At 39.1% G+C, this 144,179-nt stretch overlaps 5 protein-coding genes across 8 annotated transcripts in view; 3 read left to right on the top strand and 2 right to left on the bottom strand.

Moving 5' to 3' along the window:
- LOC128737614 (ubiquitin-conjugating enzyme E2 G2) overlaps positions 1–5,455 on the bottom strand; it is a 133,939-nt gene extending 128,484 nt beyond the window's left edge. The window contains exons 1-3 of the mRNA XM_053832293.1: positions 5,253–5,455; positions 5,069–5,150; positions 4,898–5,016 (exon numbers count right to left, since the gene is read on the bottom strand). Of these exons, the coding sequence (XP_053688268.1) occupies positions 4,898–5,016; positions 5,069–5,150; positions 5,253–5,301 (250 nt within the window). The 5' untranslated portion in view covers positions 5,302–5,455. The remainder of the gene's footprint in view (positions 1–4,897; positions 5,017–5,068; positions 5,151–5,252) is intronic.
- Positions 5,456–14,515: 9,060 nt separating this feature from the next.
- On the bottom strand, positions 14,516–15,536 carry LOC128745372 (LSM12 homolog A). The gene is made up of 5 exons (XM_053842432.1): positions 15,352–15,536; positions 15,111–15,244; positions 14,934–15,053; positions 14,760–14,879; positions 14,516–14,706 (listed from the first exon to the last, which is right to left on the bottom strand). Exons 1-5 carry the CDS (start codon positions 15,494–15,496, stop codon positions 14,635–14,637), a joined length of 591 nt encoding a protein of 196 aa, XP_053698407.1. The 5' UTR covers positions 15,497–15,536; the 3' UTR covers positions 14,516–14,634.
- A 5,305-nt stretch (positions 15,537–20,841) lies between these two features.
- On the top strand, positions 20,842–22,572 carry LOC128745834 (uncharacterized). Its single transcript, XM_053842906.1, has one exon. It carries the CDS (start codon positions 20,842–20,844, stop codon positions 22,570–22,572), a length of 1,731 nt encoding a protein of 576 aa, XP_053698881.1.
- Positions 22,573–31,299: 8,727 nt separating this feature from the next.
- On the top strand, positions 31,300–134,266 carry LOC128734087 (A-kinase anchor protein 1, mitochondrial). 4 transcript variants are annotated; one of them, XR_008411967.1, is made up of 6 exons: positions 31,300–31,448; positions 51,273–52,450; positions 52,520–52,907; positions 52,966–53,102; positions 80,015–80,207; positions 128,611–134,266. XR_008411967.1 is itself a non-coding variant. In XM_053828095.1 (5 exons), the coding sequence occupies exons 2-5, from the start codon at positions 51,290–51,292 to the stop codon at positions 80,072–80,074; spliced, it is 1,746 nt and encodes a 581-aa protein (XP_053684070.1). In that variant the 5' UTR covers positions 31,300–31,448; positions 51,273–51,289; the 3' UTR covers positions 80,075–80,712. The 4 variants fall into 4 exon arrangements, 1 of the variants encoding a protein (XP_053684070.1); XR_008411965.1 differs by lacking the exon at positions 128,611–134,266 and adding an exon at positions 100,229–101,825; XR_008411966.1 differs by lacking the exon at positions 128,611–134,266 and adding an exon at positions 80,732–82,108.
- Positions 36,119–36,982, top strand: LOC128745833 (uncharacterized). The gene has a single exon (XM_053842905.1). It carries the CDS (start codon positions 36,119–36,121, stop codon positions 36,980–36,982), a length of 864 nt encoding a protein of 287 aa, XP_053698880.1.
- Positions 134,267–144,179: the final 9,913 nt, after the last annotated feature.

The raw sequence follows: 144,179 nt of genomic DNA, 5'->3' as shown, positions 1-144,179 counted from the left end.
CCCGGAGGAAACAGGCATCCCACAAGGATCAGTTATCGCTGTAACCATGTTCCTAATTGCCATGAATGGGGTGTTTACGAACCTTCCTAAAGAAATCTATATCTTTGTCTACGCCGATGACATCGTCCTGATGGTTGTACATTTTCCCGAAAACCGTTTCCCCGAAACCCAGTTCTTCGAAAGGTATTTTCCCGAAGCCTATTTCCCCGAATGAACTGTTTTCCCGAATGTACCACTTTCCCGAAAATCATTTTTCCGAATGTACTACTTCGCCGAACACCATTTCCCCGAATATAATACTTCCCCGAAAACCATTTCTCCGAATATACTACTTCCCCGAAAACCATTCCTCCGAATGTACTGCTTCCCCGAAAACCGTTTGCCTGAATGTACCATTTCCCCGAAAAGTAACGTGTTATATTTCGAGGTCACAAATTATATAGGTGTTGTAGCTAAGTGCATCAGAGATCAGAGTATTAGGCATTACTGATGCGAGGCGCGCAAATTCCGTTCGGCTAATTTTGGCTCCTAATTCCGTGCAAATGGTATTAAAGTCAACAATATCTCAAAGCACAGTTCCTTCAGCAATGTTTGAATGCTTGAGAGTATACGTTCAAACATTTTTGTCGAAAATGTTCTGTACGTTCCGTTAGTAAACCACCGCCTTTAGACCAAGCGTTTGACATTAGGCGTCGCACGCAATTGCGGCACCTCACGGACTCAACGAATGGTTGTCCGACTTTCTCTAGAAAACTAAACACCAGAAAATAAAATACCGAAAGATATTCCCCAGAAAGAATTATTCTCCAGAAAACCAATGCTCAGGAAGTACTAAATTCCAGAAAACCAATTTCAAATATCAAATTCCAGAGAACCGATTCCCAGAAAGTACCATTTACCAGAAAGCAATTGGCAAGAAAGAACGAATATTCAGAAAAATATTTAACAACGAGTAACCCAAAGTTGAAAATATCTTCATCTGCTATCTTACAGGTAATTGAGTATCTCTCTTCTCTGGATTTTTCGCGCATCGTTTAATTACCGCATTTTCGACTTTCCGGCAAAATTATTTTCTCGAATAAACGAATGTTTTAAAGTCAATGTTGAGCCATCATAAAAATAAAATTTTCAAAAGTTATTTTCAAATGTTTTAGCAGAATATCAAATACTTAATAAAGAAAGAAAAAAACATTGCGTTAATTTTTACAGCTTATTTTTAATTATGGTATTCATTTGACATTGCCTACGGCACATTTAGTTTTACCTATCTAAACACAAAAAATATACAGTTACAAATAGCAGAATTAAATCACTCTTTTTTTGCAAATGAGTCACACTTATTAGAAGATGTGGCACCTAACTATTTTATCGTGTTAGTAGCAAACGTTTACTAGATAATTCAGGGCGAGACAGCCGTAGGCCGCGAGTGTTCGCCGGCGACCCGCCGCACAAAACACCTCTAGGTGCATGTGTTTTCCTAGGTTTACTGACTAGTAGGGGTTATCCTTAAGTTGAGTCCGAACGAGCGATAGCGACAGGACAGCGAGAGGACATCATATAACCAACAATTACGAAGACCGAAGGCTGCGAATGTTTTGACATACAGCCGATATTTCCCTCCTGCAAGAGTTAAATTCTATGACTGAAGATGAAAGAAGGAAGCAGTCACCAGCGTCGTTGCTGGCCTAGACCGTAATTGAAGTAGATGTACGCCATCTGATGAGCGGTATATCAATAGCAAAATGCGAGAATATCTTTGAAATAATGACGAATTTTGTTTCAGTTTTTCATGAAATATAATGTCATTACCTTTAATTTACCTTTATACAGAGTTTCGAGTGAAAGTATGGAAAAAAAGGGTTGTAATTATATTTGGAACCTTGCTTTGGCACCCTTAAGACCTAGTACCCTTGGCAGTGGCTAATCTGACAACCGCACGCACCGGCACTGGCCTTACCTACATGATCCGAAAATGATTTTTCTTTTATATGTTGGAAATCATACCAAGGGACCTAAGAAGCTTCAATTACGTAGTCGTGCTAACGTAAGAACTAGAATGACTCTTAAATACCTTTGGACACTTTACTTTTTGTTCTTACAAAGTTTAAAAAATTTACCTTCTTGCCGACCGGTTTCGGGTAAGTAGTTACCCATCTACGGGGCCGAGTTCAGTAGAGTGTCCAAAGGTATTTAAGAGGGACCTAAGAAGGTCAAAGTTCTGCATCTGTTCACGACGAATGATCCATCTATTCACCAAGAAAAATGATAGCCAATCCACCGTTGGATGTAGCAGACTTTCGCACGCACAAAATTGTGAATTTCCACATACCAAGTCGTAGTAACTAATTTTCAGTTGATTCCGCACGAGCAGCGGTTATTTTATGAGCAAGAATATGTGAAAACTTGTTTTGTTTTGTAATATTAAATAGTATATTACATATTCCGTCAAAATTCATTGACGTTTCAATTGTTTCAGCTTTATGTGTTTTTCTACTTTTTGATTTGCAGCCTTCTGTGGTATTCAACCCCAGTTTTTAGATTATCAAATTTTAAACTTATCAGATTTGCAGCATAAAACTGCATCACCTATTCTATAATGTTGCGCAGTAAAAGTAATGACTTATTTTTAAAAACTTGCTTTCCGGGGAAGCGGTATTCGAGAAATTGGTTTTTATAAACTGTATTTTGGGAATCTAGTACTATTGAGGAAACTGATTTTCGAATGCAGTACATTCGAGGAATCAATACATTCGGAAAAGCATTTTTTAGAAAAACTTCATTGGGGGAAAATATTTCCCCGTCCTATGTCGTATAATCTTACACATATTTCTACTTTGAAGATACTGGGAAAAAAAGTTTGGAAAAGACCCCGCAAAAAAATTATACCGGATAAGAATTATGGTAACAGTAAGATACAAAAAAGATACAGTAAAAGCAATAAATTTTATCGTCCGAAAAGATAACCGAACCATCAAACTTATTGTTGTCCACCATAGCTTTCATAGTTTTCAGAAATTCTACAATAAAAAAATCTAGTTTTTCGTGAATAAAAATTTTCATTTACAGTAAAAGTTATCGTCCTATAACGGTAATTTTTTTAGGCGAAAAAATAAAATTTAATTAAAAAAGGCAGTAAATTTATGATGAAATATGGCCAATTCTATAGCATAAAATAAGAAACAAAAATATGAATAAAATTTGAATTTGAGGCACTTTTACCATAAATTTACCATAAGTTTCAATGTTCACAATAAAAACTGTAGTAGACGCATTGTTTCTACTACAAATTTTAATGTAAATTTTTTTACGGGGCCAGACACGCACTTGACAACAGGCTTGCAATGCAATGTAACATGAATTTTACTCGTGGAAATCAGTATTCGGGTAAGTGGTTTTCGGGGAAATGATACTTTCGGGGAATTGGTACATTCGAGGTAATATTTTTCGGGGAATTAGTACACTCGGGGAAATATCTTTCGGGAAATTAGTACATTCGGGGAAATATATTTCGGGAAATTATTACATTCGGGGAAATATCCTTCGGGAAAATGGTTTTCAGGGAATTGGTACATTCGGGGAAATATCTTTCGGGGAGACGGGTTTCGGGAAAATGGTTTTCGGGGAATTGTTATACAATCGTCCTGATTGCTTCTGGAAAAACCAACAGGGCACTAAGAAAAAAAATTCAGGCAGCGATATCTGCTGTCACCAGATGGACTGACCGTTCCGGTTTCTCTATCTCGGCCCCAAAGTTTTGTTACCCACATTTGTGCCCATCGTCATGCAATACTACGAACCTCGATCCATGCAAATAATACACTGGTCCCAATTAAATCGTCTATCCGTATTCTTGGAGTACGCCTGGACCGACTATTGGCTTTTTTGGAACACAAACGAAATTGCAAGACTGAATCTTCTCCGTACAATAGCTCGTAGACACCACCACAACAATCGTGGTACTCTACTTCATATAACTAGCGCAATTATAAATAGTCGTCTGCTCTACGGCATTGAGTTACTATGCACCGTACCAGAATCCGTTGTTTCTATGCTAGCACCAGTCTACAATCAGGCTATCAAAACTGCCTCCGGACTCCTTCCATCAACCCCGACATACTCCGCCAACGCAAAAAGTGGTACACTACCGCTTGATCATTTTGTTACGGCAACTATCTGCAAGAGAGCTATTGGTTTCGCTGAAACAACAACACCTGTCAGTGGTAGGATCCTCCTTCTCGATGAGGCGGACAGGCTACTCCGAGAAAAGACTAACCAAACGCTCCCCCCGGTAGCCGAGCTCTACTGGACCGGAGTGAAAAGTTGGGATGCCCCCACAATTGAATCTGGAACAACCCATCAAACACAGATTTCGCGCAGGAGACAACACCTCCGCAGTCCGACAATGGGTCCTTGAGACACTGCATACCAAGTACTCGATTTACACTAAACGATATTCGGACGGTTCCAAGGCAAATGATAAGGTCGGTCTCGGTGTCTTTGGAGAAGGGATATGCAACCATCATCGTCTTCCCGATACATATTCGATATTTTCAGCAGGGGTCGCTGCTGTTTTAATCGCTGCCACTACCCCTGCCGATAAACCGATTGTAGTAATAACTGATTCAACCAGTGTCGTTTCAGCCCTCAGTTCCGATTACATCGTACCAACAAAATAAAATATAAACACACATTATTTATTAAATAACGTATTATACTGCTCCCATGTTGAGACGAACCAGCCTATGGCTGAAGGTCTTGTTAATAAAGAAAATTATTATTATTTGAACGCTAATCTTCGAGAACATTTAAACTTATGTCGTGAGTCGTTTGCCCTTCCAAAGTAGCTATCAATATTTGATGATACAAGATAAGAATCGTAACAATTTCAAATACTTACTATTCGGGTGAAACATTTCGCAGGTGAATCGCATCTTTGGAGGGCTTAATGGATAGTCGGGAGGAAACACTAATTTTGCAGTAAAAACGCCTCCCTCAAAGCAAGTTCCCTCAGGTCCACTGTAAAACAATTTTTTTAAAATTTGTATATTTTAAACTAAACACAATTTACGTGATAAGCGCTTCCCATTCAAAAAAATTCTCTTCACTTATGGGACCTGCTATAATGCCTTCCGGGGGATTCAGCGTAAGCTCTGCTCAGTAAATAAAATGCAGTTAATAAAAGTTTCATGTTTTAAAATATTGACAAACTACTAGTTTGTCACCTAATGCAGGAAACAAAACCATTTACTTACGGCGGTATTCAGCCATAAGACGTCTTAGAGCAGAACCAGCCATAGTCATTCAGCTAAAACAGAGATATATGAAAAGTTCCCACACCCGTATATAAATTCAAAACATTTAATTTGTGATCAATGAGGAGTTTCACTGTTTTCATAGAACTTTATAAAAATCTGAGACTTTCCCTATGTAAAAAAGAGATTTTTTTTAATTCCCTTTTGACTTTTGGTAATCCATAAAGCTGGAATCACACTGACGACTGACCGTCAGCGAACATCATCGGCAACGTATCGTAACGATCGTAACGGAACGTCAATGGTACACTGAGAAAACTTTTCGTATACTTTCTATCTGAGAGACATTCGCGGATAGGAGAAAAATGTACGTCAAATCTTATCCAGCTTTTTACGAGCCACCCAAGTAACAACGGTAGCTGAATTGCAAGAGCAATGGCTGTTTACGGGTTGGTTTAAGGCGATCAAAGCTGCATAAAGTAAGCACTTAAATGGTGTTTAAATAAGCGATGTTTAAGCTACTTTAAGTTGTTCAAACCAGTTCTCTCCCAAAAGTTGATAAACAAGCTTAATAGCGGATTTTTCTACTAAAAACCCGATTTAATCCACCTAGTGGTGAAAGGAACCTTTGTTATACGGTCTTAGTTGCTATTTGAGATAGAAACCGACACGTCTTCGGAGTATAATCCATCTATTGGTTAACGTTGCGTAGTGCGTTGGTTTACATAAAATTTTTGAAAATTGAATACGTTTACAAAATTTGAACAAAATATGACCACTTATAAATTTTGATAGATCCTTTTTTCATGAAATTGCTGAATAAGGATAAGTAAGTTGTTAATAATTTGAGTAAGTGCAAGTAAAAGTAGGTTGTAAGAGCAAATATTATTCTTTAACATATACATTGCGTAGTAAAGGTCTAGTTTATAGATTTTTAAACTATGCATAATTTCCTGTAATGCCTATTTGATTCACACCAATAAAGTTTTCTAGAATAAATTTCATCAATTTTTATTAGCCTTCCGTTACTCACGCTGTTGTATTTTGTATAACACGTGTAGGTTTTTGAACGCCATATTGTTATAAAGTTACAAATCGTTGTGTAACTAGCGTATATTCTTCAATAAACTTGTTATGAGCCAAATGTCAAAATTATTCAATGCATTAATACTTTAAATTGTTGGGAAAATTGATCAGCATAAACTGACATCACAGAAATGAAGCAATCAGCATATGAGGTGTACCGGAATTGGCCTGGAATTTTCTCTCGTTTCTTCATATGGAAAAATGGTGTCTGTATGCATCAAAACAATCAGCAATAATGTAAAATGTTTAAAATGTATCCGTCTGTTGGTAGTCGAGTAATCCGGAGTCAAAATTAGGGTATTTTTTATAATCAAAGTTCTACAGTTCCTAAACAAGCAAACATAGAGGTATACTATATTCAGCAAAGTTGTGTATTTTTACTATTTGTGCAACTTTGTAATACATGAAAATGTCATACAACAATTACGAAAAGAGCTAAAATAAAAAACTGATTTCACTAATTCATATACAATAAATAATATTTTTCTAGCTTCGCTGAAGAGATAGGGGGTTACTGTCTTCAGCGAAATTTCTTGTAATAATATACTCTAAAACTTTGCAGAATACATCAATGTGTTATATTGAAACTGAAGAAAAATAATTTTTTTATTCCACTTTTAGGGGGATTAATCAAAATTTAAATTGCACCAGACGATAGAACTTTCAATTTCAAGAGATTCTTCCAAAGGTTCCATAAACCTAAAACCAAGTTTTCCCAGTCAAAACTCTAGTGCGCATGTCTTTTTGGCTTTGGGCCATTGTGCGCGCGAATAACCCGTATTACAAAAGTTGGCGCGAGTGTTGGAGGGTTAATATCTTTTGATCGGCAAAACCAATTCTACTGAAATTTTGCAGATATATTTGCAGCATTAAAATCTCTAATCTGATGTCAAAATAATTCAAACTAGATAAATCATCTTAGATGAAATGGTTATAAATTATTATAAATTTTTATGTGTTGTATTCAATTGCTCGTAACTTTCAAATTAAACGTCCAATCAAAAAACAAATCAATAGTGATCTATTAGGCTATGTTACCTTTCAAATGAGACTAATAGCGCCTAAGTTGGTTTAGCCATCTCTAAGAAACAGGCGATAATTATTACCTTGTCAAAACAGGTTTTTTAGGATAACTTTTAAACTGCTTGTTTGTTTTCAATAAAATTTACCCGAAAAATTTAGCGTTAACAAGAGCTTTCATTCGATACCAAGATCGTTGAAATCGGTCACTTGGTTCCGGAGAAAATCGTGTCACGTAATTTTCACGTTTTTACTTATAACTTTTAAACGAAATGTCGGACCTCGAACCAGGGCTTCGACCGATCCTTTTTTTCTACCGCAGTCACACCAACGCGCATTCAAGTTCACACCGTCCGTTTAGAGGTGGAATACGAACGCTATGCATAACACAACTGGCAGTTTGCTCAGTCAAACGCCGAATGCACGCAACAGTATGAATGCGTTCTAATGCTTTTTGACATTTTCGTTTCGATCAAGTTGCCTTTACCGTTTAGAGCAGCGAATGACTGCAAAACAGTCAAATGACTGGCAATCACCACGCTAACGAAAAGCAACCGCACAATCGTATGATTCAATACTACAAAAAAAACAACCACTACATGTGCATGGAAGAAGTCGGTCGGACTCCGTCCAATACAAACGAATATTTTGCTTGCGTCGGACCGACGTCCGGGTGACAAACTATTACTGTGAGCAGCCGATTTGGAGACAAAAAGAGAAACGAAAAAATACGTCACCGTATGCTTCCAGTCAGTTTGCAGTTTATATTCTCAAAGCGCAAAGCAAAACGGGAGATTGACTGTTTGCTTCTGCAGAGATGCCGTATGAATTGTAAGACGGCAGCAGCGCAAGCGGGAGATTGACTGAATTCAAAAAAACAGTCAAATGATCGTTCAAAAAGCGGAGTTTGAATGCGGAAAGTTCGCATTCACGGCAGTCACATTCAACTTGCGATCCCTTTTCAAGCCCTGCCTCGAACTAATTCAATAGTGATATACTAGCCAATAATACCTTTCAAGCAAAAGTAATAGCGAACAAATCGGTTCAGCCATCTCCGAGAAACAGGCGATAGAAAAGTTGCGCCCCGCACATACATACACACATACACACACACACACACACAGACATTGCTCAGTTCGTCGAACCCTGTCGATTGGTATATGTGGCTCGGCCCTCCGGGCCTCGGATCAATTTCGTGTTTTTCGACCAATTCCTAAACCTTTGTTATAGTATAACAAAGGTAAAAATCTGCTTCTAAACAGCCATAAACATCCATCAAACCGTTTTACGGCTGCTTAAAGATGTTAAAGTGTAGAGTGGAAGTTTTCATTAGGCTCACAGCTTTCAAACTATCTGTAAGGTTGCTTAAGGGTGATAAAGTGGCTTTACAAACTTCTTCTAAGTTTTCTTTCGACTCACAGCACACATACTGTCAGAGATCGAAGTAAACCGCGACCGCGAAAGGACGTGAAAATTTTTCATGTCAATTTTTTTTTTCGTTTTCCGTAGACCAAAAATGATTTTGTATTTAAATGTTTACATGTATTGTTTTTTGAAAATGTGAATTTAGTGTTACTAGCTGCGAAGGTATTCAGAAAAAAGTGCGTTTAGGCGTGAGAATTTTCCGGTTTAAAAGTAGTTGTTGTAGCATTGAATAAAAAGGGCAGAAAACGAAAGGTGTATATGTTCAGCATCCCAAGCCCGTGCAAGACAAGATGCAGAAGAATGTAGTTTGAAGAAATGTGAAACAAGAAGAAACTATCGCCGGTGAAACAACTGAATTTGAAAGCTGCTATCTTGTCCATCATTCAACAATCAATGGAAGCTCACTGGAAAATGGTGGAGCTGCTGTTACAAGAATTAACCAGAAGCAGCATCAAAATAATTCATGTCATGTCCAACAGAAAGTTAAATTAGTTCCATCCGGAAATAACCTATCTAGTGGATAAATTTTCAACACTGACTGGGGGAGTAAATAATTTCCTCTTATTTATTTATTTGATCATTTCATTAATATTCTAAATAATCAAAACAATTTAGAATATTATTCCTTGCAGAAAGGGATTGTCGTCTATTTTCAGAAAGCGAAATAAGGCGCTATAACCTTGGCCTATTGCAGCCGGACTTTTGGTCTAAATACCATAAGTTCATCCCAGAGGGTCCGGAGTATCACTTAACTTTTATTAGCAAAGATACTCCCAACGAAAACAAAGCTATAAATACTCAGAGACGGTTGGTACGAGACGTCCCCGTTTCTTCATTCCCTGTAGATTTAGAAATGCATCTATCTGTGAATAACTTATTCACACAAGATTCATTTCGTATAATCATCTTTGCGGCAATACTTCACAGTTGGCCTGGCCGATTAAACATTTGTAAGAAATCTCTGATGTCTTGCAAATGTTAATACAGACAAGAAAATAATTTAAACTATTTCTATGATTAGAAATAATTAAAATTATTTCCAGGAATCCTTTATTGTGGCTGTGACGGTATTAATAAGATAAGATAAGATAAGATAAGACTCACAGCACACATACTGTCAGAGCGTAGAATTTCGCAATTGGGTATTTTAGCGGTATTTTAATTCTCGCATATTATGATAAGATATGATGTCACTGTAAAGTCACATGAAGACTTTTCCAAATTTGACGAGTAAAAGTAATAAAAAAAGCATTTTTTTCATTTCAAAAAATTTTTTGGAATTAGACGATAGCTTATAAGTAAACCATTTTTCTTCTCAGCTCGCCTTCGACAACACAGTGGATAGATAAACTATGGTCATCAGACGATACAAGTTTCATATGGGAGCTGTCAAAAGCTCGGTCAAAATGAAAAGCTCTATCAGAAAGATAGAAGAGAGGAAGAGAACTTCTGACATCATTTCAATCAATCGGCTTGGTTGATATCTGTCAAACAGCAAATCATTCTATTTTTGATTTTTATTAATTTTTTCATCAAATATTGACTCATTTGAAATAAAAAAAGAACTGTTAGATTCGGAAAACGACGGGCTATCAAATGAGGTAAAAAAAGCAACTTATTTTGGAAAATTAAAATACCCAATTCGGCTGACAGCAAAAGTTTGGCAGTTATCGGCATGATCGACTGCTTCACGCTAGGCGGGCTAGGCTTCAGGTGTAAAGCTATTCTTACTGTCTGTTCTGCAGATGCAAATGGGGCGGATCATACGGTGAGTGCTTTATGGATCAAAAGACGGCGGGTTCAATTCCCGGAAAAAGACATGCATTTTTAATTAGCTAGCTCCTTAATTATACGAATTAAAGTTATTCGAAATTAAAAATAGCGCGTTCGAAACATGTTTACAGCAAAAAAAGGACGCGTTCCATTTTTTTAAATTTAAAAATAGATGTTTTTTGGCTGCATAAAGGTTGACGAAGCGTTGATTAAGCGACTGGCAAAGCAGATTGCAAAACTATTCTCGTTCTAAAAATAGAATTGACAGTATTGCGCAAATTGGCTATTTAAAAGCGCAAAACAGTTTCTATTAAGCTTCATTGCAGCTTCGAAAGCAGCCATCAATTAGCCTGAAGCTTGATAAAATCACCAGATTTAGATGTTTAAGAGCTGAAAAAAGGTTTTTATTTCTAAACCTAAACCATAGATCAGTCACAGGTTGAATAAAATCAGCTTTAAAAGCGTTTGATCAGCCTGAAATTGTTACTTGGGTTGTTACTTGGGCAAATGGTTTACTGGGACTATAGTTTCCCAACTAAATGATTCTTTTGGTTTGCACACTGACAACCTTTAACTCCTCTGGCGCTAGTATATATGGACTAAAAGCGTTATGCTAGCGCCAGAAGCTAGCTGTTGTGAGTTTAATGTAGAATTTTATGCGCCTTCAGCGACATCATCACTAAAGTTTCCCAACTAATTTGACATAAGTTTTATCCAAGTGGGGACCTTTCGCTTGGATGTCTGTTCTCTGTGATCTTACCATTAAAAATCATTACTGTAATTTCTATGGTTGTGTCGAAACTTTCGTTGTTGATGGTAGTAGAAAGCAAACATATATTGCAACAATAGCTTATGAGATAACGAAACGACCCGCACTTATCCTACGCGTCGTGAGCAGTTTTCTATTTTGCTTTTTTGAATCTTTAAAAATGTTTGCATCTGCTTTGAACAATCCCTGACTCAAAAAACGATTTGAGTTAAAATTTACCAAAAAATAAGCAGCTGACGTTTAGCGTGTATGTGCTTTACAAATACCACCCCATCGACATCTTTATATTCTCTATTGAAATAATAAACCAATAGAGGTTTTCCGTCAGATCATACCCCTCCTTTTCTTATTTTTTCTCGAAAGTACTCCCAATACGAGTGACAATGGTGCAAAAATATATTTTTTTCGTTGACTCTAGAATTTACTACGATTTTTTAAATAATGCAAATTGCAAGAATGTTGAGTTTCTTTTCACCAAATCACGAATGTTGAGTTTTAAAAAATTCGTTTCGGCTGCACTGCTTATCAAAACTTCCAGATTTTCTGGCAGCATTGCACAACAGTTTTTGACATATGTGTATCAGCGGTAGAGTGAAAAGGACAAAACGAATGAAAAGCTAATGATTATCTTCTTTTTCATTTCGTTTGTTGCTTGCCACAAGAGTAAAGAGTGGCACAAATGGTTTCGAAGTGGTGAAAATAGAGGACACTGGTACAAAAAGGCATGTAATACATCCTAGAAGTGACGGATTGAAATATACTTATTTTAGTTTTCCATTTCTACAGTAGTTAGAGGTTTTAATAAAGAAAGTTTTATATGGGTATCATTTCTAAGAGTTAAAACCGAACATTTAGTGAAAAAAAAATTTTTGACGGAAAACCTCTATTCAGATCTTATATGCACAAGGGATTTTTTGCCAAAACAAATGATAATAAACCAAGATAAACTCTTTCCTCGATATTTACGCCGCTTTCAAACATCTGTCGTGAACCATGAACCAGCAGTTTTAGGTACGTTCGATTAGTATGGGAGCTGTCACATTGTTACCGGGTTGGCTGGCAGCGAGGAATATTGTGCGCGCATTCCCTTACTGGACACGACGGTTGAAACAGTCGTGTTTCTGAACAGTCGTAAAAAGGGTCGTTTTTAGCTTTTGACAGATAAAATGTCAAATTGTGTCATCATCGCTGTTTCATTATTGGAACCAATCGAGCAAAGTAAATAAACCTAGGAATTACCGTTCTATCAGAAGAAACGGAATGAAATTCAGCATGAAATGAATTTGTATTTTCAACGCCGGTTTGCCGAAATTTCATAGTGAATAAAGCGTAGTTTATCCTTCATTATCCAAACAAGCAATAACGTTCGTATTCGAAAACAATTTGTTTAATGCTTTTGTATGATTAACACGAAGTCACGATTAAGGTTGCGACAGAAACGCAATGAGCCTGTGTTGCCAGTTATGGCGATAAAACATTACGAACTGTGTTGCCAATTTAGTCATTTTTCTACCTTTGGAACGTTTGAAACCAGCCCGCTGTCACCAATACACTCTCACATATGATTTGACAGTACCCCCATACTGATGGGCCCCTCGATGCTGGGCCCCAAACAACAATGGCCGCTCCATAGAATTTCTATGAACTGATTTCCCGCCCAGTGCTTTTGACGTTTAGATTTTAGTCATAGAAAAATGGCGATGTGCCGGGTGGTCGTTTGAAACAGTACCTGAACTCCCCTCGGAATCCATCGGTCAAGTAAATGCACAATAAGTGGGTAAAATAGATCAAGCTTTGAAGAAAGGGTAAACCCCAATACACACAAGCACGCATAAAATTTAATAAGCATATCGCTCACTCAATAGCGATTATAGCAAAAAAGAAATGCGGTGCAGGTCATACAGCAAACACCCGGGCGATATTAAGATAGATCAACTATACTGGCCGCAGTAATGAGTCCACACATGGAAATAAATTAATATCAAAATATCAAAAAATCGCTATGAACACATATTTCATATTGTCAATTCAAAACAAGTTTCGTATGTTCGGGCTCTGAAGCCCGAAAGTTAAGGCCGACCGATTATAAAACTAAATAAGGTGTGCATGAAGTAAGATAAATGACGCTTACAAGTATTTACGCACCCAAGGAAAGAAAATATAATTATTGTACGCAATACGTTGTGAATTTTACTGGCAAATAAGGATCTTGAGGAATACGGAACGGATATTTAAAAATATAGTCAAGTTAATTATAGATGTTCCTGAGAAATTAAATAATGATTATTGTGGTAGTAGAAAGGCTAGGACACGCCGCTAGGTGGATTAATTCGGGTTTTTGTTTCATATACCTAATATGGCATGCCCAAGTGCATATAGAATCGAACCAGACGTTAATATAAATTGTACATAGTGATTCTTGTCACCCAGTACCGGACACCGAGCCGCCCCCCAATACCGGACAGCTTTGCTTGGTTCAGTCAAATTCTTGAATGAAATCAAGATTTTGTAAAAAAAAAAGAGATTAAGAGAGAGAGAAAACCTCACTTGTACTGAAGCGGTTATCTTAAATATGAAAAAAAAAAAAAAACAAGGAAACCATTTATTGGAAAAGAGTCTCCCAAATTACTCTTCCAGTTGATAAAAACTGAAGTATTGCTCATTGTTGATTTTATATATGTCAAAATCCTTAGGTGTCCGGTAGTGGGGGATTTCCCCCTACTTCATTGTTTTTAATTTTTCAATAGTGCCTACTTTGAAATCAACAGGTTTCTTTATTGGGGTTGATGCGTAGAAGATTTTCCGATGGATCGACACAAAAATATTGAAAATCTATCGGGAAACTGCTTAGCTATTAACGCTCAAAATATTTTTCATTTTTTTGGTATGGTATGGTTTTTCGTATGAGGTGAGGTATGACGCCCTATCCCAAACCTTGCCGTAAGACGTGTAACGATCACACATCACCTGCTAGCAAAATATTAGACAGTGTACCTATAGCTTAAGAATAATGTAACAGGAAAAAGTAACACTTAAGACACGGCTTCTTTAAGTTCGACACCCGAGTCTGTAACTTGTAGAAAAAGCGACTCTAGTGTACAGGCAGGTTACTACCTACGTACTACATGAGTATATTGGTTATTTCAGTATTACAACGATGCTCGAAAATGATTATTTTAATTACCTGAATTATATCAGTTTTTTATTATTTCGTATCGAACTAAGTTATATATCATAAACGTTGCTCTTTATCTAAACAAGTATTTCGTATCTTCGATTTTACACCGTACCTAATCCACTGGTGTACCATTAAGTGGCAGATACTACCGTCGAAGACATACTTGAATTTGCAGACGCCTGGTCGTTGAGATGTTTTTCAACCTGAAAGAAATTTCTTGTTGTAATTAAGGTAAAATAAACAACTTAAAACCCACTATTTTCTTAACATATGTTAACTGCCGAGAATCAGGTGAACCGTTGACGTTATCTACCTTGTATGGGGGGGTAATAGTAACATCCTGAAATACCACAATGTTTGGTCCAGACCACGAAACCTTGAGAAAAACTATATTTAGTTTCATCACCGGTTAATTGAATCGAACGTAAACCTGATTGATAGTTCGAGCTATAGCCAAAAAAAGATTCTGTCCTTCTTGGCTAACTCCAGCGGCCAAAGCTGAAACTTGTCGTTTCTTCCTCTCCACTTGATTTCGAACCCGTGTACTTAGCTGTAATTATTCGGAACTTAGTCTTATGTTTCTTCAAATAGAATATAAGTAATTCACGCGTTGTAAATTTAGCGATTGAGGTGGATCCGGTATGGAATTTACTTCTCGTTTAACCTGGACGTCGCTGCAGAGTGCTAAATTAACGATGTAAACATCATTTAACTTTGAGGTGTTGCTTGCTGAATCACATTCTTTTGGAATTGTTGTGAACTAAGGAAAATTATTGTTTTTCGCAAACATTAACACAAGACAGACGAAATAGCCAACAGGTTCAAAAACATTATTTTTAAAAGGATACTTAAAATCAACATTTTAGTTTGTTGATCAAACGCTAGAACTTCACCTTCTATATTCTGATCATAACATGTTATACACGCCACAGTACTTCCGATTGAAAAGCAATCCTGCACTATACCAGCCATTTTCCTAAACTTTTCCAGCATTAAATTAAAATTAACCAAAACCAAGGCAGAGATGCCAAATCCTGTTGCAGATAATCAGAAACTGCTCGAATCGAATTCCCTATGACGGATGACGCAAGGGGTTTCCAGTAAAGGTGTATGAGGTCGTAGTAATCAGAGATTACTTTTGTAATAATATTTTACGAATTGAGGGGTTTCCAACAGCAATGATTACCTTTGAAAAAAGTTACATTTGTCGACCAACTTTTGAAAAGGGCGGATAAGCCAACTGTCAAACAGAACGAATGAGAGTTCATTTTCCTGTGCTGCTCCGGTAAAAAATAACTCTCACTCGTTCTGTTTGCTAGTTGGCTTATCCGCCCTTTTCAAATATTGGTCGACATTTGATTAAATACTTTCTCGATGATTCGCTATGTGCACGAAACGGTGTTGCCACCTTCCCAAGTTTGTTCTATTTGTGAAGTCGGTGCACAAGTTTGTTAAAGAGTGAAAAGGATAGACGAAACTTTGCACCAAATCTTCACAAACTTTCCATATGGCAGTTCCATGAGAGTACAAGAGATCGATTTGTGCTTACCTATAGCGAATTGCACGATTTCTTGGGCACCGTACAGAGTAAACGCGACAGCGACGCGACACAGCTTCGCTCACATTCGTTTAAATACGCAGCCCTGCTTCCGGCGAAAAAGTGCTGCATATTAGAGTGACTATATACAGAGTGGCGAAATGTCATCCCAAATGTATGCAATGCGTATTTTCTTATTCTTTCCTGCATTCGCGTTGGATAGGTCGTCTGCTTCATTGGAATGACACTGACAGATAATTGTCATTCCAATTTTGACATTTTCGCGACTGTATATAATCACTCTACTGCATATTTAAACGAATGGGAGCGAAGTCGCGTCGCGTTTACTATGGCGGTACCCTTAGGCCAAGGGGCAATGCAATTCCAATAGCAATGATTACTACCCAGGTAACCGCTATGCACTGAATTAAGCTTGAAACCTGCTCTATATCTGCAAATTACATGCTGCCAGATATAATTCAGCATTGTCAATGCATAGCAGCTTTAAAATGGCATTCTCAATGCTGAATAAAAATTCACTTGAAGCACTACGAAAAGCTGATTAGATGCTCTAAGCGAGCTTTACCGTGGACCCCCGTTCGTTTGACCGTTTTTAATCTGAACACTTTTTAATTTGAACCCCGTTGGTTTGCACAACGTGCAAATTAAAAATGGTTCAAACGTCATTCTCAACATGACATCATTTGTTTATGAAGATAATGCACATAAACACGATTTGTTTGTACTGACCTAGCGTGTTTAATCGGTTTCACATCTCGATTTGCTAACGATTAAGATAGAAATCCGATCGGAAAATGCAATATTCGCGCTTGCAACTGCCAACTAAAACAATCCACCAAAACAATAACAAAGAGCAGGGCGACCAGTTCACACAGGTTTCAGCATATTTCGGGTTACCAGTTGTTCAAATTAAAAAGTAACCCCGTTAGTTTGCATGAGGAATCGTTCAAACGAACGGGGGTCCACTGTATTGCCGTTACCGGCATCAAAAGAGATTTTGAACACACTGCTCACACTTGCAGGAAATCTCCTTACGGACGTACGTGGTGATAAAAAAAATGCTTCCCTCTCTTTTTGTCTCACGAAAAATCCTGCACCGCAGATAGAATAAACATCATGTTCACGCGCATTCCTACACCTCAGAGTACAGACGGGTTACCCCCTGTTTTCAAGCAACTTTCTTGACAGTTTCTTTTCCGCTTTGATTGTTCTAGAAGACAAAACATAACATGTGCAAAAGTCGTTACGAAAAGACGCGTATTGTATCGTTCGAATAAATATACAGTCTGCTTTATTCTAAAACGTTTGTTCCTGATTTTTCCATCACGGCCGTGATCTCAGTTGCGTTGCGCGTTCATTTGGACCTTCGTTACCGGATTTTTTAGCCATGGATTCACCACAAACGCGACGTGATATTCTTTTTCAACGTATGAAATCGGAACATTCAAACGCGAGTGCAGTAGTTGGCCGAAATCCACTTCCGAGCGAATTGCAGGAGCGGCTGCAAAAGCTTTCTGATCTCTACGATAACTTTGATCGTGCTCAAAGCGAAACTGAGGATAAAACACCTGCAGCATCTGAAATTTCGTCCATATTTAATCATCGGTTAGAGTTTGACAATCTGTACTACGCAACGAAAGAGGAATATGTGCGTCTCCCGCATAATCGAAAACTATTGAGGAAACAGTGAGTATTATAAATGTATTATATGAGCAATAGTAACTATTCATGGCAAAGTTTTATATCATTTGCTACCATTCAAAGTCATACAGGTTTAACTATTGAGGTACGGTATTGTATACAGTTAGTACAAAATAAATAGTAAGAACTAAATTCTGACCATTGAGTGAATAGTTAGGTTAAATTATTTTTCTGTGTACGTGAAAATGAGTTAAATTGTTTTTGTGTGCACCCACAGAAACAAACGAAGCCGCTACTTAATTGTCATTCACTGCTTCGCTGTTTCATTGCGGATGATGGCGTACTAGAACGAGAACATTGTGACTAGGTAAGTATTTTCGCAGTTTTTAGATAAGGAAATCCTCTTTTCAGCTTTGATTATCTGCACAAACATAACATGAATATGTTTTTCGAGTTTCGTTTGTTTTTTCCCTTTTGCATGTGCACCTTTAGCAGTTTCATTTATACTTTTACTCCTGCGTTCGGACGACAATGCTGCAAAGTGGGAACTGACCACTTCAAGTTTTCTGGTGCTGGATCTACCGTAGTAGATTCACAAAATTGCGGTGTACCTAGTGGCTTCATTCAGTTCAAAACAGGAGACGTTTGATCGTTCCTCTGCGCCACGTATATTGCGTCCCAGTTTCCTGTGCGTACGTAACCACAATTTTCGAAGCGGCCCACAATGAGTGATACTGCGGTAATATTGCAATTTATCTACCTTGGTACCGATCAAATATCCTATATTTTAAAAGAAAGACGAATAAAATTAAAATGAAATTAAAGTTATATTCGTATCATTTATTAGTTATTATATTTATAACATAGAATAGGATAAACCAACGATTCACGATATAATCTTTCAACCGTACCAAAACCATTACACTAATGATACTTGCACTATTAGTAACAATATAAATACCATAGGCGTTTTTGACAAGCTATCGCCCGCTTAGAGGCGCTGCATAAAAAAAGTGATGAAAAGTAAAATCGCTGTCAAACTCCATACATTTTTGAAAAAAGCTGAAATAAAATGCAGTTTTTGATTAACCCTTTCAATTGTCAGGATTTTAGATAGCGAAATTTTGGAAGAAATTTGTTTATTTACGTTAAGGCAAGTGAAAATATTCGAATTAATTAACTTTATGGCAGAAAAATGTTAATGTTTGATTTTGTACCGCATGAAACAAAAGTACATAGAGTCAGCTGTAAAGTTTACATATCCTGGATAGAGAATCATCAATTATTTTCAGTCTTCAGCGTTTTCCAATGTGTTTTCAAATTTTTTTTCGTGATTAGCATAATCTGCGCCAAGAACCAAACATATAACCTATCAGTTCGTAAACATAAATACACTTGCGAAGCTCTAATAATCTCCCGAAACAGAAACAATATACATCAAGTGAAAGGTAATACTTTTTCTTACCTTTATTATCCATTTTCATCATTCCCACTGTTGGTAATTCAATAAAATATTACATTTAAAGTCGAGTTCCATATAGGTACTAGCAAGCATTTTGGGAATTGCACTTTTTTTGTAGTTCCAATAATCACAACCAGGTAGCGAACGGTTGCTATTAGTTTTGCTCGAATTCGCCTATTGTCCCTGTCATTCAATGTGAATCGTTTGTTACCGAAATACAATATTAATATCATATCTGTAATAGTTTTAGTACAATTTCTTTGACTGTATGTCCACCATACCAAGTATGGTTTCGCAAAAATCAGAGGGATTGTGTACAAGACACGACCGCATATATAGGTGACGCAGGACTACGTAAGTCTCTTTGTAGTGATAGTAGCATCTATTCATGCTTGTAATCATTCGATTCTTCATGTATACATGCTATATGCAACATATATACATGCTACATGCGTTGTATCAAAGTAGTAACACTGCATACGTTCAATTCTCAAAAGATTGTGCATTTGAAAACAATTTAACAAAATCAAGAACACAAACTATTGCTTTCCTGCTACCTTACTGAAATTAAAGATTGTTTTTATTATCCATGGTTTCCCACGTTGAAGGGATTTTACCAATTCAATCCTATTTTATCAACAGCACATCTTTCCACTACACTTCTAATGAAACGGCAAGCATGCGTATTCATACAGAGTCGTATTATAACCGAACAGTACAGGTGTAGCACATTTTTCCAACACAGATATCAAGTTCGCCGAGGTTTAATCGTCTCGCAGTAAAGAATTTGCGGTTTGTTGGAACAACGAACTTGTCATTTTTTCTGGCACACTTCCCTAACACAGACATCAAATTGGACTAGGTTTAATCGCGTTCGTAAGAAATCTGTTGGCACGAGGGGGCTTTGTTACTCTCTCTGGCGTACTTCCCAAGCAAGGACATCAAAATGGTCTAGGTTGAACCGCGGTGTTAAGAAATCTGGTTGAAATGAGGAAACTTGGTCACTTGTTTTGGCTTACTTCCCAAGCACAGATATCAAATTGGTATAGGTTTAGATCATCGTAAAGAATCTTCCAACCAATCACGAAGCGCGAATTCTGGTAAAACATACGTTCATTATTTTCAATTTTTCGATAGTTCAACATCAAGAATCCATACTTTTCTTCTTTTGGGTCAATTCTTAGAAGATTTTCCGATCGATTGGTGTCAGAATATTGAAAATCGATCGGAAAACCGCTGAGCTATTAGCGCTCAAAACCTTTCATTTTTCGTGACGCTCGCATTTTTCGATTTTTTGGAATGACACCCTATCTCAAAACTTGCCGTAAGACGTAGTCCTACGTCAAAAAATTGTTCGCGAAAATCAGTGTTTTTGTATGGTAACCATACCTAACGACTAGTTCATACAATGGTTATTTCTCAGATTACCATTTGTCACATAGTCAAAACCATTGCTGGGTATAGTCAGCATATGGTTATCAGATTATACAACAAATGGTACAATTGATTCATCAAATGGTTAGAAAACTATGCGGAAAATCGTTGGCGTATGGTATTTGACTATGCGGGCTACTTGAGGAAAACCAACTGGATATCAATGGGTCAATTCACGCAGAAGAAAAAAATGATGATATAAAAGACGCAGTACGTTTGCTGCTTGAGTCTCAACGGCTGATGATGGCAACACAGTCTGCTGCTGCTTCGTCTGTATCGCAGCTGGCTGGTCAGATAAATTCTATCAATAACTCCCGCACTATAGCAGAAAATCCTTTGTTCGATGCACAAATGTCGGTCGACGTTCGTTTACCCACACTCTCATTGCCGGTATTTAGTGGTGATCGAAAACAGTGGAATTCTTTCAAAGATTTGTACGTCAGTTGTATTCATGAAAAAAGACTCAAAGACTCAGTGAAATTACAGTATTTGCTTTCTCATTTGGACGGGGATGCTAAAAAATTGGTTAGTGCCTTTGCAATCACGGATGCAAACTACATACAGGTGTGGCGCAAATTAAACGAGTATTATGACAAGAAAAAGTATACCGTCGCGGCTTTGGTGAAAGAGTTTATTAAACAGCCGCCGGTAACCATTCCGTCTCTAGTCGCGCTTCGAAAGCTCGTTACAACGTCGGATGAAGTAATAAGACAATTGAAAGCTCTTGGTGAAGCGTACGAAAATCGCGATCCGTGGTTGATACACCTGCTTTTGGACAAGCTTGACCGTGAAACGCGTACACAGTGGGCTCAAAAGCTTGTCGATATTGAAAATCCTAGCTTTTCTGAGTTCCTCACTTTTCTTGAGCGAAGATGTGATGCATTAGAAACCTGCGTATTATTCACTAAAAAGGGAAATGATACCGTAAAGAAGGAAAGTGATCGTAGGAGTGATACAAAATCCGCTTTATCGGGCAAGCCGATTCAAAGCTTCCATACCTCAACACAGCTCTCTTGTCCGAATTGTCAGCAAGCTCACACTATCTACCAGTGTGCCAGCTTCAAAGAAATGGCCGCAGGAGATCGCCGAGATTTTGTGCAGAAATCAAAACTGTGCTTCAATTGCCTCAGGGCAACACATGTATCAAAGAACTGCAATTCTACAACAAACTGTCAAAATTGCCATCAAAGGCATCACACACTTTTGTGCCAAAACGCAACATCATTAGTACACTTCGCTCAACAAACTGAAATATCTGAAAATGAACAGGAAGCTTTGCCTGTAATGTCCAAGCAGGAGTCTACCTTGACTTCCTACGCTACTAGCATTCGGGCCAACTACTCTAGAAATTTCGAAAGTTTGCTACCAACAGCTGTCATCAAGGTCTTGGGGAAAAACAATGTTTTCCACGAAGTTCGAGCATTAGTAGATTCTGCTTGCATGAGTTCATTGATCACGAAGCAAGCCTTTCAACGTCTAGGATTGAATAGACGTAACGCCAACGTTCTCGTCAGCGGTATAAATTCAGGAAAGCCCAGCCGAACGGAAGGTGCAGTAACATTACAAATTTCGTCTCGATTTAATGATGTGATCGTCATCACGGTGGAAGCGCTGATCCTGAATCGGCTCGTGCCTGACCAACCGGCTCACAAATTTGATGTTGATTTTTGTAACCTGCGTGGCGCATCCCTTGCAGATCCCAATTTCAATAATTCTTGCAAGGTCGATCTTTTATTGGGCATCGAAGTTTTCTTTTCCATTCTAGAACCAGGTCAACTGATGGATCCTCGAGGCTATCCAATTGCACAAAACTCCATCTTTGGCTACTTAGTTGGTGGCCGATTCAGTGCCGAAGCGGAGACCAGATCCAAAAGAGTAGTGAGCCTAACTACTGAAGTTAATCTAGATCGAACACTGCGACAGTTTTGGGAACTAGAGGAGCTGCCAAAGGCAAAGCCGCTCTCAAAAAAATGAGCTCAAGGCTGTGGAGCATTTTCAACGAACCTGTACACGGAACGATGCTGGGCGATACGTGGTTAGGCTACCATTCGACACGACTAAGCCTGTCCTGGGCGAGTCTGCACATTCTTCGATTCGACGTTTTAAGGCAATAGAGCGTAAGTTCAGCATCGACAAACAATTGCAACACCAATATGCACAGTTTATGTCTGAGTATTTGAACCTCGGTCACATGGAAAAGATCCCTCCGGATGAATTATCAGTAGACGATGATAAGTGTTTTTACCTTCCGCATCATGCCGTGCTAAAAAACGACAGTATAACCACAAAGTTGCGCGTCGTCTTTGACGGCTCCAACAAATCAACAACTGGAATCTCTTTAAATGACCGTTTACTAGTAGGCCCCAACGTAAATGAGTCTTTATTTAATGTTCTTTCCCGATGGCGTACGTATCGAATTGCATTCACAGCGGACATCGAAAAGATGTACCGGCAGGTGCTTCTAAACCGAGAAGATACTGATTTCCAACGCATTGTATGGCGCGAACATTCGGATAAACCATTGGAGTTTTACCGTTTGCTAACTGTAACGTACGGTACAGCGAGTGCTGCATACCTAGCGATGGCGGCGCTGCGAAAGGTTGCTGAAGATAACATGCTACAACATCCTTTAGCTTCTGAAAGGATAAAAAGAAATTTTTATGTTGATGATTTGCTTTCCGGGGCAGATACACTTGAAGAGGCTGAGTTTCTACGTAAGGAAATTACCGAGATTTTAGCATCCGGTGGATTTATATTACGAAAATGGTTTGCGAATGAGCCCAGCCTTCTGGGCGATGACATACCTTGTTATGACTCAATTCCACTTAAATTGCCAGAGGAAGGAGATTCTGTAAAGGCACTCGGTATACGATGGATTCCTCATGAAGACACTTTCTGCTTCAAGGTAAACTTTGATATTGACAGTGTTAATACAAAACGACAACTGCTGTCAGATTCGTCTAAGCTTTTCGAACCCTTTGGTTGGATCGCACCGATAGTTATCCGCACAAAAATATTATTCCAACATCTATGGCTATACGAACTCGACTGGGATGATCCATTACCGGCAGGCATCTGCGATGAATGGATTGAATTAAAGGAAAGTCTTCACCATATTGAAATGATACGTATCAAGCGTTGGATTTGTCCATTTGCAGGAAGGTTACAACTGCATGGCTTCGCGGACGCTTCCGAAGCTGCATACGGTGCTGTAGTGTATGCACGATCTACAGACAAAGAAGGTCTGATTCATGTTAACATTGTTGCAGCCAAAACTAAGGTGGCCCCAATTCAACAGGTGTCATTGCCTAAACTCGAACTGTTAGCTGCTGAACTGCTAACGGATTTAATGGTTAAACTTTTAGAATGCTTCTCACACCTGGACGTTGAGCTAATTGCTTGGACTGATTCGACAATTATATTGCAGTGGCTGTCAGCACATCCCAGAAAATGGCAAACATTCGTCGCGAATCGTACATCGAAAATTCTTGGCAGTCTTCCTAGACACCATTGGCATCACGTGTCAACAAGGGACAATCCCGCTGACTGTGCTTCGCCGATCGATTTGGTAAATCACCCTCTTTGGTGGAAGGGCCCCAGCTGGTTGAAAGAAAATGAGTTTGAATGGAAATCGTTCAGTTTGCCAAGTGAAGAAAAACCGTTGGAAACTTATCCTGTCATTTCAGTTTTGCCTACATCTACAAATTATAATTCCAACTATGAAGTTGAAATATTTTTGCTTAATCGATTTTCATCCTTGTCGAAAGTTGAAAGAATTCTTAGTTGGATCAATCGTTTTAAGTTCAATCTTTTTGCTGTTATGAATGGCACTCTTAAGACAGGCGGTCCCTTAACGCCAAAGGAAATAAATGACTCTGGTCTGCAGCTTGCTAGGACTGCGCAACAGGCATGCTTCCGACGAGAATTGGACTGTCTACGAAAGGATACGCAATTACCTAAGAACAGTAAAATCAAAGAACTTTACCCCTTCATTGATGCCGATGGAACTTTGCGTGTTGGCGGTCGTCTTCAAAATTCCGCTCAGCCATATGAACAGCGACATCCAATAGTACTACCGAAGCAGCATCGTTATATCAGCCTGCTCCTAGCTGAGTTACATTTGAAAAATTTACACGCTGGACCAACATTAATGATTGCGACACTGAATCAGAGATATTGGATGAAGGGGTGCCAATCTGCCATACGTGAATATGTTAATAGCTGCACACGTTGTTGTAGAATAAAGGGTAAAACAGCTTCACAACTCATGGGAAGTTTGCCTTCTGTGCGAACAACACCAGCCAGACCATTTGTTCACTGTGGCGTTGATTATGCAGGACCAATAACCATCCGTACCTCGAATCTTCGTAACGCAAAACACACAAAGGGCTACATCGCGGTGTTTGTCTGCTTGTCGACCAAGGCAGTACATCTTGAGGCGGTTACAGATTTAACAACGAAAGCATTCTTAGCAGCTTTAAGGCGTTTTATCAGTCGACGTGGATTGTGTACCGAAATTTGGTCCGACCACGGAACTAATTTTGTGGGAGCAGATCGGCTTATCCGACACCATCTTCAATCAGCTGTATTCAACGATGTCATCGCTCGGTTTCTTTCGAACTTCAAAATCAAGTGGACGTTCATTACACCTTCTGCCCCCCATATGGGTGGGCTATGGGAAGCGGCGGTGAAGAGCATGAAAAGGCATCTCAGGGCGGTGCTCGGGAACAGTACTCTGACTTTCGAGGATCTTTCAACTGTTTTAAGCCAAATAGAAGCCTGTTTAAATTCTCGTCCCATTTGCCAGTTATCATCATCAATCGATTCTTGTGAACCTCTGACTCCCGGACACTTCATCATTGGACAACCACTCAATTTGTTGCCTGAACCTGATGTAAGTCATATCGAGGAGCATCGTCTTGACCGATGGCAACGAATCCAACAACTTACTAAAAATATATGGACTCGTTGGAGGAACGAATATGTAGCGACGCTTCAACCCAGGAATAAATGGCAAAATGTTCAGCAGAATTTAACCGTGGGTCAGCTGGTTCTCGTTAAAAAACGAGAACACACCGCCTGCAACATGGGAGCTCGCCAGGGTGATTAAAACACATTCAGACCAGTATGCTATTGTGCGTACTGTAACACTTCGACGAGAACAGACTGAATATCAAAGACCAGTTCACAAGCTTGTACCACTTCCGTGTGATTGAGGCACCTGCCTCAAGGGCCGGGATGATGTTCACGCGCATTCCTACACCTCAGAGTACAGACGGGTTACCCCCTGTTTTCAAGCAACTTTCTTGACAGTTTCTTTTCCGCTTTGATTGTTCTAGAAGACAAAACATAACATGTGCAAAAGTCGTTACGAAAAGACGCGTATTGTATCGTTCGAATAAATATACAGTCTGCTTTATTCTAAAACGTTTGTTCCTGATTTTTCCATCACGGCCGTGATCTCAGTTGCGTTGCGCGTTCACATCAACACGAATCTATATGGCATATGCATACGGATATTATGCAAGAAATATTTCTATCCAGCTTTTTACGAGCCATAATGGCGGAGGTGTTCGTAATATTTGAACAGCATTTTTGACATTTCCTCAATACAACGCACGTTTTCTTTCCGTACATTCCTTTAGTTTTACCGTGAACGCGCGGAAAGAAAACGTGCGATGTATTGGGGAAATGTCAAAAATGCTGTTCAAATATTACGAACACGTCCGCCATTATGGCTCGTAAAAAGCTGGATAGGTACATATATATGCCATCACATAAAAAGAAAATAAAAGGTATAGGTAATTCTCCCAAAGCGCAACTTATGGAAGAAACCTGGGAAGAAATGTGAAAAATAAAATCTTTCCCTCCATTCCACCTTGACAAGCAAATCAAACATCCGAGTTAAGAATTTCGGTAATTTAAGTAGAGCTATTGGCAGCTGACTCGCAACTGCCATTTACAGATCAACTGGTAAAGGCGTTGCCCTACCCAGGTAACCAATAAGCATTAAAATAAGCAGTAAATCAGTCGTTTATTAGCATCCCTGGCGTTTTATACTGCAGGTTGTTGTTTATCAGCTTTTTGACTGCATAACTGTTGTAAATTGGCATCCACAATTCTATTTAAATTCTTCTTGTTGGAAACTAGCTGCAAATAAGCATTGTCAGCACTATAAGAGGGCTAGCAGTAAAGTAGCCGCATATTTTGCCAAAATAGCATTTAAGTAGCATTTATGGCAACTTAAATGCTTATTGGTTTGCTTTTAAATTGCATTGGAAATGCTTATTGGTTACCTGAGTACTCCTGCAAGCCACGTTATCGACAGATTTGGCTGGCGGTTCAATTCTAACCGAAGAAGAAAAATAACAAAAAAGCAATCTTGAAACGTCAACAAAGTATTAAGGATAACAGGGGGGGAAGATAAAAAAGGATGTATATATTTTTCGCATTTTTTATGTTTGACGTTTTACCACAGAGAACAGACATCCATTCAGGAACAAAATTTTCCGGAATTCTTGGATAAAATTTCAAATTAAAATCATGTAATATGCTAGTGTCACCACCACTATCGTTTTCCAACTAAATGATTCTTTTGATTTGCACACTGACAACCTTTGGCTTCTCTGGCGCTAGTATATATGGACTATAAGCGTTATGCTAGCGCCAGAAGTTAACTGTTGTGAGTTTAGTGTTGAATTTTATGCGCCTTCAGCGACATCATCACTATAGTTTCCCAACTAATTTGACATACGTTTTATCCAAGTGGGGACCTTTCGCTCTGTGGTTTTACCACAGAGAACAGATTAACAGGCTCGAAGGAAGTAATCGAATTTTTGTGTGTAAAAGCTGTCGGTGGCGCCCTCCAGAAATAGTTTGCCAAACGCATCAAAAAATATCCATGTACCTTTATCAATATTACTTTGTGCTGGAGTTACATAGCAGCGATGGCAGCGACATCAAGATTTAGTATGCCACTTACTGCTCGAGGGGTGCTCTATTGAAGGATTAGTCGTAGACAGGGATGGCACCTCCTCAGAAGAAAAAAAGAGAAGAGAAAAATTCAAACTGTGCTCAGTCTTCAACGCAATTTATTCTGCTCCGTTTCATTTTAACTGTGCTCTTTCTTGCTGAACGCAGTTGTATGAGCAACCGCACACTGTGCTACTCATTGAGGAGAATGTTAATACACTTTGAATACGTTGATGCGATGCGCTGACGTATGACAACTACGGGTAGTTTTAACATGGGTAGTGCGTTGAGAAAAAACGACGATTGTCAGTAGCGGTCATTGCCATCAGAAAAACATTAATCCATTAATGCAGTTGAATCATGATTCTTACATTTAGTATATTCAGTTGAGTTTGGCTGCCCGTGAACGCAACTGCATCATATGGTTAGGCATGTCACAACGGCAACAGTGCGAAAAATGTTATTTAGTCCCATTATAAACAAAGGCAATTCTCCGCTAAGATTCAAAATTTAACGACTTTTGATTGTCTTGACGCCTCTGAGTCTATAGTTGCTGTACGCGCACCGGTTGTTTTGTTTTCACGTTTACTGCTGTAGCTACCGAGGACCGGGAGCAAAACCGAAAGTTGCTCATTTAAAGAGCGCATTAAGAAGTTTTTCTGCCCGTCAGTTTTTCTCATTGTGTTTAGTCTGTTTCTCATTGTGTGGATTTATTTCTCATTTCTGAAAGCAGTTCTGCTCATTGTGTTAAACAAAAAAAGTTGCTCTTTTTGCACAATGAGTGAGGAAATAACAAGCCTGGTCGTAGATTACATAAAAACCTTTTACACACTTTTTGTCGATTACCTGGTAGTCTGTTCTCTGTGGTTTTACCGTTACGCAACAGAGGCGTTACGTTTTATGACATTTGTAAATTTCCAAGCACTAATGTAGCCGGATATTTCGCCAAAACCGGCTTTCTAGTCGCTTTTTATAGGCATATTGAACTATGCTGCACGATATGGTGTGCACCATAGGCTAATAAAAAGCTAGATTTCTGCTGCTTTAAGTGCTCACTGGTTACTTGGGTACGCACATTTGAAAAAAATTTACTTTTGATTACTTAACTGATTACCTGTGATTACCAGTATTCAATCTCCTGTGATTACTATAAATTAATCGTGATTACCAATGATTAGGGTTACCAACCGAATTTGGACCCCTAGAAGAAGTAATTTTACATTTATTGGAATAAAATATTTATTACCTTCTTTTGTTATGCAATTCATGCACGACTCTCTTTTAGAACAACTTACCTAAATGGCAAAATGTTGTTGGGTCGTCTATTTGTTGATAAAAATGTGCTATAGACAAGGGGTCGCCATCGCTGCTATGTAACTCCAGCACAAAGTAATATTGATAAAGGTACATGGATACACGGAGCGAAAAAGCTCCAGTTTGTTTCAAACAAAATGATTGTTGCTTTAAGCACAGAGAACAGACTACCAGGTAATTGACAAAAAGTGTGTAAAAGGTTTTTATGTAATCTACGAGTAATCCTTCAATAGAGCACCCCTCGAGCAGTAAGTGGCAAACTAAATCTTGATGTCACTGCCATCGCTGCTATGTAACTCCAGCACAAAGAAATATTGATAAAGGTACATGAATATTTTTTAATGCGTTTGGCAAACTATTTCTGGAGGGCGCTACAGACAGATTTTACACACAAAAAATCGATTACTTCCTTCGAGCCTGTTAATCTGTTCTCTGTGCTTTAAGCCTCAATAAAATATTTTTATAACAACCTGAAAATATTGTTGTTTCAAAACGAGATTCTGTTTGAATCAAGAAAATAACAGTTTTGAATTAAATGTAAAGTATTTTTAAATTTGAAGTTAACATTGATATAGCAATAAATATTTTCATTTCAATCATACATTTCAGTTTGAAGCAAAACGAAATTTTTGTTTGTGCGTAAAATAACCATAAATATGGTTGAAACTATATTTTTATTCTCCGTGTACTTTTTGATGCGTTTGGCAAACTATTTCTGGAGGGCGCCACCGACAGCTTTTACACACAAAAATTCGATTACTTCCTTCGAGCCTGTTAATCTGTTCTCTGTGCTTTATGATTGTAAATTTTAGCTAAATACAAGTAATTTAAAATGATCCGAAAGCATTCAGGCTCAGAAAAGATTCCAAAGAATATTATTACTGTTTCAAAATAATCGAATTTTGCGCTGCTTTTAGCCACATTACCAGCTTTGTTTACTCTGCTGATTAGTAGAAGATAGAATTAACAAAAGGGCGAATGTCGCAAGCGTAAACAAACCGAGTGAGGGTTGATTTTCCTATAGATCATTTTGCGATGACGTCATTATGCTGTCAAATGACACCACTTGGTGGTTTGTTTACATGTTTTTTGTCTCATCCAGCAGTTTCGATTTGAAATTTCGTGAAGGATTACTGCATCAGTTTCTGTAAAATGCATATAAGGCACTTTATCTTCAATAAAAACTATAAATTTTTATCATTATCTGCCGGACAAAGATAGAAAACTCAATTCAAAATTTAACACCATGTAAACAAACCACCAAGTGCTGTCAAAAAAGTTTGGTTAGGAGCTCCCGTGTAATGATCTATGCTGTTCCAGCAACAAATAACTCCAAGGGGTTTCCAACAGCAATGATTACTACGCACCTTCGAAAAAAGTTACTTTTGATTACTTTATTTGCCCTTATTCTGCGAGGCGAGTGACGTGACTATTTGGAGTCACCGCGAATCAGGTGACATTTGTCACCTAGGTGACTCGCTTTGTCACCTAGGTGACTCGCTTTGTCACCTAGGTGACACGGTCTGTCACTTAGGTGACAGGGGTTTCTTACCTAGATGACTCGGCTGTCACCTAGGTGACTCGACTCGCCGTGGCGAGTCACGGCGAGTGACAATTGTCGTATTGAGTCACGTGACTCGCAGAATAAGGGCAATTGATTACCTCTGATTACCAGTTATCAATCTCTTGTGATTACTATAAATTAATCATGATTACCAATGATTACTTAAGATTATCATTGATTACTCTACTGATTACCTAATTAATTCGTAAATGATTACAAAAGTAATCTCTGATTACTACGCACTTATACGCCTTACTGGAAACCCCTAGAATAACTCTCATCTGTTTTGTTTACATTTGCGACATTCGCCCTTTTGTTAATTCTATCTAGAGTTCATCACAGATTCACAAGGGGTTTCCAGTGAGGCGTATTAGTGCGTAGTAATCAGAAATTACTTTTGTAATTATTTACGAGTTAATTAGGTAATCAATAGTAATCAGTGGAGTAATCAATGCTAATCTTAAGCAATCATTGGTAATCATAATTAATTGGCCTTGCCAGCGTTGCTGATATTGTTCAGGGTTTTGCGTGAGAAAAAAAGAAAGGGAAGTATTTTTGCTTTTGTCAACACTCACGCGTTGACAGTTCGGCACGAGATTTCCTGTAAGTGCGAGCAGTCTACGAAATCTCTTTCAACGCTGGCAAGGCCAATTTATAGTAATCACAAGAGATTACTAGTAATCAGAGGTAATCAGTAAAGTAATCAAAAGTAACTTTTTTCGAAGGTGCGTAGTAATGATTGCTATTGGAAACCCCTTGCTCTGTATCAATCTGTCAATCGAAAAAAAAACAAAGTTTCATTCGGTGGAGTTGGACCCTTCGTCTATTTTCCAGAGTGCCGGCTATACAGTTCGCCATATTGAATCTTTACATCTTGAATAAAATAACAGAAGACACGTGTAGGGAAAATTTTGTGTATTTTTGTAGTTTTCGAATATAAAAAGCAGTCTTTTATGAGTTATATACGGTGTATGTGATTTTCTCACTGAAAAACAAACTGGTAAGTACCAGTGCCATGCATATTAGATCGTTCGTGTTTTGGATTGACAAAATTGAAAAGGCAGAGGTCCATTTTTGCTGGTTAGTTTATTTTGGTTTGCATTAAATTTCAAGCCACTTGAAAAAATCTCAAAATAAAACCATTTCATCTTGGTTAATTTAACGAAAAAATAATTTATTGCCGTAGTTTTATGCTTGTACTGATATATAACACCTGCGTTAGAAATAACAGAGTACGCTAATTTAAATATTTTAATCTTGAAATTGTTCAATCTGTTTGGATGAATTCATGTACCTACCCTTCTTGAACAGTTTTATGTAACTGAGAGATCATTGTCAAATTATTAATAAAGCACAAATTAAAAATATGTCATATTTCTCAAATATACTTATTGCATATTGCAAACCAAATGTTTTGCAGTCGGAGTATCAATAGATTTAAGAAAATAGACATGTTTTTACGGCTCCTAATAGTAACTAAAACCTTGCACATTTACGCATTTGAGTAGAAGCTCTTTTAATTTTTTTTATTTTTATTGAAAAGGCTTTTTGCGTCAACTTTTTATGAAATGAAGTTTGGAAGTTTTTATATTTAAATTTTAAGCTACAAAATTTAAAATAATTCCTCTTAATTGGTACTCACTGGCGTGCCCGCAGATTGGCACCGATTCTAAAAAACATGGTTGGGCTGATGCAAATATACGTGATTCTTCTGAAAAAAGCATACTGAATATAATACTATAAAAAAAACCCGATTTTATCCACTTAGTGGTGAAAGGAACCTTTGTTATACGGTCTTACTTGCTATTTGAGATAGCAATGGACACGTCTTCCGAATATAATTCATCTATTGGTTAACGTTACGTAGTGCGTTGGTTTACATAAAATTTTTGAAAATTGAATAAGTTTACAAAATTTGAACAAAATAGGAACACTTTTAAATGTTGATAAATCCTTTTTCATGAAATTGCTGAGTAAGGATAAGTAAGTTATTAATCTGAGTAAGCGCAAATAAAAGTAAGTTGTAAGAGGAAATCTTATACCTTAACATATACATTGTCTAGTTTATAGGTTTTTGTACTGTGCATAATTTCCTGTAATGCCATTCTATTCGATTCACATCAATAGAGTTTTCTTGAATAATTTTCATCAATTTTTATTAACCTTCGGTTACTCACTGTTGTATTTTGTACAACACGTGTAGGTTTTCCAACGCCATATTGTTATAAAGTTAGAAATCGTTGTTCAACTAACGTATACTCTTCAATAAACTTATTATGAGCAAAATGTCATAATTATTCAATGCATTAATAATTTAAATTGTTGGGGAAATAGATCAGCATAAACCACCAGCACAGAAACGAAGCAATCAGCATGTGAGGTGTACCAGAATTTGGCCCCAACTGGAATTTTCTCTTGTTTCTTCATATGGAAAAATGGTGTCTGTATGCAGCAACTATCGGCAAATGTAAAATGTTTAAAATGTATCCGTCTGTTGGTCGAGTAATTCGGGGTAAAAATTAGGGTATTTTTATAATCAAAGTTCCACAGTTCCTAGACAAGCAAACATAGAGGTATATTATTTTCAGCAAAGTTGTGTATTTTCACTATTTGTACAATTTTGTAGTACTTGAGAAAGTCATACAACAATTACAAAACGAACAAAATTAGAAAAATTGATTTTACAAATTCAAATATAATAAATAAGATTTTTCCATCTTCGCTGCAGAGATAGAAGGTTATTGTCTTCAGCAAAATTTCTTGTAATAACATGCTCTATAACTTTGCAGAATCAATGTGTTATATTGACACTGAAGAAAAATAATTTTTTTATTTACTTTTAGGGGGATTAATCAAAATTTAAATTCCACCAGACGATAGAGCTTTCAATTTCTAGAAACTCCCGAATGTTTGATAAACCTAAAACCAAGTTTTCTCAATCAAAACTAGTGCGCACGTTTTCTTTGGTTTGGGGCTATTGTCCGCGCGAGTAACTGTGTTACAAAAGTTGGCGCGAGTGTTCGAGGGTTAATATCTTTTGACCGGTAAAACCAATTCTTATGAAATTTTGCATATATATTTGTAGCGTCAAAACCTCTCGTATGATATTAAAATAATTAAAATTAGGTAAACTATCTTAGTTAAAACCATTATAAATTATTGTTAATTTTGATGTGGTGTATACGGTTGCTCATAACTTTCAAATTAAACGTCCAATCAAAAAATTATTCAATAGTGATCTATTAGGATATATTACCTTTTAAAAGAGACTAATAGGGCATAAATCGGTTTGGCCATCTCTGAGAAACAGACTATAATTATTACCTTGTCAAAACAGGTTTTTTAAGCATAACTCTTAAACTACTTGTTTACTTTCAATAAAAATTCCTGAACAATTTAGCTTTAACACGAGCATTCATTTGATAATAAGTTCGTTGAAATCGGTCATGTAGTTCCGGAGCCCATGTCACGTAGTTTTCACATTTTTGCTTATAACTTTTAAACGAAACGTCGTATCACGAAATAACTTAATAGTGATCTACTAGACAGTAATACCTTTAAAACAAAAGTAATAGCGAACGATTCGATTCAGCCATCTCTGAGAAACAGGCGATAGAAAAAATCATTACATACACACACACACACACACACACACACACACACGCACACACACACACACACACACACACACACACACACACACACACACACACACACACACGCACACACACACACACGCACGCACACACACACACACACACATTGCTCAAATCGTCGAACCCTATCGATTGGTATATGTGACTTGGCCCTCCGGGCCTCGGGTTAATTTCGTGTTTTTCGACCAATTTTTAAACCTTTGTTATAGTATAACAAAGGTAAAAGTAACTTTGCTTAGGCTAGGCATGATTTGAAACCTCTGGGCCAGTGTTAGTACTCTGTTTCCCAGTCCCAGTACCTCAAGGTACAATGCTGGTTTAACCCTCTAACGGGCAACACCGTAAAAACGATGCGATCAAGCTAATGACTATTTTATCATGAAAGTACACACAAAAAAACCTTAAGTTCTGATTTTCATGCAAAAATAATTATCTGGAGCAGTGCCAGGTAAGAAAAAGTCCAATTTCTCTTTTTCTTTTTTCATGTCTAACGCTCTGCCCAGATATTTTTTCAATTCAGATATATTACAAAATTAAAACAATGCATGAAATTGCAAATGCATGTCTAACGCTCTGCCCAGATATTTTTTCAATTCAGATATATTATAAAATTAAAACAATGCATGAAATTTACTCATAGAAATTTCTTTTAGGTCAATCATTTTAATCTAGATGTCCTTTTCCTTCAAAAGTAAAAAAGGGAATATTCGCGCATTAATTATTTTCGGAATTTTTGTTTTTGAAAAATGATAACTTTTGAATGCATGGTCAGAATGTTATGATATTAGTATTAAAATGTCAAGAAATCTGTTCTGAATATATTTTGCATATTGCCAATTAAAAACAATATTCGTATTCGGTTCTGGAGCTCCAAAAGGGAAGGCCGTCTACAAACGGTCTTACCCGTTAGAGGGTTAAAAAGCCAGTGGTTGTATTTTCGAATCTCGGCTGCGAGACGCTGTCCAGAGAAAAATTTGGCTGCGAAATCAGTCGTATGAAAAAAACTGATGGTCATGTTTCGATAACGGAATGCACCACCTAGGCTTTGCTTGGTACTCTTACTCTGTTGACGCACGAAGGCGTATATAGGTGTTATTCTTAATATAAAAACCACTGTCTTACCTGACCTGCTGCGAATATACGTATTATTGAAATAAAACAATCTACCGTTTTATTCGTTTATAACGTATATGCAACTAATACCGATATTAACCGATTTTTTGTAACTTATGTTTTTGTTATTGCATGTAGCTTGTAAAATGTTGCAAAAATAACTACAGTAGGATTTCGAATTTGGCAACAAATGCTTGTCGCCTATGTTGCCAAAATTGAAACCGTGCCAAAATCGAGACCCTTTTTCGACATGAAAAAAATTAATGTAAATGCTTTAGAAATTGACTGAATATAATTAATCAACGATTGCAACCATTTTATGTTTAAAAAGTCCGCTGAGAGCTATCCGTCCGGTGCAAATAAGTTATTGACACCCTGCGGTAAGACGTAGTCCTACGGCAATAAAATATTGTTCGAAACCACATAACTTTTTTCCACGAACATACTGAGGGCATCATTACTTCGTCATTTAAAGCATGTGTGCAGAAATTGATTGATATTTAAGCATATTTTTGGAAGTAAAATATGTAGCATCATCTATCGATGATCTTCCTTCGATCATCTTCATCGCAGCTTCTGCCGCCAACAAGGCGACATGAACAGCAGAGGTGACACTTCGTACAATTAAATCCGCTTGCGACAATAAGCGCAAAGCAAATGTAAAATAATGAACAATGATCAATTTCTTTCCTATAACAATATTGTATTGATGTGACAAAGCAAAGCTTATACTTTTATAACATTTCTTATATAAGCCAGATGGCAATCTAAATAAATTAGTCTTTAGTTATCGCTCTATTGGCACGCGTCATTATTACGCAACGCTATCCGATCTTCGTCCCAAAATTGCCATAATTGGTGACCCCGTGTTCGCGAATCGAAAGTGAATTTTAATCGAACCATGGCAACGGACGACAAATTAGCCGCACCTGGAACCTCTACCGAGGAACAGGATTCCGCCATCGTAGAAGCAGTGCATCTTCCTCGCCTGAATCCACCGCTTATGACAGCATCGAACATCGAATCATATTTCATTTCTCTGGAGTTTTGGTTTGCCGCATCCGGAATTGCAACTCATCACGACGCCAGGAAGTACAACATCGTAATGGCTCAGGTGCCTCCGAATAAGCTAACAGAGCTACGATCTATCGTCGAGGGTACACCTACTACGGAAAAGTACGCCTATATCAAAGAAAAGCTCAGTGAACATTTTGCTGATAGTCAGCAACGACGTTTGCATCAGGTATTGTCTGCAATGCCGCTTGGTGACATGAAACCCAGTCAACTTTTTAACGAGATGCGGAGGGTAGCTGGAAATGCATTGAGCGAACAAGCCCTTTTTGATCTGTGGGCATCGAGACTTCCAACCCACGCGCAAGCAGCAGTGATAGCATCGAAAGGTGACTCGGCAACGAAAGTTATCGTCGCGGATGCAATCGTAGAATCCCTTAACCTTCACAATGCCATTTGCACGGAACATTCAGAAATCGCAATGGCGTCATCTGCCAGACCGGCATCACCACCTAGTAGCATCGAGTTACTTCAACGGGAAATCGCCGAACTAACAAGAACGGTTAATAAATTGCTTCGACCTCAAGGCAACCAATCAGATCGTTCACGATTGCGCAGCCAAAATAGAGTTGTTGAAAACCGTAACAGTGAATATGACATATGTTGGTATCATCGTACTTTTGGCGACAAAGCCCAGCAGTGTCGCAAACCGTGTTATTTCGTGCATCCTTCCAACTCTAAAAATCAGCAATGACATCTCCGACTGAAACTACGTTGGAAATTGGCAAACTCCAACGCAGCAAAAATTTTCCGCCTGAAAATAACAGACACCAGTAGTAACATAAAACTCCTCATCGATACCGGAGCTGATGTGTCCGTTATACCGAAAAGCCCAGATTCAGTTCGGATTAAACCAACCACCATCAAATTGTTTGCCGCAAACGGAACACCGATTAAAGTATACGGAGAAGTTTTACTAAAAGTTAATCTTGGCCTTCGTCGAGAATTCCTGTGGACATTTCTTATCGCTAATTCTTATGGTGCTGACTTCATTAGCCATCACGATTTGCTGATCGATTTAAGACTGATAGACAATACAACAAAGCTCGAAGCAATGGCGATCTTATCATCAACAAGTGAACTTTCTATCCGCACGTTTTCCACAAAATCACCGTACGCAGAGCTATTAGCCGAATTCCCATCGATCACACGTTTGAAACTCCCAGGTACAATCAGTGAATCATCGACAGTGCATCGCATCGAAACGACGGGTCAGCCGACATTTGCTAGACCGAGACGACTTTCACCTGAGAAGCTGTTAGCAGCGCGGACCGAATTTGAACACCTGATGAAACTAGGAATTTGTCGACCATCATCCAGCAGTTGGGCAAGTCCACTTCACATGGTAAAAAAGCCGACGGAACTTGGCGGCCCTGCGGCGATTACCGTGCACTCAACGCTCAAACAGTGCCCGACAGATATCCTGTACCTTACCTGCAGGATTTTACAGCTATTTTGCAAGGAAAAACCATTTTTTCAAAGGTTGACTTGCAGAAAGCTTTCCATCAAGTGCCCATCCATCCAGACGACTTCCCGAAGACTGCGATCACCACACCATTTGGATTATTCGAATTCTCCTTCATGACGTTCGGACTGCGCAACGCTGCTCAAACATTCCAGAGGCTGATACACGAAGTGCTACGAGGTTTGGATTTTGTATACCCATACATTGACGACATCCATCGCTTCGTCTTCCCCAGAGGAACATCGTGATCATCTTCGACAACTCTTCGCTCGATTGGAAAAACATCGCTTAACGATCAACGTCGCAAAATGCGAGTTTGGCTGATCTGAAATTATTTTCGTTGGTCTCTCAGTGTCAGCCGACGGCATACGACCACTACCGCAGTGCGTCGAGGCAATACGTAACTACCAACGTCCTACTACTGTGAAGGATCTTAACCGTTATGTGTGCGACAAAAAAAAACACCTTTAGCAGGGCGACAAGGGTACCCGGGTACCCAAAATTGATATTGTTATAACATCTACAATTTTAAACCGATTTTGATGAAATAGGTGTCATTTGATTCGTTAATTTATCTAGTTTTGAATTATTTGGCCGTTTGGCCATTAAAAGACATACGGGGCCCGAAAATCCGGAATTCCGACAGAATGTCCGCTGTAAGGTAGAGAACTGATTGTATTGCAGGAAAATCAGTCATGCGGATATAAAAACTCTAAAAATTCATACAATGAACTATTTCATATAATGAGATGAATCAGGTTAACCATTCCGGAGTAGGTTCCTGTGGGGTCATGGGTGGCCAGTCTAGGATTGGAAGTAAAACCTAGCAATATGGGTATCAAAGTTCTTGGAATTAGTTCGGTAGGTGATATTTTTTACATTTCGATGTATTTTGATTGGTTATTTCGAAATAGGTTGCTACGGGGTCACAGATGATACCGCAGGATTCAAGATATTGCTTAGCATTATCAGAACAGTTCAAAACGTAGAACCATCCGATATGCATTTGGAACCAATTCCGTAATTATTAATCAGTACTAAACTGGCCATATCAGTTCAAAACATCTAAAAGATCTGCTAAACCAATTCTAATATTGGATTAGGCACCCAATTTGCCATCTACAACCCTACAGGAACCCAATTCTGGAATGGCCAATGCGATCTAAAGTCACCAATTTATATAATAAGATGAAAAAAGGGTTCACAATGTCAAGTTCAAAGCTAATAGCTACGCTGAAAGCTGATATTCTTTCAAAACAAGTGGCTTCTCACGTTTTACCGGACGTTGCTCCGGAATTACCGATTCCCGGGATCTACCATGTCATTTGATGGCCAAATGCTTTATCTAATCAAAACTAGATAAATGTACGAATCAAATGCCACTGGTTTCATCCAAATCGATTCAAGATAGCCAAAGTTATGAACATAACAAATCATGGGTACCCGGGTACCCTTGTCGCCCTCCTACGTAATAAAAAAATTCAAGTGCCTCTCATTGCTAATCCCCTTTATGGATATGCACCAATAAATCCTCAATTACTTAAGATCAACGAGTTTTACGATGTCGCAAAATTTCAATGACGTATGTTTTAAATTGAATGAGTTATAACTATTTTAAAACTGAAAAGGTACCCGGGTACCCTGTTGCACACATAACGGTTAAAAGTTTTCTAGCGGTGATAAACTTTTATAGGCGATTTATCCCACACGCAATAGTAGCACAAATACTATTGCTCACGATGATTCCTGGTAATAAGCGGAACGACCGAACCCCGTTGGTTTGGTCAGAAGAAACATCAACTGCTTTTGAACAGTGTAAACTACAACTGGCACAAGCTGCATTGCTCGCTCACCCAGCTAAGGACGCAGAAATATCTTTATGGGTAGACGCATCGAATATTGCAGCCGGAGTAGTTCTGCATCAAATTCCGGATGGAAACGTACAGCCGTTAGGATTTTTTTCTAAAAAGTTTGACAAGGCCCACCTAAAGTACGTACAGCACATACGACCGGGAATTAACCGCAATCTATTTAGCAGTACGACATTTCAAGTATATGATGGAAGGAAGCAGTGGCGACTCGTCCGCATGTTCAACCTGTTCATAGGACAGACAACAAAATTCAGCCCGACAATATTGTTTTCATCGCTTGTTCATGATTTCGTTTGCACCGACGCATATGCAATACGAATTTAGTTTAGTTACGAAGCTGATGAGCAAACCGTTCAACACGACGTTTGAATGTTGCTTTAGAGATCTCAATGCACAAGCATACCAACACATTATTCCTGGTTTTGATTCTTGAATCTTAATTTAATACTAAATTAGCACCAGGAACAATGTGTTGGTACGAAGGAGATAAAAAGAGAATGTGAAACAATGAGCAAAACGACGTTTGAACGGTGCTTTAGAGATTAACACCAGGAACAATGTGTTGGTACGAAGGGGATTTGAAAATAGAGCGCGGTTGGCATGCATTATTCGCAAAATTTTCTCATTAACTCGTTTTTCTTTAGCATTGAACAACTTACGCATATTGCTTATGGTGCGTGTGGTGTGGGCTTGTGCGTGCATTATAGTAAGGTGGTTATTCTTGAATTTGGTTCAATAGGTAAATTGAACGAAAAGTTTTCGGTTCGTACAGTGTAGGTAGTTGAAATTCAGAGACGAATTTGCTGGTAAAGTAAACCGTCGTATTCCGTTGTTATTTAAATAATAGGAGTATCCACGTAACGTAACGAGTATTGCGTATTTACACTGCCGCTACTCGCATAACAGTTCCATCTCCATAGAAACCAGAACTGCAATGCGAATTGCGCCAGTATATACACGAAATACACCGTTTACGCAACATACTAAGCGCTACGTTGAACAGGTATTCTAAACCCCCACGAGTCGCCACTGGAAGGAAGAAACTGCCACATATACACCGATCACAAGCCGATCGTGTTTGCTTTCCACCAGAATCCCGAAAAAGCAACAAACCGCCAAGCACGACAGTTAGACTACATCGGCCAAAGCTTTAGTGACTGGGTGGATATCTCGCTTCGGTGTGCCAACGCACATCACGTCATACCAAGGACGTCAATTCCAGTCATCGCTTTTTGCAGAATTGGTTCGTAGTTTCGGAATAAATCATCTTCGTACGACGCCATATCATCCTCAATCGAATGGCATTATCGAGCGATGGCACAGAACGCTGAAAGCAGCCATTCTTTGACTGAAGTTTTTGGAGCGTCTTAGTAGAATATGAAACCTAAAAATAAAAAATAAGAAAACTTATCCAATTTAATTCTACTATGTGTATTTTATTCAATGACAGGTTCTGGAACTGGTTCGAAAACAGACACTGAGGAAGCCTGCAAGTCGTAGGCGAAATACGTATCTGTCATTGAATAAAATACACATAGTAGAATTAAATTGGATAAGTTTTCTTATTTTTTATTTTTAGCCATTCTTTGCCACAACCCCGAGCGCTGGACCGAACATCTCCCGATGATTCTTCTTGGCTTACGAACTATCCACAAAGAAGACATCGCAGCATCTCCAGCAGAAATGGTTTATGGAACGACGCTCGGATTCCTTCAGAATTTTTTGCTGAAACATCCCATAGTGTTACCGAATCGGAGTGTTCGAGCAATCTTCGCAACGTCATGCGCGATCTTCGTTCACCCGACCCAGCCGATCTCAAGACATGTAAGCACGTATTCGTTCGCAACGACTCGATCAAGTCATCCCTTACACCGCCGTACATGGGACCTCATCGTGTTTTAAAGCGCACCGACAAATACTACAAAATCAACATTAACGGACGAACTTCGAAAATTTCCGTCGACCGACTGAAACCCGCTTACGTGCTTAAGGATCAGCATACAACTCAACCAACATCTGATCGTTTGAAAACAACTACACCTACGCCTCAGCCGACTACGGTCACTTGTTCTGGCCGACGAGTAAAATTTCCAGATCGCTTTCATTAACCGTCGTTCTCTCCAGAAGGGGGGTACTGTAGCATCATCTATCGACGATCTTCCTTCGATCATCTTCATCGCAGCTTCTGCCGTCAAAAATGCGACATGGACAGCAGAGGTGACACTTCGTACAATTAAGTCCGCTTGCGACAATAAGCGCAAAGCAAATGTAAAATAATGAACAATGATCAATTTCTTTCCTATAACAATATTGTATTGATGTGACAAAGCAAAGCTTATACTTTTATAACATTTCTTATATAAGCCAGATGGCAATCTAAATAAATTAGTCTTTAGTTATCGCTTTATTGGTACGCGTCATTATTACGCAACGCTATCCGATCTTCGTCCCAAAATTGCCATAAATATCTTGTGTTGCCAAAAACGAATACTTTTGTTGCCAAAATCGAGGCATGCCAAAATCGAAATCCAACTGTATTAAGTTTTAAAACCTTCCCATGGGTAGGTGGTTTGTCGCGCACTTCGGCATCCTCCTAAAGCTTAGTTCCGCATGTAGAATTTATTTATTTATTTTATTAACGTCAACAGGTAAAATATCACCCCAATGACAGAAATAACTAAGTAACGTATTTACAATACTCGTCTGTTTAGATTAACATAAAACACGTCTAAAATTATACTTGTTTGTTTCTCGAGACACATTAAAGTCAAATACATGGTAACATTGATTGAATAGACGAGACATACTGCGCACTGGTTCATATAGACCGTAATTCGTCCTAGCTGGAGTAATACTGAGGAACGAGTGATATCGTAGATTGCGGCGTCGTATATTGATATCTAGCATGCTGAGGAGTACTGAACAATCAACGCTACCTTGCAGGAGATCGCCAATAAAGCATACTTTTGCCACATTGCGTCTTTCCTCTAGTAATTCCAGGCCGATCAGCATGCAACGGTTTTTATAGCTGGGTAAGTTCCGTGGATCCGTCCACCTGAGATGACGTAAAACGAAGCGGATGAACTTTCGCTGAATAGCTTCGATGCGTTGAATTTCGTTCTGGTAATAAGAGACCAGACGGGAGACGCGTATTCCAGTACAGGTCGCACAATTGAACAATAGAGTGTTTTCAGGCAGTAGATGTCCTTAAATTTTTTCGCGAAACGAAATAAAAAGCCCAGCTGTGAAGAAGCTTTTGCCACCACGTATGAAATGTGATCCTTGAAAGTTAATTTTGCATCGATTAAAACTCCCAAATCCTTAACTGTGGATTCACGCAGTAAACGTACGCCTGCCAAGGCATAGTCATACTGGAATAGTGAATGTTTTCGTCCAAATGAGATTACTGAGCACTTAGACACATTCAGCGACAATCGGTTAATTTGACACCATTTAGCGAAGTTTTCCAACTGCTCCTGCAGAAAACTCATATCCAGTGGTTGCTTTATCGTATGGTATAGCTTTAGATCGTAGCAGCGTATGAGAGTTTCGCGCATTTCAAAATGGAATTAACGTTCATATACAGCAGGAATAAAAACGGCCCTATGTGGCTTCCTTGTGGAACACCAGAACAAACAGGAAATGGCGAAGAAATGTGATCACCGATTTTCACAGACATGCTACGACCACATAGGTAAGATTGAAGCCAGAGTAGCAAATGTTCGTTCATGCCAAATCGATCAAATTTGGCAATTGCAATTTGATGATTCATTTTATCAAATGCTGCAGATAAGTCTGTGTATATCGCGTCCACTTGATGACCATCCTCAATTTGGCGTGTTACAAACGAAGTGAAGGAAGTCAAGTTGGTTGTTGTAGATCGTTTAGGCATAAATCCGTGCTGATCCGACGAGATGTAGTGATTATATCTCTGGGCAAGCTCCTGGAGAATAATCAACTCAAACAGTTTAGAAGTGGCACTTAATGCAGCTATACCCCGGTAGTTCGAGACTACTCGTTTACAACCTTTTTTAAAGACAGGAAAAACATATGACTGTTTCCAGCAGTTTGGAAAAATGCCTGTAGCCAAAGATAGGTTGAATACCGCTGCAAGCGGTGCCGCTAGCGTCTCCATACAGCGTTTCAGAATGATTGACGAGATACCGTCAGGGCCATATCCCGTGGATGATTTTAGTCTTTTTCCAGCTGACGTAATCATGTCAATGGAGATAACAAACTGCGACAAAGGTACAGAAAGTCGAGGAACATTTTCGATGGCGACGGCTACATCCTGCGGTTCGAGATGTTCATTGGTAAAAACGTTATTGAAATGAGAACGAAACAAGTCGGCAATGTCAGCGGCGGAGTCGGCTTCGAACAGACCATTGAACATCGTAGAGGGTAATCCCGATTCTTTACGTTGCTCATTCTCGTAGCGCCAAAATCTTTTTGGGTTTGCCTTGAGACGGCGTTGCAGATTGTTCTGATGGGCGTTATACAGGTGATCATTGAGTTGTTTATAGGTAGTATTTATTTCTACGTATCTTATTCTCGTTGCATCAGTGCGATACTTGCTGTGTCGTCTAAGGGCTGTACGTTTACAGGGTGTCGATTTCCTGGAAAAACCTGGAAAATCAGGGAATTTCGAAATTCAATCAGGGAAATTTTGTTTACCCGGCAATATTGTTGATCAACTTTGGAATCAAATCAATTTTCGTGTAAAATATACGCAGATTGATCGGTTGAATTAAAACTTGTTACATGTCTAGTGGTGATTCGATTATCTTTCAGTTTGCCGTAAATTTCTTATTTGTTTTGCGCCGTACAATTGTCAGACTTCACTCGCTGTAGTGCTCGAAATCGGCAATGGCAGACCTCAAGCACTTCACGGTGCAGACATCAAGAGCACAAACCGGGATACAGACTATTATTTACATGCGATCCACAGCGTTTTCACCAATTGCAGAATTTTACACTCAGAAGCCCCAAGCATTGATCATCTTCCTTCAGTGTCCATGATTCATGTCCGTTAAGGGTTACCGGGAGCATTAACGTTCTGTAGAATTTGCGTTTATGCGAGTTGGCAACCTTCGGGACTGGTTCAGCTGGTTACGTACTACGCAGAAAGCTTATATGTTTCTCTGTTCTGACGTGATCCGCAGTGAGCATGCGACTCTTGGCCTGGTTCTTCTCATCTGTCATTTTCTGGCATTCGACATCAAACAAGTTGTTACACTCACTCTTATTCTGCGAGGCGAGTGACGTAACTAATTTGGAGTCATCGCGAATGAGGTGACAATTGTCACCTAGGTGACTCACTTTGTCACCTAGGTGACTCGCTTTGTCACCTAGGTTACACGGTTTGTCACTTAGGTGGCACGGGGTTGTTACCTAGGTGACACGGTTGTCACCTAGGTGACAGCACTCAATTCGACTCGCCGTGGCGAGTCACGGCGAGTGACAATTGTCGTATTGAGTCACGTGACTCGCAGAATAAGGGTGATTGTCTTCCCCACGTCGTGCCTATCACTTCCCTCGTAGTTGTTGGCGCCATGGCGGATCCTCCACAGCCTACTTACGTCTTATTCCCTTTCGTCATGCTGTTCTGTGATTCGTTGATCAAGCTTTCTAGTGTACTCCACTGCAACGTGGAGTGGATCTGCGTGGATCTTACGACGCGATAGTGGTCAAAGTCGCTAAGAAAAGACTGTATATTGTGACTTCCAAAAAGTATTGACCGTTAAACAGGATCGATCTGGGAGCTAGAGTCTTGAATTTTCAAGTCGTGCGCACCCCATAAATCCTTTCGAACCTGTCATAGAATTCGTCCCTAGCAAAGCAAAGCAAAGTCTTGAGCATTAACCGTCACTAGACGTTATCCTTCTTTACCGACAGACTTCGCAGCCGGCTGTTAGAGTACAGGAAAATTACGAATCCTGATTCTATCTAACAAAAACCGGCTAGCCGAGATTCGAACACAACTGGCTTGTTAGATCAGCATCGTACCTCGAAGCTAACTGGGCGATTCAATTCGTTCCTAGTATCATCGAATTTATGATTGTGACTATACGTTGATTAAGCTGTAGTTGAAGAATTTGCCTTAATTCTCAACACCCATATACGGGCATCGGACCGAACGGCCGGCCACCGAACTACCTTCGAGTCATTGTTGCTCTCAAGCCTCGATAATTGCAATCCGAAATCATGACACACAGCTTTAGTCTTATAGTCTTAACTTCGCATACTGTCCACCATTGAGAGTTAAAATATTTGCCATTTGGACATTTTCTAACAATATATCTAGCTATTTGAACGCGACCGATCCTGTCGGTAAACGGAGTAAGAATTGTTAAACGGCTGGCTTGTCGTCGTATTTTGATTCAACCAGGTTTCGGTGAGGGCGTATACGTCATACAGCAATCACTGAAGGCTAACTGGTACTCAGCGAGAGAGCTGTTCATTCCTCCAACGTTTTGATAGTATACCAGGACATTCGTGGTGGCAGATGCAGCAATACTTGTTACGGTTGATGTCCTGGGAATTGAGGATGCGTCAGAGCGATGGATACCGTTACTGATAGGATACTTGCCATGGAAGGCGGCTTGGAAAACCCCTTCACCAGCACTAGACTCACGGCCGGGAGGACTTGGGTGGCAGGAACGAGTCAATTGCGACTGTAATTCGGTGTCTACGGCGGGCTCGACTGAGCTAAGCGGATCAGGGGTTTCCATATCGCGTTGTGGTAGGCGCCCCGGACCGGGTGATAAGCTGAAGTCATGGTCGTTCTGATGGAATATCCGAAGTCCAGCAGTCGGAGTGTCGTCAGCGAGGTTTCGTTCAGTAAGTACCGCTAACGAATCATGCAAGTGCGTAGTACTGGAAACACGGTACGGGTCAGTGGACGCAAGGGTATTTACAAATGTGTACTTGCCGTGAAGAGAGTTTTGGAAGCCCCTTTCCCCACGCTCACACGTAGGACCGGGACGACTGATGAGCGCTGGCGGCAGTTGCGCGACTACGGTGGGGGGGTCGGGGGCATCCATGATACCAACAACAGAGCGTCCCAGTGTCATGCTATTTGATGAAATAAGCGGTCGGCTGAAGATGGCAGTAGCGTCGGATTGACAAAAGTCGGCTGGTGGGAACTTGGTACAGTTTAATATCGTCGGTGTGACGGAAACTATGGTCCGTCTACTGCAGGCGTCTACTGTAGATCTGCAGTCGAAGGGAGTCCTAAAGGGACTGGAGATTAAAAGAGAATATTTTAATCGAGCAAAAAAATATGGATTTTAGGCATTTTTATTTTAAGTTTAAACGTGAAAACCAAATCTATTCTTGCTTTTACTATATACGTTGTTAATTTCCATGCAAAAATCTACGAAAAAAAGACGAAAATGAAAGAAAATTTTTTTGGCCGATTTTCTGAAATTCCGCTGTTTGAATTTCCATTTCTATTTCATGCTAGAAACGTTAACTCAACTTGTACATTCATTTTTCAAGCTTTTCAGGCTGCAGAGTCCACAGACAAGTTTTTATAAAAAAAATTTAACTCATATCCTATAAATTATTTTTTTGCCCCCCGATTTTTCAAGCCAATTTCCAAGGGGGGGGGGGGGGGTTACAAAAACTTTTAATATGATTTGCAATGGCCTTAGATGTATCCCTACGATAAATCTGAACCTTGTCGTGGTGTAGGGCTTTTTAACTAATCAGTAAATGAACAGCGGTCACGTTTACTTCTGAATATGGGTATATATCAAAATACTTTTGTGATTTCAAGTGGGTCTCGGGGTAAAAATTTACCAAATGTGATTGTTGCGTTGTTCAGAAAGTGCTTTTATTCCGTTTCAGAATAAGGCCAGTATGGGGATATCTGATAATTAATAAATGAATGTTTCTGGGATTCATCCCTATTTATCACAACTATCACAAATATTTCCGAAAAATGTCGGATTGATAGGGTCGGTCAGGGGTTTAGGGTTAGTAAGGGGGTGTAAGCGGGATACCAGATTCGGTTGAATGCCGAAGGACCTGTAGAGTGGTCCTGATTACGTGTATTAATAGAAGTGCTTAGGTAGTAGATGGGAAAATTAGTTCAATTCGTGTCATGTGTTCGAGTCTCGGCTGGGCAGTGCTGCTAGATAGAATCGGTAGAATTTTTGCACTGGCCCCGTGGCTGTTCTGTGATCTGATGGCCGGACGCGGGGTCTGTCGATGGGAAGGGGTCGAATCTTAGAGAGACGTTTAAGCCCCCAGCTTTATTGCACTAGCTAATTGATCTCGGGTGTTGGAAGGCGGGTGCGTCTCTATATTTTAAAGCTTCTGTCGACTACCGCGAACGTCCAGCTTGTGCTACGTTCAATATACTTTGCATCTTGGGACAGTGCATAAATGCTGGCGAATGAAAGATCAAATTTTCCCTGATAAATTGATAACCACTAATGCTTCGAAATTTGTCTTTCTTCTTCATTTGTGGTTGTTTGTGTTGGAAAATTGATAGGGGGCGCGCGGTTGAGGACCAGTGCGTGCCTGAAAATCTTCTGCTTCTGCTTAGTGCTAGGCGGGGATGACGAATTCTCCACTTCTTCACTATACTACATTTTACAACTCAAGTAGCTTAGCTTAGCTTAGCTTAGACTGATTGCACATATCAATGGTTGCACTCAATGATTGACCCGAACCAGTGAAATTGCACAATGAATCAAGTGAATGAGGTTGGGAGTGACCGATCATCCTCACTGTGCAAAATTCAGTGACTCGATATATATAGGGTCAATAACTGCGCCGGCCACGTCCTTGCAATCAGATGGGATTGGGGAAGGAGTGTTAGTGTAATCTTTGCTGTTTTTGGGACCGTGTTAACCTCTGCATCCCTGCAAAGATTACAGGAAGGAGTTGTGATTTGTTAGTAAGGCAGGTTTCGTTGGATCGGGATTCACCTTGATAAGTGATATGATCGTTATTCTTTAAATTTATTTATTTTTTAAAATGGTTAGGAGAATTATTACATATTTAAATATTTTCAAGTCGACAGTCAAGATAAGCCTGTTTAAGATATTTTAGTTTTTGTTTTAGTTTTACGAACAGATTTATACCAGAGAACATTTTTTTAGCTTTGCCTGGAAATAGTGTAAACAACATGCGGATAATTGTTGGATCAAGGTAACGAGTAAAATGTGTTATCATTATTGGCAGCAAACTAAACTCACACCGGCGGTCGTAGGGAGTTTTGCTATAGGTATCCGAGATTATGATGTTTCTGTAAATAGCAATTTTTTTGAGTACTGATCCGCGTCTTTTAAACGTATATTGTCAATATGTATGAAAAAGATTGACGATCGGGTATCTTAAACTTGAAACAGCACAAAAGAAAAAGAAGGTTGGTTATCGATTATTTGCTAATCAGTTCACTCCAAATACTTTGCGAATAAATGAGTATACTCAATGACTGGTCAGTCGGTCAGCCTATCAATTGATCAACTTGAAAATTGAGCATCACTATGTCTAGCTCAACCGCTGCGTATATTCATGTATCGCAATCATACTCCTAAACCATTAAATAATGAATATGTTGGATGATTATATTCCATTCTGCGTCAATCAAGTATTAATGCGTATGATAACAAAAGATTCTTTATTTGGGAAAATCGAAATGGAGTATCCCGATGCAATCCGAATTGCTTCAGACGTGTCTCACATCCCCACAATCAGATAATCATAAACAAAAAGGTATCTGTCTTCATAAACCAAAAACCACCGTAATTTTGAAAATACCATCGCCAACACGTCAAATTGTCATTATCATACAAAATCAACGGGTAAACAACGGGCTCACTGTACACTCCCTCTGGTATGGATCATTGAATGCAATGATCTAATGCAAATAGTAAAGAAAACCCGAATTCCAATTCCGATGCGTCCTAGTGGCTACTGGCAACCCACCACCAATACAGAGGCGAGTCCAAAATGCAAACATCTCCTGAAAACGAATAACGCAACAGCGAGACTAAAAAACCATTACCTGTCCTGTCTTGTAAAAAACATACCTGACAGAGCCCTTATAGACCCACTTAAGAAAAAAGAGAAACATTTTGCAAAAGCTCGCTTTGCCAGGATTACGATGTTGCTCTGTTGCCACTTTTAAAGTTTGTACCTAGATTCGCGACTACGAAGTTGCTAATATTTGTTTGGTTTCTATGTGAGAAAAAAGAAGAGGGAAGCATTTTTGCTTTTATCATCATTCACACAATGACAGTTCGGCATGGGACCCCGTATAAGTGCGAACAGGCCTAAAAATCCCCTTCAGCTTCGTAGTCGCGATTTGAGTTTGAGTGAAACCAAAGCAAGGTCAGGGATCTGTTAGAGTGCAAAAGACCGAAACAAAAACAAATAGACTCCCCGTACTCATACGCCGCATGGGAAGTTCAAGAGAGTAAAAGAGATCGTGGTACTAATCCATCGCGAATTTTCTCATACAGTGCGCAGAGTGCGCATCGCAAATCATATCAGAAACCGTGATGCCACTTTTTGCGAATAACAGATTTGATCGAATTTGAATCATTAAATTGTTATATTAGCGCTATTGGTAATTTTGATAAATTATATAGTCGGTAATTGGTATCACTTTGAGATTATGTTATGTTAGATGGAATTCCCAATAACCGAAAGCATGCCATAATGCGTTATATAAAAGACGACCTGAGTCGATTAATAGCATGTTTCCCTCCCCTACCAGCTGGAACAAAATCTATTTTTTATTAAAAATGTATAACTTATCTCGCAATAGATGACCAAATAAAGATGAATTTTCGTTGCTTTCTCTTCTTCTTGTTATCCTTGTTTTGGTTATATCAGGAGAGAAACAAATGAGCTGGTAGTTCCCACAGATAGCAGTAACGTATGTCCTATCTTGCTCACACCCACAACGCATCGCCTCGCATTGATACGGAAATAGCGTCTGGATCTTGCATACTTTCACTTTCAATTATCATGACAAGAAGCACTTTATGGGTGTTTAATCCATGTTATCCACCCGCGTATCACATAGATTTCACTATTCCTACAAACTGCACTGCCATATTCTGCGACAAACCACTCGAAATTATAAAAATACTGCAGCACACACAAACCGGGCATCTGCCGTTGACCGTGCTGCCAGTTCTCCTCTTCTATACTACATTTTACAACTCAAGTAGTACAAAAAGTCCCAAGCACATTTACAAATTCGATCTACCGTTTTTCTTCTTATCATCATTATCATTATCATCGTCATCATCATCATCATCATTATATTTAAAATATGATATTCCGGCCTTTGGCAGATCTTAGAGTCAGTTCGTGGAGTCCGCGCAGGGCCGGAACGCCTCCGCCTGCGGGTGTAGGCGTGACGGCTATGCTTGGGGCTCTACCTGTGTTTTAGTGGGCGACAGTGCCTGTCTCGTCAGGTAGAACTGATGTTTGAGGTCTCCCTGACACTTTGTTGACATCACAAAAGGGCCCAGCGCAGAGTTTTATACGCTATTAAGCGACCAGTTGGATAACCCGAAAAAAAAGGAAAAAAAAGTATATCTTTTAGAATAAGATTCAAGTTTTACATAGTTTAGTAGTAAGCATTGATTATTAAACAATTTTTTACTTTTCTTACACAGAGAAGCTGTAGTTCATTATGATGGTAAACGGACGACCATTATTGCTTTTAACTGTACCAGGATTAGCGATTATTGTCGGTTTGATATGGTTCCGACGTAAAAAATTCTTTGGCTTAGACTCCGGAGGTAAAAAGTCAATTTCAGAATGTTTGACTATGAATAATTGTGGACAGAAATTGAACCCCCTCGAAGACAGCATAATGGATGTGAAGCACACGGATTCGCTACCCATTTCACCTGTTAGCATAAAAAACGACCCCGGAAAACACCAATCTGTATCATCATCATCCTCCTGCAGTGGAAAGTCGGCTCCGATAGATATTATACCTAACATTAGAAGTCCACCAAAGGTTTCTGATCAACAATTTGATGCTGAACTATTAAAGTTAAAGATTGAAGAATCTGATATGAAGCACCTACGTCTAATTGAAGAGCAGGACGATTATTCTAGTTTCGAGTCTCCAGTAAATTTACCAGGAACAGCCGATCGTTACCAAAATTTTATCAAATTTAATGAGTCTTTTAAACCAACACCGGAACCAGTAGTCGTGAAAGCTAATATGACAGCAAAAATTTCTCCAAAAAGCTCATTTGCTACTTCGTTTAATCCGGCACAACCATCCGAAATACAGTTTTCGGAGCTAGAAAATGCTAATCCTTCACATACCGCAGATTCTGAACAATTTATTACCAGCCAGTCAAATAATGAGTACGCTACAAATAATGATTGTCTGAAAAATAACAGAACAAATCAAAAACAATTGGATAAAAATGAAAACTCCTCAGCAACAAGTCCACCGCTTAGTTTATGTAGTCTACACTCTGGTGACTCAGGGAAAGGATCTAGTCCACCTCAGTCTGATTGTGCTCCAGCTACTAGTTACGAATTTCTGTTACCTACATATTTAATTAATAGGATGCTTGGACGAAAAGCAAACTTTGTGCAAATAATAAAGAGTAAAACCGGAGTGAATGTGTTGATTAAACGTAATCCAAGTACGCACAAAACGAAGATTTGCTCTTTAAAAGGGACACAGGCTGACATTGACAATGCTCTGGCTTTAATCCGTTTGAAATTTCCGGAGAAAAGATTTCCTGTATTAACATTACAGCGAGTTGATGTTGGAGAAATTGAAAAAGTGCTATCGTTACCTCTGCTAGATACGACATGTATTCATGTAAGTGATTTTTAACTAAAATTCAAAGTAACTCTGGAAAACTTATTCCCATCTGTTGTGATTTTATAGCTGCAGCTGGTTGAAGGAATCAATAACGATGTTTCAATTAGCTCTATTATCACTGGAGGCCACGTATTTTTACAGCAACCGCTTCATCCAACGTTTCCTTTGTTAAACACAATGCAGCAATGTATGATACAAAACTACAATATGATTGAAGCTCCTTTGCTACCCGAAATTATCGAGAATGCAATTTGTGTTGTTATGGTTCATGGAAGTTGGTACCGTGTTCAGATTATTTCACACAATAAAGAAAACCAACACTGTTTAGTTAAATACCTAGACTATGGCGGATTTGCCAACGTTGCAGTATCCAGCCTAAGACAAATCCGAGCTAATTTTATGGGAGTTCCATTTCAATCTATTGAATGTGTGCTGTCTAATGTGAAACCATATGGTAGGTTTCAATTATTAAGTTAGTGTTTATTTTCTGAAAACTGTTTTTATTTTTTCAGGCGACTCTGGTTGGTTACCCGAAGCATCTGAGGTTTTACATAGCTTATCTAAAGGTTTAATACTGCAAGCTCAAGTAGCAGGATACACCGCAGACGGTCTGCCGGAAATCTATTTGTTTGCTTCACTAGCTAGAGATGTAAGTTATATTCTCCACTATTATTGTACTATTAAATAACATCCAATGTAGCGCCAACTTCTCAAATAGGCGTAACTGCAAAATGCACACAAACCGAGTTAGAGCTATTTTATATATCGGCGCCAACTCAAACGGACACTGCAAAATGTAAACAAACCGATTTCGCTCGGTAGATAGATATATAGATAAGGCAGAAAGCATATAGGGTTTTTTTTCTAATTCCCGTCGTAATAAGTAAAGCCATTCTAATTTTCATCATTTGTTGGATGCATTTAATGAATACTCCAAAAGTTCTTGTGCTGATTTGACTAAAACACACTTACCTTCCGATCCGTGAACTTTGAAATCACTGAAAAGCGACTATTAAAGCATATTATAGAAATTACGCAGCTGACTAAAAATCACAACAATGTTTACGAAACTAACGCGTATGTATTTGTGTAGGACGGCATGACAAATGTTATTCTACAAAATTTCTGCAGGTCAGGCAACTTTCCCTGGCTGTAGAATAACGACAATGCCTTGCGTAAGTTATTTTCATTTATGAATGACGAAAATTAAAACGATTAGTCGACATTGTCTTCTTCGTCGCACGTAGGAACGTAGGAAATTTGGCTGATAGGAGTTCTTTCATGATAAAAAGCATTTAAATAGATCTCAGCTCACTTTGATTGATCGCGTATGATAGACAACTAACTAAAATATTAGGGAATAACTAGTTTTGCATTGTGTGTCATAAAAATGCTGATATTTTTGATAATTTGTGTTGGATAGGACGGGAATAGGCAATTACGACGATGCAGCAACATACCCTATATATCCATTTGCAAATTTGTATATACAGTAGACTCTCGGAAAAGTTAATCGATTGGGGAATCGGTCGATTAACTTTTCCGAACTATTAACTTTTCTGAGTAGTCCTAAAAATCATTGAAAATTATGAATACAAAAGCTAAAAATGCATTCCGGGATATAGGATACATATTTTTATGTACCTGGAAGTTGTAATGGAAAGAAATATGTAGCAATATCTTTATGAAATTATAGTTTCATAGTTTTTTATAAAATAATACCTTTCACTAAGTTTAAAACAGTCGGTTACACTAGTTTACTTTTGTTTTTTCGTAGTCTACGTTTTGATTAAAAATAAGCGTTCGCGCTAATTTTTAGTTCCTTGCTGTTCCTTCTTTTGCATTTAAAATTCAATCTGAGTTTGCGCTTTTCCAGTATATTTCCAAAAATCCTGAAGTAACTATATGCCCGTATTGAACTATTGTTGCAACTGTCCGATACAAGAGTTTAATTTAATCCCAGTTATGATACGACTCTGTATGAAACTGTGGAAAGGTGACAATAAGCCGAAAAATTAGAAATAAAGATAGAAGGTAAACACACGTGTGTGAAGAAACGCTTGGACAACCAATAAATTCAAACTCTCAGAAAAGTTAAGGCAAAAATTAACTTTTTAGAGCGTTGCATGAGAGCTGATATACGCTTAACTTTTCTGAACAATTAACTTTTCAGAGAGTTAACTTTTCTGAGAGTCTACTGTACCTACCTATAAAAATGAATTCCTGTCCGTCTTATAGACTCGGAAACTACTGAACCGATCGGTGTGAAAATTTGCATGCAGGGATTTTTGGCGACCCGCCGTCGGAAGCGCCGGCCAGTGCGGAAGGGCAGCCTCTCTGCAGAAATCACCACTGTCTAGGTTTATTTGTTTTCCTAGGTCTACTGACCTCTATTATTTTTCTTCAGTTGGGTCCGAACGAGCGACAGCGAGTAAGGAAAGGATCATCCCTGCGAAATGGTACATTCCACAAAAAGGTTTTCCGTGAAATGTACATTCCGCGTAAGGTTTTTCGCGAAATGGTATTCGGCGAAATGTTATACAATCACGGCGAATATTGTCATCCGCTTTATTTTATCTGGCTAATCAATGGGAGAGTTGTTTTCTACTTTACTATGAGCATGGCTGTCCTGCAATGAGTGCATCTATTTTGCTCTCTTGGCTGTAACACCTCAGCCAAACAAAATTCAAAAATGCTATGTGTTCGTGATTGGGTAGTCCGGTTACTAACGGAACTGGCTTCTTCAAGAAACTGTAGAATAAAACACTGGATTGTCTGACGGCAACCATACACCAGCGGCGGTGGCTGCCAGTGCACTGAATAATGATTGCTATTTATGTATAGCTTTTAAAACACCTGTAGTGAATAGATTTCTTTCACGTTCAGAACAATAGCTCCTACGTATTACGTTCGGTCGAACGGACAATAGTCTTTTGTGACTAGATTCGGCTGGACAATAGAAGCTTACTGCTAATATTCCCTATATTACAATGCGGCTTTCTACCGCAACACTATGTATGCATGCTGAACTAAGTATTGCACTATGTTAACCCCCTAACGGGCAACAACGTAAAAACGATGCGACCAAGCAAATGACTACTTTATCATTAAAGTACACTCAAAAGAAGCTCGAGTGTTGATTTTCATGAACAAATATTTATCTGGAGAACCGCCAAGTTTGAAAAAGTCCAATTTCTCTTTTTAGTTTTTCATGCCTAACGCTCTACCCAAATATTTTTCCAGTTCAAAAATATCACAAAATTGAAAAAAGCATGTAAACTACTCATAGAAAAAAATTTGAGGTCGAACAGTTTGTTCTAAATGCCATTTTTCTTCAAAAGTAAAAAAAAGAATGTTCGCACCATAATTTTTTTCAGAATTTTTCAGAATTCTCGTTTTTAAAAGATGATAACTTTTGAACGCATGTTCAGAATGTTGTGATATTAATATCCAAAAGTCAGCAAATCTGTTGTAAACCCTCCCATGGGTAGGTGGTTTGTCGTGTTCTTCGGCATCATCCTATAGCTTAGTTCCGCATGTAGAATGTAATATAGTTTAAGTTAGATATATGTGTAGTATGTAGTATTGCATAATTTACCTTTACGTGTAGTATGTGTCTCGTAAAGCGGAATGGAGCGGAATTGAACGGATTTGATTTTAAATCAAATCCGTTCAGGCCGAAGCACCGGGAGGGCTTACTCAGTTCCCTAGATGAATTGCTGGTATGCACAGAAATTTCTCTAGAAAACTGAAACCAAATCCTACCCACCATTCATGAGATTTTTACTTACTCATGAAAATTAAAATTTATCGCTAGTTAGAACGAACGAGTGTTCAAAAATGATGTGATGTCTTTATTTGCGTAATCGAGACATTTTCTATGAGATTGCCATAGAATTTGTGGCTGTTATGCGATTATGGACAGCACAGCACTGAAAATATACACACACGTACATGTATACATGTGTATGCATGTATGAGTGTGCATGAGTGTATAGGTACGAATGAATATATGTTTGAGTGTTCTATGATGAGTCGGAATTTTTTCTTATACTTATGCTGCCAAACTACAATTGATAATGGGCAGGAAGTTATAGTCAGTAGCTGTGTTTCCTGTGTCAGTTTCCTATGTTATTGCTAATATTGCTATCGTTGTTGTTACTGTCACCTCTATTGTATTGTTTGGATGTAATTAATTATAATTATTTTTTTTTTTCTTATTTCCCTCCTTTATTAGATTGATTTGCATGTCTTGTGACTAACAGCGTTAACGGTATTCAACTAACAACATAAAATGATCATGAATGACGCTGTTTGTCTCCCAAGAGCCCTCCTAATGCTGATGAGCCTCTGTCGGAGAGTCCATCAAGTCGAACGGTGGCAACTCACCGGCGGCCTGCTCCTCTCCATTCTTGCGGCTGTCGTCGCGGTCGGACTTAGTGGATCTCTCGAAAAGCTTTATAGCGTCGATATATATTTTGTTCTGTCCATTGCCCAATGCTGGCAGACTTCAACTGAAATTCCATTTCTAACTAAATCTTTTTAGAGTTCAAACTTCTTCAAGTAAAAACAGGTATTCGATTCTCTGGCTGATTCAAGCGATAGCGAAGGGCTGTCCTCAATATACCATCATTCCCACTTCCTAAAATAGGGTCATAGTACATAATATATGGCCATGGTATGAGGATTTTTTTTTCGATTCAATGCCATCCTCACAGAATTATCAACGTCGTTAACATCTTATTAAGTCTTGCTTCAGTGACAGCTTGCACTTAAGACTTAACACGGCATATATACATATCTCCAAGTGAAGTTCTACTTGATCCACCTCATCCCTCCTTAGTTACAGAATCATTTCAATTGACCACGGTCTGAGGAGCATACCGACAAATCGGTTGACTACCGCTACAAATATGCAATTAATGGCACCGGGAATAATACGAGCGAGTACCAGTCCCCATTATATCGCATCTGCTCTATTTTTCGGAAGTTCAAGTAGTTTTTCGATAGTTCTGAGCGATAACATTGCTCTTGAATAATATTCCGCACAAAATATTCGAAAATTTACGCCAACAGCTAGAATACTGCAAAGATGGTAGATAAAGAAGCGGCTGTGGCTTTTAATGAGTATAGGTTGTTGAACAGCGCTGGGTCAATCGTGATGACATGGGTATTTGGGAGATGAGTAGCGTCCATCCTAGCGAGTAGTTAGTCGGTAGTAGCATAGGTGATGGACAGACATAGAATATCTCGTGATATTACCAACTCAAAAATTGCGATCAACATGTTGACTAAAAAGTTCTTCTTTTCTTTTGTTTTCTTTCTCTGCCTGATCTCTATCGCTTCTTCTCACGGCAACAATGTTGTCGTGAGGGGAGGCAAGAGATCAGCCACAGATAACTGCACTGGAGACAACGATGGAGAGGACGGCCGGCGTGGAGCCTGCTTTGGCCTTAATTAAGATCGACTACGAGCAAGACGAGAAAACAAACAAAGGAAGGAGAAAACAAGATAAGTACAAGCCATCTTATGCTATATTGACTAAGCACACAATTATAACAAGCCAAGTTCTGTCACTCTTCTTCCGTCCATTAATCCATAATCACCAACACATTATGGCGCTAGCGTTATCCGCACGGATTCGTTTATCATTATCACAACCACCTTATCTCAGCCCTGGACAGACTTGGCTCTAACTGCCCCACCTCGTGCTGCAAACAGAAACAGAAACAGAAAGTCAGCAAATCTGTTGTAAACATATTTTTCATATTGTCAATTCAAGACAAATTTTGTATGTGTCTCTGGAGCTCCAAAAGCGTAGGCCGTCTATAGACGGTCTTACCCGTTAGAGAGTTAAGTATTAACTCTCACTTCACACTGGGTGATGCGGAGAGAGCGCTCTGGGTGCATCGCCCAGTTTGAAATGCCCCATACATAACATTTACGAATTTTGTTTGGCTGAGGTGTTACAGCTAAAAAAGCAAAATAGGTGCTGAGTGCAGGAGGCCTGTCTTATAGTACTCCGTATGCCTGTCGTGTCACTTAGACCGTAGCACTGTACGTCCTCCTCGATGATGATGCCAATAGGCATCATTCCCGCCAGGACACAGATTGCGTCATACGACACGGTGCGGTACGCATTAGCGACCCTCAGACACATAAGGCGAGATTGTATACCATTCCCCCGAAAACCATTCCCCAGAATTCCAAACCCCAGAATGACCCATTCCCCAGAAAACTATTTCCCAGAATATACCATTCCCCAGAAAACTATTCCTCAGAAAGTAATTATCCCGAAAATACCATTCCCCAGAAAACCACTTCCCAGAACCTACCATTCACTAGAAAATTTTGTTCCAGACTGAGCCACTGCTTAGAAAGTTCTGATAGATTATTCGGGCGAACGTCACTGGGCTAGGGCTGTCTAACCGGTAGTACAGGTAGTACCGAAACCGGTAATACCGACCAATTTTTGGATACCGAAATACCGGTTTTGACAAAGCGAAAAACCGGTATTTCCGGTATTTTCTAATATCTTAGTTTTTTCACATTCCTTATTCGAAAAAGACCTAAGTTTGATGGTAGATTGTAAAACTGATAGAAAAACAACTTGGAGTTGACGCTGACGTGATTTTGCGATTACTCACAATGAAGAAGGTGAAATTGTGGGTCAAATAATTATAGCTCTTAAACCCGTCTAAGGCACAGTAGAGCATCTTTGCCGTAAAAAAGTTTCATTGTAAGAACTAGACGTCGCGTTTCAACTTATTTTTGAACAACTTGATATTTAAAAGCCACCAAATTATTCGAAATTCTCAAATAACGAATTTAGGAAATAAATATCAGGGCTTAGCAACGTCACTTATAAGTAAATCACTACTCAACAATGGAGTCATGAAGCTTTAGTTTCAACTGAAGCAACGCCGTTTCGTTTTAAAACTGGCTTCAATCAGCCTCTATAAAACGGTTTTCACTTCATCATGTCGACCGATTTTAAAGTTTCATTTGTTAAATCAAATGTCCATCAAATATTCAGTAGAAGGCCAGCAACTTTGAATGCAATTGAATTGAATTTAAATAACATTTCCTACAATTTAGCGCATATTATAATTAACCTACTCAACATCGACAAACCGTGCCTGACTGTCTATCGTATCGTCGCCATTTGAAATAGTCACTAATTTCAGCTGAAGTTTGCTTGCTTAAAACGTTCCGTTTATCAAATGAAACAAATCGCTTCATGTATAAACCGAAGGTAAGAGAAAGTCAGCATCATTTATTTGTTTCGAGGATACCGAGCCTTAGTCAGAATACGGAAATATTTCCACTTTTTGGGCATTCTTGCCATTAAAGGATCTGCCAGGAAAGACTTTGGAATATTTTCAAGTATTTCGAGTGATACATTGATCAAACAAGCAGATAAAATTTCCAAGCTTTGCGAATAGTGGGATTGATAATAGAGAAGAGAAAATATCTGTGAACGATGATGAAGAGGATGACGCTATGCAAGGATTCTGCTCTAGGGATGCAGGAAAATTCGTGAAGAGACAATAGGAGACCGGGGCATTTAATATGTTGAAAGCTACAATACCGGGACATTTAAAAATAGTTAAAAGCGGGTTTCCCAACTATAAATCTGAAGAAATGAAAAAAAAAAACAGGAATTTGGTGCGCTTAGAGCCGTTTGTCAGACTTCGATGGAAGCAGAAGTTGTTTCAATCGTTGGAAGCGCTGGCTTTAAAATCTAGCAAGGGAAATAAATCACTAAGCGACACACTTAAAAAAAGCACCGAATTCGGTAAAATTTAACCGAAATCTAAACAACTGAACGTTCGGTAAAAATTTTTATGTTACCAAACGTTACTATGATCCGTCACTATGACCAAATATCCAGTCACTATGATTAAATATAAAGAACAAACAGCTGGAATTTTTTGCGATAACTGAATTGAGGATTTCCAGGACCTGACCTCTGCCTAAAAGCATTGTACTGTACCTGTAGCGTTCCGTCACAGCTCTGCACCGAATCAGTCCGCACTGTCCGACTGTCTACACTAGACTAATCTGCTATTTCTGCCGAACCTAATATCTACCGCTTCGAGTCGTGCCAATGTAGTTGTTAGCTCTTTTTATCTAAGCAACTACAGGGTTACCAATTCAACTCGTTAAGCTTACGTATTATGAATAACACATCGTTACATATCTCCCTTTTTTATGACTTGAGTCCATAGTTTATAAGCACTTTTAAATTATTCAAACAAACCAGCAACAGTTATACAGGAGCTCAAATGTCCAGTTTCTAGTCCCTACATTCATTTAATACTTCAGATATCTGGCAATGGAACGTTCAGCTACGTACCCAACTATCGGTCCTTCTGCACTCCTGCCAACATCAACTAATTCGAATTTTAAGAGTAGACTCCAAAGTTCCTGGACTGCGCACAAGAATAGCATCTCCCCTCACAACATGATTCCTCACAAGGCGCCGATTCTCGGTTCTGCGTTCATGATACGCTATCCTAGCCATGTTTCCACTCTCAGCCTCCTCCCATTGCAAATTGCACGATGGAGTACCAGTCTGAGTACTTCGAAATGTGAATAACAGAGGGCGTTTGCTCTGGTTTAGGTACTTAACTGAGATTTAATGGCGTACATGCGTGATGTGCAAAATGAACGAGTAGAACGACTTTCTTCTACAATTACCTTTATATCATGATTCAATCTACATGCAAGGTGAGTTTGCCTAATAGCATAAAGTCATCCTTGTCCTTGATTGTAGCCCTATTGGGTTCACCAGGTACTACGTCTCAATTTTCAGAAAATATTTCGTCCTCTACAGCTTGGAGTTCGTCACCATGTTCTGTTTCTACCTCTTCGATTGTATATATTGCTAGCTTAATTTTTTCCGTGATTCAAGCAACAAAGTCAGTTTTACTATATTTAACTCCGAGCTCTGAAACGCTCTTAAAAGAGAAACTGCAATACCATTTCTGCCTGAATCGTACCGAACTACGAAGCCAAAACTCCATTCATCTATATGAGTGACTCCTTTGTTGAACAAACACTCGAAAGGCTTGGAAGCAGTCAAAAGAACATGTGGATACCGTAGGTACACAACACAAGTTTTTCCGTTGTCTAGATGATTGCCAGACTTCCCCATCATTTTGGTAACATTTCCTCTTGTGTGCTGAAAAACTTTATAACATTTGCATGAAGGTTTTCCATTCCTAACGAATTTGTACGAACATGTCACGAGCAGATAGCAGCACACTAATGATCTGATGCCCCTTTTAAGTTCTACATTGTGACGCTTTCCATTTGAAGTAACTCTCCCAGAGAAACAACTTTTCCATAAGGAACGTCAGCGATGAGAGACATCGCACGAAACCTCCAACAATTCTAACATGGTTCAATAACGATTCCAACTCGGTAGCCAAGGAAGCAGCCTTCAACCCAAGTATCGCCTTTTCTCCCTCATCCGCAGGACGAGCCAAGCTGGTAACCACATAACACTCCAAAAAATACATCTGCTGTAAAGGATCAATCAGATTTTATTGTTCATTCGCACGCATAGGGTAGCACGGGGCAAGATGCCCACCTTAAGCTCACTATAAATATATACAAAGAAATCTACAGCAAAGGGCTCAAAACCCTCGCTACGTTATCTTTTACAGTCTTTTCTATAACCTGTATGCATATTGGGTGCTAAAAGTTATAACGCATATCAAATATTCACGAGCAAAAATTCATCGATTTTTGGGAATTTTTCCAACCTGCGGGGCAAGATGACCACCCTTGCGGGGCAAGATGACCTTCCTTTCCAAAAGCTATTAAACCTTCATTGTGTTTCACATAAATAAAAATTATGGATTCAAGCTGGTCATAAACTATTTTAAACATTATTTGAATAATTTGGAGTGTTTAGTTAACCATAAAAAAGTTGTTCATTGAATGTACGTATTCCTCTGTGGTCATTATTAGACAGAAATATGTTAAACAATGTACTTTTATCGAAAACAAATAAATATGTATGTTTATTCCGTTACAAATATTTTATGCAGCGATTGTTGCTGATTTAAGGTTATGGTTATGCAAATCAAGGTAGCAATCATGGTCTATAAAGCGGTGCGCATTTTGCCCCGCAAGTAGATGTATTTTTTAAAAGCAATTTGTGGTAAATACATTATCTGCATAATTACGGCAATATCAACATCTGATTCATTACTAAAATCAATGCCACGATAACTCTTTCGTTAGATGAATTTTTTTTTAAATCATGATTAAAACCTTATTTTATGGCTGCGCAATCTTATAATAAATGCAGTATTTTTAATCATCGATCTATTTTTTATGTTATCGAAGAGTTCAATGATTTTATTTTTGTAATTGTTTGAATTATTGTTAGATGTAGTGTTTATTTATGCGTACGGTTACTAATTATATACCTTTATAGCGTATATAACGATTTTTGGAAGGGTGGTCATCTTGCCCGGGTGTTTTTCTGTAGTATCATAGACAATTAAGTTGACCATATGTACGACCATGCCGTCTATCCACTAGAATAAATTTTCCTCTGTTCCTAGAATAGCACAGGGTGCCAACTCCATCCCGAACTTCATCCTCCGGAGATTAAAAAAAGACTACTGGGGTCACAAAAGTTTTTACAGCCCCATCGAGTACAAAATGCTAACATGCAACCTCCAAGCCGAATCTGGATAATCTCGCCACACTTGTGACCGGGGTCACCGATGCGCCGATATTAGGCATTCACAATTCACTCACTTTAAGGCCCAGTTTAGCCTCCCCATATCGACGGACAAATGTTTCCTCCCTTTAACTTTCATATTCGATTTTTCCCGGAAACTTCGATTACTGTCTCGAAAAGTCGCTAAAGAATATTTTCTTATCTGAAGCGAAAGGTATCAAATTCGTTTCTCCATTTCGTGGACATCCTCCAATGGTTTCTGTACCAACAAAATTGTCCCACTTAACTTTGCTATCTGAATTCGAATTAATAAAAACATTCGTGATCTTCATCCCACGGGTCAAATACCGTTCTAACCTTATTATTAGGCTGTGATGCACAATATTCCTCTAGTCATGTTACAGCCGATTTGCACTATACAATAAGGCTTATACAAATTTGGAAAAAAGTTTATGTCCTTGTCTCGAAATATTGTTCAAGGGGGGGCAAGAAAAAAATAATAACATCAAACCTTCAAACCCGAAACAAAGGAGTAGAAACCAGTGTATATTTAATACAAAAATGTTGTACAATACTTAAATTTTAGTTCAAACCGAACCAATCATGGAAATGTTTGGAGAGATAATCGGCTACGACTGCTTAGCAATGAAAATGTTATTCCAATTTAATTCCAGTTTCGCACATTGCCATAATCCATACTAAAACTCCATTTTTAAAGCAGAAGAAGATGCACAGTACAAAAGCAATATAACTTAACATTACTTGATTTGATGTTAATGTCGGGGCCACCATTGATCCCAATGATAATCACAACAAGACAATAGTCCGAAAAGTTTCAAACAATTCAGTAACATCCTTTCTGCATGCATTCAATGCATGGTAAAATATTGTATTTGTAAGGTAAAATTGTAAGCTTTATGTCCCCAACATCCAAAATTAGGGTAAGTTCTTGGACACTATGGAATAAAACGACCAATTGGAGCCCCGAAAGCACTGAAAGCTGATATTTCGGAGTGTCTAATTTGTTGTATTTCTATTTTAATCTATGTACTACCGATGACAGCATAAAATAACCCTCCTGCAATTCGGAATATAACCGTCAGAAGCGGTACCAAATTTCACTAATATATTTTTTGGCTTATTGATGCCTCAATCTAATTCGGTTCTTTTAAAACAAGTTAAAATAAAATGGAATAAGATTTAAAGTAAATGGAGCCAAAAGTCTGATTTCAAGCACATCCAATTTTCGGCTTTGGGACCGCCTGCGACCTGTAGCAGGAATCAAAAAAGGAAAGTTGATCCAGACTAAGCGGATAATTACTTTAACTTTGCACATATTGGGTAATTTAGAGATGTAAACTCGGTGAACTGTAAAAAATCTGCTTATCACTAAAGAATGCAAAATAATATGTATTACACTTTATTTTTTTGCCCCTTCAATTTTCGAAAATTTTGGAAGGGGGGGGGGCGACATAAACTTTTTTTTTTAAATTTGTATAAGCCTAACTACCTCTCCATTTGCCAACTTCATACTTTGTAATTTTATCACAACAATCCTTAAACTCTGTATCTCCGAGAATTAATAGTATTTAAAATTCTTCCTCATATCCGTCGATCTTTTTTCGCTTACAAAAATGGTTGAACGCTCTCCGCGACCTCGTCCAATCCGTAGATCCGTACCCGTTAACTGGCACCCCCAGACTACATTTGCTTTCACTTTGACAAAAGCTAAAATCGCCACGACTCACGATCGCGGGACTGATAGCCGATGAACCAGCTTTTGTAAAAAACAGCGATATAATACCTCGTTTTCCCAAACATTAACATGTTGACATCGAACACATAGTTGCGTACTTGACTGTCACCTTGAATGGAGGAATCACTGATCATTTTAAACATACGTGAAACTTACAACTCTATCATCCAATTAAACATCTTTACTCTACTAGCTGTCATTAGAGAACAAAAATACCTAATGCAAAACAGTAGTACAATTTTCTCCACACATGGCATTTGCATCGGCACAAACACCACGGTTCTGCCCAGCTGCGCTCATTTTTGTCCAACACAAAGCTAATATTTCCTTAGACAGTTCACGCACCTGCACGTAGCAAGCTACCAACTTGTGTTTTCGACCATATTCGACACCCAGCTCACATGTATCTTGCACGAAGCCGAACATCGAAGTGAAGTATCCTCCAATCCTGTACACAATCAATTCACAACCTAGCCAGGTCACGATCACAACTAGCACGTAGCCAACTTTCTCAACCCAGCCCAATACTACATAGCACGAAGCCAAACACATTCCAGCGTCAACTCAACTTCATCAATAAATCCAGGCTACAATTTGCACGTTGCAAATTTTTAACAAGCAGCGCAGCTTTACATCACATAGCACGAAGCTGAAGATCATCTAGCACGTAGCTTTTCTTGCATAAATACTCATTTATTCTTTATCAACGTAGAAAATTTCCGACATATCCGTAGAAAATTTCTCACATATGAAGTATTCCACCACGCACACATATAAAGATTTTTTGACATTAGCTGAGGCCCTCGCTGAAGCTGTTTGCAGTAGGAATAATATCGTATTCGACGCGCAAAAGCCGCTTATCCGTACCATTTTGGAGGCGATATACGCACTGAGGAATAATCTTGAGCGATACACTTATATAGGTATTTCAATACGATAAGATCCCATTAAGCGTGACAAGCTTCATACAGCTATACGATTTTGTGCTGAAAATCGTATGTTTGTCAGCTACTAGCATTATAAACGATAGAATATCAACTTGTGCGCACTTTATAAGGTTTTATTTACGAATACGAGTTTATTAAGAGATATTTACGATAATTTTCGTACATTGATATACGAGTTGGTGTTGGCTGGGGGGACTCTGGGAAATGGGTTTCTGAGGAATGGTTTTCGGGGGAATGGTATACAATCATAAGGAGATGGGTACTTTCCAGCTTCCGTAGGTAGCTGTTATTGCTTAACGCCGATAACCACGCCGGCCCACCGTACCTAAGTATTGATACGGCCACATTGGCAAGAAGTTTGCGTTTGCTGCCACATACTGCCGAGCTATTGGACATCATTAGAGATAGTGCAGAAATAACCGCAGAAGGCCTCTTACAAGCATAATCTGCATATCTTCCGAAAGTGAGCTTATCATCGACCATAACCCCTAACAGTTTCAGAAACCGCGTTGACGAGCTAGCACAGTATCCGACGCTGATCGTTGTGTGCTGCTCTTTCCTGCGATTATTTACCACAATAACTTCTGTCTTATGACCAGTTTCCTGGAGCGCATCCAGCCTTCGACGATGCTGATAGAGCGTGAGCCATCAACTCAACCTCTTCAATGGATTCGCCATAAACTTCCAGGGTGATGTAGTCTGCGAAACCTATAATCACGACCTATAGGGAACTTCAGCTTCAATATCTCGTCATACATAATGTTCCACAACACCGGGCCCAGGATGGAACCCCTGCGGTTATTGTATTGTGACGCATTTCTGACCCTCTTCTGTGTTGTGGCATAGCACTCGGTGCTGAAAATAATTTTTCAGAATCTTGTACAGCGACACCGGTACGTGGAGGCTCCTAAACGATCTGGCTATGGAGTCCCAACTAGCGCTATTAAACGCATTTCTTACATTGAGATTGACCACTCCGCAATAGGGTAAACCACGCTTCTTACCTCTGCTGTCTTAGTGACAGTCAAGTTCGCATCCAACGTAGACCTTCCTTTACGGAACCCGAACTGGTTACTTGTATCAGCGAGCCACATGCCCTGGCGGGTGTTGTGGGTTCGAATCCGGTTAAAATCTCAGATTATAGCTTGGTTTGACCCATGCACCTTCCAGCATTGGACAAAAGGTCCACAGGTTGTCACAACGACAACTTGTTGAGCATCCCTTCCAATAACCCCCCCCCCCCCTCACCTTTCCACTCTTTTCCCACCATTTCAAAAAACTTTTCATTACTTTCCTCTACCGTCCCTTTATCAATTGTAGAACCACCGTTTCAAAAAAATATTAATATATGTTTGACCGCTGTTCGCCTCTGAACGATCTTCTGGCAGTGGACTGTATGGTAGCGGCAGCGAAAGTAAAAGTCTCGGTGAGATAATTAACTCTTCATATACTGCCCCTCTTCGCCTAACAGTTCCATGACGATTTTTGGTGATTTTGAGTTTATTGCAAAATCCACTTGTGTTGTCCCATTTCAAAAATTTTCGTATCCAGCTTTTTACGCGCTATAATGGTGGACGCTGTAAATTGTGTTCGTAATATGCGAACAATCTTTTTGACAACTCTGCATACATCAAATCTGACACTCTTCTCTTGCAACACTACCGTGCTCTTTCTTTCGTTTACGCCAAAGAAGGAGAGCAAAAATGTGCTCCGGTGTTCGGCCACCGGGCGAACAAAAAACATAGTGAATTTTTTAATCGAGCAAAAAAAAACATGGATTTTAAGAATTTTTGTTTAAGGTTTAAACGTGAAAACCGAATCTATTCTTGCTTATAATAAATACGTTATTATTTTCAATGCAAAAATATACGAAAAAAGACAAACGACAATCGTGCTGGCGCTCCACAGCACAACTTCCTGAACCGGCATATCCAGGGCTGACAGTACCTTCGTCAGTAAACGGGTCAATAGGAGGGCGGCGCACAATTCTTTCCGTGGAATTGTGAGCTCTCTCAAAGGCACCAGTTTGGATTTACTGGTGAGAAGACGAAGCTTTGCCGAACTATCGGCAAAAAGGGTCCGTAGGTAGATGCATGCTCCGTATGCCGCTGTGGAGGCATCCGAAAAACCGTGCAACTCGTAGGCGATTGCATTGTCCAAAATCACACACCGAGGGATTTCGATGTCGTTGAGATGCATTAGGGAAAGTTGAAGATTTTGCCACTGCGTGGCAATATTTTCATCCACCGCATTGTCCCAGTTGATTTTAAGCTGTCACAATTTCTGCGCGAGGAGTTTCGCCAAGAGGATAACCGGTGAAAACAGTCCAAGGGGATCGAAGAATTTGGCGATCTCGGAGTACATCGTACGTTTCGTTGGTGGTTGTTTCACAGGTGGACTCGGATGATAGGCGATCTTCAGTGTATCGGCGGTTGGGTCCCAACGCAGGCCTAACACCTTTATGGTTTCGTTCACTCCTTGCTCCCCCGGAGTTATCGTCTCACGTTCATCGATAGGAATGTTCTCCATCAGCTGCTAGGAGTTAGAGCACCATTTCCGTATAGGAAAACCTCGACCTAGGAGTTCCTTTAACTGCTGTTTAGCAACGATAGCATCTTCCACCGAGTCAGCTCCTGACAGTACGTCGTCCATGTAGGTCTCCTCCTTCACTATGCGAGCGGCAATGGGAAAGTTCTCGCCATCTTCCTTGACGAGCTGTACCAAGCACCTAGTTGCTTGATAGGCGGCTGACGCGGTACCGTAGGTGACAGTGCACAACTCCAAGACACGCAAAGGCAACGACGGCTGCTCGCCAGAAAATTCGCAAGAATCAACGATTCGATGGGGCTTCGACTACTTGACGGTATATTTTACAGATGTCTCCGGTGAATGCTACCTTGAATTTACGGAATCGTAGCAGGATGTGATGTAGATCGTTTTGCACTACTGGACCGACGTGGAGTACCTCGTTCAGCGAAAGATGCGACGGCGAAGATTTGGCACTTGCGTCGAACACGACACGGCATTTCGTGCACGAGCTGGAAGGTCGAAGTACGGCATGGTGAGGAAGGTAGTAGCTCTGTTGGTTAGGTGGGTCTTCAGATTCTATGATTTCCCGACAGTGACCGAGAGCCTCGTACTCCCGGATGAAATCCACATACTGAATTCGAAGTTCTGGACGAGTCGTTTCTCCAACATCAGAGAACGCTTCAGGGCCAGAGCACGACAGTCGTCCAGGAGGGGAAGATCCAGATTCATCACACTGGTAGGTGGATAAGAAGTGGGCTTCGCATGCTATCTCGTCGGTCGACAGGTTGGGGACGTCTGATAATTCCTCGATTTACCAAAACTGTTGCATGTTCCGCTCGATGTCTGCAACCGGCGCTATCTCTTCGGTCGACAGGTTGGGGACGTCTGATACTTCCTCGATTTGCCAAAACTGTTGCATGTTCCGCTCGATGTCTGCAACCGATGCGTGGACGTACGTGGGAGGAACGTTGGACGCATGTAGTGGTTCTACGATGACCCCAGCTATTATCCACCCAAGCTGTGTGTCACGTAGCTGTGGTAATCCATCTGCTAGGCTGATTTGACCTGGTTTCAGTAAGTCGAACATTAATTCCCTACCAATCAGCAAGTCCACTTTGTCGGGTATGTGGAACTTGGGATCGGCAAGGACCAGTCCTTCTGGGATCATCCATTGGGCGTTGTCGATCTTGGCAGTTGGAATTGTCCCAGTCAGTCTTGGAGTTACCAGACATTCCAGGCTGGCGTGGAAAGTTGATACACGGGATCGAAACTTGATAGTCACTTTATCACGAGCGTAGGTTCGTAAGGCGTTGATTCCAATAATTGGGACGTTGGCTGGCTTTTTTGGGGTGTGTTATTTGTCATATTTTAGTACTATTTTTTGTTTATTTGTTTATTCGTCAAGCATTTGTAGACTACATACAATAATATTTTTACAATGTTTGCTTATATACTATACATTATTCCTATGGCTAAGTCGTAGTTTAATTTGGATTCTGGAAATAGTGGTGTAAAGATGGTTGGCCATCTCTTCCGTGATAAAGTTGTCCTGGGAACCGCTATCCAACAGCACACGGCATGGATGTGCTTGATTTCTCCTGTCGTAGACCTGCACAACAGCAGTCAACAACAGTACAGTCTTGGTTGACTGGGCGAAGTTTGCGGAACACGTTGTTGAAACCAGTTGGTTCACTGGTGCTGGCATCTGGGATGGTGTTGCAGCTGGTATCGGTGGCGGGGTTGTCATCGTCTCGGTGGGCAGTGATACGTTAGGCTTCGTACCTCGACTGGGTTCTCCATTCTCATGGAGCAACGTGTTATGTCGGCGTTGACACTTGCGGCATATCTTATCGAAAGAGCAACCTGTGGAGCGATGGCCTTTGCGCAGGCAGTTGAAACAGATTCCAGCTGCTCGGATCTTCTCGTTCTTCTGGTTGGAGTTAGGCTGGATAGGGTCGAACACTGGACGTTTTAATGGGGACCGCTACAAATTTCACAGGAGACTGGTGGTTGGGATGGGTTGGTCGATGCAGCATGGCTTCTTTGTGGTACACTTTCCAGGTGTGGATGGGTTTCCTTTGGATTCGACGGGGCTGGCTGGACTGCCGCTTCACAGTTCTCCAGAACTTGGCATCTGGATTTCAGAAAATTGATGGTCTGCTACTATTTCGGCAGCTCACCCTTCTTCTGCGTTGCTTCCTAAACCTGGCGCTCACTCTTGTCGAGAGCTAACACGATCAAGAAAACGAAGAAATGCTCTGCCATTCCATTGATCTCTTGCTGGAGGCAGCGCCAGTTTTCAATGTGGTTGACTGCTTCATCAACGGGGGCACGAAGTTCTTTATTGGCGGTGAAAGATATCTTTTTCAATGTCAGCAGTCCTCGGAAGTGGCTCTCCACTATGGCTCGTTTGTTGTCGTACAGGTCCATCAGGACGTTCCAGGCCTGTTGGTAGTTCCCTTCATTCAGGATTTTGGCATCTAGTACACCTGCGGCTTTTTCGATAAGCGCTTTGTCCAGATGATCCAGATGTATCACCCGAATTGGCCATCAGATCGGTAAAAATGGCCTTAAATTTCGGCCATTCGGTATAGCTTCAACTAAACGTTGGAATTGGCATCTTGAAGGCTTGTTGCTGAATAATCACTTGTTGGGACGGGTTAGATGTAGATGTTGGTACTGTACGGTTCTTTGCTTCCAACAGCAGCTCTTCCACGGCGCTGCTTACATCGTTGTAAATATCTTCGAAGGCAGCATATTCATTTTCTTCTTGGACCAGGGCTTCATGCGATACTAACGATAGCACTTTGCTTTCAAATCCACTTATTCTGTGTATACAGCAGAAAGCGTTTTAGATAGCACGTTCAATTATGCTAAACCAATTGCTGCACTGGTGACGAGCGTTCGTTGGATACGCACTAATTTCTGCTTTACTTGAGAGCGCTGGCGGCAGACCACACGATATTCCGTTTCGGTAGCAGGATCCATAGCAACAGCTTTCTCAAATCCGTGAAATGATGCTGCATTCTCTCTAACACTACTTTCCAAACGCGGCGGCGAATGCATTACGGGCATCGCTTAATCAAAAATATTTTGGACGAATAAACACCAACGCAGCGAGCTAAAATCGTGACACGCCACACGTTTAAACACGTTCACTTTTTCAGAATGTTCAGTCAATAACGGTTGTCGGTTTCAAACTCGACATACGAAACCGCTAGCACGATTGAACACGTTTAAAGTTCAGTTTTCAATGATGGTGGTAGTGGTAGGTTTCGAACGCGGGCGCGAACTAGTTTGAACGAACACGTTCAAACTAGTTCACTTTTCAGTAGCGGTGTGGCAGGCTTCGAACGTGAGCACGATCGAACACGTTCAAACAGGTTCACTTGAGCGTGCACGCCGCAGCGGTAGCGGTCGGTTTGGTCGGTAACAAGTTGTTAGCACAGAGCCGAATACTGCCTGTTTCCACCAGATCCAATCCTTTCCGGCACACCTTGGCAGTGATGTTAAAAACTCGAAATCTCAAACCAGTATAGTAAACAAAGACGTAGTCCTACGTCAAAACTCACGCGTGAGTTTTGCTGTTTTTATAGCAAAAAGCACAAAACTCACACATTTTTCTTCCCGCTTGATCATATTCTGCTTTGCTTCAATTGCTACCCGGAGCTATCTTCTATACCTATAAAGGATTTCTGTCTGTCTGTCTGTCCGTATGTTCCTTATAGAATCGAAAACTACTGAACCAATCGGCATGAAAATATGCATGTAGAGGTTTTTTGGGGCCAGGAAAGGTTTTAGTGATGGTTAGAAACCCCTCCCCCACTAAGAGGGGGGGTTTCCATACAAATGAAACACAAATTTCTGCATAACTCGACAACTAATCAAGCAAATAGAACAAAATTTGGCATGTGGGTGTTTTCGGTGACAAGAATTTATTCTATGGTAAATTGAGACCCCTCCCCTCTTTATAAGGGGAATTATAACTCCTCTCCTCTTTAAAAGGGGGGGCTTCCATACAAATTTCCTCATAACTCGAGAACTAATCAAGCAAATGGAACCAAATTTGGCATGTGAAGGTTTTTGAGGGCAAGAATATTTTCTATAGTAAATTAGGACCCCTCCCCACTTTAAGAGTGGGGGGCTCCTGCACCAAAGAAACACAATTTTCCTTATAACTCGAGAAGTATATGGTATTCCATCCAAATATATAACCAAATATATGGTATTCCATCCACCTAGGAAAAAACCAACCGGTCATTTAAACCTGTGTGTTAATGAAACACTGATAGAAAAAGTGGATAATTTTAAATACCTGGGTATTTACCTTGACTCTACGTTGTCTTGGGATCAGCAAATTAGGCATTTGCAGCAGAAGATCTCATCTTTGTCTGGTGCCATGAGGAAAGTGAGTTGCTTCGTTCCTAGAAAGGCACTGTTACAGTTTTACTATGGTTGCATCCATTCCCAAATCCAATACTTAGCAATAGCTTGGGGTCATGCCTGTAAATCAAAACTCAAAAAGATTCAAGTCTTGCAAAACAGATGCTTGAAAACCATATTTAAACTGCCAATACTCTATCCAACTGTCCAACTGTACTTCAATAATAGCCACACTATATTACCTGTCCTCGCCTTACGTGATATGCAGACTGTTATTCATATTCACAAAGTCTTGCACCAACCAGATTACCACCATAATATGACTTTAAATGTTGGCAATAGATTGCAAAATACTCGTCGAGCAAATTTCATACAGCGTAGCAGAGCCACCACAAATCTAGGCCAGACGCGAATTTCATTTTTCGGTCCCTCAACTTATAACACCTTACCTGATGAATTCAAACAGATCACCAGCATCAATGTCTTTAAATGTAATGTGAAAAAATACCTCAAAACTAATATAAGTAATTATATAATCTAGCCGTATCAACCTACCGTATGTAAATTAAAACAATATTAACATTTTTTTGTTGATTAAAACCAGTAGCCTAGTTTATTTTTGTTTTTAGTTTAATGTTAAGCTTATTTTTTATTTTTGAGCCCCTTAAAAGGAATCATAAATTCCACTGCGTGCTCATTGTGTAATAAATTAGTAATTATACCTCTTTTGTAAATACCTCAGCTATAAATTTGTGTTTAGTTTGTTCGCTGTCCAGTTTTTTCCTACTAGCTGAGGTCTGTAAGTGTCCGATACCAGGGGGCTCTCTGTGTGAGCTTTTTGGTAACGGGGGTGTGTGGAGGGTTAATAAAAAAAAAAAAAAAAAAAAAAGTAATTAAGCAAATGGAACCAAATTTGGCATGTGGGTGTTTTTGGAGACAAAAATTTTTTCTATGATGAATTGGGACCCCTCCCCGTTTTAGGAGGGGGGGGGATCCATTACACATGAAATACAAATTTCCTCAACTGAAGAACTAATCAAGCAAATGGAACAAAATTTGGCATGTGAAAGTTTTCGAGGGCAAGAATATTTTCTATGGTAAATAAGGACCCCTCCCCACTTTAAGAGGGGGGGCTCCTATACAAACGAAATACAAATTTCCTCATAACTCGAGAACTAATCAAGCAAATGGAACAAAATTTGGAATGTGGGTGTTTTTGGAGACAAATTTTTTTTCTATGATGAATTGGGACCCCTCCCCACTTTAGGAAGGGGGCTCCTATACAAATGAAATGCAAATTTCCTCATAACTCGAGAATTAATCAAGCAAATGGAACCAAATTTGGCATGTGAAAGTTTTCTAGGGCATGAATATTTTCTATGGTGAATTAGAACCCCTCCCCACTTGAAGAGGGGGGGCTCCTATACAAACGAAATACAAATTTCCTCATAACTCGAGAACTAATCAAGCAAATGGAACCAAATTTGGCATGTGGAGGTTTCTGGAGGCAAAAATATTTTCTATGGTGAATTAGGACCCCTCCCAACTTTAAGAGGGGTGCTTCTACACAAATGAAATGCAAATTCCCTCATAATTCGAGAACTAATCAAGCAAATGAAACCATATTTGGCATGTGGGTGTTTTTGGAGGCAACCATATTTTCTATGATGAATTAGGACCCCTTACCTTTTTAAGAGGGGGGGCTCTCATACAAACGAAATACAAATTTCCTATACAAATGAAAAATAAATTTCTTCAAAACTCGAGAACTAATCAAGCAAATGGAACCAAATTTGACATGTAAGTGGTTTTGGACGCAAGATTTTTTTCTATGGTGAATTGAGACCCCTCTCTTCTTTAGAAAGTGGCATCCATACAAATGAAATGTAAATTTCCTCTTATCTCGAGAACTAATCAATCAAATGGAACCAAATTTGGCATGTGGAAGTTTTAGATGGCAGAAATTTTTTCTATGGTGAATTACGACCCCTTCCCCTTTTAAGAGGGGAGCTCTCATACAAATGAAATTCAAATTTCCTTATACCTTGAGAACTAATCAAGCAAATGGAACCAAATTTGGCATGTGGGAGATTTTGGAGTCTTGAATTTATTTTACGATAGTTAGAGACCTCTCACCCCTGTGGTAGGGGGATATGGACTCTCATACAAATAAAACAGAAATTTTTGCGAAACTCAAAAACTAATCGAACTCGAGAAATTCGAGATTCTTCCATAAAACATTTGTCAATACAAGACCACAAAAACTATCTATAGTAACACTAGATTATTCAGGACGAGACGGTCGCGAGTGTTGCCGGTGACCCGCCGTCGGAAGCGCCGCCCACTGGGGGGCTTGCAAAACTCGAGATTGTGACAAAGATCATCCGAGATTCATGATTTATGTACAACACAGGTTAATTTGTGGCAATACGAAGTTTGTCGGGACAGCTAGTACACCTATACAGACAAATTCGTTGTTGAACAGCATAGACATTCTCTCGTGCGATACGTAACTGTGACTGAGCGTAAGAGAATGAATCTCTAAATAAATCGTAAAGTTAAACTAAAACACACATTTAAACTACATGTTTATCTAATACTTATTAGGCTTTTTACTTTCTAGTAAATAAAATGTCGATCCTCGCGAAGGTAAAATGTAAATTCTGCCCATTTGTTTCAATGTGATATATACAGGTGTGGCAAAGTTGGTTAAGTGGTGCAATGAAGAAATTTCATCATGGTGTGAGTGAAATCGTAAATCGACCAATCACGATGAAGCGTGACGTCAAACTCCAAAAACAAACCCCATTGTCCGACGCGGTTTGTTTTTGTAGTTTGACGTCGTTTTCTGATTTTTCGTTACTAATACCATCAAATGTGTTCATCTGCCACACCTTTTTAAACCTCATTGCATTTGTTTGCCATCTTCATTCATGAATGTGTGCTAGCTTTTTTCGCAGCTGATGTTTGTGTCTCTGGCAGTTAATTCTCTTTCGCTCTCTGGTCCGTTGTATGAAATGCCAGCTGTGGAAGAAGTAAGCAAAATGCTCACAGCTGAATTTGGTTCACATCGCATAGCAACAGAGACATCGCATATAATAGCGAGAGAAATTCATATGTGAGTTCGACGTTTCTGATCAAAGATGAAATTTCTTGTGCTTGAAAACTCATTGAGTTTTTTGCTGCTATGAATTTTTCAACACTGCACCTAGCCACGGCGTCGGGATGGCTTCTAATCCGGTTCGGGTTGGACCAGTGGACTGTATGGTAGCGGCTGCGAAAACATTAGCAAAAGTCTCGGTGAGAAAATTAACTCTTCATATAATAGCGCTTATAAGGGCTCTTGGGGTCGACTTTGCTCGCTCTCCTTTCAGTGGGAAAATCCAGTGGGGAAGTGGATCAAACAAACACCGGCTGCTATGCTAATTGGTAACAAACTTTGTTTATTCTTGTTCTTCTTTTCGTATAACCACTACTGCTGCGATGTGAACGGCTGGACGCAGGGATTCATATAACATATAATTCTACGTTTTTTGTTGGAAAAATCTGGCCATCTGTACAACGAGTAAAAATATCTGTGCAAAAATCTGTCCAATGCAAAACAATGAGAGTGAAAAAGACGGAAAGTCATTTTGCTGAGTATTTCCGTCTATTCCACAGAGAACAGACATCTACGCGAAAGGTCCCCACTTAGATGAAAATTATGTCAAACTAGTTGGGAAACTATAGTGATGATGTCGCTAAAGGCGCATAAAATTCTTCAATAAACTCACAATAGCTTCTGGCGCTAGCATAACGCTTATAGTCCATATACACTAGCGCCATAGGAGCCAAAGGTTATCAGCGTGCATATCAAAAGAATCATTTAGTTGGGAAACAATAGTGGTGGTGACGCTAGCACATAAGGTGATCTTAATTTGAAATTTTATCTAAGAATTCCCGAAAAATTTGTTCCTTAGTGGATGTCTGTTCTCTGTGTCTATTCTTCCGTTTACGTTCGCATGCGCTTTGATTAGATAGCGCTATGTACACTTCACTCCGCTCGCTCACTTGTATCGGTTCACACGACCGTGATTACTTCGGCAATCTCTGTGCCTATTCACTAGGATTCGATCCGTCTTGCTGAGACGATGTCCACAGGAAGTCACTTCGGCACTCTGTGCCTACCCTTACGGATTTGATTCGTCCTTCTAGGACGATTATTAAACAGAAGCCACTTCAGCACCCAGTGCCTACTCACTCGGATTCGATCCGTTATGCTGGGACGATTTCTATACGGAACTCACTTCGGCACTCCGTGCCTACTCCTACGGATACGATCGGTCCTGCTAGGACGCCTCACGAGGTTAGGAAATGTGGCACCTTGAGGAAGTACGTATAGTTCCAGTAGTAATCTCTGCTACTCAGAGGTTGGAAAACTCGCAAAATGAATATATACGCCGAGCATCGGCAAACGGTTTTTATCATGATAAAACAGCTACGCGAGTGGTTCAATTCGCCTATAACAATGAGCCACATACACTCACGCTTCATAGCATCGCTGAATATACGAATATCGTGAGCAACGCAAAAGTGCGAATTACCGCCTTCTGCTGCTTGCAAAGCCACTAACACTACTTTAACCTATTCCCTTTTCATGGTAATATTACTTTGAATACTTTCCGACGTCCCCGGGCATATATCTGCTAAACCGAACACACTCAATATTGAATATCCAACGAATTCTGGCGTTCACAATTGATGCCTTGGCTGCTCCAATCCGACGTCTATTTAACTTCTCGTTTAGCTCAGGCATATTTCCTTCTGCTTGGAAATCCGCTTACATGTTTCCAGTTCATAAGAAGGGGAACAAAAGGAACATAGACAACTACAGAGGTATTTCTGCCTTATGTGCATTATCGAAACTCTTCGAGCTCGTTGTGATCGTGCCAATTTCCTCGTTCGTCCAGCAATACATCGCTGATGAGCAACACGGATTCATGCCGAAGCGCTCAACGTCTACCAATCTACTAACTCTCACTACGTACGTAACGGACTGCTTTGACGACCGATCCCAGACGGACGTTATCTACACTGACCTCTCCGCAGCCTTCGACAAGCTAAATCATCAAATCGCCGTTGCAAAACTGGACAAACTGGGTATTGGAGGGCCGCTGCTTCAGTGGTTTAAATCGTATCTGACGAACCGTCCCATCAACGTGTCTATCAATGGCTTCACCTCACCGGCTTTCACCGCTTTTTCTGGAGTCCCACAAGGTAGCCATCTCGGACCGTTGGTCTTTCTTATTTATTTCAACGACGTCAACTTAATGCTCAAAGGTCCTCGGCTTGTGTTCGCCGACGACCTGAAACTGTTTTCGAAAGTTAACGATTCAACGGACACTCTCGCACTCCAGGAGCAACTGTTGATATTCGCTGGATGGTGCGAACACAATCGCTTGGTACTAAACCCCGACAAATGTGAAGTGATAACGTTCTCGAGAAAGCTGAACCCTATTATATTATTAATATTATAATAATATTTGATTACCGATTATCAAGCGTACCCTTACGCCGTGTAGATTGCGTCAAGGATCTTGGGGTACTGCTGGACTCTAAATTGACTTTCAAACAGCGTGTTTCATTCGAATTTACAAAAAGATGCGAAATTTTATTACAAACAATGTTGCTGTGGACAATAAAGCTCTACGAAGCATATGAAAGAAGTTATGAGGTTTTGTCCGAGCGCCGGGTCAATCTGCCCCACTGTGCGGCGATAGATACAAACAAACAAATCTGAATGATTCTGACATATAAAATCACAAACATGCTATTTTTTGTGTTTTTCGTTGATTTTATCATATTAGCTACTTAGATGCATCATAACTATGAAAGTTGGGGGACTTCCCCCTAAGTAAATGCTCAGAATGATTCACACATCAAAGGCAATGTGTATGCATGCCAAGTTCCATGAAAATCAGTCGAGCGGCTTGCGAATCTATACCGGACACATGAACAGCATTTCATTTTTGATAAATAGATTCAATATTTTATAATCTTGCAAGTTCAATATAATTGAATAAAAGAAAGAATAAAGATTTTTAGCCCTCATTATATTTCAAAATTACCTTCATTAACATGTGTTTGCACGATCATGACAAGTACGCCATTTGAGGTGATATTTGACGTGATATTGGCCGCTACTGCTTCGACAATCGTAATAGTCTAAGAGCATTCTGCAATGGTCCGTCTAGCCTTCCGCGTAGATTTGCATTTTTTAATACAAACCTACACGTACAAATCTAATGGAAAATGGTCCCTAAGTTGCACCGTTTTTGAGTAATCGCAAAAAAAAAACGAACCGTGTAAAAAAACTTTAGTGTACTATGCGTGATGTATGAGTTCGTGCAGTTTTCCGATACTAATTCAACACCCAAAATCATACATATAAAATGAAATTGCAACGAAACTAAAAGAGATAGGCATTTCACGTCAAAGAACGAATTGTAGAACGGTACCAGAGTTTCGAAATGGTGAATGAAAGTAATCAGTTTGATCACACGTTTTAAGAGAAATTTGATAAAAACGTTTTGAGAATCAGTTATTTCAAAGCATTTTGCTTTTAAAAGGTTACTACATTTCATGAAGTAGGAGGTTTAAAACCAATTTTCAGTACCAAATTTTCTCAGTTTTCGAATGAAAGTAACAGAATCGAGCTAGCTAGCATAGTTTTTGTACCACAGCTAATTTAAGACAGCAGGACCAGAAACTAAAAATGTTCAATACCTCTGTAACTGAGATTTGACTATATGTACAGAAGGATTTTTTTCGTCAAATCTAGGGTAATTTTTCAAATAGACCTAAGTGACAATAAGAGGCTCTTTTCGCGTCCCCTCTCTTCCGCTTTTCACGGCGATACTAATGCATTGAAAAGAAAATTTTCAAAACATTTAGCAAGCTAGTGATTCTGGCGCCGATTCATGCAAAGCTGATGTATTAAAATGCATTAGTATCGCCGTCAAAAGCGGAAGAGAATCTCTCATTGTCACTTAGGCCTATTTGAAAAATTACCCGAGAAATGTGGTCTTCTATATTACCCCTTGAAATATCTGCACTAAGCTCCCTTACACCATGTATTTGCTGAAAAATATCAAAATTATATTTTACTAATCTCACCGTTGATTATTATATCGTTCTACATTATAGTTACTATACAGTCCATCGATTTGAGTAGAATAAATGCATAATTGTTTTTTTTTCAGAACGTCATATTTATAAACCAAGAGTTGGTTGCTCGCAACCTGGCAGTGTGGATGGATTAAAATGAACATTATTTATTTGAACAATAGCCCATTCAATTATTATTCAACTGGTATCCGGGGAATAAATGCTGAAAAAGCTATTATACATCAACAATGTGTCCTGCAAATCTATCGATTATTGGCTGATTATTATGTAAGTAGCAATCAAACATAAGTAATGAACAAATGAGTATAAAGTTGACAGTACTGATTAATCAAAGCAAAATTAACAATCTTAAATGCTCTGATTTATACTATGTGAAAATGCAAAACATATAAACGCAGAATGAATGCATTCAGAAATGCAGAATGCAGAAATTGGCCTGCATTGATGACGAAACAAAGTAAAAATAAAGACAACTTTTCAGATAGAAGTTTTCAAAAAAGAAATTTAATACTAGTTCTATAAGGTTGATAGGAACTGATTTGATAGAAGTATAAAATTTCGTTTATAGTTTTACAATAAGAATATAATTTTATAACTCTCCGATCAGATAGGAAGTGATATGACTACTTTTTCAATTAATTAAAAAATGTAGCGTTCGTTTTTTAGAAAACATGCACATAATTTGAATAGTTCTAATACTCATCGATTGATTATTTATGTGTATTTTCATTGTCCTCCGATAAATAATATTATTTAAAAACTAATAATTAGGCAAGTGCTTCTTTTTGCAGGTTATTAAATTTACAGTTACAGACGCTTCACCGATGAGAAGCCGAATTATGAAATGTTAAATACAAATGTTTGAAAATTAAAATGTTCAAAAAGTTAAATATGTCAGAAGGCCGAATAACAAAACGCCCCAAACAAATTTGCTGTTAAACTTGCAAATCTGAGCACTTCAAGATAGCTCTTAGAAGTCAATAAATTGAAAATGTCGGCGTCCATTCGTGCATTTCCATCATTGAGCAGACCTATTGCTGCTGATTCTGATAGCAATACACCTGAAACAGAACTGTGTATTTAGTGAAATGTAGGCGAGATCGCGTTGTAATGGAGTGTATGTATGTACTGTTTAAGCTCCCTTACGCGAACGGTACACTCACACGGTATAATTTAAACACAGACTGGCAGAAACGAATTTAGTGAGACCAGACTCTTGTTAGTCGCACTCACACGAAATTTTATAGCCACCGCCAGGCTACTACGTCATTCACTACGTCATTGCATATTCTCAGGTATAAGTTGATTGAGCTTATCCAAAATTAGGTAAAACTACTCAGAATCATCTTAGAGTGTAAAAACTCAGTTTTTGACTAGAAAATTTAACCTACGCCAATCTCAACTCATTTAAATTTTTTAACTAAAGACGGTATGTAAAGTACAGACGCGCAAAGAGCGTGGTATAAAACACCAATCGAATCAATTCGGGGTTCCGAATGAACAAAGTAAACAAATTGGTTCGTCGTTATTCTGCGTGTAGACAAGTCAAGACTAAGTCTTGTAGTCCATCTGAAATGTTAAAACTTTAACCATTAATTTACTATTAACATATGGATCAGTTACCCTCAATATATAATGCTTTTAAAAATTGCCATTCTAGATAGAATTAACAAAAGGGCGAATGTCGCAAATGTAAACAAAACGAGTGAGAGATACTTTTTGCTGGACCAGCATAGGAAAATCAACCCTCACTCGGTTTGTTTACGCTTGCGACATTCGCCCTTTTGTTAATTCTATCTTCAATTGGCTTATTTGTGATTGCAAAATTTGAGCCGTAATTCGCGAAGTTCCACACTATACATACCTCTCGATTTGCGTAACTTCTGATCACAGGGAGTTCGATCCAATTCTGACTGGTTACTTGAACCGTTTAAATAAAATAAATAAACAAACAGTGTTGTCGAATAGGTAGTTTTTTCTCTGCGCGTCTGTACTTTATATACTTGTCTGTAATTTTAAACCCTTGAGAAAGAATAATTATCGAACTGTCAAAAATTAACTGAAAGTTAAAAATTTGGTGAAATGTTTCACATTCTAAAGGTACCAGTACACTGTTTGCTTTATCGTCAAATTTTCTTCCTGTCAGAATTTGGGCAAATTTTGGTATTTGACAGACATATTTGTCTTGCCCAGTACACTGTTTGTCAAATTTGATGTCAAAAATTCGATCTGAGACGTTACCCGTGTTACAAAATCATATAAATTTTGACATATTTTGTGGGGCCAGTACACTGTTTGCAAAACAGCATGAAATTCGTGAGATTATCAAATACATTCGGCGCGAAAATGTTTGCGCCAGCAGATTTCTGTGCAGATCAAACAGATCAAATACGCAAAAAAGTACGCTCGGAAAGTGAGGCTATTCATTTAACAGGAAGCTGAAAGCCATTTTAATTTTTTTAAACAGGTTTTAATACAGTAATTATTATTAATTCAAAATAATTAAAACGAATTACTGCGGTATGATAAAATGCAATTTATATACACTGAAGTCGCTTTTTACGCGATTTTTTACGCGACTATTTTTACGCGGTTTTCGGAATTTACGCGGTTTTTTTACGCGGTTTTCGGAATTTACGCGGATGTACTCAAAACGTCTATTTTTTCACCTAGTGTTGAAATCCACAGTTTTTTACGCGAAATTTTGTTTTTTTACGCGGTTTTCGGAATTTACGCGGTTTTTTTTCGCGGTTTACGGAATTTACGCGGTTTTGATTTACGCGGGACGTATCCTTCGCATAAAAAGCGACTTGAGTGTAAATTCAATTTCTACATTTAGTTATGTCCGGTAATCGCTCGATTAATCGATTACAGCATGAAATAATCGAATAATTTGTAATAGAATACTGCCGGCACGAGTAATTCATTAATCAAATAGTTTAAATAAGATAAAAAAATGCGAATAATCCCCATCAATCGTTCATAATCGTACGATTAATCGAATAATTTAACGAAATATTCGAATATTTATAGTCGAATACTACTAGCTAGTGTTCGACATCGGAACGAAAATTGAAGTCCGGGTTCCGGTCCGGTTAGAAGGCGGCACGAACTTTGTGATTCCGACTATAAAGACTAATGATCCGGTCCGATTTGGCTCTGTTCAGGTTCCGGAAACGGAACAGAGCCAAATCGGACCGGAATAAAGTCGGAATAAGAAAATTCGTGCCGATTTTTACCGGACCGGAACCCGGACCTCAATTTTCATTCCGATGTCGAACACTACTACTAATACTGAACTAATCAGGCACTGATCGATTAGTTCGATCGATTAATCGGTAATCGAATAATTTAAAATTTCGGACATCACTGATATCAATACCAATGTCAGCCGTGTCGCTTTTGTCCAATACCAATATCCAGCGGGGTGCTATCCCTATCTTAACGAACGGTGTTTGACAGTCGACTTAACGAAGGGCGCTATTGCAGGAAAAGCGCCCTTCTGACAGGTAAATTTGCTGCCAACCTTGTCGATATGTGCTGAGATCTTGGCAACAAAAACATGGCTCCTATCGCAAGCCCCTGCGTGGGGCATCTGCGGATTGTCAAAGTACCAGCACAGCACAGGGCAAGCGCAACATCAATATCAGCAAGTCAGCATGTCGCTTTGTCACGTAAAATGCTCTTTACATAAAGGCATTGCTTGGTATATAATAAGTTCGGCACCAACTTTTCAAAAGGTCGTAAGCAGATGCCAGATATATCCAACAAACATTTCTGTTGAATAACAGTTAATCAAGCGCTTATTATCCGGTAATTTATACCCCTACTCAGGCTTGTTATTTCCTCACTCATTGTGCAAAAAGTGCAACTTTTTTTGTTCCACACAATGAGCAGAACTGCTTTCAGAAATGAGAAGTAAATCCACACAATGAGAAACAGACTAAACACAATGAGAAAAACTGACGTGCAGAAAAATTTCTTAATGCGCTCTTTAGATGAGCAACTTTCGGTTTTGCTCCCGGTCCTCTCGGTAGCTACAGCAGTAAACGTGGAAACAAAACAACCGGTGCGGGTACAGCAACTATAGACTCAGAGGCGTCAAGACAATCAAAAGTCGTTATATTTTGAATCTTAGCGGAGAATTGCCTTTGTTTATAATGGGACTTTCCTGTTGGTACGCGTCAAGAAGCAAATGTATGGGAATTCAAGTGTTGCCATATCTAAATAACATTTTTCGCACTGTTGCCGTTGTGACATGCCTAACCATATGATGCAGTTGCGTTCACTGGCAGCCAAACTCAAATGAATATACTAAATGTAAGAACAGGGATGGCACCTCCTCAGAAGAAAAAAAGAGAAGAGAAAAATTCAAACTGTGCTCAGTCTTCAACGCGATTTATTCTGCTCCGTTTCATTTTAACTGTGCTCTTTCTTGCTGAACGCAGTTGTATGAGCAACCGCACACTGTGCTACTCATTGAGGAGAATGTTAACCGTTATGTGTGCGACAAAAAAACACCTTTAGCAGGGCGACAAGGGTACCCGGGTACCCAAAATTGATATTGCCATAACATCAACAATTTTAAACCGATTTTGATGAAATAAGTGTCATCTGATTCGTTAATTTATCTAGTTTTGAATTATTTGGCCATTTGGCCATTAAAAGACATACGGGGCTCAAAATTCCGGAATTCCGACAGAGTGTCCGCTGTGAGGTAGAGAACTGATTGTATTGCTCGAAAATCAGTCACGCGGATATAAAACCTCTAAAAATTCATACAATGAACTATTTCATATAACGAGATGAATCCGGTTGGCCATTCCGGAGTAGGTTCCTGTGGGGTCATGGGTGGCCAGTCTAGGATTGGAGGTAAAACGTAGCAATATGGGTATCAAAGTTCTTGGAATTAGTTCGGTAGGTGATATTTTTTACATTTCGATGTATTTTGATTGGTTATTTCGAAAATGGTTTCTACGGGATCCCAGATGATACCGCAGGATTCAAGATAATGCTTAGCATTATCAGAACAGTTCAAAACGTAGAACCATCCGTTATACATTTGGAACCAGTTCCAAAATTATTAATCAGTACTAAACTGGCCATATCAGTTCAAAACATCTGAAAGATCCGCTAAACCAATCCTAATATTGGATTAGGCACCCAACTGGTCATCTGTAACCCTACAGGAACCCAATTCTGGAATGGCCAATGCGATCTAAAGTAACCAATTTATATAATAAGATGAAGAAAGGGTCCACAATGTCAAGTTCAAAGCTAATAGCTTTGCTGAAACTGATATTCTTTCAAAACAAGCGGTTTCCCACGTTTTACCGGACGTTGCTCCGGAATTACCGATTCCCGGGAACTACATGTCATTTGATGGCCAAATGCTTTGTCTAATCAAAACTAGATAAATGTACGAATCAAATGCCACTGGTTTCATCCAAATCGGTTCAAGATAGCCAAAGTTATAAACATAGCAAATCATGGGTACCCGGGTATCCTTGTCGCCCTCCTACGTAATAAAAAAATTCAAGTGCCTCTCATTGCTAATCCCCTTTATGGATATGCACCAAAAAACCCTCAATTACTTAAGATCAACGAGTTTTACGATGTCGCTAAATTTCAATGACGTATGTTTTAGATTGAATGAGTTATAACAATTTTAAAACTGAAAAGGTACCCGGGTACCCTGTTGCACACATAACGGTTAATACACTTTGAATAAGTTGATGCGATGCGCTGACGTATAACAACTACGGGTAGTTTTAACATGGGTAGTGCGTTAAGAAAAAACGACGATTGTCAGTAGCGGTCATTGCCATCAGAAAAATATTAATCCATTAATGCAGTTGAATCATGATTCTTACATTCAGTATATTCAGTTGAGTTTGGCTGCCCGTGAACGCAACTGCATCATATGGTTAGGCATGTCACAACGGCAACAGTGCGAAAAATGTTATTTAGATATGGCAACATTTGAATTCCCATACATTTGCTTCTTGACGCGTACCAACAGGAAAGTCCCATTATAAACAAAGGCAATTCTCCGCTAAGATTCAAAATATAACGACTTTTGATTGTCTTGACGCCTCTGAGTCTATAGTTGCTGTACGCGCACCGGTTGTTTTGTTTCCACGTTTACTGCTGTAGCTACCGAGAGGACCGGGAGCAAAACCGAAAGTTGCTCATTTAAAGAGCGCATTAAGAAATTTTTCTGCACGTCAGTTTTTCTCATTGTGTTTAGTCTGTTTCTCATTGTGTGGATTTACTTCTCATTTCTGAAAGCAGTTTTGCTCATTGTGTTGAACAAAAAAAGTTGCACTTTTTGCACAATGAGTGAGGAAATAACAAGCCTGTGTAAGAATCATGATTCAACTGCATTAATGGATTAATATTTTTCTGACGGCAATGACCGTTACTGACAATCGTCGTTTTTTCTCAACGCACTACCCATGTTAAAACTACCCGTAGTTGTCATACGTCAGCGCATCGCATCAACTTATTCAAAGTGTATTAACATTCTCCTCAATGAGTAGTACAGTGTGCGGTTGCTCATACAACTGCGTTCAGCAAGAAAGAGCACAGTTAAAATGAAACGGAGCAGAATAAATCGCGTTGAAGACTGAGCACAGTTTGAATTTTTCTCTTCTCTTTTTTGACGTAGGACTACGTCTTACGGCAAGTTTTGAGATAGGGTGTCATTCCAAAAAATCGAAAAATTCGAGCGTCACGAAAAATGAAAGGTTTTGAACGCTAATAGCTCAGCGGGTTTCCGATCGATTTTCAACATTCTTACACCAATCGATCGGAAAATCTTCTAAGAATTGACCCAAATGAAAAAAAGTATGGATTCTTGATGTTGAACTATTGAAAAATTGAAAATAATGTACCTATGTTTTACTAGAATTCTCGCTTCGTGATTGGTTGGAAGATTCTTCACCATGATCTAAACCTATACCAATTTGATATCTGTGCTTGGGAAGTAAGCCAAAACAAGTGACGAAGTTTCCTTATATGAACAAGATTTCTTAACACCGCGGTTAAACCTAGGCCATTTTGATGTCCTTGCTTGGGAAGTACGCCAGAAAGAGTGACAAATCCCTCTCGTGCCAACAGATTTCTTACGAACGCGATTAAACCTAGTCCAATTTGATGTCTGTGTTAGTGAAGTGTGCCAGAGAAAATGACACAAGTTCGTTGTCCCAACAGATTGCAAATTCTTTACTGCGAGACGATTAAACCTAGGCGAATTTGATATCTGTGTTGGAAAAATGTGCTACAGCTGTAGTGTTCGGTTATAATATGACTCTGTATGAATACGCATGCTTGCCGTTTCATTAGAAGTGTAGTGAAAAGATGTGCTGTTGATAAAATAGGATTGAATTGGTAAAATCCCTTCAACGGTGGGAACCATGGGTAATAAAAACAATCTTCAATTTCTGTAAGGTAGCAGGAAAGCAATAGTTTGTGTTCTTAATTTTGTTAAATTGTATTCAAATGCAGAATTGACCGTATGCAATGTTACTACTTTGATAAATGCCACATACAACGCATGCAGCATGTATATATATTGCATATAGCATGTATACATGAAGAATCGAATGATAGGGCTTTTGCTACACACACATGCAAGACGTCTGTTAGGCACACATTGCATCTTTTCCTATTCGATGCAGCAAAAACGCGTTGGATACAATGATCATTTTTTCTAAAATTATTTATACATTCGAAACAATTAATGTTTAAATCAACCAAGAAATGTATTCCAATATATACGTTCACATTTAGCAACTAATATTTCAGTGAATTAGCATTAAATCGGTGACCCAAAAATACGATTTTCGGAAGTAGCATGCCGCATAGGCCAAGTTCGAAACAACTGAATGTAGCATTGATTTTAGTATAATTTATTGTTTTCTTGGCCGAAAGCAATCGCTGGTTATAGATATTTGGTCAGGTTTATTCCGCTAACATAGTTAATAGTTACATTTTTGATCAATTCTACCGCGTTTTAGCTTGTTTGTTGAAAATAGATTTGTTATTTAGTAAACATATATATTACCTTGCTATACATATAAAGCAAATAGTAATTTCTGTTTTCAATGAAGAAATTAAATTATTTAAAAAATCTCGCCCTTTCCAACCTTTACAGTTTATATGGAGCTGTCACTTTTGCCTGCCCAACAGCTCTTCAATACATATGCACTCTGCAAACACCCTATTACAAGCATGAATACGTGCTACTATCACTACAAAGAGACTTACGTAGTCCTGCGTCACCTATATATGCGGTCGTGTCCTGTACACAACCCCTCTGATTTTTTCTTCTGAGGAGGTACCATCCCTGCCCCTACTATTCAAGAAAAATGAATGTTGGGTGCATGCATAAATTTGGGACATTATTTTTCCGCAGTATTTCATTTTTGCAGTCTAATTTTTGGTGTAATGTACATAGTTTATGAAGTACTAGTACGTATTATAGAGATTGCTGACATTTACCGCACGCACAGTTCGCCGCGTATACGTATACGCGGTTTGTTTGTATCTCCAATTTTTTTTTCGCTGCGAAAAATTTACGTGATACCGTCCGTTATTATGGCAGATGGTGTAAAAAGCTGGATAGCGCATCACTGTGCGATTACAGCGCACTACTTGCGACACACAAAATCAGAATAAAATTGAATGTCACACAGCTATCCACCTATTCGCGTGCGTAATGACGGCTAGTGGATACAACTTTCGGAAAACGTTAGCATGCTTTTGGCAGCTTTATTCACGTTAAGTTAATATTTCCAGCCTTAATTGACGTTGTAGAACTTTCAAGCATACGTGAGCGGAGTTCCCAAAAGCAAATAAACATTGTCGAAAAGCGTACCCACAATCCGCCATTAAGCGCGCGAAAAGGTGGATTACGGGTTTCAACTACAACAGCAATATTAATATTGCTAGTCGAATAGAGTCGGTGCAACGGAGGTTTATCCGCTTTGCTCTCCGTAGGTTACCATGGAATGACCCGTTCCGGCTACTAAGCTACGAACAGCGCTGCAGATTAATCAACTTGGATAACCGATTTAGAGCTCTTGCTATTAGTTTTTAAGTAGTCAGTAGGATGGAAAAATCTGTTGACTTTTAATTAATAAACAAATAAAAAAATATGGCCAACAATTGTTTTTAGGTATCGACCTTCACGCGTGTGTAATGGCGGCTAGTGGGTACAGTTTTCGGAGAACGTTTGCATGCCTTTGGCAAGTTGATATTTCCAGCCTTAGTTGTTGTAGAACTTTCAAGCATACGTAAGCAAATAAACATGGTCGAAAACTGTACCCATTAGCCGCCATTAAGCGCGCGAAAAGGTGGATATGCATACAATTATTGTTCATATTTTCTAGTAAATTATCCATGTTAACAGAAACAGAATGTAGCCTTTCGATCCTGAAATGAACGTTTACATGCTGACTATTTATTTACTAGATTTACTAGAATAATGTTTCACATATGTAGTATTATATACGTGGTAGTGCCTAATTTTAGAGGGTATTTGAGGTGAAATTAGTCGTCATCGATTCTGCCAATTTCAAAAGCAGTTTTTTTGTTTGAAACAAAAATTCTGTTCATGAAAATATATTCGCTGTGTTCAGATTGGGAAGAAGAAGGCAGTATTTATATTTTTACAAGCAGACCCCAACTATTGGGTCCAAAAACTGCTTCCGTAATTGGGCTCTCCGACGAAAAGTTAGTTTTTGATAAGTTTCAAGCAAAGAAACCGGCGAACAGCGCAAAATGGTTCGAAAACAAATTTAATTTGATTGGTATATTACACTGTTTTACAAACCGCCAAATTTTATTGGAAAAGCTCGGCGACATTTTGAAAAATAAAATTTGTTCGAATATTTGGTTGGGTCAGTACACGGGTTTTCAAATTTATTTGATGAAATAGATCAAATATTGGATGATTCAGCAAACAGTGAACTGGTACCTTAGAAATATGATTTCGATAAAAACACAATTAAAGTTTTTATGCACTCAGGACACGTTTGATACAAACAGCTGTAACTTTAGAAGTAACCAACCAAATGTTTTCCATTCAATTCTGCTATGATTAGCAATTGAGTGGGTCAGAAGAAAAGGGGTGTAAGTGACAAAAAGTAAATTTCGAGAAAATTAGCTCCAAAGTTAACATCATCTAGAAAATTCGTCAGGTCATATAATACAAAACTAATGACGCGCTATGGTTGTGTTAATATTTCTCTATTAAATTCTATTGATACCTTGGAAAAGCATTTTGATTTTTGGGATTTAGAAGAACTTTTTGCAAATGTTATTTGAACTTACACCCCTTTCCTTCTAAGTTATGCACTTGTACCCCTTTCATTCCAAGCGTTTACAAGGGATTAGTACTTAGAGTGAAAAAGGTGCAAGTATATATCTTGAAGTCATATTACAATCATCTTCGTTAAAAGGTAGGTTAGTAGGCAGGCAGTAGTAGTTAAGAATTTTCTCGCTACGTGGCGCTAGTGCATACGTAATATTCTTGTATAGTCTGTATCTTACGCTACTGACTATTTAGAAAGTTGCAGTCTTCGGGAAGGTTGTTCAAATGACTGTCATCTCGGAGATGGCACTGAAAATAGTTCAGAAAATTCTCAACGTACGGTATTAGTGTGTAATCAATGCGACCTCGTTTAATTTGGTATAGATTATAATCCATGTAACCTCAAATATTACTTTCTTCGGGAAAGCTGTTTAAGTAATAACATGCAAGGCTGGTATAGATGGTATAGAAAATAGTGCAGAATTGCCTCACTACGTGGTGCTACCGTATATGCAATATTACTGTACAGGTTGTAACTAACGCTACTGATTACCTAGAAAGTAGTGCTGACAATCACCTTCAAGATGGTATAGAAAATAGTTCAGAATTTTCTCATCGGTCGGTGCTAGCGTATATCCGTTTATGCGTATATCCGTATATGCGTATATCATTTATCATGATATGAGCAACCAAAAATATTACTTTCTTCGGGAAAATTGTTTAAATAATAGCAGCCTTGCAGATAGTTTGGACAATAGTATAGAATTGTCTCACTACGTGGCACCAGCGTACATGTAATATACTTGTATGGGCTGTATTTTACGCTGGAAATGCTGTTCAGGTGACATTCATTTTCAAAATGATTTAGAAAATAGTTCAAATTTTTTTCAACGGGCGGCGCAAATTTATATATCACCTTTTTGTAGTTGCCTTAAGCCATCATCACGAAAAATGAAAGGTTTTGAGCGCTAATAGCTCGGCGGTTTTCCGATCGATTTTCAATATTCTTACACCAATCGATCGGAAAATCTTCTAAGAATTGACCCAAATGAAGAAAAGTATGGATTCTTGATGTTGAACTATTGAAAAATTGAAAATAATGAACCGATGTTTTACCAGAATTCTCGCTTCGTGATTGGTTGGAAGATTCTTTACGATGATCTAAACCTATACCAATTTGATATCTGTGCTTGGGAAGTAAGCCAAAACAAGTGACAAAGTCACCTCATTTCAACAAGATTTCTTAACACCGCGGTTAAACCTAGACCATTTTGATGTCCTTGCTTGGGAAGTACGCCAGAAAGAGTGACAAAGCCCCCTCGTGCCAACAGATTTCTTACGAACGCGATTAAACCTAGTCCAATTTGATGTCTGTGTTAGGGAAGTGTGCCAGAAAAAATGACACAAGTTCGTTCGACACAGATCGCAAATTCTTTACTGCGAGACGATTAAACCTCGGCGAACATGATATTTGTGTTGGAAAAATGTGCTACAGCTGTAGTGTTCGGTTATAATACGACTCTGTATGAATACGCATGCTTGCCGTTTCATTAGAAGTGTAGTGGAAAGATGTGCTGTTGATAAAATAGGATTGAATTGGTAAACTCCCTTCAACGTGGGAAACCATGGATAATAAAAACAATCTTTAATTTCAGTAAGGTAGCAGGAAAGCAATAGTTTGTGTTCTTGATTTTGTTAAATTGTTTTCAAATGCACAATCTTTTGAGAATTGAACGTATGCAATGTTACTACTTTGATAAATGTTACATACAACGCATGCAGCATGTATATATGTTGCATGTAGCATGTATACATGAAGAATCGAATGATTACAAGCATGAATACATGCCACTATCACTACAAAGAGACTTACGTAGTCCTGCGTCACCTATATATGCGGTCGTGTTTTGTACACAACCCCTCTGATTTTTAGTTAAAATTTTACAGATCAGTAGTTATTTCCCCATCGCTTTAAAATAACTCTGCTCTGGAGCATGGTTATTCTGGACAGTTCTGTAGTTATTCTAAGCATTAGCAATGCGCACGTAGGTGCGGAGAACGTCAAAACTCTATACTACAAAAATTATTTTTTCTTCCGCACGTTGATATTTACACTCATTGAAAGTAAAATATCTGCTAAGTTGTCAAAATATGAAACGGTTCGCATTCTGAACTGATTTTAACTACTCGACGGGAAATAACTATCATACTGTCAAATTTTAACTACACAATTAAAATTTTCGCAAAATGATTCACAGTCTAATATAATAAGGCCATTGCAAATCATATTTAAAGTTTTTGTCACTCCCCCCTTGGAAATTGGCTTGAAAAATCGGTGGGAAAAAAATAATTTGTGGGATATGTCTCAAATTTCTTTTTATAAAATTAATTGTCTGTGGGCTCTACAGCCTGAAAAACTCGAAAAATGAGTCTCCGAGTTGAATTAACGCTTCTAGCACGAAACAGAAATGGAAATTCGAACATGTAATTTCCGAAAATCGTCCAAAAAATTTTCGTTCGTTTTTGTGTTTTTTTTCGTATATTTTTGCATAGAAAATAATAACCTATATATTATAAGCAAGAATAGATTTAGTTTTCACGTTTAAACCTTAAATAAAAATTCCTAAAATCCATGTTTTTTTTGCTCGATTAAAAAATTCACTTAGTTTTTTTTCGCCCCCCCTTCAGTGGCCGAACACCGGAAGGACAAAAACTTTATAAAATATTTGTAATGGCCTAAAGATGTAATTTTATGAAATCAGTTTTTCATAGAGTTACACTGAATATTCGGCTCAAACATCAGTCCAATTCGAAATTGGCCGAATATTCGACTCACTGAATTCTGCACCTGACTATTCGGCCGAATACGTACCGAATAATAAAAAAAATCTGCTTCAGGTCTTTCTAACTACTCAGATGTGGTTCTTTCGTGAAAAAGTAATTCATGTACCTAGTCTAAAATCAGTTGTTTCAACAAATCTTTTGCAATTTTGCTTTCCTCCCGCAACATGTAATTTGAAGTTGGAAAGCAACATCTGATATAAAAAAGCAAACAGGTAATCTTTGCAATTTACTAATGGTCTGAATTTATGACAAGTTTGGTTATGAAGCGTATTGATGATCAGACATGGATTCTTTCAGTTACAGCTTAGCCTAATATTGCTAGATAGATATAAATGAAGCTTGTAATGATTGGATTTAATTTAGCATGACTCGAAGCGACATTTGCTCTTCATTGCAGTATTTTTAAAGGTGCGATTGAGAAAACTATTGCCGAAATATTTGAACTCAGTGTCAAAGCATGAAAAGTTCAGTTATAAACATTTTGTTGGTGATTTGCCACCATTTAGAATAATTCACATTCAAAATAGATAAAGCTAGAAAATTTGAAATGAAGTTTAACTCACCTTTTTTGACCAAATGTTCGGACGAATATTCGGCCGAATATCTGGCCGATTATTCGGTTCACCGAATAATAATCATATGCAATTTTCGTATTCGGCCGAATGCTAAATAAATTTTGCTATTCGGTGAACTCTAGTTTTATAAAATTTCGATTACTTTTTCAACTATCCAAAAATGATACTGATGAATAAAATATTTTATAGTGGAAACATGACTTGGGTGATTTAAGGGTGTGAACCTTTTAGCGAAATTTTTTAACTTTTAGTTAAAATTTGGCATATCAGTAGTTATTTTCCTTCCGGTCGAAAATAATCTTGGTATGAAGCATGAATATTTTTGACAGTTCGATAGTTAAAGTTCTAGACAATAAGGATATCCACAGGTGAGGAGATTTTTCTTATTATTATTATTATTTATTATTATTATTTATTGAATAAAATTCATCTGACAAAATATTGTCTTAATGAAAAATAAAACGAACACAGGATCATGATAGTCTTCTCATAAAAACATGCAATGGAATGTTAAAGTCAAAAATGCTGTAAGCGAGATTGAATGCACTGGCAATGGCACGGATTGGCTCATTTTGTCCGTATTGTCGACTACGAGCTGCGAGATGTAAAAAGTTGCGTTGACGTATAACTCTCTCTGGAGCATAGAAGTAAAACTGCCGGAGTAGTTCAGGCGAATCGACTTCCGAAGTGATGATCTTAGCAGCAAAGAGAGCTTGTGCGATGAATCTTCTCCGTTCTAGGGTATCAATTCCAAGTAGCCGACAGCGATCAGTGTAGGAAGGCAGGTTCGTAGCATCTCGCCATGGTAGCCAACGAAGTGAGTAGCGAACAAACCTTTTTTGTACTCGCTCGAATCTAGCAATCCAACACGCTTGGTATGGACACCATACCACACTACTAAACTCAAGAACTGAGCGGACTAGTGCACAATACAACGCCCGTAGGCACAGCGGGTCGCGAAAGTCTTCGGAGATTTTGAATATAAAACCAAGTTGTCTGTTGGCTTTTGTCAGAATGTCGTTGTAGTGAGGTTTGAAGGTCAACTCACAGTCAAGAGTAACTCCCAAGTCTCTAATTTGGTAGACCCGTTGAAGTCTGTGTCCAGCAATTGAATAAGTAAACATGATCGGTTTCTGTCTACGGTGAAAGGTTATCACATTGCATTTGTTGATACTAAGTGTCAAAAAATTCCGGGAGCACCAACTCTGAATACGATCTACACTTAGTTGCAAGTAGCCGCAATCATTAGTACTGTTGATGATGTTATATATTTTGACGTCGTCGGCGTAAAACAGGCGGCAACCAGATGGCAGTATGACAGAAAGTTCGTTGATAAATAAAGAGAACAAAAGTGGCCCAAGGTTACTGCCCTGGGGGACACCCGAAACATTCGTAAACACTTCGGAACTAGAAGCTCCGATCTTAACGCGAAGCGATCGGTTTATCAGATAGGATCTGAACCAGGCGACTAAGGATCTGTTAACTCCAAGTTTTTCTAGTTTCCTTAACAGTATTTCGTGATCCACTCGATCAAATGCTGCCTTGAGATCAGTGTAGACAGCATCAACTTGTCCACCGTTGTCCATTGTGCGAACGCATAGTGATGCAAATTCGGTCAAATTTGTCGCAACACACCGCTTGGGATAGAATCCATGCTTATCAATGCATATGCATATGAAACATATCTCATAGTTGTTTATTCAACCCGGGTTGAGATTGTACGAATTTTGTCTATCAAATAGTAGCAAATGGACACCAAAAATTCATCTAGTTTCAACCCGGGTTGAATAAACAAATTCACTGCTTCAGCAACATATCTTTTTCCTTACTTTATTTCCTCTCAGTGAGTAAAACAACTACCCATCTGTCAAAATAGGATATCAAAATGTGCTTCACAATTCAAAATGCAGTTGCGCTGCGTTTTTCAACACAGCTAGAGTTTTGTCACTATTCCTGAAAAATTTGCAACTGTTTCGAATTAGGCACTGTTTTGAATATGGTGCTTGCATGGTACATTCAGCAATTACAACAGCACCAGCAATTATTATCCATCGTGATGATATCGGTAGCATCCAAATCCGATTGGAGATCAGCTGATCCAATAGCAATGGCAACAACAGCAACAACAGCAGCAACGAAACTTTCAGGAGAGAGACGCGCAGGAAATGAATATAACATGGATAGGTAATTTTTATATAACTTTGAATCGGTAACTACTTCAGTTCTATCGTAAACATTTGCTGTTTACGAAGCATAGTTGCTCAATTTAGTAGAGAAATGTAAATTAAGTGCAGTTTGGATGTAATATTGCTTTACACGGCAAATGCAATATAAACAGAAAATTTTTACTTGTAGAATAGTTGAACAGTGTTACACACTATTAAAACATGTTTTTGAAAAATGCGGTAAGAAAAATGAACGAAATGTATTTCTATTTTCCATAATTTGATCAAACCCCGCCAAGCGCCTAGTTGGGTAAAAGTGCGATTCACGAACGGGGCAAAAAATTTTTCTGAGCAAAAATATGATATAATCAAACAGTTTTATGCACCACATTACAGATGCTATAAATGGAGGATCTGCAGAAGACCTTCTGCACATACTGGAAGAAAGGAAACAGCTGAAAGCTGCGGTCTGACGGAGACTACAGTGACCAGAGAAAACGCTGAAATTAAAAATGTTATCCGAAACTTGAAAGTCGTTTTATTCAGATTGAGCGACTTCACTGTCTTGGTGTATGACATTTTTTCACTTTTTAATGTAACCGTACTCACTCGGGATTCAGATTAAAAAAAGTCCGGTGTAATACGTGTACATTAGCGGGGGTCCAAAAAGAGCAAAGCCTAGGCGCTAAATTTCGTTTTTGAAACTTGACCTTCTGTTTTTGTTCGACAGACTTCGCAGCCAAAGCGAGGGTTCACAATATTGTGCTAATTTCATGAATTCAAACTTCGAACTTTTTTCTCGCGGTATACGCACTTTTTTCCTGCTAGTGGGCTAAAGTTCGATTTGGCACCTGATCAGAAAAACGAAGATTGTATTTTATAGGACGAGGCAAAGTGTCACGGGGAAAAGTGTGTCAGTGAAGTTTTCTATGTCCTATGACGTTATTCCAAGTTTGAAATATTTTTCTTTAAAACATCTTATCAGTACCTTTTTCTACCAGGCATAAATAATAACTAGGGTAGACGCACCATTAGTGGTGGTAGTACCAGTAGTGGTGGAAACTTGAATTATTCCATTATTTATGCAGATTTTGGTACAAGTTTGATAAGTATCGAACTACCAGCAACAGTGATATTTGATAAGTATCTAACTTGTACCAAAATTTGCAAAAATAAAGGAATAATTCGAGTTTCCACCACTACTGGTACTACCACCACTAATGGTGCGTTTACCCTAGCAAGTTATGAGTTTCTACTTAAAAATCATTGAAATTTTTGAAAACAAGTTATCATTTAAAAATTCAATGTCTCTCTCAATCCCATATTTTAAATCAATTATCTATTTAGGTTTAACTACTGCATAGAAAAGTGATTTACAGGCTACCCAAGTAACCAGTGAGCACTTAAAGAAGCAGACATCTAGCTTTTTATTAGCCTACGGTGCACCCCATATCGTGCAGCATAGTTCAATATGCCTATAAAAAGCTGCTAGAATGCCGGTTTTGGCGAAATATCCGGCTACATTAGTGCTTGGAGCTTTACAAAAGTCATAAAACGTAACGCCTGTTGCGTAACGGTAAAACGTCAAACATAAAAAATGCGAAAAATATATTGTACATCCTTTTTTATCTTCTCTCTCTGTTATGCTTATATGGCGTCGTACTTTGTTGACGTTTCAATTCAAGATTGCTTTTTGTTATTTTCTTTTTCGGTTAGAATTGAACCGCCAGCCAATCTGTCGATAGGAATAGGAATAGAGGAGTAGGGCAACGCCTTTACTAGTTAATCTGTAAACGGTAGTTGCGAGTCAGCTGCCAATAGCTCTACTTAAATTACCGAAATTCTTAACTCGGATGTTTGATTTGCTTATCAAGGCGGAATGGAGGGAAAGATTTTGTTTTTCACATATTGCGCTCTTCGCACTCAATTGGATTGCACAGTTATAAAGTGCAACCTTCAAAACTGTGATGAAAAGTGTGCTACTGATAATATCGCTAGTAATCTTATATCGATAATACCATCAAACTTTATCGTCACGGAAAAGTATCGAAAATTGGAGGGTTTAAAATGAAATCTTCTTGGCTTGTTATTATTTTAACATTTTTGTTCTATTTCTTACGTATTTTTGCTTATACTGTCATATTATCGTTATTAATTATTAACGATAAGAAAATTTTATCAATAATCGTTATGGATTTTGATCGGCATTTCCCATCATTACAACTCTCCCATCTGAGCTGACATTTGATTTAGCAGTGGCGCCAGTACCAGTTGTAGGAAAAGCAAATAGTATTCAATTTTTCATTTATTTCATATATGCTGCATATTTGTTCAAATTATGAATTATGCGCGGAATTATGTATTTAGAAACTATTTTTATATTATTCGTAGCGTCGATAACAACTCTACGTAAGCATTAGAATTCAAATAGGAATCAACCAAGATTCATGGGTTTTTACCACGAAATTTTGGCAACTTTTCTCACCTACAAAATGTGTGACTGAACAAGTGTGCTCAAAATCCAACTTTCAATGCAAAGGGCAATATCTTCCATAAGTTGCGCTTTGGGAGAATTACCTACCTTTTATTTTCTTTTTATGTGATGGCATACATGTATAGAAATATTTCTTACATATTATCCGTATGCATATGCCCTATAGATTCGTGTTGATGTTTATTCAATCGGCGGTGCAGGATTTTGCGTAAGACAAAAAGAGAGGGAAGCATTTTTTCTGTTATCACGCGTACGTTCGCAAGGAGATTTCCTGCAAGTGTGAGCAGTGTTTAAAATCTCTTTTGATGCCGGTAACGGCAATAAAGCTTGCTTAGAGCATCTAATCAGCTTTTCATAGTGCTTCAAGTAAATATTAATTCAGCATTGAGAATGCCATTTTAAAGCTGCTATGCTTTGATAATGCTGAATTATATCTGGCAGCATGTGACTTGCAAATATAGAGCAGCTTTCAAGCTTAATTCAGTGCTTAGCGGTTACCTGGGTATTTATATGCAAGCAAGCGTTGATTTGCATGTTTATTCAAATAAAACATGCTTCGGGGCAAAGTGTGGCACAGTAGTCTGGGGCGAAGGGTATAAATGTAAAGTAAGAAAAATATTGCTTTGAATACGTTTTAAACATCTACCGTTTAATCTAGATTACCTGTATAACATAAGTAAACTTATTTAATAAACTTATTTATGCTCAAACGTGTCGAAAATATTATATACACGTTGCGGAAAACTGTAAAATTTGCACTGATTGACTTGAACATGCAACTACAATTGTTTTTCACTATTTTAAATAATTTGGCCAAATCCTACAAATGATAACCATTCTGTTTAAGAACGTGACACTCTTTGCCCCATTGATTGATACACTTTGCCCCGGTGTTTTTCCACTGCCAGAGAAAGGGTCTTTTCCAAAGCTCTTGGAAAAAAAGAAAAAGCATTTTCTAATGCTCACTATTTCCACGATTGTTTAGAAAATATCCAAAAATGTTATGTACATAGCGCATTCCGGTTAAAATACTGAAATTTTTAATCTAGCTCAGTTTGAGCTTACGTGACACTCTTTGCCCCGCCTTACCCTACTATTCCTCTAGATCAGTGGTTCCCAACCTTTTTCGGTTCGCGAACCCCCTGGTGGATTTCCCTATACTATTCTGCAGCAAACTAAAGATTTGGCGAACCCCCATTTGGGAAACGCTGCTCTAGATGATTTATAACTGAATGTGAAGATATTGATTTGTTGCATCAATGTGTGCTTCTTTGTAGCTCATAAATTGAGGAAAACTGTAAACGTTGCACTTATGCCCGCTATACTCTCTTCTATATTTATCACTTTTACTTTGGAATGCCTCCTTCCAGCTAAAGGTTGATGTGTTATTAATGTTTTGTGCATATTGAGAGCTTAGTTCAGTGAGAGCAGCTCACAAAACGCCAACAGTAAACAACATTAAATTGTATTTTACATATGTCTAACCTTTTAAATTTTAGTTCATTTGTTTGATTTTTTGTAATTCGGATCTCATCTGTACTGTTTTCTTGTTATCTAACTTCCAACTGTAAATAAACTTGTTAAAACATTTTCAAATTTGCTGTAAAAACTTATTGAGAAATAAAGCGGTAGTGAGAAAACCAACGGATATGCCTTATTGCTGAGATATTTATTTTATTTTATTGATAAAGTTTACTACCAATGGGTAAGAGTTACGTTCCTGTGATTTTGTCTACTCGTAAAACATACAAACGATTAATTTTAGCATTATTTGACTTGTCCGAACAAACAGTAAATACCAAGAAAAAACAGGTACAGGCTTACAGTAATATTTTACTAATATTTTGAAATATCTGCGTTTTTTAAATAATATATTATGCAACGTCTTACAGCATAAAATATATTCTGAAAACTAACAGGTGACAATTTGGATGTCAATCAGAAGTTACCCATTTACCACGCAGCATCGTTCATCACCCATTTCGAGCAAAAACAGTTGGGTATTTTGAAGCAAATTTTATTTACCATCAGCACCCTGCTCTGACAATGACTAAATACGTTACTAAAATACTGAAATACAATAGGGAGATAACTTAATGTTGATTTAGTCGGATCCTATTTTCAATCGAAACCGAATTCCACCAAATTAGTATCACATTTGATTTTCCTGGCTTATTCTAGAACTCCATACTCATTTGTCGAACGATCCGACGCATTCAGTAACAAGGTGAGTGAGAAAATTCTACAGCGTGACAATAGCATAATACAAGCAAGAAATATTTATAAGACAGGTAAGATTAAATGTAGCCATATTGAATTTTGTTTCACACTAGCATTTTGTCATAAGTGCCGTGTCTGCAGTCGTGTTCTTATCAAGTTAGAAGTGGGCAGTACAGTTCTTTTGTGTGAGCGGCTCTGAACCGTTCATTTACTGCTGCGAATCGATTCAAATGAGCGGCTTGTGGTTCACGGTTACAGTCATGGTTTATTCGCTAAGTTGACAGTTCAATTAGTAACGATTCACGAACCAAACTTCGGCTAACCAAACAATGAGCTAAACTATGCTATGCTAACTAACAATGATTTATCAATGGAAACAATATTCAAAAAAATTCAATGTCTCTTGTTTTCTATGAAACCTTCAAGGGAACTTTTTCGATCTGCTTCGTTATTTCAAAAGTTTCTAGCTCTTGTTGAACTATGTGTCCTAAAAATGGATATGGAAATACAAAAAAAAATCTCAGCAAACTAGAAAAAATATCGTTTGAAAAGTTTTTCTTAAAATTTTCCACGACTAATTCTTGAGTAAATTATCTTCTTAACCTTCCGTTACTCGCACCAACTATTCTAACACGGATAGTCGCGCGTTGTATTTTGTACAACACTTGTTATCTCAGAATATATCGAAATTCGAAATATAGAAAGTTGTTGTCTTCCCCGAAGTTAATCAGAAGGCTTTTCTGTTGAGGGGTAGTATTTCATGAGTTTATCGCAAGGTGCTCAGCAAATTATAAATGGGGTTTTCCACAGGAAATTTACAGTCAACATTTTTTTCTCGATGAAACATTATTTTACGTTCTTTATAAAAAAAAGTAAATTTTTTATTTCGATGTCTTGCGGCCATATACAAGTTGTTGCATTTGAAAGTATCATTGTATCGAGAAAAAATTGGATCTTCTGTTCTGCGTTTTTGACACTACAAACATTTTCTGGCAAAAAAAATTCGGAAAAAATTTGTTGCAAATCTGAGGGGACAGGTTTTGAGATAATTCATATTTTATGATTTTCGTCATGATTTTTTTAAATCTGAAGTCTTTTCTATCAGTGTAATTTTTTACTGAAAATCGGAATATGTACACTTATTTTTCTAAAACTCTTCCCTTGACGTCATTTTGATCAAAACATAGAACATTTTTTAAAACATCGGGGTGCAAAAAGTAATTTGTGGAATATTAGGTAAATTTCATTTATAAAACGGAAATTCGAACAATGAAGTTTCTTAAAATTAGTAAAAAAAATTATTGCTTTTGTGTTTCTTTTTGCAGGTTATTGCATTGAAAATAATAACATGATTTGCTTGAAGAAGTGGTAATGAGGGGTCTGAGAATAAACCCATGTTTAAGTCACTTCACGTCGACGTTTTCTCATTTAAATTTTAAGTAAAAATTTGTATTTGTATTTGTATTTTGGTCGATTCATCTGACAATTTTGATATTATCTACATGAATATAAACTTAAATATAGAATAAAACTATTGCAGCATCCCAGACCCTGTCAGTTTTCTACTAAAGGCGCGTGAAGAAACGTCTCCAAAGTCAAATAATTCTTCGACCAGCGTGAAGGTGCGGGTGCATGACGTCAGCGGTTTATAAAACGTGTACATAGTCCGATGGAATCTGGTAGTCAGTAAATTTGATGAGCGAAGCTGTCTAAGTGAAGCCCGAAAATCAATACGGGACAGCAGTGTCGGGGCATCTATTTCATTGTTGAGCAGCTTGGCCACAAAAGTTGCTTGTTGAATCCTTCGACGACTCTCTAATGTCTTCAAATCCAAAAGCTCGGTCCAAAAGGCATCGGTCTACGTAGCGGGGAAGATTGTGAGGTAGACGTCAGGGTAGATGTCTCAGGGCGACACGAACAAATCTTCGTTGAACACGTTCTATTCTGGCTTTCCAACACAGATTATGAGGATTCCAGATGACACAGGCATTCTCATGTATTGGTCGTACCAACGCGCAGTACAATGTCTTCAAGCAATGGGGATCTGTGAAGTCTCGGGAAATTTTTGTGATGAACCCAAGTTGTTGCGAAGCTCTAGAGAGGACAGCAGTATAACGTTGATGCAACATGAGCTTATTATCCAGCAGAACTCCAAGATCGCTGATCTGATCGACGCGTCCGAGAATAGCTCCGTTTATCCGGTAATCAAATGAGATGGGCGTATTACATCGGTGGAATGTTATACATTTGGCAATGCTTATTGTGAGCTTGTTTCTATTACACCAATCAGCAAAGGTGTCCAACTGCGCTTGCAATCGGTAGCAATCAGCGATTGATTTCAAAACGAGGTAGATCTTTAGATCGTCGGCATATACCAGAGTGCATCCGGAACCAAGCAGAATGGCTATGTCGTTAAAGTACAAGGCGAATAGCCAAGGCCCCTGGTTACTGCCTTGCGAAGCACCAGAAGTATTACTGAATGCACGTGAAACTGTGGAATCCAGCTTGACTCGTAAAGTACGGTCTGTTAGATATGAGCTCAACCTTGAAGTCAGTCTATCAGATATACCGAGTTTAGAGAGCTTGTGCAAGAGTATTCGACGATCTACTGTGTCGAAAGTGGCCTTAATATCTGTGTACACAGCGTCAATTTGAGTTTCAGCTTCTATCTGTGAGATGCAGGTACTAGTGAAATCCATCAAGTTCGTCGTCACAGAACGACCGGGCATAAAACCATGTTGGTCGGCTGAGATATAGTTTTTGGTGCTGTTCAGAATTATACCACTTACGATGATTTCAAAGAGCTTCGATTCAGCAGAAAGACTGGTAATGCCTCTGTAGTTTCTTACATCTCGCTTTTCTCGGGAAACATATGGGACTGCTTCCACAGCGTTGGAAACTCTGTTGCTTAAACGATTTGGTGAAAATTCGACTGAGAGGCAAGGCAAGAGCAGTAGCGCAGCGACAGAAAATAATAGCCGGAACACCATCGGGACCAGGCGAGTAGGAGCTCTTCAATTTTTTTGCACCAGAAATGACCATGTCGGGAGTGATGTCAAAAATGTCCAGATCAACAGCACCATCGGGGACACCTGACGCAGCTATTTCAGCATCAGACTGCGTGGTACATCCACTGGCGAACACAGAAGAAAAATGATCAGCAAACAATTCGCAAGATTCAGCAACAGGAACCGAATCATCAACCGTTCCGCCCAAGAATATATTAGAAGAAATAGAACATCCTTTCCTCTTAGAGTTTACGAATGTCCAAAAGTTTTTTGGATTAGTTGGCAATCTGAATTGCGTCCGCAGTACGTGTGATTTGTAGAGAGAACTATTTAGCCTACGGTATGCATCGCTGGCAAATTTGAAAGCGCGTTTATTCTGCGGTGTTCGTTGCTTACGAAGTAGTCTATGCTTTGCGTTTCGATGCCGTTTTAATCTGTGCAACTCACTATTACTCCAGGCAGGTTTTGAAGGAGGTCTAATTCTGGGAAGATTCTCGTTCAGCCAGGTGCAAATAGCGTCGCAAAACCGCAATACCATATCATCCACATCGATCTCGTCTAATAAAGCAGCCCAATCCAGAGACAAAAAGTGGTTCACAAAAACATCAAAGTTAATACGGCGATAGTTCAGGGGCGCAATTTCGAAACTGAAAGCTGGAACTTCAACGGGGCATGCCAGTATAGGCAATAATAATTCCAATGGAGGATGGGGAAGATCAACTGGAAGTAGCGGAGAAATAGCCCGACGCACAACGATCTCTTGTTCAGGAAGGCAGTAAACGCGGCCCAGTGTTCGTCCGAGATTATTCTTCTTGTTATTCAGCCGAGAGCCGGGGTGGCTCTTGCCGTATCAAGAATTCCTCTCCATTGTACTCGGTCCTGGGCTACTCGTCGCCAATTCGCTGCGCGTCTCGACACATGCAAGTCGGCTTCAACTTGGTCGAGCCATCTAGCACGTTGCGCCCCTCTATTCCTGGTTCGCCACTCTCCGCTCTCCGTCTGTACTCCGCCAAAAATAGTCCGCAACACCTTTCGTTCGAAAATAGCAAGTGCACGTATGTCTTCCGTAAGTAAAGTTACTGTCTCAAGTCCGTAGAGGACTACCGGTCTGATTAGCGTTTTGTACATCGTCAGCTTTGTGCGGCGGCGTATGCTCCTTGATCGAAACGTCTTGCGAAGGGAAAAGTAGGCTCGATTTCCAGCTTGAATGCGTCGTTGGATCTCCTTACTCGTATTATTGTCGGCGGTGACCAGAGATCCCAAATATACGAACTCATCAACCACTTCCAGTTCATCGCCGTCAATAGTCACTGTCCGTGGGAGGCAAACGTTACTATCTCGGGAGCCTCTTCCTACCATATATTTGGTTTTCGACGCATTAATTTGTAACCCTATCCTTCTAGCCTCCGTTTTTAGTCTGGCGTAGATTACCTCTGCCGTCCCACGGTTTCTAGTAATGATGTCGAGGTCGTCTGCAAAGGCTAGGAATTGGCTACTCTTGCTGAAGATCGTTCCTCTCGTTTCGATGCCCGCTCGCCGGATCAGACCTTCAATTGCGAAATTGAATAACATACAGGACAGTCCATCTCCTTGCCGTAACCCTCTGCGCGATTCGAAAAGGCTTGAGAGTGTCCCCGAAACGCGCACGTAGCACATCACTCGTTCCAGAGTAGCTTTGATCAGCCGCGTCAGTTTGTCCGGAAAACCGTACTCGTGCATTATCTGCCATAGCTGTTCGCGTTCAACGGTATCGTATGCTGCTCTGAAATCCACGAAAATATGATGCGTGGGCACGTTGTACTCTCGACATTTCTGAAGGATTTGTCGGAGAGTAAAAATTTGATCTGTAGTAGCACGGGCTCCCATAAAGCCCGCCTGATACTGCCCTACGAATTCTCTTGCTATTGGGGATAGACGACGCAACAAAATCTGGGAGAGCACCTTGTAGGCGGCGTTGATCAGCGTAATGCCGCGGTAGTTACAGCAGTCTAGTCGGTCGCCCTTTTTGTAGATGGGACAGACTACGCCTTCCATCCACTCCGGTAGTTTCTCTTCTTCCCAAATCCTTGAAATCAGCCAGTGGAGTGCCGTTACTAGCGGTTCTTGGCCAGTTTTGAAGAGTTCTGCCGGGAGTCGGTCCTTCCCGGCGGCTCCATTATTCTTCAGCAGACCGATTTCTCGTCGGATCTCTTCGAGATCGGGAACCGGTACGCTGTTGTCGTTTGTAGGTACTCTGAGGTTAACTTCCATTGCGTCTCTTGCTGCTATATTGCCGTTGAGGTGTTCATCGAAGAACTGCTTCCACCTGTCGACCACCTCGCGCTCGGTTGTGATAAGATCCCCTCCCTCGTCCCTACACATGTCAGGATTTGGTGTGTGGGCCTTGCGAGTTTGGTTCACCTTCTCGTAAAACTTGCGGGTATCATTAGCCCGGAATAGTTGTTCAAGCTCCTCACGGTCTCTGTCCTCCTTCTGGTGCTTTTTCCTTCTCAGGATCGTGGTCAACTCATTCCTCGCTCGTCGATACTTGGCCAAATTCTCTCTCGTGGATATGCTCAGATAGTTTTCCCAAGCTCTTTTTTTCCTCTCTATCGCTTCTTGGCATTCCCCGTCGAATCAATCATTTCGTGCACTCGAGGTTTTCACACCTAGCACCGCGGTTGCGGCCTCGTTGACGGCCGAGCGTATCCTACTCCATCCATTTTCGAGGGTCGAAGCATCTAGCTCCACAGAAGAAGGCAGAGCTTCATCCAGTACGCGCGCGTAGTTTTTGGCAGTTCGCGGGTTGTCTAGTTGCCGAATGTTTAGCCGAGGTGGGCGACTTTGTCGTGAGGTATAAACCGTCGACAGTTTTGAGCGCACATGTACTGCTACTAGGTAGTGGTCCGAGTCAATATCCGCACTCCGTAGGGAGCGTACGTTGGTGATGTTCGAGAAAAACCGGCCCTCGATGAGAATATGGTCGATTTGGTTCGAGGTTCGTTGGTCAGGTGATCTCCAGGTGGCCTTGTGGATATCTTTGTGAGGAAAGAAGGTGCTTTTGATCACCAAGCCTCGGGAAGCCGCAAAATTGATGCATCGCTGGTCGTTATCGTTCGTGTCGGTGTGCAGGCTATGGGGCCCGATCACCGGTCTATACATTGCTTCCCTGCCGATTTGGGCGTTCATATCCCCGATGACGATCTTGATGTCCCGTGGTGAGCAGCTGTCGTACGTTGCCTCCAGCTGCGCATAGAACCCTTCCTTCTCGTCGTCGGGTCTACCTTCGTGTGGGCAATGCACGTTTATGATGGTGTAGTTGAAGAAACGGCATTTTATCCTCAACACGCACATCCTCTCGTTGATCGCTTTCCAATCCATTACGCGATCCTGCATTTTACCCAACACTACGAAGCCCGTTCCCAGCTCGTTGGTAGCACCACCACTCTGGAAAAATCGGACTCTGCCGCCACGGATCCTCCACACCTTCTCGCCCTTGCGAAAGATCTCCTGCAGTGCCACGATGCCAAACTTTCGGGGCTCTAGAAATTTAGCGATCTGCAGTTCCAGGTACCAAGTCTCCATTCCATGTCCTTATTTCGTCGCCTTGGTCCATGCCGAATATTCCGAGAAGATATTTTTTGACTCTTGTTGTAAGTTGTGTTGTGTTTAGATAGGTAGCCGTACTAGGGCTTACGCTACCGAGTCTCGTGATGGGGCTGCCATCTTGCAGTGTCGAGACACACTGTGCCTCCTCCCCTGTTGGTATACGACCTTAGTTTCCACCGGGGTTGGTTACCTGATCTCCGCTAAGGTTGGTCGTATTCCAGCTGGTACCACGTGGAGGTAGGGGTAGGAGTTGCTAGATAAGAGGCTAGGGACCACAATGGGGTCTGTTTTACGCGTTATCCAACCATTTATCAACGTCCGAAATTATTACGCAGTGAATTAACCCATTATGACCCGGGTATACCTAAATTTGGACCAAATGAAGTGAAACTCTGTAATCTATTATATTATGGCTCGAATGTGTCGGGAAACGCAAACTCGACATTTGGAATGGTTTCAAGGCGAAAATATCGCCGGTTTAATATTTCATAGGATTAGTTTCAAACAAACAAATTACAAAGTTTTTTACAGATTTCTTATTGAATTTTGTGATAGACTTTACATATAAATATCAATTTATATGTCAGGTAATGTTTCGTCACTAAATGTAGACTTTTTCAAGCGTTTTGGAGACAAAGTTTTTTTCGCCATTTTTTCAACTTTTTTTCCGCCATTTATCACAACTTTGCACTGTTGAAAATACAGGTGAAATGATAAAAACTGACAGATTATCTCACACACACATCAGATTGATGTCTTATCTCTCTTGTAGTGATATATTAACAATGCGAACTATTGAAATTCAGCAGTAAACAGGTTTTGAAGACGAGGTATGATATATCATACGCTAGGACGTAATGGGTTAACGTGTTTCAAGTTTAGGAATACAAATCCGTCGACCACAGCAGCGCTAGCAGCAGAAAGCGGGAGAGAATTGTTGTATTGTACTCCATCCTCTCCATTAAATGCCTAAAACGCATATATTTTTTGTTCGATTAACCCTCAATTGATCAACCGGGTACACCTGTACCCTTTTCATATTTCATACTCCGATTTCGGCATGTTCTTTTTGAAAAACCCGATTTAATCCACCCAGTGGTGGAAGGAACCTTTGTTATACGGTCTTACTTGCTGTTTGAGATAGAAATCGACACGTCTTCGGAACATAATTCATCTATTGGTTATCGTTGCGTAGTGCGTTTACATAAAATTTTTGAAAATTGATTAAGTTAACAATATTTGAACAAAATAGGAACACTTTTAAATTTTGATACATCCTTTTTTCATGAAATTGCTGAGTAAGGATAAGTAAGTTGTTATTAATCTGAGTTATTAGTTTATAGGTTTTTGAACTATGCATAGTTTCCTGTAATGCCATTCTATTTAAATCACATGAATAGAGTTTTCTTGAATAATTTTCATCAATTTTTATTAACTCAAGCTGTTGTATTTTATACAACACGTGTAGGGTTTTCAACGCCATATTGTTATAAAGTTAGAAATCGTTGTTCAACTAACGTATATTCTTCAACAAACTTATTGTGAGCAAAATATCATAATTATTCAATGCATTAATAATTTAAGTTGTTGGGAAAATTTATGCAGCAAAACTATCAGCAAATGTAAAATGTTTAAAATGTATCCATCTGCTGGTAGTCGAGTGATTCGGAGTCAAAATTAGGGTATTCTTTATAATCAAAGTTCTACGGTTCCTAAACAAGCAAACATACAGGTATACTTACAGGTATACAGGTATTTTCAGCAAAGTTGTGTATTTTTACTATTTGTACAAATTTGTAGTACATGAAAAAGTCATACAACAATTACAAAAAGAGGAAAAATAGAAAAACTGGTTTTACAAATTCATATACAATAAATAAGATATTTCTATCTTCTCTGCAGAGATAGAAGGGTACTATCTTTACTAAAATTTCTTGTAATGATATGCTCTATAACTTTGCAGAACACATCAATGTGTTATATTGACACTGAAGAAAAATATTTTTTATATTTCATTTATTAATCATTCATTCATTCATTCATTAATCAAAATTTAAATTCCACCAGACGATAGAGCTTTCAATTTCAAGAAACTCTTCCAAAGGTTCGATGAACCTAAAACCAAGTTTTCCCAGTCAAAACTCTAGTGCACACGTTTTCTTTGGTTGGGGCTATTGTGTGCGCGAGTAACTGTGTTACAAAAGTTGGCGCGAGTGTTCGAGGGTTAATATCTTTTAACCGGTAAAACCAATTCTTATGAAATTTTGCATATATATTCGTGGTGTCAAAACCTCTCGTTTGATATTAAAATAATTGAAATTAGGTAAATTATGTAGGTTAAAATCATTATAAACTATTGTTAATTTTGGTGTGGTGTATACGGTTGCTCATAACTTTCGAATTAAACGTCCAATCAAAAAACCATTCAATAGTGATCTATTAGGATATATTATCTTTCAAATGAGACTAATAGCGCATAAATCGGTTTGGCCATCTCTAAGAAACAGGCGATAATTATTACCTTGTCAAAACAGGTTTTTTAAGGCTAACTTTTAAACTACTTGTTTGTTTTCAATAACAAATTCCTGAACAATTTAGCTTTAATAAGGGCTTTCATTTGAAACTAAGATCGTTGAAATCGGTCATGCAGTTCCGAAGAAACCCGTGTCACGTATTTTTCACATTTTTGCTTATAACTTTTAAACGAAATGTCGTATCACGAAACAACTCAATAGTGATCTACTAGACAATAACACCTTTCAAACAAAAGTAATAGCGAACCGTTCGGTTCAGCCATCTCTGAGAAACAGGCGATAGAAAAAATCATTACATACATACACACACACACAGACATTGCTCAAATCGTCGAACCCTATCGATTGGTATATGTGACTTGGCCCTCCGGGCCTCGGATCAATTTCGTGTTTTTCGACCAATTTTTAAACCTTTGTTATAGTATAACAAAGGTAATAAAAATGTGTAAGGGCTCCTGTTCCTGGTTATTTAGACGAATTTGAATAAATTCAATCATTTATTTTGAAATATATTGAAAAAAAAATTTGAGTCTTGGATCGTCAAAGTCTAATTATTATTATTATTAATATATATACTTTCCTTGTGTCTGATTGTAACGCTAGATCCAAGCAAGCTGTTAAATAAAAAATTTTCTAGACTACAACACGAGTAGGTAACAATGATTTCAGCAGTGAGTGGGTGAGCGCAATCGGCAATTTGATGGGTATAATTCGATACTGATTTCAACAAATCCTACGGGGGAACAAAAAATTTGGTTTTAAAACAATATTTGATGCAAATGTCAACCGCTTGAGATTAATGAAGCATTCTTAACGTGTGATTTTGCATGTGATAAAAGGATAGCCTACGATTTAATCAAGTTATAATTGATAGTCAGAAGCTGCCAAAGTAGCGCATACTCAATATAAAGCGCGAAAATGCATATCCCGTTGAGTATGTTTATACTTACATTTACTTCTTCCTCAGTTCTTTACGAGAATGGAAGCTAAACCCTTCTCGAGTCAGGTGTGGGATAATATCTGAATCACACACTGATGATGTAGTGTGTTTTCTTAAGGAGTCAGATGTTTTATCAAGGGCACATTCTAACTTTGATGATAAAAATTATCCATCAAAAAGTGGTTTATGTGGAATGTGTTGTTCCGTTCTTTCGTTACTAAGTTGATTTACGAACGCGTCCTGAAGTATCTCAATATAAAGTAACATAAATATTGATGTCCGCAAATTTAGGTTCTAACCTTAAGCATTCAGTAGTAGTAACTTTAGATATTTAAGGACTGTATCGAAAAGTAATTAGCAACTTTTAAAATGATTTTACTCAAAAATGGGTGAAGTAATTTTTATGTGCGTGCAAGCAAAAGTTTGCTTGAATATCTAAAATAAGTTGTGCAATCAATTTGTTTCGATTATTTTTTTACTTTTCGCTATGCCTCGGATTGATCTTGTAATCAGAAAAAAAATTCTGCACAGTTGGTGCACCGAAAACAGTGTTTTCTATCAACCAAATCGCAAAACGGTTTAAAGTGCACCACAACAGCGTAAAAATATCATCGATAGATAAGGAAAAGAGTTCCTTAAAGGATCTGCCTCATTCCGGAAGAAAACCTGGTTCCAGTTAGCACCCGGTAGATTCTAAAGTAATAGGTCATATTAAACGACACCGAATGGTAACAACGTCTTATTTGGCTAAAATACTTAAAACAAGCATTGCGATAATTCAGTAAATCAAGGTCAGGAACTCCGTAAAGACATACAAGAATCATAAGGTATCTAAGAAATCCGGAGAGCAATAATCTCGAGCTTAAATAAGGGCACGGTAACTATAAACGGATAATATTCAACGGCAGCAAATGCCTCTATATGGAAGACGAAACTTACGTCAAACTGGATTCAAAAACGCTTCCAGTGACGAAATTCTACACGAAATCGGCGGACGAGGTGGTGGACGATACCGACAGTACGATTGCGCTGGAAAAGTTTGGACAGAAGGTTTTAGTATGGTATGCTATTTGTACTTGTGGTCTGCGATGGGTATTTTCTTCACAAAGTGTGCAATAAATGCTGAAATTTACAAAGATGATTAATTGTAAAAAATATTGTGGCCCCTCTATAAACAATATCAGTCTCACCCTCTCTTTTGGCCGAATTTGGCATCTGTACATTGCGCTAAGCCTGTACTACAGTGCCTTTCAGACAATAATATCCAATTTGTCGAGAAAAACATCAATCCACCAAATTGTCCGGAGCTCTGACCAATTGAACGTTACTGGTCGATTGTGAAGAGGATCTTCAGGAGGGAAGGTTTCACCATAAGTGCGCTCATTCTTTAGAACCTAATATTTTGACTAATGTAAGCCATGTTATTGTTTCAAGTCGTACTGATCTTCAATAAACCGAAAACAAAAATTGAAATAATAATCGTATTTCCTTTTTATTCACGGATAGATGTTGCTAAAGACTTTTCGATACAGTCCTTACTGTACAGTATTTTAAAATAGACACAAAATGAAAGTGTCACTCACGCGGGCTTTTCCCTACTTCACATAAGAAAAATTGGCTCCGTTAAACTTTAGTGCGCGAGCCGTATAAATAAACAAACTGAATAAAAAGAATTGTAATTTTTTAAGGGACTGGGTCACAAAAAACCGTCGAAATATCCAATATCCAAAGATTTTCTATTGCATTGACTCGATTTCAAGCAAATAACTAATCCAAGAGTTTGTCCGGTTCACTAAAACGGTTCACTGTTTTTGTAGTTGTGGTCCAACGAGTAGTAGCGTATTAGACAGTATAATGGTATAATGCAATCAATATTTTCTACAATCATAGTTTTGGTGAGACCGAATCTAAATATTGTCTCGGTTCTAAAATTGAGTACTTTTTCAAAATGTTCTCTTTCGAGCAGCACGTTCCTCATAATTTACAATTTACTCTTTTATCGAAGCCCCGTTGGCTTCGTTTATAGATAACACGTATTTAAATTAATAGAAGGTTGCCAATCTTAAAGCTGGTTCACTTATAAATTTTACGTGCTATTAAATTGTAAACCATATTACATTTTCAAAGTTATTGCTATCGTGGCTAGCCACGACAGAATCAGTTTCGTCAGCTGGAAGAGAGGCGATGAGATGAGGGCCTTATCTTCATTCATTAGAAGCCGGTCTGCGGTGCTGATGTACATCAATTCCCACGTATTCAAATAAGAGGACTTTCTCGCGTTTTTTAGGAGCTTTGCGTTCTCCCAATCAATTTTGTGTTGGAGGCCAATACTCCGATTTTGATCAACCGGGTACAGGTGTACCCACTTGAAACTTCACCTTCGTTAAATTCTGCGATGCCCAACCGATCTATGAAATTACCCGGTTTGGCAATAAAATCCTCTGTGCGTCAGCGGAGGATTTCGAAATTAGGTAAAGGCCTGGATAATGATATGGTGCAAAAAATATAAAATTTGGATCAATACCTACCGTTTTCGAACTGGATATGCCTAAAAAAATAATATTGTATTTGATATTTTTCTAAATAGGTCAGTTAAAATAATTATGAGGCTCAGAATAAAGTAAAATTACATTCCGCCTATAAGTAAGCAGGTTGACTTCACATCACCTTTGGTCGATTGACAGATAGATTATAAATCAGGTTAGTAAAATATTCAAAATCATGCAACCTTTTGAGGCGAACCAACCAACGGTTGAAAGCCCCATCAAATAGTAAATAAATAAATAAAATCATACAACCGGACTAACGTTGTACTACGTCATCCGTGGTCGTATCTTATACACAACCCCTCTGATTGTTTTCATGAGCGATGTAAAATTTTCTTTAAACACCTCTCCTTTCTGACTTATGACAAAATTAATTCCTGAATTGAGTGACCCTGAGATCTAATATATTTATTTTTGAAACATCCTACTTTCTATCTGGTATAGTTCTTCATCGACTATAATTTAGAATTAAAACCTAGTTTCTAACCTAACCTATAAACCTAGTAGAATTACCAAGTCTAATTTTATCAAGCACCATTTACAGTATGATTTCGAATTTGACGACAAATAGGTGGCGCCTATGTTGCCAAAATCAAAACCGTGGTAAAATCTTGACCATTTTTGAACTGAAAAAGTTGCATAAATACCACTAATCAACGAATTTTTCACGATTGCAACGGTTTTATATTCAAAATGTTCGACAGGGGCTGTCGCAAACCTTTTGACACTTTGCAGTAAGACATAGTCCTACGTCAGTAAAAATCTTACCTTTCGAAATATTCAATAAACAAAAACTCAAAATTCCGCTGTACTTTATAAACTACGTATAATACAAGTTATATTACGTATTTTTAATGAACGGTTTAAATTTTTGAAACTAATAGGCGAGATAAATTTTTTATGATGTGGAAATCGTTTCAACCATATCTGAACAACAGGTAATAAAAAATTTCCAATATACAAATGACACACACACAGATACAAACACAACACATACCAAAACACTGAAACATTATTCAATTGTTGGGCTGAAATTAATGACATAAAAACAAGACCCTCGGCGACTGTGAACGATTTCATATTTTTCAAACGACTTTCATACCTTTCTAACAGAGTATAAGAAAGATAAAAGCTATTCAACCCTGTGTTCTATTAATATTAAATAGCAGTAGTATAGTTATACTATTGAAAAAAAATTCTTTGTTATTATTTTGTTCATTTACATGGAAGAAACTATGACAATCCTAATTTAGGCCCACTCTAGAATCAAAAATAGGTCCACTCAAGATCATGTTGGTCATACGACATTGATGGGGATCACTAGATGTCAGTCCCGGCGTAGTGGTTAGCATTCACGCCTCTCACTCCGAGGACCCGGGTTCAAATCCCAGCCCCGCAGAAGTCACGAATGACATAAGTTGTTAAAGTGACTATAATCTAACAAAAAGAAAAGATCATGTTGGGTCAACTCAAGATCAAAAAAAGGCTATGGGAAAAAACGATATATTTAACAAAAGTTTCATCAATTATACTGTTTTAAAGTACTGATAATGTAGAAAAAAGGTGGTACTTTCCAACAAATAGTAACATCACCACATATTATTTATAACCCTTTAAAAAGAAAATAGAAGTGTAACGTTTGAATGAAAGATTTCAAATGCTAATAACTATTAAACTACTAAACGAAATTGAACAATTTATATGTCGTTGGATAGATAAAATGACCAGCAATTTAATGAAGGGGTAAGAGAGCAATTTTAAGGAGGGCGTAAGAGGGGATACTCCCATACAAATGAAACACAAATTTCCTTAAAACTCGAGAACTATTCAAGCAAATGGAACCAAATTTGGCATATGGGGGGTTCAGAACGCATGTTTTTTTTCTATTGTGTACTGAGATCCCTTTCCCTTTTAAGAGGGGGGGGGGGCTCTCATACAAATGAAATACAAATTTCCTCATAACTCTAGAACTTATCAAGCAAATGGAACCAAATTTGGCATGAGGGGATTTCAGAAGGCAAGAATTTTTTCCATCGTGAATTGAGACCCCTCCTCTCTTCAGGAGGGGGGGGGGATCTCATACAAATAATATACAAATTTCTTCATAACTCGAGAACTAATCAAGTAAAAGGAACCAAATTTGGCATGTGGGTGTTTTTGGAGGTAAGAATTTTTTCTATGGTGTACTTAGGCCCCTTCACCTTCTAAGAGGGGGGGCTCCCATACAAACGAAATACAAATCTGCTCATAACTAATCACTAAAAAAGAAAATGGAACCAAATTTAGCATGTAGGCGTTTTTGGAGGCTTGAATTTATTTTATGATGGTTTGAGATCCCTCATCCCTGTGGTAGGAGAATAAGAACTCTCATACAAATAAAACCGAAATTTTTGCGTATGTGCCATATTTTCTGCTATGTAACAAGCGGTAAGCTGTGAAAGTAAACTAATAAAATCTTCTCGGAGAAAGACAGTGAATCGATGCCGCTAACTCACGTTCCTGATCCCATTCGTGTCAAAAGAAAGAACTTTCGAGTGGCACGTCATATTTGCGAAGAACGTGCTTTGGCTCGAATTGGTTATTTGTAACGAATGGACCTTTTAAAGGCCACAAGCGAGTTAAAGTAAAATTATTGAAACATGTCAAACTACGCATAATCATATTTAATACAATAAGCTGTGGGCTGGTCATTCATTACTATTTCAACCTTTAGGATGCACACAATTGATTTTAAAAGAAATTTCTATGTCTTAAAGGTTGTAGGCGTTTCAATGTGTTATTGCATTCAATGAAGAATTGAATGTGGATATTTCGCTAAAACAATTGCACTCACAGATTCTTATAAACATACATTTGCCAGAAATGCAGTTTACATTAGTCTTTGATCTAATGACCAGACATACTCCTACGTCACCCTTTCGTACAACCATTAGGGCTGTATACCTTGCAGTTTTTTCCTTTCCTCTCTAAACGTCGTACTATTACATATATAGCCAATCTCTTGGGTAAACATCGTAACCCGTGGAAAAAATAGAAAATAGCTGAAAATAAGCTTTCTTTTGTGCTTGGATTAATTATTGTCCAGTCTTCAAAATCTTGTGAAAACAACAAAAAGTTTTATCTGTCGTATTTTCTTATTGGATTCGTATTTTGAAATTGCCGTTCCGCTGTTTCAGAAGCTGAAGTCTATGAGCCTCGAAGCGATTATCTCGCTCTAAAATAAACGGGGTCAACCCTATTCAATTCTGTGGACTTCTTTACATAAAATAATTAGGTTTTTATGTTGTTTTCTCAAAGCCTGGTTTGGCATAGTCCAAAAAGGGTAAAAATGTTAAAAATAGGGGAAAATGAGTGAAATTAGGCACTTCTCGATGACAAACAGGAAAGCGGTGGGCACCATGCGATTCTCCCGGAAATTTTACATAAGATCACCTACATTTTATCAGCCCGCAGGCCATATCTTAATTGCGTCCGTTTTTTCGGCTCGTTTTTGCCCATGGCGCAATGGTATAAGATAAGGCCGAACCTACACAATTGAGTAGGTTGCTAAATTTAGCAAACATTTATTGCAATGTGTAGAATACATTGTTTTTGTTATCTCGAGTGATAAAAAAAATTTATGTTGATCCAAAAACCAAAAATATTGTAACTAAAACCCTCCGTGCTAAAAGGGATAAATGACGAGTAAATTAAGCAGGAGTGTGAGTGGTGGTGTTAAAAAACGCTAAATAGGTCCACTCAAGATCAATTACCCTACTATAACCTGAAAACACTAAAATTCAATGATTTGAAAAGTAAGCAAAAATTTGGGTTTCGATCCAACATTCTTATTCTGCGAGTCACATGACTCAATACGACAATTGTCGAGTTGAGTCGAGTCACCTAAGTGACAATCGTGTCACCTAGGTAAGAAACCCTTGTCACCTAAGTGACAAGGCGAGTCACTTAGGTGACAATTGTCACCTGATTCGCGGTGACTGCAACATAGTCACGTCACTCGCCTCGCAGAATAAGGGTAAGAAAGCTCATTTAGGCTACAGTTTTTCTTAAAAGCCCATCATCAAATCTTTCATTTGCTATCAAAATTATTAAAATCGGTCGAGTGAATCAAAAGTTATGAATTTAAAAAAAAGATCTCATGGCAAGGGCGATGAATTTTGGAACCACTCTGAAGGGCTGACTTCTGAAGGGGAATCCCTAAGCGCCAAATAAAACCGAACAGACATGCCAAATTGGAGCAAAATCGGAGCACTTTTTGTCATGTAATTACTAAGTGGGTACACCTGTACCTGGTTGATCAGATTGCGTAGATTTTTTGGTTGATCAATTGAGGGTTAAAAAATATCTTTGTTGTTTTGCACTGCGCTGCATTTCCTTGTAAATTAGCATTTTCAGCACTATAAGAAGGTTTACAGTAAAGTAGCCGTATATTTCGCCTAAACAGTTTTTAAGTAACATTTAAGGTGACTTAAATGTTTATTCGCTTGCATTTGAATGTTTTTATTTCAAATAAAGGAAAACCTAGGTGCCAAATTCTGTTTCGCAACTTACCCTTCTGTTTTTATACGAGAGACTTCGCAGCAAGCTGTAACAGTACAGTAGTGCTACGATCCTATTGGCTCTTGCGGCCTCTCCCAGTCGAGATACGAACATGTGACCACTGGCTTGTTAGGTGAGGTCGTACTGTGGGATGTTCGAGAGACACATTGAAACACTTGTGTTTATGCTCCGTTCGATGTCGTGTCAACAATTGAATTCATCTTTATTGAACTGCTTCCAAACAGTTTTATTCGATGGAAAGTCTACACAGGATTTTTGTTACATAAATTGGTTTACTTATTTACATAATATTATGGGCGGTGCCTATCGTGGATTGATTTTGGGTCGGTGTGTGTGTGTGTGGAAGGAAAGAGACAAAGCGGACTAAACTGACTACGCGTGACGCGCATCGTCACGTTGTCGTAGGTCGGCTTCGTTCTGTTATATATAGGTTAAAGTGGACTGTACTGAGTTTCGTAAAGGAAAGAACAAAATAAGGTGTCAGATTGCGCGTTGCGCAATCCGCTTGAATTGCTTATGGTTATTTATGATGTGTGGACGATTGTGGGTTCTGTTAAGCGATGTTGCAATGGATTTATTTAGGTTGGCAGGTGGTTAGCCTTTCGGTGATGCCACCCGGCTTGGCTTGGTATTGCTCAAGACTTATGGTGCTGAATCGGGTTGTGTGAAATGATATAGGATGATCTAGGTTTTTGAAAAGGTTGTTATTTGAGTATGCCAGATGAGTGGATGGGATTTTAGTTGTCTGTGATTGTTTAGTTCATATCTGTGTAAAATCACATCACACCTACCCTCCAAAAGAGTAAGGGATGGCTGGTAACGTTTAAGCTATTCCTTACTTTAGCCTACGCTAATGTTGAACAATTTTTTTTTTATTATAACTATTACTCTGTTTTTATGTACTGTTTTGATTTCCTTGGTTGAGCAGTTTTCTATTTCGATATTTGGGTGATTGATGGTTATAACGGTAAATGGTCCTTCGTAGACGGGATCCAACTTTCTTCTATTTTCTATCTTTAGCCATACTTGATCGTTAATGTGCAGATCTATAGGGTTTGCTGTTTGTATTTGGTGCTGTATTCTATTTCTTTTACTTTCATCTAGTAAATTTCTTGCGGTTTGAACTGACTTTTGTAATCTAAATTTAAGTTCTGCATAGTAATTTTCGTGATTATATATCGGATCTATTTTTGTTTCTTGTATGAAGTTTGTCGGAAAATTTGCTGTTTTCCCAAATACTAATTCAAATGGTGCGAAGTTGTGATCTGTGTGTGGGGTAGTGTGTGCGTAAAATGTTAAAATGTTAACCATGAGTCCCAATCATCTCTTTCTTCGTTCACAAAATGTCTTAAATATTCATTTAGGAATCTATGGTTGCGTTCAAGACTGCCTATTGTTTGTGGGTTGTATGCTGTTGCTAATCTATGACTTATATCTAACATTTTACATACATGTTCGAAGATTTCGTTCTTATATTCAGTTCCCATGTCTGTTTTGATTACTGATGGACATCCATATACGAGAATAAAATTTTCTACAATAGCCTTAGCAATAGTTGTAGCTTGTTTGTCAACTAAGGGTACCATTGTTACATATTTGGATAAGTCGCATTGCATTGATAGTGCATAGCGGTTTCCTTTGTTACTTTTGGTGAATGGACCTACAGTATCGATTGATATAATATCGAATACTTTAACTGGTGTTGTCGTATGGATAAATCTCTCGTTTGTTTTGATACGATGCTTGTTTTGCTTACATACATTGCAGTTTTTCGTTTGTTATAGTAGATTTCATATTTTTCCAATAAAAATTTCTTCTTAGTTTCTGCAGTAGCTTATTAATACCTACATGCCCTCCCGAAGGGGTACAGTGGTTTTCTGCTATCTTTCTGATGATTTCTTGCTCATCTTTAATTATTTCGGCCTTTTTATATAATATTATTTCGACGTCTGTTAAAATTTTATTGCAGCTCTCTTTAAATAATTGAACGTTCATTGATGCAAATAATTGGCTGCTATAATCAAGCGCTAATCTTTTTATATTCAGGCTTCTTGCCATTGCGTTTATTTCTTCAATAAATTTATAATCGATTCTTCCTTTAACATAGGTAAATTGCCCTTGAGCTAATTCCCTTTTCTTCGTTTTTGTTGTAATTGTAATAGTCATATTGTGATTGTGCGTTTCAATTATCAACTTTGGTAGTTTAAAAGCATCTATGTTGTTAACAGAGTCGTAAACTTTGAGGTGATCAATTTCATTAGTTTGTCTGACTTGTTTTAACTTTTGTGATTCTCGGGTTGTTTTTGATCTGGTCATTACTGGTAATACTAGTAACGATTTAAGCTCATCCGTATTGATCCGAGAGCATCGTGGCCGGCGTTGATTTTCCCTTGTACGTGCTGAATATCAAATGTGAACTCTTCCAAATCAAGTCTCATTCGTGTTAATTTCGACGATGGTTCCTTCATTGAAAATAAATAAACCAATGGTCTGTGGTCGGTTTTGACTAAAAATTTTCTCCCATACAAATATGGTCTGAAATGTTTAATAGCCCAATGTATTGCTGTGAGCTCCTGTTCGATAGTTGACTTATTACTTTCTCCCTTGGTAAATGTTTTACTTGCATACGCAATGGGTAACTCTATGTCTCCATGCTTCTGTGCTAATACTGCACCACACGCAACTTTTGACGCGTCTGTGCTTAAAATGAATTGTTTTGTGAAATCTGGGAATTGCAAGATTTTAGGAGATATCAAGGCATGTTTCAAGGTATTAAATGCGGACACGCAGCTTTCGTCCCAATTGAAAACTGTATTTTTTTTCATTAGTGCATTCAATGGTGCTGCTATGTCTGAAAAATAAGGTATGAACCTTCTATAGTAATTACAAAACGCAACAAAACGTCTTACTTCGTCTGCGTTTTGTAGCTCTGGATAGTTTGCTATCACTGAAAATTTATTTTTGTCGGGTTGAATGCCCTGTGTGGAAATATGATGCCCTAAATATGTGACATCAGCACAAAAGAAATTGCATTTGGCAGGATTTAATTTTAGATTATATTGTTGAAGTTTTAAAAAGACTTTTTCTAAGTTTGCCAAATGATGTTTTACTGAACATCCAATTACGATGATGTCATCAATGTATAAAAATGCACATTCAGGTGGAAGACCACTTAAAGCAATGGTCATCATTCTCTGAAAGCTATTTGGTGAAATTGATAGTCCGAATGGAAGTCTGTTGAATTCGTAATGACCTTGGTGGGTGGAGAAGGCGGTATATCTTTTGGAATCTTGCTCTAACTCAATTTGATAAAATCCTGACATCAAATCAAGCGTCGAAAAATATTTAGCTCTTCCCAATTGATCCATTATATCGTCAATGCGGGGTAACGGAAATCGGTCCGCGACAACTTTCTTGTTTAGTTGTCTGAAATCACATACTAAACGGTACTTGGTGTCACCGGAATTTGATTTTTTGGGCACCAATAAAATTGGTGTGTTATAAGGAGATGTGGACGGACGTATTATGCCGTCGTTCATCATTTTATCAACTTGTTTTGTAATTTCTGCTCGGTGCACCTCTGTCACCCTCCAACGCAAAAATGTCGTTGTACTTGGTGCATAACTTTGTTACTTCTTGGGTTAATTGATCATTAGTGTGTTTCAAGTTCAATTCTTTGGTCAATTTTTCATCTCTTTCGTCTACTTTTATTTTGTCATAGTAGTATATCTGATAACTACCCAAAGGAATTATTTTGGGTTTGAATTGCTTAGTGATTTTGACTACTTTATCAGTGGTATTTACAAATTTTGCCACTGGATTATTTGTATTGATTATGGCGCTGCTATTGAATACGCCTGGTTGGATTTCATTAGCTATGAGAACATAGTCTCCCTTTACGTTATTTAGCTCAATTTGTCTGTACACCTCACATCGAGGTGGTAACAATATATCTTGGTTCATGTGGTCCTGGATTGGTATTTCCACATGACCATCTTTGGTATAGCATGTTAAGGTCCACGTATCATAGTCTATTTTGCTGTGGTATTTGGTGAGAAAATCTCTTCCTATAATACCATCTGTAGGAATTGGAAAATCGTGTTCTACTATTTGAAATCGGTGACTAAGGGTTATATTTTCTGGTAGAGAAATGTTCGCGGCTATTGTTCCTAATGTATTTATTGCAAGATGATTGATACCTGTTATAGTGCATCGTTCGTTGGTACGAATCGTGCTTTCTTGGTATACTTTATCAGCCTTGAGTACAGAAATTTCTGCTCCTGAGTCTACTAGTAAAGTGCAATTCGATGGACAGATATCTAAGTTTGTTTGGATGAAATTAGACATGCTCGTTTGTATGCTATAGTTGGATTTTATTGGTGCACCCTGGCCCGTGTTAATGTCACTCCTTCGTTGGGCACAAGGTTCTCCTGAGCGTGTATATGGTCTTGATTGTAATTGTGGTTGTGGTTTTGTTCCATACTGTAACTGAATTCGTGATTGCCCCCAACTTGTTGCTGGGGGAAACCTACGTTTCCCGACTGATTGTAAAAGATTTGGTTTCTTGTTGGCTCTCTTCCTGTATAATTGTTTCTAGTAAAATTTCTATCGTTGTGATAGTTATTTCTTCTTGGTGGGAATTGATTTGGGTTTCGTGAGGGATTATTTCTGGTTGGGTTATATTGATTTTGATAATTTCTGTTACTTTGGTTGTTGTGTTGTGGGTATCTAGTATTATGATTACTATTGTACCTATTTGGGATATTGTTATTATTTATATTATAATTATTGTTTCGGTAATTGTTACCATAATTGTTTCGGTAATTGTTACCTCCATTCGTCTGGTTTGTTCTAAAGTGTAGGACTGATGCCTCTTCATTTTCGTGTTCAACGGGTTTGCCTATTGCAACTGACAAAGTGCTGAATTGACCTGCTTTCAGTATTAGCTTCGTTACTGAATTCTTAATGCCCTCTGTTAGTGCTTTTATGCCAGCACTTGTGGCCAATTTTGATGCGGCTTCTATCGGAATTTGTTCAGCAATGTAACATTGCTCTAATTCCAATGTTAATTTTTCGACCTGATCGGTAAATTTTACCAGTTCTCCGGTCTGTTTTATTGCCTTAAGTTTTGCTTGTACTACATCTGGTAGTATCTTTGCTGAGCATTTCTGTATCAGATTAGCTACTATATATTCCAAACTATCTGGATTATCTCCGACTGCGGTTCGAGCTTTTCCGCTTAGTTTTGATAGAGTTGATTGCAGCAATTTTATTTTCATTTGTAATTATTGGCACCAATGCTTGAATGGCTGATACAGTAGAGTTTAATTTTTCTGTATTGCCATTGTACGGCTCAATAAGAGTCGAGGCTGTTTTAATTATTTCTAGAACCGATGCCATTTTCATATGTTTTTTATTTAATTTAATTAATGCTAAAATAGTGTGCGCTGTATTTTTAAACGAAATTAATTTTTTAAAATGCTGAAGCCTATATTCCAATAAAAGTTTTGCTTCTGCATATAATTCTCTAATAGCTCGTAAAAAAAATTTTATCTCCTTTTCTGGGAGGTTTTCAATGTATACTAATGAGTCGTTGTAAATTTGTTTTATGTATGCTAACTTATTTAGCAAAGTTTTTTGCAAATAGCGTCTGTTCGGCGCTTTCTTTAAGTTAATTATTATGTTTTTTAATTTTTTGATGTTATTTTCGATTTTGTCCATATGAGACACATTAATATAGTGAATATAATGTAAATTGAATCTTTACTACGAGAGAAAAGATAAAAAAAACTTAGTCTATGTAATATTATTAATATTTTTATAATGTTAGTTTGCAAAAACGAAAGGTTTGTAAATTGAACACTCTGATTTATGGTGTAGCATTACTTGTTATAGGTGGTATATTTTCTTTGCTTTCTAGAATGTCTTTTATAATTAGTTCGAAATGTTCTGATTACCTAAAAAATTATTTTGGCCTAAAAATAGTTACTTATCTGCTGTGTTTCCGCATGTTACACGGTGACGCGGCGGACCCTGTTGTCCATCTCTTTAGTTAATAGCCTCCAGATTGTCCTTAGTCCGAGGGCGATTAACAGTATGACTACGCAAGCGGCGATTACGTGAGTTGGTCCGAGCCCGTATCCTAATTGTACTTGTGGTTGAATTTGCTGCTGCTGTTGTTGTTGCACTATTATTTCTTCCTTCGGTTCCTTTGAGTCTCTGTTCCCCATTGTAGTTTTTTCGCTTAGTATTTTGCCGATATAATCATGTTTTACACTTTTATTTTTCTTTTTCGTTATTCGGTCATTTTTCGGCCGCAATTTGGGCTAGGTTTTCATTAATAAAACAGAAATTATGTTTATGCTACTGCTTCTACTACTGTGTTTGCTGCTGGCTAGTGACGGCGACGACGGCAATGGGATGTGTGTTCTTCGTTATACCCATGGGATATTTATTCACAGCAAGCAAATCAATGCACATGAATGCCACAGAAGTTACAACGTTTTTCACACTTTATCACCCCTGTTCAACTTGTTCTCCATTCTCCAAGTCAATGCACATGAGCACCAAAGAATTTACAACGTTTTTCACACTTTATCACCCATGTTCAACTAATTCTTCATTAGAGTTTAACCGGTCGGTATTCACAAATTTTCGTCGAAACGGCAATATTTCCAAAAAGGAAAAAGTGTCCTTTGATTCACAATTTTTCCATCCACCCGGCAAACACTGTCCTGCGATCACTTCATTTTAGACTTATTCATCATTAGAATCGTCACGGTATGCCATGTGGGATGTTCTAGAGACACATTGAAACACTTGTGTTTATGCTCCGTTCGATGTCGTGTCAACAATTGAATTCATCTTTATTGAACTGCTTCCAAACAGTTTTATTGGATGGAAAGTCTACACAGGATTTTTGTTACATAAATTGGTTTACTTATTTACATAATACTATGGGCGGTGCCTATCGTGGATTGATTTTGGGTCGGTGTGTGTGTGGAAGGAAAGAGACAAAGCGGACTAAACTGACTACGCGTGACGCGCATCGTCACGTTGTCGTAGATCGGCTTCGTTCTGTTATATATAGGTTAAAGTGGACTGTACTGAGTTTCGTAAAGGAAAGAACAAAATAAGGTGTCAGATTGCGCGTTGCGCAATCCGCTTGGATTGCTTATGGTTATTTATGATGTGTGGACGATTGTGGGTTCTGTTAAGCGATGTTGCAATGGATTTATTTAGGTTGGCAGGTGGTTAGCCTTTCGGTGATGCCACCCGGCTTGGCTTGGTATTGCTCAAGACTTATGGTGCTGAATCGGGTTGTGAGAAATGATATAGGATGATCTAGGTTTTGGAAAAGGTTGTTATTTGAGTATGCCAGATGAGTGGATGGGATTTTAGTTGTCTGTGATTGTTTAGTTCATATCTGTGTAAAATCACATCACAGTACCTCGTAACCAACTGGGAGGCCTGGAGCATTGATTTCATTAAATACAAATGTATGTATGTATGGATGGGGCTGGTACCGAATGGCCGAAACACAAATGGCCGAATCACGAATGGCCGAAATCCAAATGGCCGAATTTCAATAACAGTCACAGAAGGCCGAATCACGAAAGGCCGAATCACGAATGGCCGAATTACGAAAGGCCGAATCACGAAAGGCCGAATCACAAAAGGCCGAAATTTTTCGAGATGCCTAAATAACTATTCAATAAAAAACCATGAATTGGCAAGTAGTTAACAAATAACTTTAATCAAACAAAAAACAAACTACTACTATTAAACAAACAAAACATGCTTTACGAACGCCTTTGTTTAGTTAATAAAAGCGCAACTGCGTCAACAAAATTTTTGCTGCTCATTTTGTGAGCATTAACACATTTCGAGTAGATTTTTTCGTCTATTTCTAGGCGCGAATTCGGAACATCCCCCTGAAGAATTCTAAGGATGTTCCCCTCTATCGCCTTTTGCTCCACCCGCAGCTCTGTGATGATCCTGGTCATTGACAGGTGATTGGAACCAACAATGGTTGTCCATCGTTGGTGCCATGCTTCCAAGCTGTTTGTGGTCCGCGGTAGCTTGTCAATGACATGCTTAAAATTTGACCACAGAGTGGGGTGAAACAATGGCCTGTTGTTCCCGTTCCTCCCACTTATGTAAGTATCCCGAAAATATCTGAGGAAATTCTCCAATTCTTCAGGCATCGTTCCTTCCATCGCGTCGTACGCCTCCTGTACCCGATTTTGAGGCAGAACAGACAAAGCCTAGAATTTTTATAACATTATAAAAACATCAAATAGTACTTTATCAATAAACCCGCAGCCGTTTTACCGCCATTAATATGTCTGTGTTGGTCAAGTAATGTTGTTTTAGTCCGCGTATACTGATTATATTTTGTGTGAAATGAAAAAAGCATAAGAAGCATTTAGTGATGTCCGAAATTTTCAATTATTCGATTACCGAACGGAGCCTTCCCCGTAATCTGCAATTGATGTAGGAAGCGGCACAATATGTGTCGATAACCCAACCAAACACGTCGCTATTCTTGAGAAGTGGATTTTGCGGTCTCCTTTTGTCGCGCGTCTCTGGTTCAAAGGTACAAGTACCAGCGAACCACATGCCCTGGCGGGTGTTGTGGATTCGAATCCGGTTATAATCTCAGATTACAGCTTGGTTCGACTCATGTACCTTCCAGCATTGGACAAAAGGTAGGAGTCAAAATGACTACTTGTCAAGCATAGCTACCAATACCCCCCCTTCCTTTCCGCTCTTCCCCTCCTTCACCAAAAATTTTCAATTCTTTCCCCTACCGTCCCTTCATCAATTGTAGAACCTTTCAAAAAATATTAATATATATGTATGACCGCATTTCAAGGTCAAGACTAAAAACTTGAGATTAGTCTTTATATGTTTCCTGGATGATTCAGGGCGAGACGGCCGTAGGCCGCGAGTGTGCGCCGGTGACCCGCCGTCGGAAGCGCCGGCCACTGCGGGGGGGCAGCCCCCCCGCAGAAACCACTACTATTTAGGTGCATGCATTTTCCTAGGTTTACTGTCTATTAGGGATTATCCCTTAGTTAAGTCCGAACGAGCGGCAGCGAGTAAGGACAGCATGTACCCAATGTTTGCGCAGGTTGAAGGCTATGAATATTTTCGGTCGAATATGACATTCGGCCATTCGTGTTTCGGCCATTTGTGATTCGGCCATTAGTGATTCGGCCTTTTGTGATTCGGCCATTCGTGATTCGGCCATTTGATATATTATGCCATTCGTTATTTCGGCCATTTGTGTTTCGGCCATTCGTGATTCGGCCATTTGTGTTTCGGCCATTCGTAGGTAATCCGTATGGATGGGGGTAGCCACTCAAGGGTTTCCCATTGCATGCAAGTAGAATTACTGCAGAATCGAATTTTATCTACCCAGTAACTTTTATGTCTATGCTGCTCATGAAGGACCGGAAGGGGTTGGGTGAATCTATAAGCAATGTCGCTTACATGATTCCACGGGAATATAAGACACTCTTTCCTGCATAGACCTCCGGTTTCTAGATACATAACTTCGCCGTGCAAACTTATCTTGCGTGATGATTTGTATGCTATAGAAGGGCGCGTCAAAATCCTCTCCGACCTTTTATGACTTGGTCTGGGTACCACATCCTTCTTTTAGTCTTCAATTCATTCGATACCCTGATGCTCCCTCCCCTTTACTATTGATGGTATATGGCAATATAATAAAATATGTGTTATATGAATAGAGTAGGGTGGGGCATAAGTGCGATGTTTGAAGTTGCCATCAATTTTCGTGAGATATAAAGAAGGGCAACAACATAATATATTTTATAGTGATGCAGTAACTCAATGTCTTCACATTCAACTATAAATCATCTGCGATAATAGTGGTTTGCCGAATAAATTTTTCTTTCTTCTGATCAAGTGCAGATTCGCACTTGTACCCCACTAGCGGGGCAAAAGTTCGAAGCTAGAATCCACGAAATTAGCCTAGCAGTAGCTAACAAAACCATATTATCTTCAATCTGCGTTATGTTTCGATAAGGAATATTCTCAATTTGCACCTTTTCTATTTTGCGCTGGCGTATTGCAGCCTCTGTTAGATCGAAACTTTTTGAAGCGTTTGTTTTTTGTTTCATCAGCGGAAACACATTGTTTTTCTTCGTGCAACATCTGTAGAGCACACAGTTTTCTGCAGATCTTTCATTTCATATAGTGCCTAAAGCTGTATATAATTAGCTATACATTTTTGCCTCGTCCATCAATCGCACTTTTGCCCCGTCCGTGAATCGAACTTTTACCCCGCTAAGCGCTTGACGGGGCACAGTGGGGCAGATTGATCCGGCGCTCGGACAAAACCTCATAACTTCTTTCATATGCTTCGTAAAGCTTTATTGTCTTCAGCAACATTGTTTGTAATAAAATTGCGCATCTTTCTGTAAATTTTAAGTAGTTGTATTTTTATTCCTATAGATGGCGTTGAGATCTAACTTTTTAAATAATGACTAGAAATATTGTGTCTTCAGAAAAGTTGTTTGTCTTGTAAAGTTACGTAAAGTTACTGAACATACCAAAATTGTAGGACTTACGGGAATCAAGTTATAAATATTTTAAATACTCAAACACATTTTTTAAGTAGTCGAAATTGGTAGTCTGACGACCTCCTATACAAATTATCACAATCTGCATATCAAGAGTAATTTAGTATTATTATTCTGGTATAGGGTAAATCAACCATTTGTGGACCTTTCTATACATTATTTTGAACTCGTTACGCTAAACACCCAACCAATGGCACTTACAATATTAGTAACTTTCGAATAAGCCTAAATATATCAATTTCTGATGCAAATCTATATTTTACAGATTTTTTAAAACAGATTGGAATGTCCACTTTCCTTTCATGGACCCTTGCGGTTTACAATAGAATACCCAGGTAACCAATAAGCATTAGTATAAGCAGTAAACCAGTTGTTTATTAGCATCCCTGGCATTTTATACTGCAGGTTGCTGTTTATCAGCCTTTTGACTGCATAACTGTCGTGAATTGGCATCCACAATTCTATTTAAATTCTTGTCGGTAACTAGCTGCAAATAAGCATTGTCAGCACTATAAGAGGGCTAGCCGTAAAGTAGCCGCATATTTTGCCAAAATAGCATTTAAGTACCATTTAAGGCAACATAAATGCTTATTGGCTTGCATTTAAATTGCATTGGAAATGCTTACTGGTTACCTGGGTAACGACCGGGTCCATTATAGGAATTTTAGTGTATTTTGCATGGGGAGAGTCCGGTAATGGCGACATTTTTTGCATTGTATATAATGGACCCACTTGTTGAAAACGTCAATTTTAAAGCATTAATAATGAAATGCAGCTAAAATTTTATCAACTCAAATGTGTGTTATGTTTAGTACGGTCTGTTTCATGTTATATATCCTCAGAAATAAGAAGTATAAGCTAATAAATATCGAAATTTTATCCGAGTGTCCATTACAGGTAGAGGGTTTACTATATAGGTTAACTTACCCTACTATCTGCTTTAGTGCATTCATGTAATTTTTTTTAATTCATTAGTTTGGCCATACGCAGCGAAAGGATATGAGTGGCGAGATAGGCTGTCATCGGCCTCAGCCAAATCCTGGCAAAAGGCATAAAAAATAACGAGTAACTGACAGAGTATAGCAATCTGTTTATCCTGCAAACACGTATCAACATGTTCGACTCTAAATAAACAAAATGGAGGCTAGTTGAATCGAGCTGAAAGTCCAATCGAACATATTCTACTGCCAACTTGACTTGAAACAGAGCTAATTGGGAAAAAGCTGTTGAGTAGTCGCCTTTACAATGTTCAGAATTCCCCTTATCGACTCCGATGTATCTCATAACGATAATAATGCTATGTCTTACATACACAAGCATGACTATTTAACGTACAGCAGGAATGAACTTCGTACTGGCGCGCGCATTTACTAATTTGTAGCCTAAAATGCCGGAAAACATGCATTCGGAAAACTTTAATAACTCCGGACATCGCAACTAGTAGCAGCTAATTTTTTGCTTCTTAGTAGTTAACACCTTGAATGTTGATTCTATGGTAGTGTCAGAGCGGAAATTTGTGGAAATCTTTTTCTACACAGTATTGAAAATTGACATAAATAACAATTTTTTTGTTCTAAAACACTTCGTCAGAACAAAGCCTACTAGTAAAAAATCTGTCTTAATATCACCTAAACTATTAGTTTATAATCCCTTTAATGTGAATTGTCCTTTAAAAGTATAGAATTTTAAGCAGCATGGTAGCCAGATACTAAAAGATTAAATGATATTTATTTGTTCACTTTCCAAAATTTTTTTACACTGTGTTTCACCTTCTTTAATGCCTATTGAAAAACTACTTATTAAAACAATTTATGTATATTTCTTATAGATTATGTGTCTACTATACGTAGAATATTAAGTTTGATAGAATATCTCAAATAAAAATTTTGAGGTTTTGTCCGAGCTTTTTCGGGTTCTGCCCCATAGTGCGGGGTTAGATTAAATTACGGAAAAGCGAAATATATTTTGTAAATTATTTTCGCCGTATTTTCAAAACAGATATGTGAGTGATGTAAAACGCTGCTGCAAATTTTCAACAAGTAATATCCTCCTGTGGATATCGTATTTGCCGTATAATGAAAAATTACATCAAAACCGCCCTAAAACAACATTTGCACATAGCTCAGCAACTATGCTTCGTAAGCAAGCAAAGTTTACGTTAGATTCAAGCTGTCAAAGTAGCCACCCATCCATGCCAATGTAGAAATTTTACTTGGAATCTGCACCGATAAATCATTGAATCGCACTTTTACCCGCATCGCACTTTTACCCCTCCTTACTCTATACAGTATATGAGTAATTCTCGCTGAAACGGAGCCACTACTGACACGAGGTCTTCAAATATTGGAATTTTTGCGCTTAATTGGTTGAAAATGGTTAATAAATAAGAATTACAGTTTTAATACCTCGAAATAGTGGACCGCTCGTTCGCCAAGGGGCCTAACAGTTTCAAAAAAAAGTTGAATTTTGAGCAAACCTTGAAATCTATATCATGTGATATTTCATAAATTTGCCATGAAACAACTAACAAATGGTCCGGTTCTGTAAAGAAGAAGAACAGGGCTTTCAAATGGAGTAAAAATTTTGGATTTTATCAAAAAATCGCCGTTTTCACCATGAGCCCCCAACCGCTTTTCATTTTAAGACCATCATAGGAAAGCTGAGAAAAAATGCTACAAGCAGGCTTGGCATACACTTTTCGCTTCGATTTTGCTCTTTTGATTACTGCATCTCAGCCAAGCAAAATTTGAAAAAGTGATGTATGGGGCGTTTGTAGAATTTGTTATTACAGGCCGGACTCGATTATCCGGGGATTCGATTATCCGGGTTTTTAGACTCGATTATCCGGATGAAAAATAAATTTTTTTTTCACTGATTTATTTTAAACCCAAATGTTATAATTTTCATGCTACATGATGATTCCAACTAGACAAGCATTGATTAACCTCCCTAAAGCTACAAAATTCCTTTCTTATATCCCTTTTATCGGCGAAAAAAACAAAAATAAATCCTGCGATGATGAAATCAATTTTTTTACTTAAAAATCATCATCGCCATCATCATTATCATCATCATCATCGTCATCGTAATCATCAGTAAAAAAATGGCAAAAAAAAGAATTTTATGACTAGGGGAGATTCATCAATAATAAAAAAAACATTTATAATACCTAAATATTGAAAAACATAACATACAAAAAATAATATTGTACCAAAAAAATCATCAGTGGAAAAAATCGTAAGAAAGGATTTTTCTAACTTTTGGGAAGATAGATCAATAATAAATAAAACATTTCTAATGCCTAAAAGTCAAAAAACTTGACCTACCAAAAAAAAATTTTGTACCAAAAATGATGATTCGATTATCGGGCTGAAAATAAAAATGAGCACCCGGATAATCGAGTCCGGGCTGTATCTACAATATTGCTGAAGTAAGCATTACTGTGCATTTTGTATTTATGGCGCTATAAGGCTGCTACTCTCTTGGTAGCAAAAAGAGCGCTCTTTTTGCTACCAACGGCATTGCTGCAGCTACAGCGCCGTAAATAATAAAGATAAAACTTCATTTTCTTCAGCAATATTATTGTTTATCACTAGCTCTACAAATGCCCTATACACCACTTTTTCAAATTCTGTTTGGCTGAGGAGCAGTAATCTAAAGAGCAAAACCAAAGCGAAAAGTGTATGCCAAGCCTGTCTACAAGAAACATTCATAAAATTAGGTGTGCAATGACATTAGCTGAATAAAACAACCAGTTATTGGTAGCAAGGTTCCCAATTTTCATATAATTGTGATATTTCGAAAATTTGCTATGAAACAAACTACAAACGACACGGTTTTGTAAAGAGGAGAGATAGGACTTATAAATGAAGTGAAAAAAAATTAGCGGCCATCTTGGATTTAGCCGCCATGTTGGATTTTATCAAAAAATCGCCGTTTTCGCCATGATCCCCCAACCGATTTTAATTTCAAGACCACCATCGAAAAGCTGAGAAAGAATGCTATATGAAACATTCATCAAGTTAGATAAACAATGGCATTAACTAAATAAAACAAATATTTATCAGTATCAAGGTTTACAACTCTCCTATAATGGAATTTCTTGCTACAGTCTGTCAGTCTCTCAGTGCATCCCAGTACAGTCACGAAGATAAAAAAAAAGGAAAAACCGATAGTCAAAATATTGTACGCGTACCGGCACTGGTGGCACCGATAAACCGACATGGCGATATGACATCCCATACACTTTCTTTAGAAAACATGTGTTCGTACACATTTGAATCAAAATACGTTAAATAGTAATACGAACTATATAACGAATCGCTATTTATTGTCGAAAAGTAGAGAACAGGTTTAGCCGAATGTCATTCACTAACTATATGTGACCGACACGAAAAAAAAAATAAAATCATTAGGAGCACAAGTGAATGAATAAAGGCCTATGTAAAAAGCTTTATCATCTGTTTGTGCAATACACAAAAAAAAACCGGAGCATTTTCAATATTTAGGTATACATATCACCGTTGAAACAAACTGAATTTCGCATAAATCTCTATCCCGTAGGTACGCTTGTAAGCAAGTGAACGCTTTCTTGAAAGATAATGTGTGTCAAAACTTAAATGCCAGTGTCATATCAGTTCATCAGTGCTGGTGGTTCGTATTGGTATTCTCCATTTGACACGAGTACCGTGAACGTACCATATTCTTCGCAGTTAAGACATATTTATGATTCTTCCGCTATTCTAAGTATTCTAGATTTAAATTAACACCGTGGATAGCAGCAACGTGTAGCTACGGTCTACAATATCTGGTAAAAAATATGGGAATTATACCAACAATTGAGTAAATTTTTCGTTTTGTAAACTTATCCACGGTGCCTAATTCTGCGCACTTTCTTGCCCATGTTCCTAATTCTGCGCATGTTTGCTTCTAATTCTGCGCACCCAAAAAGTGAAAATAAATACTCCTGCCATGCTGTTTATGTCTTTATACGCTGGAAGCACACCAAAAAATCCGGCATTAGCCATTACCATAATTAAATCCATGATTCGGCCTTCTTGTACTGTCCAGGTGGCAAAGCAATATTATTATCATTTTGATAGCCTCATTTTAAATATTTTATTCTCGATAACGCGAATAGCGAATTGATTCGGGTTTTCTGCATAATGAACATTACACTTTAGACTAATAATAGAAATTGAGTTTTCATATAGAAACCACGTCCCCACTCTCCGACAGCCCCATGAGGTTGGACATTAAAAAAAATTAGAAGACATGGCTTCATGGCGCTCGTAGGTTTGAACCCCGAGACACAGCACAGGATTCCAATCAATGCAAGTTAAAGATTCTACTTGAATTTTCATGCCTCTATACCACAGCTATTTGGGTGAAGTTGCGTATTCTTTTGCGATTTCTTCGTAGGATACATTACTGCGCAGAATTTGGAACATGAATAAAAAATCTATGCCTAAATCTGCGCATTATTGCATCGCATTTTTCTAAAGAAAGCAATGCATGCAATCACTCTTTTCGTCTAAAACGTGACTGAAACTAATTATTCTTTCTAATTATGCTGGGTAATTTGATCATTGCAAAGAATTTCGATCATAAATTTGTTAATTTTCTAGAAGGACAATCTTAGCGTTGGTGCTAACGACGATGTTTTCTGTCATATAAAATATTTTCAGTTTCACGTTAAATTATTTCGCTCTCAAATATTATGGCCCGTTTGTGAATAATGGCGTAATATTCAACAGACATTTATAAAAAAATAACGCAATGATCATAGTTATGCACAATGTTAAAAAATACTTATATTGCAAATTGCATCAAAAATGCGAAATGCAAGAAACTTGCAGACATTTTGCAAGCAAAATCCCAGTAGCGAACCGTCAATTATTCATGTCAATTTATTGGGATTGACACTCGCAATAAGTTAACATAAATATTTGACAGCTCACTGCTGGCATTTTACTTGTAAACTGTTCACAAGATTTTTTCATTTCGCGTTTTCAATGCAATTTGCAATATGAAGAAAAAAGCGCAGAATTAGTAGCTGTCACGGTACTCTGTTCTGATTAAAATACAATCGGTAGTGTGGTTCAAATGCGATAAACAGTGCAGTTTTTGGACATGCCTGCTCTTCTTACGTCAATATTTCTGAAAATCCTTATTTATTCATATTATGACACAAATGTATGTATGTGATGTTGCTAAAAATGTAAACTTTTAAACAAATTTTGAAGCGTACCTACAAGATTGATATTTCTTGTATAATTTTTGCTACCACAAAAGAAACCTGTTATGAAAAAGATTGCATCTCCAAAAATGATTTGACACATGAAAGAGTTGGTTCCTGTAGATCTGTAGTTTCTGGTGTCGGTTGGCTCATGGCAGTGACATCTATTTCGATGATTTCGAGATTTCAGTCTGTGAAAATATGTACACACTTTAAAGCATGCTGGGCATTTTTTAAATCTGCAAGACTTACAAACATTTCATTAAATTTGCACATGAATTCCGTAAGTCCATCTATCATATATGCAAAATAAAAAAAAATATCGAAACTGATTACGAATCGTTATAAGTACAGCAGGAATAGAACTGATATAATGGTAGAATTTATGTTCTATTTTTCAAAGTATTCATGTCACCAGAAAACAATTTGAAAAACAATAGCAATAAACGGAACGAGTAGAAAAATCGATCATGTTATACCCTCCTTAGGACTAAGCGTTTTGGATGTGTTTTTTTTTATAATTCAGCGGCGCTCGCTTTGTTGGTCTGTTTATTTTAAAATGTCTTATTTATCCTAATGATTCACACTACATTTCTATTCATTTATCAGTTATATTTTCAAATAACTAACTGCCTTGTGAAGTTATGAAAAAGAGCCGGATACTTTGCTAACATTATAATACCTTATTTATCTATATCAAAAGCACTATCAAATTATAAATACCACGTTGCGTAATTTTTTATCTAAACAGATTTCTGTGTATAGTTTTTGGATATTTAAATTTAGCGTATTTACTTACTTAACTAAATGTTGCAATGTTTTAGGAAAACATGTGTTATGTAAATAGTAATTAGATATAAATGTGAATCAATTTATTAAATTGCATATACTTTCAAAACTGTTTTCTTTATGAAAGAAATATCCACTCTTCAGTTGATTAAAATAAATTTTTTGTCGTACTGTTGCGTTATTGATTGATGTTGTGTAATATCTACTCCTAACCGATCATTTAATTGAAGATCGGATGATCATTTTTCAATTTGAAGGAGCTTTCAAGGTGTGTTAGATGTGGTCTGTAATGATACATAAGTAAGTATTAATGACAAATATTAAATACTAGCTGATTGCCTGGTGTTACTCGGGCCCCTTTGCCTCTCAGTCATTTGTACATCTGTTATTGTAACGAAATTTCTCAAAATGCAAGAAACAAAACCCTTTTTTCATTTTAATGTATCTACTCCCTTTGACAGTTCCCCTCATATTGTCCTCCAGCTACTTGTAAATCTGATTTCCCGGTAATCCCATAAATCTACAAAAAACCTTTTTACGTTTTTGAACCTCCCCTTTGTTAATGGTTACCTTATTCCCTCTTTATGAAATCCAACAGCTTATACAACTGCTATCGTTCGTTCCAAATGCAAGTGTGCAAATGCAAATGTAAATATATATATATATATATATATATATATATATATATATATATATATATATATATTTTTTTTTTTTTTTTTTACGAGTTGGGAAATCTGCTGAGCACCTTAGAAGATACGGTACTATCAGACACCTGAAAAGATACCTCAGGGAGTGGGGTTTAGGTATCCCGACCCCCCTAATGGGGCGTGAGGATCCCGACCCACTAAAACCCTACTCGAGTCTCCAGCCTCAATCCCCCCTGGCACCACCTTATCGGTATTACTTCAGGGAGGGGCTATTGTGCTTAATGCACTCGCTTAGATAACTACTGGACTATGGTAGTTAGGCTGTTTATTCGGCGTTGATCGGCTCTCCAGTGGTTTTGTAGCTCGAGTACAATCTGGGTAGCAGCCGCATTGACCGCTCCCCAGATGTCCGAGCTGGAACACATCTTTTGGACTAGGTTATCCGGGGTAGTGTCCTGTCCGCTCACTGCCATCATGCTGCTTCTCGCGCCCGCGAAACGAGGGCATATGAAGAAAGCATGTTCTGCCGTTTCCTCAACATCCACGCATTCGGGACACGCGGGGGACTCCGCATGCCCAAACTTATGCAGATACTGTCTGAAGCAACCATGCCCTGACAGAATCTGTGTCAGGTGGAAGTTGACTTCGCCGTGGCGCCTGTTGACCCACCCAGATAGTTCCGGGATAAGTCGATGTGTCCACCGACCTTTTGTGGAATTAGACCATGCCCGCTGCCATGTGGTCATCGAGGCCGATCTTGTGGTACTCCGTATGCCTCTAGTTCCACGTTGGTTGAAGCACTCTACGTCCTCGCTGATGATAATGCCAATAGGCATCATACCTGCTAAGACGCAGATTGCGTCATGTGAAACTGTGCGATACGCACTCGCCACTCTCAAGCACATGAGACGATAGGTGCTTTCCAGCTTGGCTAGATAGCTTTTGGTACCTAACGCCGATGACCACACCGGTCCGCCATACCTAAGTATAGACTGGACCACGTTGGCTAATAGCCTTCGCTTGCTGCCATATACCGCAGAGCTATTAGACATCATACGAGACAATGCCGAAATAGCTGTGGAAGCCTTCTTGCAGGCATAGTCGACGTGGCTCCCGAACTTGAGCTTGTCGTCGACCATGACTCCCAGAAGTTTTAAGGACCGCGTTGACGAAATAGTGCAGTCCCCGACGCTGATCTTTGCTTGCTGTACCGACTTGCGGTTGTTCACCACGATAACCTCCGTTTTATGATGCGCTAGCTCCAGTTTCCTGGATCGCATCCAATCTTCAACAATGCTTATAGAGTGGGCAGCCGTCAACTCAACCTCTCTGATAGATTCACCATAGACTTCCAGGGTGATATCATCCGCAAAGCCGACAATCACCACCCCTACCGGGAACTTTAGCTTCAACACCTCGTCATACATGACGTTCCACAACACCGGGCCCAGTATGGAACCTTGCGGAACCCCTGCGGTGATTGGAACGCACTTCTGACCCTCCTCCGTGTTGTAGCATAGCACACGATTCTGGAAATAATTTTCCAGGATCCTGTACAGCGACACCGGCACTTGGACGTTCCGAAGCGAGTTGGCTATGGAGTCCCAGCTAGCGCTATTAAACGCATTTCTCACGTCAAGCGTGACAACTGCGCAATAGCGGATACCTGTCCTCTTGCGCTGGATTGCCACCTCGGCTGTCTTAGTGACAGACAAGATTGCATCCACCGTAGATTTGCCTTTTCGGAAGCCGAATTGATTCCTTGACAGACCGTTTGTACCCTCCGTGTACTGTACGAGTCTGTTAAGGATAACCTTCTCCAGCACCTTACCGGCAATATCGAGCAGACAGATCGGCCTATATGACGAGGGAACACCCGGAGGTTTTCCCGGCTTCGGCAACAGCACGAGGTTCTGTCGCTTCCATCTGTCCGGGAAGTGGCCAGCTTCCAGGCATCTCCTCATTACTGCTCCAAATAACTCGGGAGCCTCTAACATAGCCGCTTTAATGGCCATATTCGGGATTCCGTCTGGCCCCGGTGCCTTGCTCACCTTTAGGGATTTAGCGATCTCAATGAGCTCCTCATTCGTAACCGTCACTTCGTCCCCGACCGCCAAACCGCCGTCGCCCACGTTACTTTGGATGTTCGGCTGGGAGGCCGACCATCCTACGCTATGGTCTGAGATACTGGAACGTCGGCCGTGGGACGACTCAGCGGCCTGGGGCCAGAGCCTTGGCTCGTGGCGCGGAAAGAGGCCCTCGATGATCCGCTCCAGCATCTCTGGCGATTGCTCTGAGGGCGCCATCACTCCCTTGGTCTTTGCCATTACGACCCTGTAGGCATCACCCCACGGGTTCGCATTGGCACTAGCACATAACCTTTCAAAGCAGGCTCGTTTACTAGCTTTTATCCCACTCTTAAGCGCTGCGCGTGCAGCAGCAAGTGCTACTCGACATTCAGCCCTGCCTTCGTCCGAACGAGCTCTTTGCATAATTCTCCGCGGAGTTCCGCAATTTCATCTGTCCACCAGTAAGCCGGTGACCTGCCATACCTAGGTCGACCTTTCCTAGGCATGGTAGCGTCACATGCTCGCGACAGTACCTCAACCAAATGATCAGCGTTCGGATCGGGCATACCACGATCACCGCACTCTCTTCGGATTGCTTCCACAAATACTTCGGGATCGAAGTATGAAGTCTTCCATACACGGGTGGTTGGAGTGTCGGCTCTACTCGCCGCCTGCCGTCTCGTTATCTGATCGACACCATAGCGGACCGCCTGATGGTCGCTGTGAGTGTAGCCATTGTCTACCCTCCAGTCTCCTATCAGACCAGGACTGCCGAATGTCACGTCGATGATAGACTCCGCACCGCTCCTACTGAAGGTACTTGTGGTGCCGACGTTGACCAGATCTACGTTGAGCTTTGCCAGAGCTTCAAGCAGAATCCGGCCCCTGTGGTTCGTGCGACGACTTCCCCACTCTACCGCCCAAGCGTTAAAGTCGCCCGCCACAACCAACGGCCTTAGACCAGTCAGCACAACTGATACTCGGTCTACCATCCGCGTGAACTGCTCGATAGACCAACTCGGCGGAGCATAGCAGCTGCAGTAGAACACTCCACCCACTTTGGCAACCACGAATCCCTCGTCTGCAGTTGACACAACATCTTGAACCGGGAACCTGCTTGTCGTCCATATAGCCGCCGTCCCGGACCTATCCGACACCCAGTTACCGTTTCCGGCAGGGATGCGGTATGGGTCCGAGATGATTGCAATGTCCGTCAACGACTCAGTAACTGCTTGGTACAACAGCTGCTGAGCCGCGTGGCAGTGGTTCAAGTTCAGTTGCGTTACCTGCACTACGCCCGGGTTTTAGTCGCCAGCGCGCCTGCCGGGCACTTCGGGCCTCCTGTTGTGTGCTTAGCGTCCCGTTGGCCGGTACATATCAGGCACTTGGGTGGCGCAGTACAGTCCCTCGCTATATGACCCGTACCGCCACATCTCCTACACAAGTGGCTTCGGTCTGGCCCCTTACAGCTCCAGGACCTGTGCCCTCTCTCAAAGCACCGGAAGCAGGCCTCCGGCTGCTGGAACACGCTCAGTGGGCACACGGACCATCCCACCTTCAGCTTAGCCACTTTCAGGGCTGCATTTCCGTCTTCCAGTGGAAGTCTTATAGTTGCTACCTGGGTTCCCGCCGGTCCCTTACGCAGACGAACTGCCTCGGTAGTCACCACCACTTTGCATTGCTCGTTGAGAGCTCGTGCTAGTTCGCCCGCTTGGGTGATCTCGTCCAGGTTTTTAAGCTGGAGAGTCATCTCGGGCGTTAGTGCGCGGATCTGCACGCTATCGCCAAGGACCTTTTCTGCCAGCACTTTGTAAGCGGAACCCTTTTCAGTGGCGTTCTTTTTGAGTTCAAGAATCATGTCGCCTGTGCGAGAGCGGCGGATACTCCGCACATCCGCGCCAAGACCCTTCAACTGATCATGCCCTCTCATGGCCTTTAAAACTTCCGCATATTTCGGCCCCTCAGTTTTGAGGATAAGGGCATCGCCTTTGCTCCTTTTTTTCCTAGCCACTTTCGGTGGAGCTCGATCCTCCTCTTTCTTCCTGGCCTTCTTCTTTTTGACCAACTCCCACTGGTTGTCGGACGCTAACAGCGTCTTGTTACCCTCAGTAGGTTCTTCAGTTGGCTTACGACCCTCTGCTATCATGCGCTTCTTTGGACCCGTGGGGGTTTCTTCCCCTGGGGACTGCCTTGCGCGTTTGGCGGATGCCTTGTCGTTAGACTGCTCCGTAGTCGCGAGTGCCACGGAATGGTCGGTCATTGACGGGCAGGCATCTGTTTGTGCAGACCTTGATACAAGCGTCTTCTCTTTCTCTGCAACTTTTACTCGCGCTTCGAGTTCGCTGTGCTCCTTCGTCGCAGCACGCATGGTGCTCCGAAGCATGAGCAGACTTTGTTTCAGGTCCTTCGCTAAGGTGCTGCGACCTGCCACGAACTCGATAATGGCATCGAGTTGATGAGACGCCGCTACCACTCTTGGTAGCATGTCTCTCTTGCCTGCCACTGCTTTTATTAGCGACGGGCCGTTCATTGCTGCGTCCGGCGTAGATGCAGTTGGAGCGACAGGTGTGCCGTTTCCTTTTCCGCTTACGCTGGCGCTTCTACTGGTATCCATCGGCGGAGACCTCTGGATACCACTTCTTGCGAACGGATTGTCTAATCCGTCCGCGCTCACTGAAGTTATTATTTTATTTTGATTGCTCATATAGAATCCCACGAGTTGAGGGGAAAGAAGAGTCCGCCGCATCAGAGCCCCTCATGATGCGGTAAGGGCTGTTTACTGTGGAGGGCGCTCTGGTACTCCACAGGCTCCGTTTGAGGCTGAGTATTTATGAAACCCCCCCACCATTCATTCCTCGGCACGGGTCGCATGACACCTTGGATTAGGGGTTTATCCATTCTTGTTTTTACTTTTAGCCATGGATAACAGCTATTAAAACCATCCTCCTTTGGGGGCTTTGGACCCTCTGCTCAGGTTCTCAGTATTTTCAGGTTCATCGAACATGCTTCTACTGAGATCCGTCATTTGCAGGCGGAGAGTTTACACTCAGCCTTCGCGTGAGTGCCCCCTTCTCTGTCCGCATACGACCCTAGTTTCCACCGGTTGTCCGATTTCCACTAAGGAACGTATCCCGGATGGTACCACGGGGAGGTAGAGAGAGGAGTTGCTAAATAAGAGGCTGTGGAACTTCGTGGTAGTTCTGGAGCGCATTATTCAACCATTTACCATCCATATATATATATATATATATATATATATATATATATATATATATCTATACCTATAAAGAAGGATTTCTGTCTGTCTGTCCTGTGTTCCTTATAGAATCAAAAACTACTGAACCAATCGGCGTGAAAATTTGCATGTAGAGGTTTTTGGGGCCAGAAAAGGTTTTAGTGATGGTTAGAGACCCCTCCCCCCACTAAGAGGGGGGGGGGCTCCCATACAAATGAAACACAAATTTCTGCATAACTCGAGAACTAATCAAGCAAATAGAACCAAATTTGGCATGTGGGTGTTTTCGGTGACAAGAATTTATTCTAGGGTAATTTGAGACCCCTCCCCTCTTTATAAGGGGAATTATAACTCCTCTCCCCTTTAAGAGGGGGGGTTTCCATACAAATTTCCTCATAACTCGAGAACTAATCAAGCAAATTTGTATTTCATTTGTACAGGAGCCCCTCCTCTTAAAGTGGGGAGGGGTCCTAATTCACCATAGAAAATTTTCTTGCTCTCGAAAACCTTCACATGCCAAATTTGGTTGCATTTGCTTGATTAGTTCTCGAGTTGAGGAAATTTGTATGGAAGCCCCCCCTCTTAAAGGGGAGAGGAGTTATAATTCCTCTTATAAAGAGGGGAGGGGTCTCAATTCACCATAGAATAAATTCTTGTCACCAAAAAAAACACCCACATGCCAAATGTTATTCCATTTGCTTGATTAGTTCTCGAGTTAGGAGTAAATTTGTATTTCATTTGTACAAGAGCCCCCCCTCTTAGAGTGGGGAGGGGTCCTAATTCACCGTAGAAAATTTTCTTGCCCTCGAAAACCTTCACATGCCATATTTGGTTCCATTTGCTTGATTAGTTCTCGAGTTATGAGGAAATTTGTATGGAAGCCCCCCCTCTTAAAGGGGAGAGGAGTTACAATTCCCCTTATAAAGAGGGAGGGGTCTCAATTTACTATAGAATAAATTCTTGTCACCGAAAACACCCACATGCCAAATTTGGTTCTATTTGCTTGATTAGTTCTCGAGTTATGAGGAAATTTGCATTTCATTTGTATAGGAGCCCCCCCTCTTAAAGTGGGGAGAGGTTCTTATTCATCATAGAAAAAATTCTTGCCTCCAAAAACACCTACATGCCAAATTTGGTTCCATTTGCTGGATTAGCTCTCGAGTTATAAGGAAATTTGTATTTCGTTTGTATAGGAGCCCCCCCCACTTAAAGTGGGGAGGGGTCCCAATTCATCATAGAAAAAAATTTTGTCTCCAAAAACACACACATGCCAAATTTGGTTCCATTTGCTAGATTAGTTCTCGAGTTATGAGGAAATTGGTATTTCATTTGTACAAGAGCCCCCCCTCTTAAAGTGAGGAGGGGTCCTAATTCAACATAGAAAATTTTCTTGCCCTCGAAAACTTTCACATGCCAAATTTGGTTCCATTTGCTTGATTAGTTCTCGAGTTATGAGGAAATTTGTATGGAAACCCCCCCTCTTAAAGGGGAGAGGAGTTATAATTCCCCTTATAAAGAGGGGAGGGGTCTCAAATTACCCTAGAATAAATTCTTGTCACCGAAAACACCCACATGCCAAATTTGGTTCTATTTGCTTGATTAGTTCTCGAGTTATGCAGAAATTTGTGTTTCATTTGTATGGGAGCCCCCCCCCTCTTAGTGGGGGGAGGGGTCTCTAACCATCACTAAAACCTTTCCTGGCCCCAAAAACCTCTACATGCAAATTTTCACGCCGATTGGTTCAGTAGTTTTTGATTCTATAAGGAACACAGGACAGACAGACAGAAATCCTTCTTTATAGGTATAGATATATATATATATATACTAGCTGACCCGACAAACTTCGTATTGCCACAAATTAACCTGTGTTGTACATAAATCATGAATCTCGGATGATCTTTGTCACAATCTCGAGTTTTGCAAGCCTCCCAGTGGGCGGCGCTTCCGACGGCGGGTCACCGGCAACACTCGCGACCGTCTCGTCCTGAATGATCTAGTGTTACTATAGATAGTTTTTGTGGTCTTGTATTGACTAATGTTTTATGGAAGAGTCTCGAATTTCTCGAGTTCGATTAGTTTTTGAGTTTCGCAAAAATTTCTGTTTTATTTGTATGAGAGTCCATATCCCCCTACCACAGGGGTGAGAGGTCTCTATCATAAAATAAATTCAAGACTCAAAAATCTCCTACATGCTAAATTTGGTTCCATTTGCTTGATTAGTACTCAAATTATAAGGAAATTTGTATTTCATTTGTATGGAAGCCCACCCTCTTAAAAGGGAAAGGAGTCGTAATACACCACAGAAAAAAAATTCTGCCATCTAAAACTCTCACATGCCAAATTTGGTTCCATTTACTTGATTAGTTCTAAAGTTATGAGCAAATTTGTATTTCGTTTGAATGGGAGCCCCCCCCCTCCTAAAAAGGTAAGAAGTCCTAATTCATCATGGGAAAAATGGTTGCCTCCAAAAACACCCACATGCCAAATGTTGTTCTATTTGCTTGATTAGTTCTCGAGTTAGGAGGAAATTTGTATTTCATTTGTACAGGAGCCCCCCCTCTTAGAGTGGGGAGGGGTCCTAATTCACCGTAGAAAATTTTCTTGCCCTCGAAAACCTTCACATGCCAAAGTTGGTTCCATTTGCTTGATTAGTTCTCGAGTTATGGGGAAATTTGTATTTCATTTGTATTGGAGCCCCCCCTCCTAATGTGGGAAGAGGTCCTAATTCATCACAGAAAAAATTCTTGCCTCCAAAAACACCTACACGCCAAATTTGGTTCCATTTGCTGGATTAGTTCTCGAGTTATGAGGAAATTTGTATCTCGTTTGTACAGGACCCCCCCTCCTAAAGTG

Source organism: Sabethes cyaneus, chromosome 1, assembly GCF_943734655.1.
Source record: "Sabethes cyaneus chromosome 1, idSabCyanKW18_F2, whole genome shotgun sequence".
NCBI lineage: Eukaryota > Metazoa > Arthropoda > Insecta > Diptera > Culicidae > Sabethes > Sabethes cyaneus.
Note: the sequence above shows the minus strand (reverse complement) of the source record. Positions and strands in the feature narration are given on the sequence as shown.

Bases quoted from the DNA above. Each gene is read 5' to 3' on its own strand.
- LOC128745372 (XM_053842432.1), bottom strand. From the start codon at position 15,496: ATGCTGGAAAAGTTTAGGAAAATGGCTGGTATAGTGCAGGATTGCTTT. The intron at 14,880-14,933 runs GTTTACGTTCGA...GTTTTTCTCAAG, and splicing joins TAGCTCGAACTATCAATCAG to GTTTCGTGGTCTGGACCAAA. The intron at 14,707-14,759 runs GTGGGTTTTAAG...AATTTCTTTCAG, and splicing joins TAACATATGTTAAGAAAATA to GTTGAAAAACATCTCAACGA.
- LOC128745834 (XM_053842906.1), top strand. From the start codon at position 20,842: ATGGCAACACAGTCTGCTGCTGCTTCGTCTGTATCGCAGCTGGCTGGT.
- LOC128745833 (XM_053842905.1), top strand. From the start codon at position 36,119: ATGGCAACGGACGACAAATTAGCCGCACCTGGAACCTCTACCGAGGAA.
- LOC128734087 (XM_053828095.1), top strand. From the start codon at position 51,290: ATGATGGTAAACGGACGACCATTATTGCTTTTAACTGTACCAGGATTA. The intron at 52,451-52,519 runs GTAAGTGATTTT...GTGATTTTATAG, and splicing joins TAGATACGACATGTATTCAT to CTGCAGCTGGTTGAAGGAAT. The intron at 52,908-52,965 runs GTAGGTTTCAAT...TTATTTTTTCAG, and splicing joins GTCTAATGTGAAACCATATG to GCGACTCTGGTTGGTTACCC.